Source organism: Diplotaxodon limnothrissa, linkage group LG12, assembly GCF_057381915.1.
Source record: "Diplotaxodon limnothrissa isolate DT_005_m linkage group LG12, D_limnothrissa_male_GT1.1, whole genome shotgun sequence".
Classification (NCBI taxonomy): domain Eukaryota; kingdom Metazoa; phylum Chordata; class Actinopteri; order Cichliformes; family Cichlidae; genus Diplotaxodon; species Diplotaxodon limnothrissa.
In genome coordinates this window covers 27,600,804-27,734,012 of record NC_140607.1, presented here as the reverse complement: position 1 = coordinate 27,734,012, position 133,209 = coordinate 27,600,804, and the positions used below count along the sequence as shown (strand labels likewise).

Genomic DNA, 133,209 nt, shown 5'->3' with positions numbered 1-133,209 from the left:
TCATGTGCAATACAGAAAACTAATATTAATATTTAATGACTTAGAGTTAGTGTGATCTTCTATCTGATATGAACCACAAGAACAGCTGCCTACTGAGTAATGCAACCTTAACATAACTTTTATTCTCATTGTCAGGAACCATCTTTTTGATAGGTTATTTTTCAAAATCCAACTTAAAGTGTCACAAGGGTAAGAAAATTAAACAAATCCCTGCTGGGAAAACAACTAAAGTACTTTTGAAATATTTTTTGTGTGAATATTTAAACTCCAGTTTTTGTTTTTGTTTTTTTTGGAGTCCTGACTCACTGTGAGCAAAGCGCGACTTTTGTGGGTCTGTATTTCTTAGCTTGTGTATTCGTTTGCCCCTGATGTCACCCTGGCCTCTGTACTGTGTTCCTTCTGTTCCCTGTCAGAGTTATCTGTATTCTGTCTGTGGATTTCCTGTTTTATTTTGAAGGTTCAGATCTTATATCAGTGTTTCTAGTTTCGCATCCTCTGTCTCGTTAAGTCTAATTTCTCCGGGATGTTCCCACCTGTTCCTCGCTCCCTCGTGTTCCTGCCTGTGTACTTGTCCTGCAGTGTTCAGCGTCCCGTCGTACTCTCAGATTGTGCCTGTGTGTTTCCGTTCTCAGCATTCATTGTTCAGTTCATGTTTTGTTCATCGCCAGCAATAAAGCTGTAGTTCAGTTGCAATTCAGTCTTCTCGAGTCCTGCATTTGGATCCTCACCTCCGCACGCCCGCACACAGAGTTCTGACACATTATCCTAACACGTAAGCACCAAACGTCAACCGAAAACAGAACGGATCTCTGGAGAGGTGACAGATTGTGCGTAATGCTTCCAATTTCAGTTTCAATTTTTATATGTTTCCAGATATTTTGACACAGAATTAATTGGAATACAGAAATATATGTAAAATAGGTTGATTAATTACATTAATTTTGTAACTTTTTATGTTTTTTTTGGGGGGGGGGAGGTAGCTATATCTGCTAGTAGTTGTGATCAGTAAGTGTACATGTTGACTTTGTTTTTCTGTTTATGACGTCTGAGACATGAAATTGAGTGATATCTCTCTTTTTGCAACTTTCCAGCAAATCCCAGACCTTGCTCATATTTCTGAAATCCCTGTTATTCTTGTTGCTCCAGATATCTTTCTGTGACTGTATGTTTCGGCTGATTGGCTACAAATTCAGCCTACCTTGTGTCATGCTGCTAGTATAACTGCTCACGGGGATGCGCCATTTCTGCAAAACACTGCAGCTCCTCTGATCTCTTTATAAATATCTAATAAATATCTTGAAGAAGATACACGGATATTTTGTGTATCTTCTATACTTTTTGAGATATTGAATTTTTTATGCAATATTTTTTGCCCATTTCTTCCACATTATCAGTGTGGTCACTGATTTTCCTTGCCGGGCTGAGCTGTGTTTTAGCTCAGTGAGATGAGCAGCCATTCTCAGACTGGGAGGCCTGGGTTCAAATCCCGCTTATGGTAACATTTCTTTCAGTTAACAGTTAAACTTTTCAACACAGATTTCAACTTTTTCACCCCTTTTCAGCAAAATTTTTAGTTTTTTCTGCTGTTTTCAGAAAAAAACTATTTTCAGCCCAAATTCTGCTTATAATAATAATGGATTGGATTTATATAGCGCTTTTCAAGGCACCCAAAGCGCTTTACAATACCACTATTCATTCACTCTCACATTCATACACTGGTGGAGGCAGCTACAGTTGTAGCCACAGCTGCCCTGGGGCAGACTGACAGAAGCGAGGCTGCCATATCGCGCCATCGGGCCCTCTGGCCAACACCAGTAGGCAAGTAGGGTAAAGTGTCTTGCCCAGGGACACAACGACCAGGACAGAGAGCCCAGGGATCGAACTGGCGACCTTCCGGTTACAGATGCGATTCCCAACCCCCTTAGCCACGGTCGCCCTTATTCACCTCTTCTGCAAAATTTTCAGCCTTTTCACCTCTTATCAGCACAAATCTCAGCTGTTTTCAGAAAAAACTCTTTTGAGCAGAAATTCAGCTGATTCATCTCTTTTCAGCAAAAATTCTGATGATACACCTCTTTTTTGCAGAATTTTCAGCCTGTTGACCTCTTATCAGCACAATTCCCTGCAGCTTCTGCTCATTTCCGCAGAATTGTCAGTCTATTCACTTCTTCTTTGTGAGAATGAGTTTGACTCAGTGAGATGATTAAAGTTTAGTTTAAAAGTTGAATTTATCTACAAACACTAAAGAGATTTGCTGCTTCGGCTATGGTGGTTACTAGATTTCCAATATTTTAGATATCACTTTATAACAAGTATTGTTAACTCATCTTTTTGTTTATTTACAGTACTGTGCAAAATTGTGACCCATTCTTCATTTCTTGATATTTAGTGTTCAAGGAGCTAGACTTTACAATATGTCAGATATGAATCTCCTGCCACTATGTCCTATCATGTTACCTACAACCAATGCAAGCTCATTTGGGGATGCTCTTGTGCTTCTAAAGTTTAATGTTTGTTTCCATTGTCTTTTCTCTAATGTGGATCTCTAGTTACAGTCAGAGCTGTATCCTGATGAGCATTGCAGTGTTCAAGTCCACTGCAGGGTCCAGCAGAATTTCTGGAAGTGGAGAAACTGGAGCAAACTATTTTCTATGGTAAATTTTGGTTGTGGTATCTCTTATTTTGGCTGAGATTTCAGTGAATTAAGGTCTTTATTTTATCTAAACTTGTGCGGCACGACTCATGTCTAATTCTTCGGGCTTTCTGGGGTTCTTCAAAATAGCTCTTTGGACGTTAGCTTTTTTTCATTTGTTTCCAGTCCAGTCTTTGTACTTGACCATTTTCAGGAAATTGTTTTTATTTTTAACCTATAACAAATGCAAAACCTAACAATGTTTGACACATAAAATACATGTTTTTGCACCATCGAGGTGTTTCCCACAGAGCTATTAGCTGATCTCTTGGAATATGTCTTGGCATGGTCATCAAAGTATCATTTAAAAAATTAAGGAAACTGAGTACATGAAGGAAATTTCCCCTTGTGGGACTAGGTAGCTTATGATAGGACAAAAGTGGAATGGCCTAACACAAAAACTGTCTCTAACAGATGAACAGTATCTGAAAATCATATTGATAAAAAATATAAAAAATACAGCAAAGACCTGAAACAGACACTGGGAGTTGTGGCTGACCTTTCAGTTGATTCATCAGTTGATTCAGGGAAGGGAAACAAAGGGGGGAAAAACCAAGGTTAGTATACAGGAGAAAGTCGGGAGCAAGGTACAACAGTGAGTGTTTACAGTGGTCTATCTGATACTCCTGTGTTGGTGTTGTTCCTAGATCAACATAATGGCTGTATCCGGTTCGATCCCCGGGCTCTCTGTCCTGGTCGTTGTGTCCTTGGGAAAGACACTACCCTACTGCCTACTGGTGTTGGCCGGAGGGGCCGATGGCGCGATATGGCAGCCTCGCTTCTGTCAGTCTGCCCCAGGGCAGCTGTGGCTACAACCATAGCTTGCCTCCATCAGTGTGTGAATGCGAGAGTGAATGAATAGTGGCATTGTAAAGCGCTTTGGGTGCCTTGAAAAGCGCTATATAAATCCAATCCATTATTATTATTATTATTATGATACTAACAGCTGGAAACGTGTCATACAGCTTTGTTTGACAGAAATGAAGGAGAACACATTTAGTTCAATTGTTTCTACATGAGCTCTGTGTGATTTGATAAGTATCTGAGGCTGAGACCATGGGACTGTAAAAACATGATTGTTGGGCTTCATTTCTGTACTGAACAGTCATTTTAAGATTAGCTAGTAAATAACAATTAGCTAATGTTGTTCATGAGATTAAAGTCATCTCACTTTGGTAATGTAAATATAATATGGGCAATATTATAGTTATTATATTAATCATTATTAGTCATTACAGCAGGGAGTTTGAACTCCGTGTCAAATACTGAGCTTCAGTAAAGATTCAAGTTGCATTTATTTATCGTTCCTATCACCTTAAATCTTCACTCAAAGACGAGTATCTTTGACAGTGTATACATAGATGTATTATATATAAGAGACAAATGTTGTTCCTTCAGTATGTTAGCATTACTACATTTGGCTCAATGCTTACATTTATGTGTAAAAAGCAAATGTACGAGCTGTGATAACTGTTTCTGATAGAATGAAGAGTAGACCGATATATAAAATATTCCTTCATTGGGTGAGAAAATCAGACCACGTCATAACTGCTTTAAGTCATACAGAATAGATATCAGAGCCTTAAACAGGCTGACCTCTGCTAAATGGGTCAAACTGGGCAGAAAGTATACAAACACATAACATCCTTATAAAATATGATGTAACACTATAGATCAACTTACCCCAGAATATATAAAGCATATAAACAATTACAGCAATATGATGCAACAAACACAGCAGTACTACTAATCCAAAATACTCAAAGCTTCATAGAACTGAAACAAACATTTATTTTTAGGTCCATTCTGCTGCTGATACATACTTTAGGTTTCTGAATATTAAACTTGGGTTCAATAAATTCTTCATAAATGTTGGCCCTGAACTAGCAGCGGACATCCCGTGTCATAAAAATGAAAATATCAGTAATATAAAATCAAATCCCTTTTCACTGTTCCTCTCAGCTACAAATGAGCAAGAAGTAATAAATATCACATTCAAATGTAAAAGTAAGTCTTCAATGGATTATCATCAAATAAATATGTCTGTAGTTAAACAGGTTATTCTGAATATTGCTAGTCCCTTAACATATATCTGTAATTTATCATTTCAGTCCGGTTGTTTTCCAAAAAAAAATGAAAATTGCGAAAGTAATACCACTATATAAAAGTAATGACAAACACAGTTTTACCAATTATAGGCCTATTTCTCTACTGCCTCAATTCTCAAAAATTCTAGAAAAACTTTTTAATTCAAGATTAGAAAAATTCCTTGGAAAAACATCAAATAATAAATGTTGGTCAGTATGGTTTCAGAACGCAAAGAACCACTTCAATGGCGATAATTGAGGCAGTAGAAGAAATTACTGATACACTGGATAAAAATAAATATGCAGTTGGTATTTTTGTTGACCTCAAAAAGGCCTTCGACACAATCAATCACTCAATTTTACTGGATAAATTGGAAAGATATGGTATTCGAGGGAAAGCTGGTAACTGGTTAAAAAGTTACCTAACGAGTTGGGAACAATATGTTAGCATAGGGCATTACCACTCAGAGAAACTTGGTATTAAATGTGGTGTTCCCCAAGGGTCAGTGTTGGGACCAAAACTTTTCCATGTATACATAAATGATATTTTTGATGTTTCTCAAGTACTTAAACTCATACTGTTCGCAGATGACACCAACATATTTTTTAGTAGCGATGGTTATACTGATCTTGTAATGACTGTAAACAGGGAGCTAAAATTAATAAAAAAATGGATGGACATAAATAAATTATCATTAAATATAAATAAAACTAAAGCAATGTTTTTTGGTAATTTAAAATATAATATAGAATTACCAATTATCATTGAAGGTGTACTAATTGATAATGTGAGTGAAAACAAATTTTTGGGAGTCGTAATTGATAATAAAATTTCATGGAAACCCCACGTCAGACACATAAAAACTAAAATTTCCAGAAGCCTCGCAGTTTTGAACAAAGTGAAACAATTCCTCGCTAAAGATGCACTTCGTACTCTGTACTGTACCCTGGTTCTTCCATATCTTACATATTGTGTGGAAGTGTGGGGAAATACATATAAAAATACAACTAATCCATTAGTCACAGTACAGAAACGAGCACTGCGTATTATTCACAAGGCTGGTTATCTAGATCATACTCACAAACTCTTTCTTCAGGCAAAGTTACTTAAATTCCAGGATCTGGTTAATTACAATACATCCATAATTTTGTATAAAGCTTTTACTAAACTTTTACCAGCAAATTTACAAACTAGATTTGAAATTCGAGAAAAGGTTTATAATGTGAGAGGCTTTGGAGAATTCAAATTACCCAGAACTCGAACAACCCGTAAAGGTTTTTGTGTGTCTGTATGTGGTGTGAAAATCTGGAACAGTCTGAGTTTACAATTGAAACAATGCAAAAATATTCATAGATTTAAATTTCTCTACAAACAGTTGGTCTGGTCACAGTATACTCAATGATGGTTTTTAGTGTGCTCTGTAATGTCTGTTCTCTTACCATTGCTGGTATGGATTCCAAAAAAAAAAAAAAAGAAAAAAAAAAGTGTGCGTATGTATGTACATATATGTACATGTGTGTGTACATATATGTATGTATATGTATGTGTGTTTGTTACTTGTAGTTATTACTGCCTGTTACCTGTGGTAATGCAATTTATAATTTATATATTCTGTATTCAGTTATGAAGGCTCTAATTGTTGTTTGCGAGCTGCCGTTTAGATGCTTGTATGTGCCCGGGGCTGTTGATGGGTCTGTATGCAATGATGGGCGTAGCTGCGGGAAGTTTATTGTTTTTTTTTGTTGATGAGTGAGTATAGGGGTGGGATTTAATAAGTTTTCTTCGTCCCACTCCTTTTTCAGGCAATTTCTGTTTTTTGTTTTGTGCATTTTATGTTCAATATAGGTATTTGTTGTGCCTGAAAATGAACAAATAAATGAAATGAAAAATGAAATGAAACTTGTTTCTGCCTTTCATAGTGTGTAACTTGAAGGCCCTGAGTACTTTCTCCCACACTGAAAACACTGGAATGATAAAATTATTTGAACATTACCTAATAAGACTGATTCAGGACAGACAATTAGTTATTTTTAAACTTTTCTAGCAGTCCTTCACAAACAGGGAACAGTCTGTCTATTCTCTCCATCTGTCAGCTGCTGCTGGCTCTTCCTCCTCCTCTTCCTCACACACTGCTGAGTTTGTCCTGGTGGATCATCAGGGGTGCAAAGCCTCACAGATGATGTGCAGCAGTGGGTCCCTCAGTCTGTCCTCACTCTGGACACTTGCAGTTGTCACACATGGAAATCAAATGTGTGATAAGCTGCAGGATTCAAACACAAGTGTAACTTATAACTACATGTTCATACTTTTATTACACAATCGGAGAGAAAGAAACAGAGAGCGAGTGCAGGACAGACAGACAGGTGACAGTCTCAGGTGTATACACTGCTACAAAACAGCACAAGAGAAGGAGGATTTAGTGTTTGTGCTAAACAAGAAAAGTTCCCAGATGGTACAGTGGACACATGTGTGACTCCTGTGATTAAAGCATCTTTCTTTCAGCTTAACGAGTTCAAACACACGTTAAAGTCCGTTTGGCTGGACACCACCGAACAGAGGCAGCAATATAACAAAATAACTAACATTAACAGTGCAGTGGATCCTGCTTGTGCCGTGATATTCAGGACTTCAAACCGAGCAGCATCACTGACTTTCAGCCTGTTGTGTTTGTGGATATATGACTGACTTTAATTATCCATAAAATCATCAGATTCTCTGTAAGATTAAGGTCAGCTATTGTATTATTATATTTTAAAGGCTTTAAAACCAAGTAAACGCTGAAAGTACAAACATCGCTAATGGCGACTTTGCCGACATGTGACCAAAGTAATGTTTTAATGTTCCTCATTATTAAACATTTTCACATAAATGAGTGACATAATATTCAGTACTTACTTTTAACAGTTTACTCTTCGGCCTCTCTGCTTCTGCCATCTGCGGCAAAATTATCCACACCGACTGCAGCGCTATGAATTGTGGGATATGTTGGGCCACGAAGTCTACACTAGTGATGGTAAATTCGATTCTTTTTACTGAATCGAGTTTTAATGAGTCACTCACCAAAGTGAATTGGGTTTCTTGAGTCATTTGAGTCACTGAGTCAATTGACCAGAGAGGGCAAAAATGTATATTTTCACTCAAACTTAATTTGTTTCTCTTTTAATGTAAATCCTACTGCTAAGATGAATGATCGTAAACGAAAACAACTATTTTCTTTAGAGCAAAAAAGGGCAAAAAAACTCTAAAGGGAATATTTATTTATTTTTATTTTAGTTTATTGGTATTTTCCTTAAAAGTGTCAAATATATATTTTCTCATCTAAATGTCCACTGAGCTGTGAGCCAGGGGGCGGTAAAGTGCCTTAACATTGGTTGCCAACCAAGAAGAAGAAAAGAAGCTGTGAGCCAGGAGGGAGGGGGTGAGTGAGTGAGTCAGTGATTCGTTCAACTCGTTTGAGCTATGAGCCAGGAGGAAGGGGGTTAGTGAGTCCTGAGTTATTCGCTTATGCCAGGGGTCAGCAACCTTTAACAGCAAAAGAGCCATTTGGACCCAGTTTCCACGCAAAAGAAAACACTGGGTGCCGCAAATACCTTTTGACATCTAAAATGAAGATAACACTGTATATATTGTTTTTTAACTTTATGCTTTGTGTGAACAACTAAGGTGTGTTGCTTATGAAATCCATGAAGTGCTGCAAAGAAAATTACATTTTATTTATGTAATTAACACATTTTGAACTCCATCCATCCATCCATCTTCATCCGCTTTGTCCGGTCAGGTCGCGGGGGCAGCAGCCTAAGCAAAGAGGCCCAGACCTCCCTCTCCCCAGCCACCTCCTCCAGCTTGTCCGGGGGAATACCAAGGCGTTCCCAGGCCAGCCGAGAGATATAATCTCTCCAGCGTGTCCTGGGTCTGCCCCGGGGCCTCCTCCCGGTGGGACATGCCTGGAACACCTCACCCAGGAGGCGCCCAGGGGGCATCCTTGTCAGATGCCCGAACCACCTCAGCTGGCTCCTTTCGATGTGGAGCAGCAGCTGCTCTACTCTGAGCCCCTCCCGGATGGCCGAACTTCTCACCCTATCTCTAAGGGAGAGGCCAGCCACCCTTCGGAGGAAGCTCATTTCTGCCGCTTGTATCCGCGATCTCGTTCTTTCGGTCACTACCCACAGCTCGTGGCCATAGGTGAGGGTAGGGACGTAGATCGACCGGTAAATTGAGAGCTTCGCTTTTACACTCAGCTCCCTCTTCACCACGACGGACCGGTGCAACGTCCGCATTACTGCAGCTGCAGCCCCAATCCGTCTGTCGATCTCCGGCTCCCTTCTCCCATCACTCGCGAACAAGACCCCGAGATACTTGAACTCCTCCACTTGGGGCAGGAACTCATCCCCGACCCGGAGTGGGCACTCCACCCTTTTCCGGCTGAGAACCATGGCCTCAGATTTGGAGGTGCTGATCCTCATTCCTGCTGCTTCACACTCGGCTGCGAACCGCTGCTAAAAAACTAACTAAATAAATAAATAAATAAATAAATAAATAAATATTTACAAAATTCTGCCTAAATATGTATTTCACCTGGTTAATGTGTGTGGCAAGGCGTGGTCTGCTGCGCCACTGCAGGGGAGGCGGACGCACCTGAGCGGCACCAGCAATCACACCTTGCCGATTTAACATCTGTGCTATCTATGTTGTGTTGGTGTGTGTCGGGCTGTGAGCTGAAAAGCTACTGCCGGCTGTATGCGTACAGCAACCATGTGTGAAAAGTGGTCAATAAAGAGAAGCTGTACAGCGTGTTCATGGAAACATCGTCGGGTCGGCCGTGGTATGTTTACAATGGGAGTTCTGCTCCTGAACCTCTGCGCACAGCGTCTGCAAATCGGGGCTGTACGAAGTCACTTTATGCAGGACTGTAAGCTGTCATCTGTGAGGTGTGAGCGGTGTTTGTTTTAACGTAGTTCACGGTGGAGAATAGCTGTTGACATAATGTGGATCCAAAGATTCATAATTGACCCACCTGGGGTTGAAAGTCTCGGTAAATGCACGGTGTTTCGGCGGGTATACCGGCTTCCGCGAGTGTGACGCTTATTTTGAGTGATGAAGAAATAATAGAATATAATTATAGTTTTGTATTTCAATATCACAATAATCTTCCAATTTAGAACTACGAGTTAAAAAAGAACTAACATAAATAAAATACAATTCAGCTAAATACTTTCCCAAACCACTCGGAGCCGCACTATAAGGACTAAAGAGCCGCATGCGGTTCCGGAGACGCAGGTTGCCGAGCCCTGGCTTATGCTATGATTCAGCACAGGAGGGAGGGGGTGAGTACCTCAAATGTGCTGTTAGCATGTTAGCAGAGCGATGCTACTGTGAACCGAGGAGCTATTGTCTTGATGTGAGCTTCTACTCAGGGTTTTTTCTTCCAGTTCAGAGCAGGAATGGTTTTGGTAATAAACTGGCTGTTGGGTTTTTTTCCCCTACAATTTTAATTATAAGCTACATATATTTCTACTAATGAAATTAGTTTGCTAGTTTGAGTCAGTGAGTCAGATGCGCTTGTGAATCATGATTCACGAGTCAGTAAAGAGATTCTCGAGTATTGAACGATTCGTTCACCGTCACAGCCTTAAAATTCAGGGAAATGAAGGACACATTTGAGGGCTGCATTTCGAGCAGCCTTTGAATTGGGACAGCCTTCGTAGGGTCGCTGTGATGTAAAAAATGCAGCCTTTAAGGCTGCAGACCCTGAATTGGGATACAGCCAATGTTTGTCCAAGGTCAACATTGCAACTGACCAATCACACTGTTATGTCATACTTTCCGGAAAGAAAAAAACAACAACTTGCTAATGTCGAGTCCGGGAAAAACGTGCTAGGTTGGGGATTAAGATGTGATTGTGGTTAGGGTTACGGTTTGGTGTATGGTGTGACTCAAATATTGCAAAACTATGACAACACTACAATGTGATTAGTTTTTTTGCTCCAGGAGCAACACCAACACAATGCTATCAGATTCAGCGACTACAGCCATGTGTAAAATATGGTGGTGGGTTTGTCATAGTTTGAGGCTATATTTCAGCCAGTGATGTTAGGGATCTTGTCAAACTTTGTGGAATCGTTAACTCAGAAAAGTATGGTTAGATTTTGTTCCACCATTCAATCTGAAAAGCATCCGAATGACATTGTTTTGTTTTGTTTTTCTTTTCAGTATGGCAGTGGTCCACAACATACTCTCAATGCTGTCAAACCATACCTAGAAAAACACATGGATTGGCCGTGCCAACACATTCTCATCCCAAAGCCTAACATTCTATGCTAGGTGACAAATTGTCAACATATTACATTTTCGGCCACCCAACACATTACTAAATGACGACATCGGAAAAATTAGGAAATATGACAACCCTTTGGACTCAATCTACACATGCTCGTTCATTTTTTTTTTTTAAAAACTCTTCCGAAAACACTATTTCACATCATTAAACTGCTGGTTAAGGTTAGGAATAAGGTTAGGGTTAGGGAGAAGGTTAGGTTTAGGGCTGGAATACGTGGCTGCAATGTCTACTACTGCAGGAGCGTTATTCCACTGGATTTCATCCATAACCCGGCGCATACCATTAGAACGAGGAAGGTCACCTTTCGTGTTCCTCAGGAATGCCGCGGGACGTGACAAAACGTCGGGATGAAGCCGGACCTCAACATCAATGAAGCAGTGTGGAACCATGTTGATGGACAATGGAACAAAAAGCAGCCAACATCCAAAGAAGAACTTTGAATGTCCTTCAAGAAGTCTGGAGAACTTTTCCGGAAGACTACTTAAAGAAATGACAAGAAAGCTGGCCTAAGAGAGCTCAGGCTGTGTTGCCGAAGAAAGGTGGACTTTCAAGTTTATTAGTATTGTTAACTGTTTTTGCCTTATGTGCTTTATTCTATATTTGCATATGTTTAAAAATAATTGCTGCACCTTTTTTCCCATTTTCCTACAAAAATACAAAGAAATAAGGAGTGAGTCAAGACACAGTACTGTGTATAGACAGATAAAGTAGCTAGTGGATACAAGATACAAGTTTCTTCAATTGAAGGCCAGTCTTGGTTTAATTACAATGCAGGCAACATGTTTACACATAGGCACACAAAATATTGAGCAGTCAGTTTTTAGCAAGAAATTTCACTTTCACCAAATAAATATGAAACATCTTTCTGGCATCAAGATACATGACTTTATACAGTAAAGCCTAGAACATGAAAGAAAAATATAAACGACCAAATGTGGACTTTAATATTTACATAAAGTGATGACCTAAAAGGCCTGACAATGCAGAGAAAACATATTTTATGACTCTGTAATAAAAACTGGGCTGCCAAGTGTACAGTGCAACATATTTGTGAATGAGTGTTTCACTATCAATGTACAGAGGCCGCTTCGATAAGTAAATTAGCTTTTCAGTTTCTTCTGGTGTGCTAGAAAGTTTTAGAAGCCTGGCTTATTGTTATCGCTGTTATTATCATAGGACACACTCCTATTCTCTGCATTTTCAATCTCAGCGCTAGTAGTTGGTTAAAAAAAACAAAAACAATGTGAAACCTGTCTTTAAGGTTTATGGCTTCCCCACAACTGCAGCTGCTCCAACACTGCAATATTTAAGTGGTGAGAATGTGGGAACACAGAGAACAATCCAAGGTGGAGACTCTGTATCAAAACTTACCTAACAAAAAAAAACACCACAACAAGAACTGACACACTTCCAAATATTTCTGCAGAACATTTTTACTACAAGGTGCCAAACTGTCTTCTGTCTGGGCCAAAAATATCATCCAAGATCAACATGTACACTGAGGAAATTACATGATATTATCTTTCAGCACTTTTTCCAGAAATGTTTAAATCCACAAAATGGAAAGGAAAGGGACTCACCACATCATCAGTTGAAATATGGTACATAACAAATATGTAGAACAGTGTATCTAAATAAATAAATGAATATAAATAAATGCTGTGCGAGTATCAAATGCACCAGTTGTCTTAATTGCTGACACATCAAGTCTTCTCATGAACATGTGAATGATAAAGAGTTTTTTTAAGTCCATGAAGCATTTGTGTCATAGTCTAATATTAACAGATAAGTTGTGTTCACAATGTTCTTGTTTGATAGGAGCAATTTCTTTACTCTCACTCATGCTAATCGTGCCCTCATATAAAACTGGAGTCTTGCCGGGATAATCAAAGCGATTGCTTCATTGTTATGCAACACTGGCTGTAGGCCATTGTTGACTTGTTATAGGAAAATCTGGGAACATTTATTTGGAACAAACTCACATTCCTGTGAGAACACTGTGATTTACCTCTCCAAAGGTAAATAGTGAAGAAATGCAACTAATGACGTTTGTTTGGAGAGAGGAGAGCAAAGTCAACGAAATACGTTTCAAAAGCGTATACAGCAATGGTCAAAAGTCTGTTCTTTTTCCAGTGTGGAATGACTGTACAGCATACATCCTTAATGACTTAAAAACAGAAGAATTGGATGCACAACTTTGAATTTATCTTGGATTTTCTCTGCTCGAATCACCTTGTTGTTGAATTGTGCTATACAAATAAATTTGCCTTGCCTTGCCTTGCCTTGCTCTACACACGGTCAAAAGTATCCATACAGGCTCAAATATACAGATAAACCCCCATGTGCATTTGGTTAAATGTCCCTTAGAAAGCTTCACCTCAACCACATGCTTTTGACAGCCATCAGCAAGCTTCTGGCATGATTCTAGTTTCATATTTGACCACACTTCTTGGCACAGTTATTAGAATTCTGAATTGGTTGGTTTCCTGGCACAGACCCAGTTTTTAAGTATAGACCACACATTTTCAATGACATTGAAGTCTGGGCTTTGGGAAGGCTATACCAGAATTTTAATGTTAGCCAGTTTTTATGTCTGTTTGGGTCCTGTTGGGACACCCAGTTGCCTCCATGTTTCAACTGTCTAGCTGTTGGTTTGAGATTAAGAATCTGGAGGTAGACATCCTTCCTCGTTGTTCCATCCACCTTCAGCAATTAATCAGTACCACTGACAGCCAAACAACACCAGAGCATTATGCTACCACCACCATGCTTGACAGTTGGTAAACATACACCACCTCTGGTCACTGTCCCCTCTGCAAATCGCTACCACATCGTGGTGGAAAGGTTTGTGTGTTTCAGGGATCTCAGGAGCCATGTTGTCTGGGGGCTTTTGCCCCCTTGTAGGGTCTCCCATGCCAAATTGGTCCTGGGTGAGGGACCAGACAAAGAGCGATTCAGAAGACCCTTGTGAGAATATCACCGGAGGAACAGTTTACCCTGCCCGGGATAGGTTTACCGGGGCCCAGCCCTGGAGCCAGGCCCAGGGAGGGTGCCCGAGGGCGAGCATATGGTGGCCAGGCCTTAGTTCATAGGGCCCAACTGGGCCCAGCCCGAAAAAGGGACATGGGCCCATCTTCCTGCAGGCCCACCACCAGCAGGAGGCACCGTAGGGGTTGGGTGCATTGTGAGCCGGGCGGCAGCCAGGAGCGGATGCCCTGGTGGACTGATCCCCGGCTACCAAGACTGGCCCGGAGACTCAACTTTACTCATCCAAACCTATTGTCACTGTGGCCAAATAGCCCAATCTCTCTCATTTGTCAATTACACTTTTCTCCAGAAGATATTTAGCTTGTCCATGTGGTCAGCTGCAAATTTCCGTGGAGCTTGAAGGCTTTTATGCGAAAAGAGAGAAACTACCAGTTGTAGCCAGTCATGATCATTAATGAGAGGTCAATTCAAAGTGGAGTTAATATGTGTTGTACAACTTTTAGCACCAGTTATTAAAGGATTTAAGTAAGTGCATGTCTGCATATGTATACTTTAGACTCTTGTGGATTGTGAGTTCAAACTTTTGAACATAGTTCTTTTTTTTTTAAGTCATTAACCCTCTGAGGTCGCCGGACACGCCGGCGCGTCAACATCACATGACAAATTTAAGACGACACAGCTACAAGGTGCAGCACGACAGTCTCCATTTCAACTTGGGTCGAAAGTGCGGACTTAAAAATATATACCAGTTTTTGAATTGTGTCGATGGGCCACGTAAAACCAGAGTTATGATAAAAAAAATACACCCGATGTTTTTTTTCTGAACAAAACAGTGGTGTTTACAGCGGGAAGGACGGTAAAAACGGCGTTTTCTACAGACAGCGCTAGCAAACACTCTAAGCTTACGAGTGAAAAAAGAAAAAACACCCCTTCCCTATTGGTGTTAGAGTTTACCATGTCAGCCAAACGAAAAAAAGGATAAGGCAACATGTGACATTTTGTTGTTTAGGGAGAAGGGGGAAGTTTTTAGGAGTGACACCCGCGACGGAAAGCGGGCGAGCAGAAGACAGAGAGAGAGAGAGAGCAAGTTTTCATATGTGAGACATTAGTGACGTTTAGCGTGTTTGGAGGCTGTAGTTAGTTTGTTGTGTAGTTATTGTCTTGTATTGTGTGTCAGTTATACTGCTGAATTTCATATTTGCTCTAAAAAAGCCGTCAAAGGCAGATTCCAGTGTAAACGCTGTTCCCACACGGAAAACTGGACTCATGCAACTGCTGTCAGACCTGCAGGGTTTGGGCCTTTGGTGTTCTCCTCTGTCTTATACTGAACACAAACTACATTTTTTGGACTGGCACAAATAATTTGTGTGCCTTCTTATTTGATACAGCACACCTGATTGTTCTGTAAATAGATTTAAATAGTTATATAAAAAACGCCTGAGGCCTTGGCTGCATTTTTAGGTAAATAGTACCGTATAACTTTGTTGTTTGCAAAACTTGTGCATAATTTTTAGAAATGTACAATTTCTATTTGCATTTCAAGTCATGAAAATGATTCGTTAAACATGTTTGTAGGTTTTACAGTAAAAAAATATAACTTTTTTCTACTCGGATTTTGAATTTTTTGTCTGAATTTAGATCAACTGTGCTAATATAGTATACCAAAATGAAAAAACAACTCAAATTTCAGATATTTGAGGTTGTGCCGAAAATAATGATACCAAACAAGGCAAGAAAAACATATTTTAAAGGTGAAATATAGAGGTAAAATCAAAAGTAGTCAAAAACGGCCAATTATACCCTGGACCCCAGAGGGTTAAAGATGTGTGCTGTACCCTGGAAAAAGAACAGCTCAATGAAATAATTAAAAGCCCAAAATGACCATGATATTCATGCACATGATGAGGATATGTAACCTTCTGGCCAAAATTGTCACTTTTATATGAGTATGGAAACATTTCATTTGTTCCTCTTTGCGTAAACTGACTCATTTTCCTATCTTGTGGAAACTACACTGTTCATTGTCATCTTTTTATATACAAATAACATTATACAATGTACAAAAATGAATAAAAGGACAGAGACTAAGAAGCCATATGTTTGTGCAAAGAACACCCAAAATGCAACATAGAGGAACAGATTAAAGTGCACTTACCTCGTGCACTATTACCTACTGTGTTATCTGGTCATTGACTGCAATAGTCTGCAGTAGTCTAACTGGGCATGTGAAACTGACACAGGGAACATGATGAAGCCTGCTGTTTCTGTGCACGTACGCTTTACTTTTCAGTAGCATGTTATCTTTCTGATTCACAAGTGGTACACTTAATACACTTGTTGGCTTGCCAGTAAAATGCAGCAGACCTTGATCTCTGGTTCCTTAATATTGTTATCAGCGCACTTTTACCAAAATGTTTTTGCTAGTCAAGTTAATGGCCAATCAATATTTCCCTCTAACCAAAGTACACATAGAAACGTGTACATCAATGCAGCTGTTTGCTTTCTTTGCATGCTGGTACCATGCTATTGTCACCTGCAAATATAATGCTGGAGTACTTTTATGTGACTATGAAGATATAATCAGTGAGTTGGCACGGGTGTTGCATCGCTCTGTATATAGAGCCACCAAATTATCTATATCCATCCAACTGCTTGTTTCAGATGTCTACTCAGCCAATGGCATGCCAACAACTCAAGTCATGTAGACATGGGGAAAAAGGTGGTTTAAGTGACTTTGAACTTTATTTCAGAATCTGCCGGTCTGCTAAGTTCTACTCTGTTCCTGCACAACCATCTCAAGGATTTAGAGAGAATGGTCGGGAAAAAAGAAAATATTCTGTGAGCTGCAGCTGCTGGAGCCTATCCCAGCTGTCTTAGGGCAAGAGGTAGGGTACACTCTGGACAGGTCGCCAGTCTGTCACACGGCTAACACATAGAGACAGACAACCATTCACACTCATGGGCAATTAAGAGTTTCCAATTAACCTAACCCCACTAACTCCATGTCTTTGGAATGTGGGAGGAAGCCGGAGTACCTGGATAGAGCCCACACAAAAACACAGGGAGAACATCCAAACTCCACACAGAAAGATCCCAGCCTGATGGTATTATTGAACTCAGGACCTTCTTGCTGTGAGATAACAGTGCTAACCACCATGCCACCACGTTGCCTGTGGTGAGGGTTTAATGTTTAATCAAAGTATTGTTGCTGACTACGGCCATCACTTCATGACCACCCATTGTACCCATTGTCTGATGCCTGCTTCCGGTAGGATATGTCACAAAGTCAGATTATCTCAAGTGTCTTGAAAATGACAGTGAGTTCATTGTACTCAAATGACCTCCATATACAACCAATATTAATCCAACAGTGCACCTTTAGGATGTAGTGGAATGGGAGGTTTGCTATGTGCAGCTGATTATTTTGCAGAAATTGTGTGATGCGATCATTTGAATATGAAATACAATCTCCAAGGAACCTTTTCAACTTAATACCATGAAGAATAGGGACTCTGACATGGTATTGACAAAATGTGTCAAATAAAGTGCCTGTGAGTGTATAATACATCAGCAGGAGATATTAAAGGTTAGAAATTCAAACTTCACTGTGTTGCTTTGGTGTTGTAACGCTGAAACTTTTGATAATGTCTCTCAAATACACTATGTGGAATTCTAGGCAGAATTTGTGAGTATAGTGACTGAGTTTGTCTTAGTTTTGTTCATTTTTACATAAGGACAAGTATGTAACATGAATCAGGGAACACACCACAGCATTTATTGCCTAATCTAGTCTGCAATGCCCGTCCCCAAATGGATCTTTAAAACAGAAGAAAATCAAAAGGCATCCTAAAACACAAAAATCAAACACAACAAATGATAGGACAGACTGAAATACCCTAACAAGACAGCAAGTTATTCATGGTTACATGATTGGTTAATATTTAAAAATGGTTTCTGTTTGATTTTTAAAAGATCCCAGTTAGACCCACCTTTAATTTTGTAAGGCAACAAATACCCCAAATATACTTTGGCCAAATGTAGATTTCCATACAGGCAGCTTATAATTACCAGCCAACGCGCCAAATGTTATCGACCCACAGGTTTCATTACTAATACTGTACCTGGTTAGAGAGATGCGATTTAAGTGATTGTAAAGGTTTATCCAACGAAATTTAAGCTTAAAAAAAAAAAAAAAAAAAATTCTATGAATAACAATAAGCATTGAAGAAAATTCAGAACATGAAAAATAAAGACAAAACAGATTGAAACTTTCTGCAAACAATAATGGTGTTTAATGGACTTCAGTTATGGCCAGATGTATCAATTACTGCATCAGAAAACTAGCATGTTGACAGCACTATAATAAGTGGTTTGCTGTGAAGTTAAACACTAAACAAATGCAGTTACAATCACAATACGCTAAAATCCCGAGAGAAAGTAACCTAAATATATTTTCTGCCAATAAAAGTAGTCGCTTCACTTCGCCTGGTCAAACCTTTAATATGAACACATTTAAGAGCAGATTTAAACACTCTTTCAGTGTACGTAAGATCCTGCAAATAAATTACAAGCGTGACACTTTAAAAACAACGCAGCACTAAAGCTTTACAACTAATTTTCCAAATGCAAAAAAAAAAAAAAAAAAAAAAAAACCCAACTTGTTAGACTGTACAAACAATGTTACATTTCATTACAATTTTCAACAGGTGTTAAGACAATTGTCAGTGGCGTAAATCAACAGTAAATACAACTATAAAAGTACATCATTGAGATCAAACCAGATTTAAGATCCTCCTCCTCCCCCCCCCCAAAAAAAAAAAAAATCTGGAAATACATAGAATTTAGGAAAATCTAAAGGTCTAGTCTTTGACTATTGGCCATAACGTCACAGTGTGGTTACACAGGTCATGGATAGACAGGAATGTTGTTATTGGAAAAGGGTCTCCTCAGGCCCAGCAAACAAAAGGCAGATTCAATCCATGTCCAAGCCTATTCATGCATTCGTCCTGTGCTCATCAGTATTTGCCAAGCTCACACTGGGCAGTGATAAAGCCATTCTAATTACTGGGTTGTCCTTTTGAACTAGCCAACTCCTGATTTTTAAATAGGTTGCTTAGTCATAGGTCCACATTTTCGCTTCACCAGCAGTTTCCCGTTGACTCAATATCATAACATTGTCACTTCAAATGTCTTCATCATCTGGAGTCTCTTTTGGTGCCCTTTAGTTGTTCTCTTGCGAAACTGTGGTTTCCTAAGAAAGGGTTGGGAAGAAAGACAATTTTAGACTAAGATAAGGTCACATTTTCCTTTATGTCAAGTCCTGAGCAAAGCTAAAACAGGAATGTTTACAGTCATGGTCTAAACGGAGACATGTAATGTCTGTAAAATAGCCTCGAACAGTTGTTGAGAACTATGGACGTATGCCGCGCTAGGTTCACTGTGTGCTCACACAGATATACTTATCTTATCTTGCATGTTTGGTGTTGCAATCAAATGAACTTAATTAACAGTGTTATGACCAAGGTATGCTTATACAACTTGTAGATTTAAGATAAGGCTGATGCTCTTTGGCAGGGCGGCCAAAACAGGCGGAGGTCCGACAGTGTAATTGGTCTTGTTTTTCCCCCTTTGTGTAATTATTAATAACTAATTTATTGAAGACCTTGACGAGCTGATTCTAGTTTATAATAAATTGACCTTTATTGATTATTCTCTCCCTCTGTCTGTCTGAACTTTAACACTCTTATATGTTCAATACCTAACTCTTCTGTTCACTCAAGCAACTTTTTGTTAAAGCTGAAGCATTTGGAAGCACAATAAAGTAAAGGAAGGAAAGGAAATGGAAACTTTCTACTAATTCTTGAATCTTAAAGGAGTGCTGCCTTCATTCTTTATGGGCTCTGCTTAATGAAAAAAGCAAGAAAGTATTAGCTCTTCCCATTTCCTGCTTAGAAGGTATTTTTGCTGGGTGAGACATGGGGAAGCGGGGAATGGAGTAAGCAGTGTGCCCACTGTACAGTAACAGAGCTACATTGTAATTTGTAATGCACGCTGACTAGATTTGATTTTATGCACCTGACAAATGCATCTTTGTGAGTTTTAAGTTTCAGTACTCAAGCCTTTCTGGGGGGGGGGGTCAAAGCATGAATCGGAAGGTTTCACTCAATCTATGTGTATTAAAGTAATTTAAAAAAAAAAAAAAAAAAAAAAAAAAAAAAAAAAAAAAAAAACTGCTTACAAATGGAGTCCTTTCTCCATATTTGCTCCAGAAGGTCATCTTGACAGAGTTCTTGTGTCCTGTCCGCTGGTCAAATGTCTGGCAGGTCGCGAAAGGGGGACTGTACAAGTGCAAGCTTACTGCACACTCAGTGTGGCTGACATTTTCCACACGATGCAGACCAATGGAGTCTAAAACACACACACGTACACATGTATGAACAAACAGCATACCTGTAACACTGGAATGCTGTAAAACATGGCTCAACAACAGTTAAAGGCAGAAACATGACACCAGAGCTCTATTTGCCTCACGGACATACACGCCAGGCAGGGATTTGAAGGGAAAAAAAAAAAAAAAGTTCATTGTAAATTTACAGCTGCCTGTGAGACCAATTAGACATTATGTAACTGCAGAGGTTGGAAACTTGGGTTTTACTGCACGCTGACAGAGAAGCCACACATTTAACAGCCTTGCCTAAGTTTCAAGGAAATTTCACATTAGTATATCTCGAATGATCACATACGTTCGTTTGGTCTATTGTATTGAACACTGCATAGGCATAATAAAGATGTGAGTAAAATGAAGCACCAGTTAAAATGACTCCATAGACAGATATCAAGATATCAGCACAGATCTAAATTCTGTTGGAGAACAAGCTCTGGTTTAAAAAAAAAAAAAAAAGATAGTCAGACAGTTTGGTGTCTCACCATTTATGTAAGCAACCTTGTTTTCCTGAAGAATTCTTTGTGACTTTTGGACCATATCGCCGTGTGATTTGCTCTCTGGCCACTCGAACAGCGTCTCCTTCAGCTGACCCTGCAGGAGCTTCATGAAGCAGTGGGACTCTGTGTGGTCATGGATACTACTGCAAAGCGTTAAAGAACACTGTCAGAATATGACAACACTGCTCTCTTCATAAAAATTAGACAAGATGATGAGGATGTTAAAAAATAAAAATAAAAATTGGGAAGACGAGGCAAATCTTAAGTTTTCACGGCAAGAGCTAAACATACTTTGAACAGCTATGTTTAGAAGTCATGCCCCATATCATATCACCAATAATGTATGTTCAAGAGAACAAAACAAGAAATTCCCAGAACAGTCTTACTTAACAAGTCCCTGTTTTAAAACACTAGTACTGGTACAGCCATGTGATAAAACAGTCTTTTCTTGTGTGAAAAAAAGACAGCTGCTGATCTGCATCTTTTAATACGTAATCATATAAAAAGATTTGCAACACATCCAGGAATTATCAGGTGACATTTGCTGACAAAGTGGGACATAAGATATCAAACAATGTCTATTTACATAATCTGTCAGTGTGTAGAACATTGGACTTTGTTATCTTTATTAACTAATGCAATAATTGCCAGTGAGAAACATGGCCATGTGGCCTACAGTATCTAAGAGTATAGGCTTGTAACATGACTGAAACCCCGAAACAGAAATCTTATTATTAAAGGTTTAAACAAATTCAGTTTTCTGATCAGATTATTTTATATGAATTATAATGATGTTATTTATTTTTAAAGATACAAATATCTTACCTGCCGTGGCCTTCACCCCAGCAGAGAACCATGAGATTGAACTTCCCATTACCCTTATCAACCAAGTTCCTTGTGTATCTGCAGGAATGAGAAATATGTCAAATGTACATGGAAAAATATGATGCATTATGTCACAACTATACAGTTACAGAGGAGTGAAGGGCTGAATTTACAAGCAGTTTGGAGCTTTTTTGATTTAAATGTCTTGTCAAAATATAATATTTGATTTTCAAGTGATTAAATTCCTTTTTTTTTCTCTTTTCTTAAATGCAGAAAACTGATGAATGACTTGAAATAACGTTTTCACAATAAGCTGTACATTACATTAATACAAATCAATTTTATTTTGGAAATCCAAGAAGCTTTCACGTCATCCAGCTGGAACCCACAAAGAAACAGAAGAGTTTTAATCATTGTCCAATAGTCCTCATACAGAAAACCTCATACCCTCCACTTTTGTGTCTGTGTTCTTACTAGGCCTGTATTTTCTGGACTGTGCAATTGCAACGTGTGCAAACATTAGCAAGCAGATGCAGTTGTGAGATTGGGAAACTAGTGGCTTTCAGGACTTTCTAACAAACAAACAAACAAACAACAAAACAAAAACGCTCTTTTAATGACTATTCAAAATTTTCAGTCACACTTTGGTTAGGGTTCAGGCAATAAAACTAATTTGTTTCCTGAACTAGATTTAATGAAATATTATACTTTTTGTTTGAAATTTATTGCTCAACAATTTTAACCAAGCTGGAAAAAGAAAGTCTGCCCGGCAGAGACCAAACTTGTCCCATTTGCCAAAAATCAGCGGGTGTGTATCAGTTCTCGGTGTTGATTGGATGGCACACACCCGCCTTCCATTGAACCCTCACTAATCAAAAGACTGGGACGGGGGGGCTCTTTAAAGTTTTGAATAGAACAGAGAACTGAGGAATGAACTGGTTTGCATATCTCCTCATTGTAACACGACCTTTCAAAATAAAGCACACTAATATAGGCCAAGCAATTTTCTTTTCAAAGTAAAACCTTAGAGCAGCAGTTTTGTCACCTAAATGAAAATAAATAAATAAATCAGCCGCTTTCATTCAAAAAAAATAATGATTTTAGCTACTGAGCAAATGCATGCAGAAGTTTGCCACAGCATTTTTTTTCAAGAGTACCTTTTCAATTTAAAAAAGGAAAGAAAAGGGACTCATGACACATGTTTAGGGTAAACAAAAACATGATAGAGTAAATATAATTTTGAATATCGATAAAGCAACACGACACTAGGTCAAGGTGCAAAAGTCCAAAGGACAACAGCATAGATGAGGAATATCTGGGTGGGTAGGTGTTGAAAACCCCCAAAACAAACAGAAACACGAATATTTTACCTGTATTGGTCAAATTTTGCATACTTCATCCACTCCTGAGGATTGCTCTCATATGACTCCATTAAATTCTGAACCTCCTCAACATTGATGCAGTCACTCTCGAAAATGCTGTGCAGGATTTTTATCAAGTCGTCCAGGGTTTCTGGTTTGACCACCTCGGTTTGCTCCATCGCTGTGCTGAAGAGGAGAGTTTTTTTTTCTCTCTCAGGTATGTCGCTTCAGTTAAAACTTCAGGTGGTGAAGACTTTCTAGTTTGCACAGTCCTTTAGTTTTTATAGGCCGGCGCCGCAAATTTTTTTTTTTTTGGGGGGGGGGGAGCTGGAGACGGACTGTACCATTACGGAAAATGGTGAACGCCCACATCTAACAGTCCAATTGAAATTTTGAATATTCTCTCGCTGGAAAGTTACAGAAACACGGGGTTGTATTTTCACCACACTTACTTTATAGAGGTGAATTTTATGTTTTTGTATGTTCTGACTAAGATATCCGTTAATCTCACACTTTAACAACTTGGACTAATCCTCTCTGAGGCCGGCTCCACCACGTTGTCAAAACACAGACACCTCTTGTGTCTTTCTGTCTCCTTTTCTTCTCCCACCGAGACATTCCTCTAGTAATGGCCTTTCTCCCCTCTTTTTGTGGGCGCTCTCCTCTGAATTGATCCATTTGTTGCAGAACTGAATCAGGATGGAGGAGAAAACGTGGGAAAAACGTTTGATTGGCAGCAGTCATGTTATGGGAGACATAAAATGTGTGTCTGCATATATTACTGTATATTTTAATAGTGTTTGTCTTTAGCTTAGCTTTGATTTAGTTGCATGAAGTGATTTAGTTTCACGAAGTCATTAGATTAATACTGTAGAGGTGTACTGAAAAAATGCTTGCTTTTTTAAAAATAAAAAAGCTACAACAAGTTTTTATATATGTAAATTATAAACTATGCAAAGAGAAGAAGAAAAAGAAAATCCTTTAATAAATGCAATCCAGTAATAAAAATAAAAATAAAATAAAATAATTAATTCAAGAAGGCAACTTAAGTAGCTGTTATCTATTTGGGAAAAAAAATGGGTGAATACTTAATTACAGATTGTGCAATGAGCACGGACTGGGGTTTTTTCTTTCCTGGGTGTAGGTTATCACTGGTGGAAAAGTACCAGAGCAGGATATGTTATGATGGGAGACTCATAAACAAACATAACCAGCTGATTGTCAGCATAAGTGGAAATAAAGGTTGATTCAAATCTATGCACCTTTGTGATCATAAAATGTGACATAATCTGGAGATCAAAAAGATTAAATGCTTTCATTTTCTTGTCTGTGAAATTTTTCCTTTCAAATAGAGACAAAGAGAACCAGTCAGAGAAATATTTTGGATGAGATTGCCAACATCTTCACACTGTGTTCTAGCAGCTGTTTATCAGTGAGTCCCACCTTAATGCACATTTTTCTTAAGACACGTAACACATTCCACACAGGTGATTCTTTTCCAGTCCTCCACATGCTTGTCTCAAAAATAAAGTGTGACAAAAGTGTGTGTCAATACGGGAAATAAATAAATGAATAAATAGTTTGTACAGTGCAGTGACTGATTAAAATATAAAAGATAAAAAGATACTAGAGAGCTAAGTTTGGTCACCATGTCATGCTCAAATGGAGATGAAAAAGACAGTTTTTACATTTTTCATACATAACTTACATAAATCTATGTAATTGTTGTTGTTGTTTTTTTAATTTTATCACAAAACTTAATTGTTATCATTTGTTTTATTTATTTACTTTGACTTCAGATTAGAGTCTAAATCCATGGCTGAGCTCAGGTTTTTCCAGCAGGAATACTCTGCATTTGTTTTCTGTCATTCAACACATATCTGTACTTTAGAGGAAAATCCAACCTGTCTGAGGAAGCATCATGTTCGTGTTTACTAGAACCAAGAGTGGAGAACTTTCTTTGCATCACAATGTGCCAAGTTTTCCTCTGAGCTGCCACATCAGCATTGTAAAATGAAGTTTTGCTCCACCTTGTGGCTGAAACTTTGAATCTTGATTACCCAGGTGGAGCTGCCCACATTGAGGAAAAAGCCCCCCCAAAACCCTGCAAAAAACCCCAAAAACACTCCAGAATTCAGTAGCTTCGAGAAGCTCCTTTGGCAGCAATAACTTGAAGGAATTGTTTTCTGTATGACTGTCAGTCTCCCACATTGTTGTAGAGGAATTTTGGCCAAGCTTCTTTACAATGTTGCTTCAGTTCATTGAGGTTTGCAGACACTTGCTTATGCACAGCTCTCCTGTCACAGCATTTCAGCCAAGTTGAGGTCTGTACCTTCAGTGGTCTGTTGCAACACCTTGATTTTTCTTTTTCAGTCATTCTGGTTTAGATTTGCTGCTGCTATTATTGTCCTGTAGCACGACCCAGTTTCATCCATGCCTTAACTTTTGGACAGATGGCCTCATATGTATATTTATAGAGATATTTATAAAGAGGAGTGACTGCAAAACATACCCAATCATCACCCCTCCACCACTGTACTTGACGTGGTATGAAGTGTTTGCATTGATAAGCTGTGCTTGTTTTTTGCCAAATGTGGTCCTGTGAAATATGACAGACATCAGCACTTCGGTCACGTCCTTCAGAAGTTCAGAGACAGCTTTGCAAACATAAGCTGTGCTGCCATGTTTTTTATAGAAAGAAGAAGCTTTCTGGTGTTGACCTCTTTCAATCAGGTTTCAGTCTCTTATTAATTCTTCTACTATGAACTTTAACATTCAGTGTTCACACAACCTGTATGTTCCAGAGGAGCAAAGTGCCAGAACTTCTGGTTTTATAGAGGTTGTCACACTTATTGGTTATCAGTCAGTGAATTGCATTTGATTAGCAGCACCTGGCTGCTATTTACTCTTTTATAATATAAGGGTGAACGCAGTTTTTCATGGGACTGCACAGCATCTGGTGTAAACTTTTCATATGACTGCATTTGTTTGTCTTTTTTTACAATGCTGAGTTTTCTTTGTAAATTCATCTTTTTAAAAGACAGCCTTCTTTTTGTATGCTGTATGGTGACAACAAAAAACAGTTGCTGGCTGCCTAAATCATCGTTCAAGTTTGTGTTTTTAGTGCAAGAGGACTTTAGACTGCATAGCATTTTTCATGCAGATGTTTACATTAAACCATATAAAAACCATTAGAGGACCAGATTTTCTAACGTTTACTATAATAAATATTACTGAAATCGGCCAGGATCAATGATGATGTGAAAAATGTGGAATTTCTAACTTAAAAAACAAGTTGCCTTAGAGTTAAGTTACTTTTAAACCAGTTTTTTCTAACACAAAATCAAAAAGGTTTGTGTCATAAAATTAAGCACAAATGTGTTGACCATGCAATAGACTGGTGATCTTTACAGGGTCTACCTGGCCTCTCTTGCCCTATGACAGATGAGATAAGCTCCAGCCCTCTTTGCAAAATGTGGATAAATGGAAGAGAATGGATGGATGGACCAAAAAACGATTAAAAACATGTTTAAATTAAATGAAACATTAAAAGCTTGTATAAAGACACAAAGGCTAAATGTGTGCCAAGTTGTGAGGCAACATTTCCAAACACTGACAAATGTTAAAAATTCTTATGTTTATAATTTCAAATAATGTTCCTTCAAAGTTAAAAGTTTAACTAAGAACATAAACAAGACTACAGCACATTTTACTGTTGTCTTCTTGAGCATGGCTATATCTCATATTTTTATATCGTCATGAAATTTGATGATTGAATTCTTGGTCCTTTGTTAACCTGGTCAGTGTTTGTGACCTCATCACGTTTCCTCTAATGTCACCAGACCCAAATGCAATTTTTTGGAGAATGCACTAACAATATATAAAATATTCCCAGATAATCAACCTTGTGAACTTTGGATAAAATTTTCATTTGGCATTCAGTGCTTCAGGGTTAGTCCTGTGTTTTCATGGCAAGACGGTTAGTTTGAAACTGTGTAGAGTTTACATGCTCTCCCGGGTGCTTGGGTGGATTTCCTCTAGTTACTTCACCCAGGTGCACCTCCAGAATTTTTTCATTGGGGTGGCTAGTTGGGGGCCACTAAAAATATTGGTGTGGCACACTAAAAACAAAATTTCTAGTTTTATTATGCTGTTGTCAAATATAGCTTATTATATACCTACTTAATTTCCTGCTATTAAAGCTGATATCACTGAAAATAGTGACCAACATTTAACCAAATAAGATGAAAATAAGATAAAAGATTTGAAATCCATAATAATCTTTTTTAAGTGATCGATTGATTGTTGGGTGCCTTCTGCTCTCTTGTAATCACGTTTATTAACATTATTAGCAACATAGGATAATCTTGGTGGCTGGCCAGTGGCCACGCCCCCCTTGGTGACGCCGTTGACCACCTGCATCTCATTGTCCAGAGATATGTGCTTTAGGTTAACTGGCCAAAGATGTCACTGTCATGAATATTATCCTACCTTTAAAGTTACTCTAATAAGTTTTCAGGACTTTTTAGGGGTAATCTAAGTTCCACTAAGATGAAGAAGATGAAGAAACATCAACTTAATATTAAAAATGGTGATCACAGTAAAATAAGTTCAGTGATTAAGAAAATGCTTGGGCTGACCCCAGTGGATGTGGAGAGAATCACTCTTAGAATGAGGAACAAATCAATAAACGCTCTTTCTTCTTCTTTTTTTAACCCCGTGATTTGCATTTACCCACAGCAAAGTTTGAGCCATCTCGGCTGCTGTAGCAGGAGGAGGAGAGCATGACTGGTCCTTGACGTGGAATATTTCCGTAAAGAGACGATGAAGGAGTAGCAGAGTGTAGCTCGAAGCTATCCCGTTTACTAACCTTAAATCGAGACGGGCTTTAGCCGTGAATCCCGCTCAGATCTGGGTTCACCGGAGCTGACGGACACCAGTCTTTCGCAGACTGATCCCTTTCTCTTCCCCGCCTCATTCTGATCCGCTACAATCATGATAAAAGCCATTTTAATATTCAACAACCACGGCAAACCAAGGCTTTCTAAATTCTACGAACATTATGTGAGTGAAAATTTCTTCTTAATATTTTTCATTTATTTGCTGCACATATGTAAGATTCACGGGTCAACGTGGAAACGGTTAATTTAAAAAAAATATCACAAGCTGTACAGCTGTGCTGAGGACACTTTTAAAAAAATTCAATCACTGTCAGCATTAATGACACTGTGCTGCACACTGTTTGAATGGGAAGCTGTGGGTACTTCAATAATGTGCAGTTGTTTCAAACTGATGTAGGCTATAAGATGCCACTCTGATCCACGCTGGCCTTTAAAAATATGAATAATTAAACGTGTGCAAGCCGAAGCGAGGCTATCACATTCCCGCTGAGGCTGCGTGAACAGGAGTGAGCTCCGTTTTATTCACTTAGCTTATTAAATCTAATCTCATGCAGCCTATATACAGTCTGTGTGATGCACAACCCGAAGCAGGTTTACTGTTTGTGTCACATGACTGTAATAGCTGTGGCCCTTGTGAGTGACTCGTGCTCAGTCCATCCCATCACCATCACTGATGCCATGAGATTATTGCCTGTAAGTTGGCATCACTAAAGCAGGCTACCTGCTCTGTTTAAAAAGCTACAGGGAACAAATGCCAGGTTATGTAATGTCATTTGCTGTGTGAGCTGTGCTGGCTTGGTCTTATAATTGGATTTATACCTCAAGACGGCCGCCTTCTTTTTATGTAGGTATCACAATAACAAGGTTGCACATGCGTTGGTCCAGCTCCCTGAATGAACTCTTGGGGACAAATTGGGGACACACACAAACAAAAGTTGATTAACAGATGAATTGCCAGAAAAAAGTTGAACCTGCTTAAAAATTCTGCACACTTTCCAAGCACCTGCTTTTCACATGTCAGTTTCGTTGCGCTGTTCAATAGTGGATTTAGAAGCACTGGAGATGGATTCAGCTGGAACTCATAAATGCAGATTTCCGATTTGATCTCAGTCTAGATAACTGAATGTTTTTAGGGTAGAACAACATCCCGAAAAGATTCGATTTAAGAAAACAGATGATGGGCATCACCCAGCAGTCTGTATTTAAAAACATAAGTATATACCAAGTGGTAATTTGATTGATTAGTCAGTCTGGCATCCTCATTACAGATCCTCCAGTCTGCTGATATGGCGCTTTTCTTTGTTTTATGTATTCATCATTATGTATGCATCATTTTTAGAAAGCAGAATCTCTAAAAGGGGTTTCAAAATAGAAAGCAGCAAATGAATTTAACCATATAAATATTTGTTCAGATTCATTTTCCATGTTGCATAATTATTTATTGAGATGGACATTAATGCGTTTGTATTTCAGCAGGGTAAACACAAATTGATTGGATTAGAAGTAGTCCATGTAGATGCCATCTGTTATGTTACCAGTTGAGGTGTCGGCTTACAGGCTGGCTGCATATACAATTTCACACATCCGACTGACTGTGAAAACTATCTTTAGGACTCGGTTAATTGATAAGAGTTTATTGTTAAGCCTCGGTATGTTGTTTGTCTTAGTGTGGCTGTGCCTTATATGTGTGTGTGTGTGTGTGTCTGCGTTGAGTGGCAGAGCTGAAGAGGCGTTGTTCTGGTTGTTAAAGCCAGCCTGCTGGCTCAGACATAAACCCAAAGCATGTGTCCAGTCTGAGAGGAGGGAGAAATATGTGCACATAAAAATTCTCCCTATATATAATTCATTCATCATCAGTAAGTAAGCCATAACTTTTACGTAGCAGTATAGACTTTTTTTTTGTGCTACTGCTTTTACAAAAAAGTTGCTTTGCTTATTTTATGATTTATTTTTTTTGATGAGGACGTCGTGGTTCTCGTGTTAAAGTAACAATGTGCTAAAACATGCTTTAGGAGAGATGTGCAGACCCATGAGTGGAGGCTGGTGGATGAACATGCACTGTGAAAGCTGCACCATTAAAACCACCTGCCTAATATTTTGTAGCTCCCCTTCGTCCAGGCTGTCAAAACAGCTCTGACCTCCAAAACAGCTCTGAAGGTGTCCTGTGCTATCAAGCACAGTGACGCTGACCTCTGTCATATTCCCATTCCAGAGTTATTTTTTACAGTGTTGCTGAGCACATTATTCTGCTGAATAACACATCTGCATCAGTGAAAACTGTTGCAGTGAAAGGATATACGCTATCTGTTAATGTAGCATAAACATAACTGCCAGCCACCGTTTCCCAGTTGGATGTTGCACAGAGTATAACACAATGGCTATGCTGGCAAGCCAGTTCCTATAGTGCAACTGGCTGCCTTCTTTCCACAGGTAAATAATGCAACACAGACCTGATGGCACATGTGGTGTAAATGTTCAGACCAGTTCTCCTTTTTACACTGTTCTGTTCTGATCTCATTGCTGGTGGTTTCTGTGGTGGTCTGTGGCTACACAGGCCCCATACAAATAAAGGTTCAACTTTCTATGACAGGCAGCATTAGGGTTGTCAGCATCTTGTGCTGTAGTAGATCTTTTTTGCACTCTTTGTACATCAGTGAGCCTTAGGCAGCCATGTCCTGTGTCACAGGCTCATTGGCTGACCTTCTTTGGCCCCCCGTTGGCATACTAACTACTGCATAATGGAAAATGCTGTATAGGGACCATCATATGTAGTTTTGATCATTGTTTTGACTTGCATTTGTCACCATGGTGATATCAATTTCCAACAATTGTTACAGTGGGTGTGGTTTCACCATAACTGGTTAGTCCTCAGGTGGAGGGGGATTGAAAAAGGTGAGTAGGGCTCAGATATTTTCTGGTGGCCGTTATTGATAACGATTTTCTCGGTATCGTAACGGGAAAATCGCTTCACCTGGTAATATTTTTAACGGTTTAAAATTTGAATACTAGTAATTAAAAATCTCCTTCTATAATCTTAGGGTTTCTGGTATGTTTGGCTACCACATGAAATATGTTAACATATATTATCGTGTTATTTATTTAGCCTCCTGTTGGTCCTTAAATGTAACTTATACTGTGTTGCTGCTTGTGAACCTCCAGAATTTCAAATAGATTTGCAGGTTCATGTAACCAGATGGGGAAACTCTCAAACTCTGACATGTTTAAAAGCTGCTGCTGTTTCTGCAATAGGCTCACTGCTCTGCTCTGCTTTGTGACTGTATCATTAAGTCCCATGCTGCACATCACATGACTGATTTTTAGCCAGCTGCATACTGGTCACCCTCTGCTCTCCCTTTACTCACTGAACTGTTAAAGATCCAGAGAGGACGTTAGCACCCTTTGGTGAGACTGTGTCATTGTTAGAGTTGCAGTAAAGCAGATTTTTAGCAAGGTTGTTGAGCTTGTATTGACAGCGCAGAGACTGTCTTTTTAGATCCTTTCTGTGAGCCCTCAATATGATTTAAAAGACAGAACAATCTGATGAAGAAGATTTTGTTCCCTTATTCATTCAAACATGCCTACGGATATTGAATGCTTTGAACATAATCTCATCTCTTTGCAGAGATAAGCCTCCCTGACATGGTTTAGTAAGAGCCTCTGTGACCTCTGGGTATTGTATATTTGATTTTGAAAAATGTGTTTGTTATATAAATCTTTTATTTTTAGCTACTTAGGAATACACGTATTTAATAAAAAAACAAAAAGGGAGAGGTGAGAGGAACCATTAATATCCTGTCAGACCAGTCTTCTGGCTAATAGTAATGAACTGGCTCACTGGAAGCAATTAAGTGGGCAAACATCACGTTGTTTACTGTCGCTGTGTTTAACAGCCTGTTGTTTCCTAATTCGTCCTCCAGAATGAAGACACAGAGCAACAGATCATCAGGGAAACCTTCCACTTGGTCTCAAAAAGAGATGAGAATGTCTGCAATTTCCTCGAAGGAGGAATGTAAGTTATGAGGTTGCCTGTTTGTGCATACGCGACTGTGTCTAAATGCTAAAGAAGCAGGCTTTAGTGGAAGTAATCTACTCCAGAAGATAATTGACTTTGACGCAACATTACAGGACTTAATTTCACTCTCCAAAGGAAAGCTCGGAGGGCTGTATGAATGGCAATCAATAGCAACGGTGTTCGTTTGATCTTCATTTAACATTCATGAATGAGGAACTAGGCGTGGAGCTGTGAAACACCACTGCTCGCAGTTGCTCTTGCATATTTTTTTTTTGTCTCATTACACTTTGCAAAATTGAAGGGTAATGAAAAAATATACGTAGCAAAAAAACCTAATAAGAATCAAGTCACTGAATGGAGAGCACAACAAACGCATAAAAAAGCCCACAACCCAAAACTAATTTCATTTACTCATTTTATTTAATAATTGCATAATACCGAGGGAGAGTTCCTACATTTCCTGTTGTTAACAGAAACTGTGATTTCTTATCAAACCCAGCAAGAGGCTGAATAACCACTACCAGTTTCTATCTTTTCACGCTTGTATATGTTGTGTACTACCGTTACACTGACTCATAATAACTGAAAAGATCTTGTTATTTTTCTTCACGTCTTTATCTGTGTTTACTTCATACTAGTTAAATCAGGTCATTCTCAGGGTTCAGAGTTCTCTCTGAGTGTTAAACTCCCCGTGAACCTTGTGCGTACGTTCAAAAGATTAGCATACATTAAGATTCCCTTATCTAAGTGTATAGTAGAGCGTAGTTTCTATGGCATGCCTGACAGGCCTCGTTATATATTTGATGAGGAGCAATTTCTCTAATGTTTTCTTGCCTCTTGTTTTTCAGGTTGATTGGAGGATCAGACTACAAGCTGATCTACAGACACTACGCCACATTGTACTTTGTCTTTTGTGTCGACTCCTCAGAGAGCGAACTAGGAATTTTAGACTTAATCCAGGTAAAAGCCTGGGAAAAACAATAATGCCACCGTCTCTTTCACCATAGTTGTCGGTGTGCTTTCAGGATCTTTCTTGCAGACTGTGTTCCTTTAGGTCTACAAGCCCTTTCTTCTATTTTGTTTGCAGGTATTTGTGGAAACGCTGGACAAGTGCTTTGAGAACGTCTGTGAACTTGACTTAATTTTCCATGTCGACAAGGTAATAAATTCATTTGTCTCTTTGTGATGTAACATGTTTATAATACCATTTGTTTGAGCCTCGGAACGACCTCGACCTCCTATGAAATCAGAAATCAGTTGTAGCCATTAGTGACTCATGTTATGGTACAAAATTTGATAACCTGCCTTGTTCCATAACATGTTGTGTAGCGGCATTTTTGTTCTTATATAGTTAATTCAGTGTTTAGGGGACCGATTGAGATTGAACTGTAGTTTGGCTACAAATGTTGTCTATTCACCCTCATTGTTTTGTTTGATAATTCAGGCAATCCTGCTTTGGTTCTGGTTAAACTTGGTTAAGGGGGAGCCACAAAAACCAGAAGAATCCCTGCATTGTTATTTTAAGAATAAAACACTTAGAAAGGTCACATACTTTACTTTTATATTTAGCAAAGAAAATGGGAAATGGGTGCAAACTTGGAAATGAAGTATGTGAGGCAATAACAGCTTTGAAAATTGATATTTGGTACAACCTGAACTCTCTTAGACAAGCTTTCTTTGAATTTCTTTAAGGAATCTTCAGCAATAATTCTCCAGGCTTCTTGGAGGACAACCAAAGCTTTTATTTGAATGCTTTCCAGATGATTTTGCATGGTGGTTCAAAATTTGATGGTGATTTTTTACGTCCAAAATTCCATCAATTTTGTCAAGATCCAAAGCCGTCACAGAGCCTCCTCTGTGTTTTAAAGATGGCTTTTGACACTCACTGTTGCACCTCTGTGCATATTGATGAGAATTGAATCAGAAATGTCACATTTGGATTTATCACTCCATCAGAACTGTTGCCACTGATTTTTAGTCCAGTTCTTGTGCAGTTTGGCATACGTCAGTCTTTTCTCCACATTTTCCTTCCTTATGAATGGCTTCATGGCAGCCACCCTTGCATTCAGACTGTTTCCGATGAGGCTTTGGCAAACAGTAGATGGATCAGGCGAAGGGCCAGATGTATCAGTCAGGTCTTTGTTGGATTTTTCCCATTTCTTTATCCAGGCCCACACACCGAGACATGTCATGTTGATACAGAACAATACACAGAATAAGGGGTGTCTCAAGACTTTCTCACAGCACTGTAATGCTGCAGTATGAGGAAAAAGTTTTGCGTGACGATTAGATTCACGTCTACCGGTAATTCCTCTCAGGTCCACAACATTCTGGCCGAGATGGTAATGGGTGGGATGGTCCTGGAGACCAACATGAATGAAATCATCACGCAGGTGGATGCCCAGAACAAGATGGAGAAGTCTGAGGTAAGCGTGACCCTGACAGTTCAACTGTATGTCTTGATGCTACCGCCAAACTCTGAGGTGGTGTATACAGTATGCAGGCATGTGTGTATGCTGCACCCTGCATGCTATTCTCCAGTGACCTTGTGGATGCTCCCTACCCACTCTTGAGTGTTTGTGCTCTTTTTTTTTTTTTTTTTTTTTGGTCTCTTTTCCTGCTGCTGCACTGCTCTCAACTCAGATCAAGACTCAACATATTCTCTCCTGTATCTCTCGGTATACTATACAGCCATAGTCATCACTTCTACCATTTCTATGAAGACTTAACTGTACCATTTTCCAAAGCACCTCCAGATTCAGTGACCATAAAATCAGCCATATCATCTATATTTGAAATACAGTAGTGAAAATATGCTGGTTCCAGGCTGTGTCTTTATATGCTCTTTATTTTAGAAGAGAATGTGAAGTTTCTGCGCTGTCCGTGTTGTAGTAAATGCTTTTCAGACTTGTTTTCTTGCATCTACAAGCCAGTGTCCTTGCTTAGATAACTGCTCTATGCAAGGACATTGCTTTGCTTTGCACACAGCTTTTGCTAGCAGAGAAACATTCATTTTACGAATTGAAAAGTTTAATTTGACAGACAGCCAGAGACAATTTTATGAAATCACTTATTTGCAAAATAATGTGGATTGTAGCATCTGATAGTCCTAAAATCGAACTGCACTAATGATTTGGCCCTTTGTTTCCAAAGTACTTGCAGCACGCTGCAGTAATGTATCAGCATTGAGTCAGAGTTTTGGTGAAATCCTGTTTTACTCTTACAGCGAAAGTCACAAAGTCATACAAATTTGTTTCTACTTTGTTTGCTTCCTTGACAAACTGAAGGGTTTCATGTTCAGGTTTTTAACTGGCTGATTAATTGTGTGCTCTAACAGTAGATTTCCTTTTTTTCTTTTTTTTAAAAAAGTGTATATATTTTTTAATAATCTGAGCTGCATTGTGTGATTTTAAGCAGACAGACTCTTCCTTTTCGATTGACCTTCTGTAAGCAGATCTTTTACTGTTCTACGATCATCTGAGCTGCTCTGTCTCTTCCCTCTTGGACCTATCGTAGACCACAGAGTTCGTTTATCACACTGATGCTAATTGAAAGTGGCACCGTTCTATTATAGGTCAGTCTCTGGAGACCGAGGAACGAGCCGTTCTTCTCCACGACTGGCAAGGAACGATTATGATATTAATCGCATTTCAAAACGCACGTTCTTGTCACGTAATATCTCTATATTTCGCAGCTATACATAATTGTAGTATACAGTTTACAGTTGTGGTGTATGATAGGTCCTATCACTTTTTTTCTGTGGAGATAAACTGTAATTACTTTAATCTGCTTTAACATTCCTCATTCCTCTTTTTCCTGACCCTGTCCAGTTCTTTCCATTCTTCTCTTTCTCTCTCTCTCTTTACAGACGTTTATCTTTCAGTCTACCAGGCAGGACAGGTAGACACAGGTACTGCTAAATTTACAACCAAGTACTGTAACCTTAACTGCAGTTTACCACCACCCCCCCCACCCCCCACCCTCTTGAGTCTCTTCATATGGCCCTCCATGTTGAAGTAAAGTGACGTCACTAACATACAGTAGGAATCTTTCGTGGCAGACCCAAAAATGTTTCCCTCCTTAATCAGGAACAAAAACGGTCGCGGTCGTTGAAATTGCAGTCTAGAGATGTAGTAGCATGCTGTCTTTCTAATAAAAAAACAAAATAAAAAGATACAAGTTTTATGTGTGAGTGGTTTTTATGTAGCAGGTGGATAACTTAGCTTTGCATAGATAGAAACAAAGAAATGTTTTACCTTGTCTATGTAAAACCAACTAGTATCTCTAAAGGTCACCAAAGTGCAGTTTGTCTGGGATTGTATACTGGGCTATTCGCTAAAAAGTCTTGAGTTCTATTTTTATTTGGAAAATGGGATCTAGGTGCAGCACGGAGAACTATTGTTAAACACCAATTTTTGCTTGGAAGCAAAATATAAAGAAATGAGGGGTGGCTCGAGACTTTACTGTAGGATTGTGTGTTGCGCAGCAGAAACAATATAATAATAGAAGTCCAAGCCAAGAACATTTCTAGCAAAAATGTCCCTTTTTAAACAGTGAAACATTGTTTTTACACATGCACAGCGAGCTTTGGAGGAGCTTGAAGGTGAAGCACAGAATCAAACTGCAGTTATGTGACACGAAGCTGGCGTTGCTATTTCTGTGTGTGTTCGTCACGCAGTACTTTATTAAAAACCCACTATAATGGATTTGCACAGCAGGCCTTCAGGCGACCTGCTGCAAAGCAACAAAGTATCCTTCACTGTTAATGCCGAGCCAATTTGCTGGCTCAGCATTCCTTTCGATTAACGACACGGTTATCTTTCCGTCTAACACAAGTCTCCTTGACTCCTGGCAGAGGGAGGGACACCCCCTAAGACAAACAGCCTATTGAAATAACCTTATGAAACATGAAGTGGATTAATCTCCATTCCAAGCGTACCTTGCATGTCAGGCTCTGAAATTATTTACAAGGGTGTTCATTTCTAGCGAGGCAGCGATCATGCAGTTTTCTATCCTTTTGGTCATTTTTGGGTCTGTCTTCCAAAGATTCAGCTGGGGGTTCTCTAACCGCACTGATTCTCAAATGTCTGCTCGTACTTGAGACAAAAACATCAAATCATTCAGTATTCAGATCTGTGTTATTGATCATAAAAACTATACTTGGCTGGTTTCTTCCCTTTAAAAACGCTCAATTTCTCTTATATAATTTCACATTGAGATTCATTGTGTTAGAGTGAAGTGCCTCCTCTGTAACTGAAAACAGATCTCCCATTGTAGTTTAGTGCTAGTAGGCTTACAGCCTTTTCCTATCATCAGTAGTTAACACAGCACACATGCAAATGACACACTATTTTTTTTTTTTTTTTTTGTTCATATGTATTTAGACAGAAAAATGTTAGCTACTGTCATGTGTAGGCTCCCAGAGGTAATTCAACTCACTAGAGGTATAGTATCACCTGTACTATTACTCCTAAAGCAAACATTGTACATTTTCTGAAATCTACCCACCTATCTATCCGAACATCATTACCGTCTTCATATCAAAATCCATTCTTCTGCTTTACCCAATTCTCTCCTTCCATTTTAACCTTATCGGTCCTCAAGAGTCCGGTGGATTCACTTTCCAAGCAATGCTGCCTTTTGTCCATTTGATGAATGTGAAGTAGTGCTCAAAATCAGTGAATGGTGTAGTACAGTATGTCCTCACCGTTGACGCATAATTGGCTCTGGTTGTGATCCAATCATTCTCGAGAAAATAAGAAAAATAATGCATGTGCGTATGAAGCTATGAAGGCATCTGAATGTACATTTGCACATGTTGTCTGTCTCAGTAGCTGTCAGTGCTTTTGCATTTTGTCAGCATTTGATTGTCTAGTACTTTGTTTAGCACTGTGTGTGTCGAGTGTTCACTTTTCAGTGTCTCGTCCTGTAACGGCATGTTTTCTGCTTCACTGGTTTGTCTTATCAACCCTCCTTGTGTGTGTTTTTTGTGCGTGTGTGTGTATAGGCCGGTATTGCAGGAGCGCCCGCTCGTGCCGTATCAGCTGTAAAGAACATGAACCTCCCGGAAATGCCCAGAAACATCAACATTGGTGACATCAGCATAAAAGTGCCAAATTTACCCTCCTTCAAATAGTGGCAGCGAGATCCCGAACCTGCAGATGTCAGCCAATGTTTACAGTGATGCAATCTGTTTACCACAACCTCAATTCACCAACTTTTATCAAAACTATAAATCTTCAAGGTACTGTGTGATCTGACACTCCTTGTACGTGTGCTTTCTCTTTCTTCTTGTGTTATTTTTCTCAGTTTGAAGTAAAAGTAAGTATTTATTTATGAATGGTACATTCCTTACGCCTCACTGAAGGTTGGCTCATGACTTTCAGCTCACTGGAATCGGCTAAAGTGTTTACTTGAAAGAGAATTGCGTGGCAGGAAGTGACCTTTTGGGGCAGTCTTACGAGTTTGTTTTTTTCCAGACTAAGAGAATCAGTCATGTAGAAGTGAAAGCAAAAATATTTCGAATCCAAAATTGGAACCAGTTTAGTACAGTATTGAGAGATTTAGGGTACAGAAGATTATTATGTTGAAGATATGCTGTGTGACAGAAAAATATATATGAAATGATTTTTCTTTTATTTGTATGCAAAGTATTTTTCAAAGATTCACCATGTCTTACCAAATGATGCTCTTAATTTTTGTGTGTATATGACTTATTTTCTCTTCTTTTTTCAACATAATAAACGTCAAAACGAAACCTGTGTGCTTGGCTTACTTCATTTTTATAAAGATCTTATGTCAGCTGCTCCTGTTGGGAGTCACCATGGTGGATTATCTGCCTCCGTCTCACCCTATCCCGGTTTCTCCTGGCTCGGCCTCCTGTCTTTTTGCCAGTGCCACTGTCTCCAAACCATCTATCACAAGAAGTCTCACTATCATCTAGACCTTCCCTTTCACACTTGTTCCTCCTGCTACAAATCACCCCTGATACTTGGCTAAATATGTATGTGGTACATTACATTTAACTAAATGTTTAAAATAAATATGCTGCCTAACATTTATTACAAATTCTCAGATCCACTGTACTTTACTTTTGTCAAGTCAACTCATAAAACATTTTTGGGTTATCAAATCTTAACTTTAAACCACGGAGGTGGAGAAAAAGAACAGTGCAATGGACAATTTAAAATAAATTTGGGACAAAAACATACAAAACTCACCCAAAAACCTTCTTATCCAGTATGTCGCGCCTTTATTGCCTAAAAACAAGTTAAACAGAAAACTAAAACCAGTAAACTAAAATGACGTATTATCATGATTGTATTTGGGCTTTTATCAGAACAACAGTCCATTTGCAAGGGGGAGGTTTAAAAAAAAAACCCCAGCAGAGCCCTAAATTTGTTCTGGTAAATGTCAGATAAAGCATAAAATACATTTTATGTGCTTTTGCCGTTTTTTTGTTTTTTTTTTTTTTTCTTAGCGCTTTTCTTGCAGGACAGGCACTGATTTGTCCAATGCTGATTCCGTAGTGACTAGAGATTCACTGTGCGCAGTTTTTACGCAAAACAAAATCTCACAGAAACTTTATTTTGCAGAAAGTGACATGACAAATGTCAGCAGTAAGTTTTCGTTTTTTTTTTTAATGCAAGTAAATGATTTCCCTCCATCCAGCAGGCTAACAGCAGCCAGCGCGGATCCACTCTCTGCCGTGACTGCGCATCTCCGCGCAGCTTTGACGGTCACATGACTTGTCTTGTGACAACAGGAAGCCGGAATGTCAACAGTGTGAGGATGCTGCTGTGGCTTTGACGCTTTTCAATTCTTCAAACACTATTTTTAAGGACGCAGACTACAATGACTTCCATTATAAAAGAAACACAAAGGTGGGACCCCCCATGTAAAAAAAATTACATGTAACGACATTTTATCTTGTAGCAAAGCCTGAGCTACCTGTAGCATACGAAGGCATGCCGAAAGTCGATATTGTAATTTGTTGCATTAATACATGTTAGCAAAGGGTATCTATATTTATCTTTTTTACATTTTGGTGAGATTGAATTGCACAAATGCGCCTTCTTCCATTTTAGCCTTACACGTTTGCTCAGTCTGGTATGGTAACATTAGCAAGTATGTTGGTGGGCTGGAGTAAACGAGTCATACTTTGGTACAGTGGTCGAACTTATGCGCACAATGACTTAATGACACTTAAGCAGTGTCTTTGTAGAATAAAAATACTACTGGGGTGCCGGGTTAAGTAAAATCCCACAAGGATATATTTAGAGTTAAGTCTGTACAAGTTACTTAAAGTTACTTATGCTTAAAAAACAAAACTACTATAACTTGAAACTGGGCAGAAGTATTGGCCGCCTTTAAACCACTTAATAAGACAGTTGAAATCATATCATGTAATCGATTTGAATAAAAAAACTTTTACCCATTTAGACTTTCTGTTACTATATGTAGTATAGCTGCAAGAGATTTAAATATATTTTTTAAACTTTTTGATGAAAGAAAAGGCCAGTTTACGATCAAGATAGATTTAAAAAAAACAAAAACAAAACAAAAAGGCCTGAACCCCTGAATCCTGCAATAAGGGGATGTGGTGTCACTACTATGCTGTTTGGGGTATTTTTCTTGCAGGTTTTGAATCTGGTTGTGAAGCAGGATCGCTGAGAAAATGGTTCTAACGGACATAGCCTGGCTGGTTTATCTGCAGCCTGTCTATTAGTATCGCAGTTTATAACGACTAATAAATTAACATTGAAAGAGTAAAGAAGAGACTGCTGAAACACCCTTCAACCATATTATGAGTGTTGATGTTGCATAACTGGTCCACCCGAGGGCACTCTGCAACTTCCCTTTTGGAAAGAAATACAAATACTACAAATGAGCCAAACTGAGTGTAAACGAGTACATAAATAACTACATACTATAAAAATTAAGGAAATATGTTTATGTTTAGTGGGTCTGAATGAAAAAAAATATCAGCCAGTATTTCAGCATGTTGGATTTTTAAATAATTGATTATCTGTATTTGTAACAGTCTTAATATTCCCGTTTCCATCAGGCTTTACTCTGTGATAACCTTTAGCCCATGTAGCCCAAGAGGATAGATCTCTTCCAGGAGCCAGTGCACTCAACCATAGATAGATGCACAGATGTCTGTCTATCTGGGATATTGTGCAGTATTAAATAAAACAATGGGAAATGATCTGGGAATAATATAACAGAAAAAAAAATCAAATTTGTAAACTAAGACTTTTCATTATTTCATGAAAGTTAATTTCATGGTATTGTCTCTTATAACAACAGTACATAAACATCTGGCAACTGAGGAGACAAGTTGTTTGACCTTTGGGATTTTAGCTGCTCAACAGTCCTGAGACTTTTTTGCCGTATTTTCTAAATCATGATGCTCCAGATGTTTTCAGTTGGTGAAAGTTCTCTTTTACTACAAAGCCGTGCTGTTGTATTAAGTGCAGTATTCAGTTTTCCATTGTCATGTTGAAATATGAGAAGGCCTTCCTTGAAAAAGTCATCATCTGGATGGAAGCATATACCCTTCAGCACTGAAAGGTATATATGGGTTTAGACATTCCAGATGTGCAAGTTGCCGGTGCACATATGCACACACATACCATCAGGGAAGCAGGCATTTGACCTTAGTGCTGATAACAAGCTCATTGATCCTTTTCTTCTTAGCCCAGATGATGTGGCGTCCATGTTTTTCCAAAAAGAATTTCAAACCTGGATTCATCAGAGCAGTTTTCCATTTTGTCTCAGTCGATTTGAATTAAGCTTTGGCGCAGAGAAGATAGCAGCATTTCGGGATCATCTTCACATGTGAATTCTTCTTATATGCTAGAGCTTTAATCTGCATTTGTGGATGGCATGGGAACTGCATTCACAGACGTATTCTTGAGCCCATGCAGTGATTTCTATGACAGAATCACGCCTGTTTTTAATTGTCCCTCGTGCACAGAGATTTCTCCAGATTCTCTTTGTGGAGATTGGTGAACTTCTGCCAATCTTTACCTCTGATAGTCTCTGTCTCTCTAAGATGCTGTTTTTGTACCCAGTGATTTTACTGATATGTTGCTAGTAAACCGAAGTAGGTGCGTAATTTTAATTTTGAGCTAGATGCTCAAATGTAGTGATGAAGAAATGAAAGACCTTTAAATTTCAGTTTTTACAAGAATCATTCATGCATCTGTCTGGCTTAAAAACATGAAATAAATTACAATAAAATCAAAACACATTATTATTAGTATTGTCCCAGAATTTTACATTCACTCTGTAGTACACAGCCTCATTTTACGCTGCTATGCACTCTTCACACTACAGCTGATGTTCTTTTTTACCTTGTGAGATCTGCTACTTTGGTACAAAACCATCAGGACTTTATGTTTTTAGTTAGAAGCACCTTTGAAATTCAATGACAGTCTGAGAGAACCATCTTTCATGCTGAGCCCTGAACTCAGATACTTAGATTAGATTAGATTAGATAGAACTTTATTAATCCCTCGGGTGGGTTCCTCTGGGAAATTCGATTTCCAAAAAAGCACAGCACCGACAGAAGTTACAGAGTTACAGAATATTATATATATATATATATATATATATATACATACACACACACACACACACATATATATAAATACAGAGACAATATAAATAAAACTTAACTAAGAGATCTGAGAATGTCCTACATCATTGTCATTAACACGTGTGACTCTTATTTTTTTCTTAAACAGCATAAAAGAAGCAGTGACTTTCATCAATGCAATTGATGTGAACAAGTTCTCCAGACTGATCTCCCGCATCATACAGAAGCTTCATCTGAAGGTATGGAGACTGCACAATGTTATCTGTGCCAAAGATGAGAGGCTTCGCAGCACAGCTGTCGTGCATGCATAAAGACTTACTGGAGCATCGCTCACACTTGACTCTAATTAATGCACATGCAGACCTGGATCTGCAAATCTTTCTGGTTTGTCACAAGATTGACTCGTCAAACTAAATGTTTTATTCAAGGGACTCTTTGGGTGGTTTCTTTATTTTTTTTGAAGTGCTAATAGGAGGCAGTGCAACTTTTTAAAATAATAATATTTAATGAAATAGATATTTTGACATGTATCAACAGGCGATCATATTATTTAATGTTCTTATGCTGCAATTCAGCCTAGCGGATGAATTGTTTTGTTGATATTTATGAAATTAGAATGAATATTTTAACTCCTTGTTAGTTTATGCTTTGTTTTTTATTCATACAGTAGCAGTTTTTCAACCTTTTGCATGTCTGATTTCAATTGCTACAAGCCTCAGTCTATCCATGACCTACCATCCACATTAAATAAAGATTAGGGGCTTTATTTACTTAACTGGTGGCACAGTGGTACAGTAGTTAGCACCATTGGCTCACAGGCCCAGAGAGAACTTGCAAACTCAGAAGCATTCAAACCTGTGACGTTCTTGCTTTGTGGGTTATGTCCAGGTACTCTGGATTCCTCCAAAGCCATGTTCATGTTAGGTTAGCTGGCAATTCTAAATTGGCCGTTGGTGTGAATGGTTTTCTCTCTGTCTCTCAATGTTAGCCCTGATAAACTGGCAACCTATCCAGGATGTACCTCCTTTCTTACCCTATGACTACTGAGATAGGACATTGGCTTTAGCTGCTATATGACCCTGAATTGGATAAGTTGAAGAAAGCAGAGTGACAAGGACTTAATTTTGGTAATTGTGATACTGCAATGTTCCACATTTTGCTTTAAAAATATCCAAAATAAAACTATAATAAAAATCTTTTTGTTGACTGAACTGACTGTAGGGCTGCTCGATTATGGCAAAAATGATAATCACGATTATTTTCACTGAAATTGAGATCACGATTATTTGACGATATTTATTTAACCCTTTAAGACCTACTATAGAACCAAGTCCACCAGAGCTTATATTATTTTTATTTATTTTTTTTACATGCTGTAGTGCCATTTGTGGGAGCATTTCAAGTTGCTATACATCAATACAACTGTTATAGCCCATATTTTAATAATATGTATGCATTAAGTGCATAGTAATTACATAAATTGCAAAAAAGTGCAATAAACTACAAAAAAAATTGAAAATCGCTTTTGTTTTGTTTACATATATTTCTACTTGGAGAAGTTTAAGAGGTTTATCCCTCAAAACTTTAAATACAATAAAGTTGCAAAAAATAGTTTCCCACCACAGGAAATTTATTTTGAGTGTCTTCATAGTTTTATTTTGGAGATACAGCAATTTTTATATACTGCAGGAAAAACAAAAAACAATCCTATGATGCAAATTTGCAAAGAAAACAGCATGTGCATCATTTCACTGTGGGAAGTGTTACGAACAGCTGATAGGAACGGCAAAGCGTGTTTCTGGAATATTATGTTTTTGTTCCTGCAAGCGCTTTTTATGCAGTTTTTGCAAAGCTATATGTGGAACGAAACCGTGACCGAGGACAAGCTGATGGCATCAGATGTAAGTACAACTCCTCCGGTTTCATATGCAAAACAAATTATTGCGCTAGCTTACACGGTTCAGGTTCTACGGGGATTTAAAAATAGTTACACAAAACGGAGCGTGCTGCTCTGACCGGCTTTAAAGGGTTAACAATGACTTTAAAAAAATAATATAAAATAGTGTGCAACACCACTGAAGTTTTTTTTTTTTTTAACTCTTTTCAACCAACGGCAGTCACTCTCCAAATAACTTCTGCTTAGCTTTCCGAGCTTCCCTCGGGTCCTCTTAACCAGCGGTCTCCAACCTTTTTTGCGCCACGGACCGGTTTATGCCCGACAATATTTTCACGGACCGGCCTTTAAGGTGTCGCGGATAAATGAGGGAGGGGCTAATAATCGGCTCAGTCATTTTTAATGATCGTTGAAAGCCCAGATCGTAATCGTGATTAAAATTCGATTAATTGAGCAGCCCTAACTGACTGTCACTCATGAGTGGCAGCAGAGGAGCTGCGCGCAGCAAAACATTAGTGTGAGTAACATGAGATTAATACTGTATGTTGCTTATGAATATAAGCTCCTTTCAAGGAAAACCTTTGTTGTTGTCAGACTTGTCAGATTAACACTGACACCCACATACTGTGTTTTAAAGCTTATTCTGAAAATGTTTTGATTGTCAAGCAGACAGTGGCTTTTCATTCATATATTTAGTTATTATTTCAGGACGCTTTTACATTACATTGGATTTTTTTCTACACAGGGAGAGCGGACGTTCAGTGAGGAAGAGGAGGAAAAACTCCAGGCTGCTCTCTCATTGGATAAAAATGCTCTCAACCTAGTCTTGGAAACTTCTGCCTTTATATTAGAGCAAGTGAGTGGTCACATTGTTTTTCCTGCAGTGCACATAAAAAGTGACTCAAATGATGCACATTTTGCATATTTTCTAAATATCTTAATATGAGGAGATTGGCATGGAGTGTGTACTGTAGCTTTTGAATCACACAGTGAGCCTATTTCTCCACCTGGGGTCACTGTTGTGTTGCGAGTAGTTGTATTTCCAATGTTGTGTTTGGTATTAGATTAAATGGATTGTTCTTTTATAACTGTAACTGCACAATAACCCGATATAAATGAATACATTTGATGCTGATTAACACATCCTGTCCTCTTCTCTCATCACCTTTACTAGGCAGTGTATCATAATGTAAAGCCAGCCTCTTTGCAACAACAGCTGGAGATGGTCCATCTAACCCCAGAGAAGGCTGAGGTGTTCTCTCAGACCTGGGCAACTACTGGACCCGAACTGGTGGAGAAACTGAAATGTAATTTGTTTGCCCCGAAGAAGGTACAGTCTAAGGTTTTTTTTTTGTCCTCGTTAGCATCAGACTGCTTATTTTTATTTAGCAGAATATACACAGCAAACCCTTTACAGTTTGTTATTTATGTTTTACAAACAATATATCCAAACAAGAGTTTTACCACTGATGCAGAAACTACATTGCTTGTTTACAGTGCTTGTAAACCAGTTATTCTTGTCATTCATGCACCAGTTGTGCCTGTGCTGGTGTAAATGAGAAATTTCAGTTGCAGTAAGTCTGTGGAGGAACAGTAAAAGCAAGCAACACTGTACACAGTGTAATATTCTTTTGGGAACATTATTAGTGTTGATATACCTGAACTTTGACTACACCTGCTATAACGTCTTTAAAACCCAAAGCCGCCCGTTCTATTTTATTTTCATCGCGAGCCGAGTTCTATTGAATTCATAATGTGATACTGAATTGAAAATAAGCATCAGACTGTCCACATTAAGACTGACCTGCTTTTGTGTGAATTCTTTCCAGCCATATGGATTACAAAAACTTCTTTCAAAGCTCACACAAGTTGTTTCATTAATTTCTAAACTTGTTTCGCTCTATAACTTGATTAAAGAGCGACACTTCAAACAGCATTCCTTTCAGAGACGAGGGAATTAAGATCAAACGCAGAATAAATACTCAGCATGTACACATCAGTCACATTATGCTGGGGCCGTTGCTGTTGTCAGACATTTATATGTCTCACCTGCTCGTGTCTGGCAAATCTTCCCCTCGCTCCCTAATGAATTTATACATGGAAGGATGTGACAGCTATTGATCCTTGAGAATAGAGTCGTAATTATACTAATACTGTAATAATTAAATTAATATGTTTTGTCTCACATGCACATTTGAGATTAAATTGAGTCTCATATTCATACACACCATTTCTATTCAGCAGGCATCTTGTCATTTCTGCCACATGCTCATTGAACATAAAGCCATAAATTTCTTATTTCTTGCTCAATATCAAAACTGGGTGTGAAAAATAAAGCTACAAGTATTAGTCAACCAACTGAACGTTAACTGGCATCGCTTTTGATTAAGCAATTAATTGCGCGTATCAAAGAATTTGTAGAGTTCAGCCTCTGGAATATCAGGACTTGGTTCTTTTTTTTCTTCACTGATAATATCACAATTGTAAATGCAATATCTTTGGTTGGTTGGACAAAAAGCTGACATTTGAAGATCCCACCTTGGGCAATTATAAATGACATTTTCCACTGTGTTCTGGCATTTTACAGAGCAAACGACAAAACAATCAGCAGATGAATCAATAAGGAAAATAACTGCGAGATGTAGCTGTAAGCTCAGTGCTCGTGTCAAATATACGTGTGTGTGTGTCATGATTGACAAATTAAGTAAATAGTTTTTTGAATGCACAGCAGAAACGAGCAACGGTCTTACAAATAATCACAGACCGCATCACCCCAGCGATCTAAATAGTTGTGAGAACTAAATACCAAAATAATATAAATGTCACACATGTGGGAACAGGACCTCAAGTTAATCTCTATGCTTGCTACTGGCTGTTGTGTGATTGAATGGGCTATTTGCTGTTTTAATTAAGAATTAAGAATTTTTCCTTTATGTGAGGTTGTCGGGACAGTTCCTTTCATTCCCTGTTTTTTTTATCTAAAAATGAGCAAACTGACCGACGATCAAGCAGTAAAAGCAGAAATGTGTTAGAAAGCAATGCCTATGTAATGTACTATTAGAATGCTCATTTATTTTGACCGATCTTATGCAAGATAATAAAATATGCAGGTGTTTATTAAATGTATTCAGATTTATTCCTTTACATGTAAAGAAACTTAAAGACCAACGACCGCAGAGTTGTAATGTTTATTCCTGCTAATTTGAATGTTTCTGCAGTATAAATAAACGTATTTCAGTCCTTCCCCACCTCACACCTGTGCTGTGATGCATCCACAACCAATAAGTCACACATGGTTTATTATTATGGCCTCTCCCTGCATCATAAAACACTTAACTGCCCCGCCTTGACTCACCGCTGCTAATCTATCACACTGCTTCAGCTGACTGGTGAAGTGTCTGTCATTAAATCAGCCAAGCAGGTGGGGGAATTGGTGAGGTTGGTATAAGGAGACGCTGCAAGTTTTACAAGTTCACATCACATCACGCAGACCGTCTTTTTTTCACTTTTGTTGGAGAAAAGTTTGGATGAAGGGATAAAGTAAAAGTCTACACAAATGTGGCCATGCAGCAAATAGCAGTTTTCCTTTGTCCTTGTAACAAAGCAATATGGCAAAATGTTAACACGAACAGATGAAATATTGAAAAGTCTAAATTTGTCACGGTCTCGCTGGCAGACCGTGGGGATGTGGGGAAAGGAGGACCCAAAATGCAGGACTCTACAGTGCAACAGTGTTTATTTACAGTGGTGACAATCCGAACAACAATAAATCCCCCCCGTGCGATCCCAACTCCCGTTCCGTGTCTTCTCCTTTATCCCGTGCTCCGTGCTCTGTCTCCGTTCCCTGTGTACTCTCCGTGTGCTGCCTCCTGGTCGCCACAATTCCTCCTGAGGAAACACGCATACCAAAGGCAGCCGTGAGTACAAAACCTAACAGTAGACTTGCACTAACCTTGCACAATACACTTAAGACTGACGGGAAGTCACTCAACGATCCAGCGTCGAGGAGCTCTCAGCCACACTGTTTTGAAGCTCCTCTGACGAGGCTTGATCGGCGCCAGGTGTGTGTGGATTCCTGGGTGGGACCGGTCAGCTGGCAGGGCCACACCCACCAGGCCTAAAAGTGCCTGCCACGACCGCACCCTCACATACACAAGCACACACCCCTAAACACCTGACAGTACACCAACACGGAAAAACAGGACAGCAGACACAACCATAATAACAACAACCACAATAATGATAATAATAATAATAATAATAATAATAACTACAATAGTAGTCCACACTGCTCACGGACCCCGAATCCCTGGAACTGGGTCCGTGACAGTACCCCCCCTCTAAGGGTCGGCACCCGACGACCCAAAAACAAAAACAAAACAAAAACCACAGTACAACCAACCCCGGGCGGGCGGCGGGGGGTCCCGGACGGATGGCCCCAAAACCCCAGTTCAAATGTCCAACCACTGCCATGGTGGGAACAACAGTTCTTGCGGCCGACCCAGTGGACCGCAAGCAGGCAAAACTCGCTACGGGTCAGGCAGTGGTGGGAAAACAGTTCGGGCGGCCTACCTCCAACCCCATGATGGAAGCGGAACGCTTCAGGCGGCCTGCCACGGATCCGGTGGCGGCGGCGCTGCTCCTCCGGCGGCCTGCCACGGGTCCGGTGGCGGCGGAACGGTTCTGGTGGCCTGCCACGGGTCCGGTGGCGGCGGCGCTGCTCCTCCGGCGGCCTGCCACGGGTCCGGTGGCGGCGGAACGGTTCTGGTGGCCTGCCACGGGTCCGATGGCAACGTCGCTGCTCCGGTGAGCAACAGCGAGGCGTGGCACATGGTCTATGACGCGCCGGTCGCTGACGTGGACGCACTGGACGTGGATGGCGTGGAGGCCGCGCTAGACGTGGAGGTCCCTCCGGTTCGCTGACCTCCGGCTGAGCGGGTCCCTCCTCGGCTGGCAGCGAGAGCCCCTCCGCGGCTGGCAGCGAGAGCCCCTCCGCGGCTGGCAGAAAGAGCCCCTCCGCGGCTGGCAGCGCCGGTTGTTCCTTCCGCTCGCCGAGCTCCTCTGCTGGTGGCTCGCTGAGCTCCTCTGCTGGTGGCTCGCTGAGCTCCTCTGCTGGTGGCTCGCTGAGCTCCTCTGCTGGTGGCTTGCTGAGCTCCTCCGGCTCGCTGAGCTCCTCCGGCTCGCTGAGCTCCTCCGGCTCGGGCATGCTGAGCTCCACAGCTGGCGACGCGGGCTCCTCCCGCTCGCTGAGCTCCCGCTCGGGCATGCTGAGCTCCTCCGGCTCGCTGAGCTCCTCCGGCTCGCTGAGCTCCACAGCTGGCGACGCGGGCTCCTCCCGCTCGCTGAGCTCCCGCTCGGGCATGCTGAGCTCCTCCGGCTCGCTGAGCTCCTCCGGCTCGCTGAGCTCCTCCGGCTCGGGCATGCTGAGCTCCACAGCTGGCGACGCGGGCTCCTCCCGCTCGCTGAGCCGCTCCTCCGGCTGCGACGCGGGTATAGATGGTCGTTGATCCGGAGGTGAAGATGGCGATGCGGAAGCTGCAGGTGGCGAAGATGACGGTCGAGCGGGTGATGTGGATGGTGATGTGGATGGTGAAGTCGAGAGTTCTGCGGTCGCTGCAGTCTGATGGGACGCTGGTGGAGAAGTAGCTGCAAAGGGCGGAGGTGATAATGGTGCGGCAGCTACTCGTGGTAGACTGGACAGCGATGTAGAAACAACAGGCGGGTGACATAATGGCAGGGTAGTTCCAGCAGGCATATCAGCCTCCAACTGAGGATGAAGACGAGAGGCTGACTGGACTGGCTGTGCTACGGCTACAGGCTGGGCAGCTGGCTGTGCTACGGCTACAGGCTGGGCAGCTGGCTGTGCTACGAGGTTAGCTTTCACACAGTCCCGTGAATAAACAGATGAGGTGAATGAAGATGAATTGTCCATATGACTCACCACAGCCGGCTGTTGGAAAGTTTTAGAGTCTGACTGCGGTGAGGCACGCCGGCGGCGCAAGCGTCGCTTCTTTAACGATGCCGGGGCCAGCGTATCAGGCTGAGGTTCCACCAGCCGGCCGGACAGGAGAGCAGCTGTGTGATTTTGAGCTGCCGGTCCTTGGTCTGCTGACTCAGCAGGTGCCGCAGAGGTGAGTGGAGATGTGGTGAGGTGCAGAGGGCGTGTGAAACGTTTCCCCCGCAATGGAGGGTCCAACAAGCGAGCTGCAAGCGACGGCGGGGAGGCTATCAGCCTATGAAAAAAGAAATAGGCAGCAAGGGCTCCCAGGGAGGTTGCCATATCCTCCTCGCCCGGACAGCCCAAACCAAACAGCTCAAAACAGGAACTTTCCCTCAGCGTGGTTATAATCGAAATTAGTCTCTTAATGTCCAAAAAGCTCACAGATGAGGTGATTGAAGACAGGAAGGCATCAAAAAATACGACCTGCATGTGTCTCTGATGTGGATCCGCCGCCTGGATAATGCTCCGACAGTATTTCCAGAGCTGGGCGAGCAATTCCTCCTGTGAGACGGTCCTTGAGTCCGCTGGGCCCATAATGGCTGGATCGTTCTGTCACGGTCTCGCTGGCAGACCGTGGGGATGTGGGGAAAGGAGGACCCAAAATGCAGGACTCTACAGTGCAACAGTGTTTATTTACAGTGGTGACAATCCGAACAACAATAAATCCCCCCGTGCGATCCCAACTCCCGTTCCGTGTCTTCTCCTTTATCCTGTGCTCCGTGCTCTGTCTCCGTTCCCTGTGTACTCTCCGTGTGCTGCCTCCTGGTCGCCACAATTCCTCCTGAGGAAACACGCATACCAAAGGCAGCCGTGAGTACAAAACCTAACAGTAGACTTGCACTAACCTTGCACAATACACTTAAGACTGACGGGAAGTCACTCAACGATCCAGCGTCGAGGAGCTCTCAGCCACACTGTTTTGAAGCTCCTCTGACGAGGCTTGATCGGCGCCAGGTGTGTGTGGATTCCTGGGTGGGACCGGTCAGCTGGCAGGGCCACACCCACCAGGCCTAAAAGTGCCTGCCACGACCGCACCCTCACATACACAAGCACACACCCCTAAACACCTGACAGTACACCAACACGGAAAAACAGGACAGCAGACACAACCATAATAACAACAACCACAATAATGATGATAATAATAATAATAATAATAATAATAATAATAATAATAATAATAATAATAACTGCAATAGTAGTCCACACTGCTCACGGACCCCGAATCCCTGGAACTGGGTCCGTGACAAAATTAGTAATAACTACTTTGGAAAAAAAAGTGCAATGCTGATTAATTTGACTAATAAGTGCTTTGGAAACATAAAACAGTAAAAAAAAAAAGAGGGAAAAACAATGAGAAGGAAATGAAGGATAATAAAAAAATCAGGTCAAAAGTACCAAGATAATGAGGATGAGGCAGAAGTAATAATAAAATAGCAATTATTTTATGGGAAAAACACTTTTTTAAGTCTTTGAAAAGCTGCCTGAGGCAGTTATTAAACTGAAGTGTGAGGCTTTATTTTTACGGTTATGTTAATGCTAAAACTCTGTTTGTGTGTTTCAGCTGGAGTATGTTGGCTGGCAGTTGAACCTGCAGATGGCTCAGTCCAGCCATGCCAGACTGAAGTCTCCCAGTGCTGTCCTCCAGCTGGGGCTCCAGGGTGAAGACTCTGAGGTATGGACACATACAGACAGTCTGCTTTTCTTATAGCTTTACTTATCTATTGTAAACATCCTATTTGCTCCAAGACTTATTGTGCACTTTGATCACAGAGCTGTTCTTTGTAAATGTCAATTAAGAGGCACCATCAGTCTTTCTCTGTTCTTTTGCTAATCCCTCTGGTCTCTGTCTTGACCCAGAGGTAGACTTGCATCTAGCTCCAGGGTAACTGTAGTGTATGGATCAGAGATCAGGGAGCTTGTTATCAGAAACCTCGTGGGTCCTTTTGTTCTCTTGAGAGACTTATTGTGTGGTTGAAATTGGTCAGTGTGTTGGGGCATTGTTTTGTTACCAGCACTGAATTGTTTGAATGCCCAGCATCTAAGCTCTGGTGGAATATGATTTAGTCTCGGCGCCTGCCTTATTGAGGTCACTAGTGAGTTTCTTCATTAAGATTCTTAATAGGCAAGTTTTACCCACAAATAGTAGGACAAATAATTAAGCAGAAATCTAATTAACCTTAAATATTTTCTCTTCTAAAGGAAAACTCCAAGAAGCATGAGCTACATATTGTTTTGACTTTTTGTTTTCTATCAAAGCATTTTCCTGTTTCTATTTATTTTTATTCAGAGTTTGTTTGGATCCCAATTAGCTAAAACCATGTACTTACTCTGATAACTGAGACCTCATGAGCCTCCCTCACTCATTTATTCTTTTTCCACTGGGAGAGGTAGAGCTCTGTAGCTGTAGTGGAAGCAATCAGAACTCAAAAGACAGTGTCTTTTTAACATTAAATGATTTTCAACCTTTGAAGTTTGAGATTTAATTGAAACATTTTCTTGAGTCTTAATGATTTAATTCTCCTAACAAGCTCAGCCTCAAACATGAACACATACTTAGTGAAATGTTGTTGATTTTATTTTTTTTTATTTTTTTTTGAGAAATACTTGAAATGTATTCTGCCGACTATGAGTGGTGCACACGACTTTTGTTTGTTGGCACAGATACTAAAAATTGATTTTTGGTCTTTGGGCACTTGAACGGTTTCTTGTAAAGCAGTTTTTGTCTCAGAATGGTGAGACTGATTATCCCCACAGCCTGGATAGTGGTGTTCCAGCTGACTAGTCAAGTGTCTTTCTCGCACACTGCTTTGTATTCAGACCCTAGAGAATGTCGGCTCAGTCTGAACGTAGAATTAGGCATGACATATTCAAATTGCTGTCATCTTAAATGCGGCCCTATAGGCGTTAGCCAGAAAAAAATATGTGTTTTGCTTTATCTTTGTGAATGCAACAGCAGTACGTTATTTTATTTTTTTGTGGTTTTCTTCTGTGTTCTCCCTAGGCTTTGCAGAAGAGGTATTAATTTATTTAAATCCACTTGCACAATTTCCCTTGTGGGAGGAGATAGCTGGGGGGCTAAAACAAGGCTGGTTAAAAGTGTAACTTCACTGAACATCATTGAGGTGCACGTTCACCGTTGACCTACAGGGGGCACTGTTGCCTCACAGTTTGGTAAGCAGCCCTCAGGGGCAGTGAAGTGTCTGAGATGGATAAGATTCCTCGTTTAAGTTTGTATTAAGGTACTTTGAGCGTGCACTTTTCTTTTAAATTTCCATTGGTGCTTTCTGATTAGAGTTTCTTGACAGTAAGTTTGTTTGCTTCCAAACTCTGAGAATCCCTCAGTAAAACTTTTGAGATGTCAAAACACTGCAATGACAGAGAAGTAAATTAGTTGTGAATAGAAATGAAATTCTGCTGCAAGTGTCATACTAATTACAGCACAGATTTATATCACCGTCACTGCTGGCTGTCTAATGGCGAGGGGAAGGGAAAACAGCAAATGGAAGAAAGCAGAGAATTAAGAGGTGACAAGGACAGAAATATTGAAATATAAAGGTGAGAGAGGGAGTGAAAACAAGTAAAACAATTAAAGAGGATAGAAATACTGAAGAAAATTGGGATCAAGAACAGAAAGCAAAAGATGTGTAAGGGGATGGCAACAGTGGCACTTTGTGTTTTATTGATTGCTTGGAACCTAAGTGGAGAGTAAGACTCTCTCATCCGACTGGCCTCCTACTTCATTAGCACTCTTCCTGAGGAGGAGGACTGCCAGGGGGCTTCACATCTCATTCTCCAAACTATATGTGACGTACAGTGTATCTGCAGTAGAGTGGATAAGATGTTAGATGGCATACTTGAAATTAAAAGTGAGTGGAGTGGATTTTTATATTTGTTTCTGTGTTTTATTGAAGTATATAATATCAGGGGAAGATCTTCATAACACCCTCTGTCTCTAAAGTGTGTGGACCAACACGGAATTTATGGATTATAGTTTCTGTTTCAATAATTGTGTGACCTCACCCATGTGAGATGATATTTTCCTCATAACTGAATTTGTATCGGGTTTGGTGAAAAGTTGCTGTTTCAGATATGAAAACCGAGGAAGCACTGCAGTACATCGGCACAAGGCATAAATGTCTTCTCATGCACTCCTTAATATTTCAGGAGTGAGAGCTCTAGTTTACCCTCATAAGGACCGGTGAGATTGGCCTCGTTCAGTGAAGGTATGACGCAAGACCTGTTGCATTGTTATCCCAGTGGGGAGGGGGCTGAGACAGAAAAATGACTTGATTGATCTGCTGTCAAAAGGAAAGAAAAGTTTGGGGGAAAACTTGATGCGAGCAGATGATGGAAGGGAGAAGATCAGGATGCAGCAGAAGGTGATAGCAAGGACAAACAATAGAGAAAAGACTACAAAGAAAACTCGAGAACGGCAACTGAAAGATGAGAGTGAGAATTTGCTGAAATTTTTTATGCAGTTTGCGTTAGGCTATGTGAAGTCCTCTTAATAGTCGTGTGTATGGCATGCGACTTTCCAACAGGAAGTGTTTCTGAGCTTCTGAGAAACAGGAATGTCTGCTTTTATCTGTATTTCGAGAAGGTTTTTGTTGGCATGCTAGCTAGACTGCAGATAACCCGATTAAACATTTCCAGCTGCATAGACCTTGAGATATAAATGCATAGTTTTTTCCATTTTATGTCAGAGGTGTGTTGTTTGTGAGACTTTTGCCTTTAGAGAAATAATGATGTGTAAAACAGATACTGGCTTTCTACCCAGCATCTGCTGTATGCATACTGGACTGCTTGAGTTTGTAGAACCAAATGGACATCTCCCTTTCATTCTCCAAGTTACTGACTTTATCCTTCAGTGCAAAACTTTTTGAAAATCTTCAAATATGCCGGTAGGTTATGAATGAAAGAAATTGACAAAAAAAACAAGATTCTTAGTTTCATAAATTTATGTATTTGCATCTCTAGTACAACAAACCAACATGCCAACAAACCAGATGGCACAATTTTGTACAGCAGCAGAGACAAAAACGTAAGTGTTGAAAACTTGAGGAAGTGAGATCTTTTTTTAGCCATATGTTTTCATGATCACACCATGACTGGGCCACAAAGTATTTAACAAGATATCATTATTTTTCTGTGATTATTGAATTTGTAAAAAGACACAGCTCACAGAAAGCAAACATGCAAGAGGAGAATATTTCAATAATAGATAAAAGAAAGGCAAAGATAAAAAGGGCGCTGAAAGTAAAACATTAAAGTGAATTATTCTTGAACTAAACTGCAGGAACTCTGCATTATTCACATCTTTATTTATCTTATTTATCTCTGAGGTGCGGAAACACTGGCTGCCTCTCAAAAGCAAAGGATTTGAACGCAAACCAGACAGTGTGAAAAACTAAGTAAAGTTAATGCTTTCACAGGAGTTATGAGGGTAAGTAGCAGCCATGTACTGTTTATTAAATCAAGTAGTTGTCAAGCATGGTGTTGGAGGTGTGACGATTTTGGTTTGTTCTGCAGCCACAGCAACCTCATAGTCACTGAGTCGACCATGAACTCCTCTGTCTAATGTGAGGCCATCTGTCCGACAGCTGAAGCTAGGCAATATTTTGTTTTGGTACAGGACAATCATGCCAAGCATACCGGCAACAGAATGGCTGAAAAACGAAATAGTCAAGGTGTTGCAGTTGTCCGGTCAAAGTCAAGACCTCATCCTGACTTAAGTGCTGTGCCAGGACCTTAAGAGAGCTGTGGGGAAACAAATGACCTCAATAAACTGAAGCTGTAAAAAAGAGCGCGCCAAAATTCCTTCACAATGATTGAACGACTAATAAAGTTACACAGCAAACAATTCAGGTTATTTCTGCTGAAGCTGGTTTTGTTTAATCTCGGGGTTTGTTTAATCACACTAAATAAATAATGGCTTTATGTGATGTTATGTGCCATATGTTGTTGATCTGACCTGGCACTGAATAAATTTTTAGACCAATACGAGTAGATTTTTTTAAAACTTATGCCCTGTATAAAACATTTAAATTGACAGATAGTGTACCTTCATTGTGCCATGACTGTGATCATATTTAGGAACTGTGTTTGACATCGTATAGAAGAAAGATTGTCTGAATCTCAGTGTTTAGACCAGAGTGAAGCCTGAGTTTTTAGAGCACAAGAATTATTTGTACATATTCCAACTTCATTATTTGAAATTTTGGGCATGTTTTGTATTGGCAGCCATAATTTCTAAAGTATATGTATGAGACAAAAAAAAAATAAAGACACAGTATCAAACGATCCTTTTAAGCATATGATGTAAGGTAAGCATTTGCAGGGCCATTAGTCATACTCAAAATATTTGGCCACAGAATAAGCAGCTTAGTGTAAACACGTCAATCAGTTGCACTATTAATTTGTGCGGCACAACGCTTTGGGAATAGGACAGAGAGAAAACCCACTTCTGATGGAGGCTTTTTGAGGAGGCTTTAAGCACTGCTAAGGATGTAATATCCACTCACTCATTTAAAGGAGCACACTGGATCTTTTTCTGTTTTGAAAGGCTCGGATAAATAATTCGATGAAAAGACAGATATTCCATGGAGGAAAGTACAAGTGGCTATACTCAAGTGGGCACAGCCTGCATTTGTTTAAAATTTTTGTTAGCTTGTAAAACAATATTACAAATCAGCCTTTTGACCCCTTTTAGCGGTGCTACTTGCGACCACCTTAAGATAGACTGATTCATTTAAAAAACCTTTGGATGCTTAACTTTGTTTTCTAAACATAGATTCATAAAACGGAAATTCTGATGTCTTAAAATTAAAATCTTTTACCGCTCTTGGTGTCTGTCTCTATCTTTTGGCGTTAGGATGAGCCACTGCCCTGCTGACCAAAGGCTAGGGTGAAAATTATAATACGGAACATCCACTTGCAAGGCAGACTAATAAATTAAAGACAAAGGGAGAGAGGGCGTTTGCTGTGGCTGCACCCAGACTGTGGAACAGTTTACCTCCTCACGTCAGACTCTCCAAAAGCCTAGAAACTTTTAAAACCGCTCTTAAAACTCACCTCTTTTCATTGGCTTTTAGAAAGGCTTAATTTATTTGTTTTATATATTTTTATTTTATTTTTATCAGCGAGGTGTTATTACGAAATTGTGTTCTATTGTATTTTTATCTGTATTTACTGTACAGCACTTTGGTCAGCCTTGGTTGTTTTTAAATGTGCTCTATAAATAAACTTGACTTGACTTGACAGACTCTGTCGATTTTAATATTTATTGTGCACATGCTAGGCTGCAAAAGCACGGGGTAAGAGCTAGTGAGCTAATGTACCCTCTACATGCTGGCTCTGACTTCAAAGGATATCTTTGCTTGATAGCTTCAGACAGACTTGATGAGAATTGATAAAGCAAAGCTCTTCTGAGTTTTTAAGCCTCAAAGGGGAAAAAATGTACTAAATGCAGCTTTGAGACAAATCCCAGACTTTTCCCAACAGATTTTTCTTATGTTCTTCCTATGGCCTATTCAATCAAAAACTTGTAAGCGGGAATAGCTTTTCCCCTAGAGCTGGAGTTTCCACTGGACGCCGCCCAAGTACTTGTTTCATTCAGTCTTGTTGTTTTTCATTTCACTATGGGGCTCAAGTGACTGGTTGATACAACACCCTGCTGGCCTTAGAGCCTCCTCACTCTAAAAAACTTTTAACGATAAAAATAAAATGTTTCTTTAAACTCAAACAGTTTTAACAAACCTAGCGATGTCCTCCCCATTATAAATAAGAGGGAATATATACACATGAAGGAGAGAAGAGGAGAAGCTCAAACTAGAGGAGGATCTTCTCTAAGTGTCTGTCACCTGAGATAATAGGAATTTGTTTTGGGGGGTTTTGTAATTTGTAATTATAAATTGAAAATGGCAAATATTTGCTATATCTGGCTTCTCAAATGTAAATGTTTGCTGTTTTTTATCGTTTAACTTTAACAGATGTTTAGTTTGATAAAAGGAGCAATTTGATAATTTTACTGTGGGCTTCAGAAAACAAGGATTTATCACAGTTTCTGACAGTTTGTAGACTAATCAATTAATTGATTGAAAAATGTAGCTAGAGTAAGTGTAGAGAAAATACTTTCTTAATTAAAAGAAGTTCAGAGGTTAGAGATTAGGGTCAGCACCTCTGATCTCATAGAGATACAGTATTTCACTCCTGGTAATTTCAGTCCACTAACAGATTACATTTTTATTAACAAGTGTCTCCTCTGGTCCTGTTTTCAATGTCTGGGCTCGCTTTAGACCTCACAATCTCAGCTTTTTGCTATATAAATCATGTTTAAATGCATCTGTCATTTTAACTGTACTCACCTGCTTCTTAAATGTCACAGAGTACAAACAGATCACTATAGTATAACACAAAACTGTAACCAAAGTAAAACAGTCAACAGTCCACTTGTTGTAGCGTCTGGAAAGGGAACAATTGAGCTTGTTTTGCGTCACTGTTCCTGAAGGATGGTGGATGATGCTGTGGTAGTTTAAACAGCTCTCAATAAAATTTGGACTCGGAAGAGCGGCTTCTTTCTCGTAGGCAGAGTGTTTCTAAGCATCAAATAAGCTTGCTGTTAATTGTGCTCATTCCTAGGCAAGTGCTTCTTTTCAGAAAGAGCATATTTCTGATTCCTGATTCACATTTCTGGGTCTTATTCTGTCTGATTCTTCCAAATTTGCATAGTTTTACTCCAGTCCACGCTTTCAGCACTTTTCCTTTTTATCGATCCCCAAATAAATTTCACGACCTACTTTTTTTTTCTCTCCTATCTTTTATTTGTGATTTTTTTATGAGTGAATCTCATAAATTTGTATTATTATTTTTTTTTGTGTGTCAAGTTGTCCCTAGCTAGCTCCAAACTATAAGACAACTAAATGTAGTTTGTGGAAACCTGCTTGTTTTTCTTATCAAGGTTTCCAACATGAAAGAGTTTTTTTGTTGTGTGATTCTAATTTATTTTCTCTGTTTTGGCATATAGCACCGGTGCTGTAATGACGGAGGAATGAAAGCTCTGTGTTCGAAAGCACACAACAATACACACTCGGCACACGTTTTGAGCCCTCTCGGTGAAGGCTGTGACTTTATTTATTAACACTGTGTGATGAGGCACGCAATTAAACATCCCTTTTTGACTTCTGCGAGGAGGTGCTGTGATCAGAGCCTCCCTGAACATCCCTGCTTGCCTCACGTGTCTCTGTCAAACCGGCATCACGAAGATGTTGGGCAAACTTTGAACGCAATTCAAAGTCCTCCTGACAAGTTACGTAAGGCCTCATTCTTGCCTCCCACATGCTGTCGTCATGTAGACCCAAAAAACAACTCATCCGGTGTAGATCCAACCTTTTCATTTTTCCATTTGAGGGATTACATGGCCCAATCAATATATTTGAGAGCTTTGATGTAAATGGTACCACGTTCAAATCCTTCACACCAAGCCACCCACCAGCCGGGAAGGACAAAAGCAGCTTTGTCTCAGTCTCTACTTGCCTTGCTCTACATGTCCCAAGATGCTTTGTTGCTTTGTGTGCACATCTTTTTAAGGGTCTCCCTTTCTCTCTCCATCTCTCTCTGTCTCGTTCTCCATCTCTCCCTCGCCCTTCCACTTTCCCACTGGTGATTTGTTTTTCTCCTCTGGGATTTGGGATCCCATTCATTCAGAGTGCATTGTTCAGCTCTTATCCATTCTAGTGGATGGGCCCCGAGATGCAGAATGGGTGACTGTGGGTCCTCTCGTCTCTGCCTTCGCTCTCTCGCTCTCTCTCTCTCTTTCTCCCCCCAACTTCTCGCCACCCCACTCCTTGCTGCTTGCCATACGATGATGTCATGGCTCCTATTTGCTCCGGGGGTACCCATTGATTCGATCTCCCCATTACACACTCTCTATATCTCTCCTGTCCACCCCGCTCTCTCCCCAACCTCCACTCCTGTTTTCCTCAGCCAATCCCCTTCCCAAATTCTTTCGCCTCTTAAAAGGCGCCTGGGGGATTTGGGTATGTTTGGATGTTGTTTAGCACACCCACGGTACATGCTTGACACCCAGATAGGCGAACCGTCAACCCTGCAAATCCAACTGCAACTTCCACTTAAATCTCATTGATTTAACGTCGCCCTTTTATTCTCACATCTCCCACTCCTGTGATCAGCTTTTATTTCTCTTTGGTTATTCAGCCTGTTTTGTTTTACACCCAGTTTGTGAAGTAATCATTAATCCCCTGTTAATCTGTTGGCCATTTTGTAGAAGCTGGTGGAAATGCTTAAGAGTGCCATTTTCAGATGTGCGTGTGTGTTTTTTCTGTTCATCGTTTCATTTTTTTTGGCATTTATTTTTGAGAAGATGCTCTGCTACTTGGCTGAACTATTTGAGTTTAAACAAGACGCACTGATTGCAGAAGCATAGAGCCAAATCACATCCATTCATTCCAGTGAAAGTTATCTGATAGGCATACAGAATGAAAAGGCTGTTTTTGCTTTATTCAAATGCCAGATATTGATAGTAATGTAGACATATCGTCGCATCAGGAACAGGTTTGGATGTTTATTCTTCTGGTTTCTATTGTATTTGTCGCTGTGTTCTTTTGTTTTCCGAGCTGTCTTTGTCGGCTTGCATCACACTGTGACGAGATGTAATCACAATGAAAGGATCTGAGCTATAGGCTTTTTGCCTGCCTTGAAATAATGATTATAATGAGTGGGTTGCAGCCTGACACTGATATATGATAGGGCAAAGACTGCTCCCTCTGCCTATATCAACAAATTGTCACCAGTTTCTTATTGAATGCCCACCCTCTTTGATGATACACTGGTATTTGACTGTTGGAAGATAAAGCAGTACTTTTGAAATTACTTTATATGTTCAGAGTGGAATTTATTTGCTTCACCTGCACCATGGGTATAGATGTATACACAGTACACATGTATAGACGTATATGGATTCAATTAGGCTCTTGACTGCAACTGTAAAGCACCAGTGGAACACCAAATGTTGCTCCTGCTGTGCAGACAGCTGTATTGACTGATCAGAAGCATATGCGATCCGTTGCATTTGTGAGATGGACAAATAAACACGATTTTCTATAAAACCTGTTTTCTGATTTAACAAAAATGAATCAAGCATCTCAAATGGTGTCTAAAAACAGGAAGCCGTACAAGAAATGGCCATTTTAAATACACACAAGTATTGTACTGTAATACACGACATCTCTGTCTGTGTGTTGCAAGTACATCTTAGGTGGCTGAAGGTACATATCAGAGATCATGATGTCATCATGTTTCCTAGCAACCACTTAGTAATAGGCTAAAATGACCTCTTTTGTGCCTATATGTACCTACAGCTCTCTAAAAAGCTTTGAATCATTTTCATTTCATAGTCATCTGCACCAAGAGGCCAAACGCTACTGTAGCATGGACGTGTAGTGATTAAAGAACAAAGAAATATAACCCCAATCAAGAAAACAAACAAAAAAACGCTGGGACGCTGTGTAAAAAGGTAAATAATCACAGAAAGTGCTTATTTTCAAACCTCATAAATTCATATTTTATTTACAATAGAACATTAAAAACATATTAAATGTCTAAACTAAGGAAATGAACATTTTAACAAACAAGGTTATTTCACTTTTGACGGCAGTAGCATGTCTCAAAACGTTGGGAAAGGGCCACATTTACCATTGTGTCACTTCCACTTTTCTTTTAACAGCCTGTAAACGTCTGAAGTCAGTTTCTGGACTTTTGGGAGAGGAAAGATGTCCAAGTCTTTTTTGTTGTATTTTTTATTTCATGATGCATGAAATTTTAGTTGGTGACAGGTCTGGACTGCAGGTCCACCTCTTCTACTGCAAAGCCATGGTGATGTAGTAGCGGCAGTATTTGGTTTATCATTGTCTTGCTGAAATATGTAAGGCTTTCCAAGAAAGAGATGTTGTCTGGATGGGAGCATATGTTTCTCTAAAACCTGTATATACCTTTCAGCACTGATGGCACCTTTCCAAATGTGCAAGCTGCTAGGTCCATAGGCATTAATGCACCCCCATACGATCAGAGATGCAGCCTTTTGAACTGAGCACTGATAACAAGCCAGATGGTCTCTCTGTAATTTTTAGCACGGAGGACGAGATGTTTTCCAAAAATAATTTCAAATTTTGATTAATCTGACCACAGAACAGTTTTCCACTTTTCCTCAGTTCATTTAAAATGAGCTCTGGCCCAAAGAAGGCAGCAGCATGTTCTTATATAACTTTGCTTGATAGCACTTTAACCAGCATTTTTTGGATCGCACAGCAAACTGTATACACAGTTAGTGATTTCTGGAATCTTTTTAAGAAATCATCAAGTCCGTGCAGTGTTTTCCGTCATGCCTGATTTTTAATACAGTGCAAGCCAGAAGTGACGGGGATCCACTATTTTTGTTTAACTTTGTCTTTTGCGCGCAGAGATTTCTCCAGATTCTCTGAATACTTTGATGATATTATACTGTAGACGATAAGTTATTCAAAGAATTTTCAATTTTATGTTTAGGGGCTTTATTCTGAAATTGTTGCACAGTTTGTAGACAGACCATCAGTTTTAAAAATGACAGATTATTGTTATTGTTTTGTTCTATTGTAAATAAGACAAAAGTTTATGAGATTTGCAAATCATTGCATTCTGGGTTTTTTTTATTGTTCGTTTTTTTACATTTTGCAAAACATCTCCGTGTTTTCAAAATTGGGGTTTTAAGTGAAAACTACACTTGACCTGACATTGAATACCTGTTTTTCTCCTTCCTTTTGATTCTTACATTTTTAGGTTTCCAACCAGCCGTGTTCAATAAATAGATTTTGTATTTTGGCATTAACTATAGAACAGGAAAGAAGTGGGAACACTTCATTGTCTCTTCTCATAGCTACAGTATTTGTTGATGACACCATATTTATATCTGGCTTTGTGTTGTTCGGTCGAGATGGAATGTTTTGCTGTATTGGAAGGATCACGGCTATTGTCTCTTGCAAGCTGTACTGTAAACTGCCCCTCAACCCACCCCACCCCATATCTCTTTTTCTGTCTCTCTCTCACACGCACATTTCAGTACTCCCCCTTCTCTTTCCTTGTGTATGAGAGCGACAGTGTCTACATACCATAGGGGCACAGGGTGGCTGCCTTGGTAATCGTCTAGGGCTGCCACATAGCAGAGAGAAGCAGGCCTGCAGTGGTGAATAGCAGCCGTTACTCGTCCTCTGCGAGCCTCTCTCTCTCTCTCCTTAACGGACCCAGCTCATTTACCCATGACCTCCACTCTAACCTTGTGCCAACTTAATACATTAAAATGCCTACTGTTTCAAAATGGAGGCCCTGGCTGAAGGGGTTGAGTGCCTCTCATGCTCAAATCTGGCACACCAAGCCTTAGTTAAGGCCCGTGCTATAAGATGTTGGCTAGCTGCACTTCTTCCTCAACTCACCCCACACACATTTAGATGATTAAGGTTTGACACAGATTTTTTTTTTAGCTGTGCTGTCTCGATATCATGTTGTAGTAAGCAGATTCAGAGGTGAGCATCGGGTCTGATGGAGGAAACTTTAAATTTGCTTGTACAACTTGGGGCTTGTCAAACATGGGGGTTTTATGCAAAAGGAGCCCAAAATTTAGAGCTCTTAAATTAGTTCACATCATGCAGTCAATATATAGTCTTTGCAGCTTTCCCGTGGTAGCTGCACATCAGTGGGAACGTTATTTCCCAGACCTGTTGGAAAGGAGACAGAGTGTATGAGCTTGGCAGCAGAGACTGGTACATGTCATGGCATCTTCCCTGTTTCTGCATATCAGGCGAGGGTACCTAGCTGCCACCACCATAATGATCCTGTTATGGCTCACAAGCGGCTCGTGTTCCTTGGCTTGTTTGTCTTGGCGCTTGAGCTGATCGTGTCTCCATTTTCCCTGGCTCGCAGCGTCAAGCCTCCTGATTTAGATGCTCTTAAACATGAGTGTTGTGGGTTTAAAAAAAGAATTTGAGGAAATAACGGACTGTGTTAGATCAGCAGGTGGGTGAAAACGCAAGGAACTGCAGCTGTTCGATACAAGCTGATGATGTGAGCTTCTAACAAAGTGTTAATGAGAAGTATATACAAGTAATTAGTGTGTTTCCTGCAGGTGCTCTGCATGTTAGAAAGGACAGCTGTGGAAAAATATCCTGACCTGATTCTCCCAAAATTGTCTTCCTTGGCAGTTTTACTGGTATTAACAATAAGCTCAATGAGTGCAGCTCAGTGAACAAACACTCATTAAGCTTCTACTTTGTCAGGAAGGCACCAGAAGAGCATTGTTTATGTCTGCAGTGCTGCCAGACACATTTAAATGGTTTAATAAAGTCATTCAGTAATTGTTCATGAGAAATTCAAAAGTGGCTTCAAGTTACACACGACTTGCTTCAGCTCCACATGATGCACAATGCAGTGCCAGCATTTAGTTGCCTTGAGTTTGTGGAAAATAACTTTAGGGTAGATGCCTCTTATAACTCTTTTTTTTTTTCCAATATTCATTGCATTAGTAAACATTAATTTAAAGTTAACATTACATCATAAATAAAGTTGGTTTATTGAAGATTTTTGGATAAATACATAAATGTGATCAATACTAATGTTTATGAGAAATAAACGGCTTGTTCTTCGACTGCTGTTTCAGCTGTCGAATGCATTTGAGGTAAAGTAATTCACTAGAAGTACTTGAAATTTTATTTTGAAATGCTTCTGCTGAGAGTTTGAACTCAAAATATGTGCTGAAGATGAGCGCCTTCAGCACTGAGCAAGATTTGTGACTTCTTAACTCAAACCCAATCCAGTGAGTAACTTAGACAAGTGTGATGTTGAAAATTGGACAAACTTTGACTGATTTCAATCGAACTTCTAAAAAGTCTGATTTATTTATTTAGTTTTTAATTAGGGAAGATTTTACTGCTTAAAAATTAAGCTGCTTAAAAACAACATATCAGACTACCCTTGTGCCCTCAACTTAAAAAAAAAAATTTAGGCAGTATTCCAAAAAATCTTCTTCACCTGTTTAAGGCATTTTAATTGTATCTCATTGGTGTGGGCATAGCCTAAATGAGCTGAAAGCATTGCGAGGGTTGATCTGAAAATCAGATGCTGAATAGCACTGGATAAATGGTCCACACAGGCAGCATTTCCTCTGCCCACGGATAAGCTGCCAGCTCCAGTCATTCCAGTTCAGGACTCAGTAATTTTTAGGTGCCTAATATGATTTGCGTCCTTTCAGTGTCACCCTCCAACTAAGCAACGTGGGCGGTGTCAACAAACAATGTGAAAGCACCAGGCTACTTCCAGACAGGTGCCATTCTAATAGGATATACTGTACTTGTTGCTTTTTTGCTGTTAAATCTGTTTCCACTTGCACATTAGTTACATTTCTCCAACTACTCTTGCCTTTGTTTACAGTTTGGCCTTTGTCAGTGTTTATAAGTCCTGATGGCCCAGTCGTTTTAAAAAGAGTGTTATATAACTGCCCCAAACCCTGGTTTTGGTGCCAATATCAAGCATCATCAGGAGTACTGACAAACTTGCAAAACTTTAAAGTTGTGCTTTATATACACTCACTGGCTACGAAGGTGTTAGGTACACCTGTTCAACTGGTCTTTAATGGATGTATCTAATCAGCCAGTCACATAGAAAGGTGATTTAAATTACTTGACATTGTTGGTGGCGAACCAACTGGTCTGACTGTTTAAAAAGCTATTGATCTACAGAGATTTTCCTGTACAACCACTTCAGTGGTTTACAGACGCATTTCTGAAACAGAGAAAATATCCAGTGAATAGTAGTTCTATGGGCGAAAATACCTTGTTGATGTCAGAGGTCAGAGGAGAATGTCCAGACTTCTTCAAGCTAGTGGGAAGGAAACGGTAACCAAAATAGCCTCTTGTTACAACCAAAGTATGCAGGAGTAACTCTGAATGCACAATACATCAAGTCTTGTGTTCACTCAGTGAATACCTGTATACTTGGCCCTTTTTCAGACCCTTTCAATTTTGTAATATTTAATATGCACCTTAATTAATTTAATATATTTCACATTAATTTAAACACACCACTCTATATTGTATTAATTTTCTCACAGTAAAACTTACAGAACAGTATATTTGGGTATATAAAATATGAAGTATTCAGACCCTTTACTTAGTACTTGGTTGTACCGCCTTTGGCAGCACTGACAGACTCAGGTCTTTGTGGAAATTTTGCTACAAGCTTGGCACAGCTTTCTTTTGGGTTTTTTCCTTTTCTTCTTGGCAAAATCAGCCAGACTCTTGGCTGGGATGGGGAGTGTTGATGTACAGACCTTTCTGGGAGTTTATTAATAATACTTTTTTTTTTTAATTCGAAACCTTGTTTTGCTTTATTTATTTTTAATAAATCATTATCAGTTATCATGATAATTTAACTAATAAAAACAGATTTTTTTAAAGAAATAAATGAATCATTTCATGCAAATGTGACAGTTTTCTACAACCAGAAGTAATCACAGCAAATTTTATAAAAAATCTTACACTTGTGGAACATTATTGCACCGTAGTGAACATATCACAGTCCTGTACTAGTCTTATGCTGTTGCACATGTTTACATATTTATATGAATTATAATCCCAACATCCTTTACTTTCCTTCATCCTCTGATTGTGTTGAACAGAATGAATGAGATGGGGAATGTACCATGTGCAATTGGCGAGGAAGCTATTTTTGGCTGTACTGAAGGATGAGCCAGTTACATCTGAATAGACGAGGAATGATTCTTCCATCAGTGGTGAAAAAGCCACTTTTTTCCCACTCCATCATTGCCGATGTCTCGTCTACACCAATCTAAATGTATCTTACCAACTTTGCAATCACCTATCCTTCTTTTTCCACCTCTTTTTGTCTTCTTCTAACAGGTTATTTTTCCTTGTACCGTCTTAATGAACATATTCCCTTCTGCCTGGCTCCTTCATCTGTGCGATAATTGCAGCAAGCATCTCATTGTTATCAGAAGCCCATGACAATTTGTGTTTGAGAGAATCACATTTGTCACCTGCTATTAACAATATGGAGCTATTTAATTAAGAGGACACAGACTCACAGGAACAGATGTGAGGTTGGTGCTATATGCTGCCATCATTGCATCTTAGTGTTCAGAGAGTGTGTGACTAGAGTGTTCATTATTTGCACCAGTAAATTTTGTTTTCTAGGAAAGGCAAATGTCGGAACTTGAAATAGGTTTATAGATTTAAACACAGAATATTAATTTGTTGATTGTCTTTGTTTAAGATTAACTTCGGTCTGTCTGAACTTCTGCAAATAATAAATTTAAGGGTTCATGTTTTTTGTTGAAGACATGTCCAAACTCACAAACATGCACAGCTACAAACAGCAGGCAGAAGATAAATTCTTAAACTCTCTGTTCATTTTCCACGCAACTGCGAGTACCAACAAGCAGAACACCATGAACACATTTTGAGACTAGAAGTGTTTACATATACCTCTGTCAGTGTGGTCAGAGGGAACATCTATATTAACTCTGTAAAATCCACATGTATTCACTGGCTAATTATATAAAACAGATGAAAGATTACTTAAACATTTCAGTTGATTTAAAAAGAATTGCAGATTATTAATTTTTCTCACACAAATAAGCTTTTCATCTTCTCAGCTCTACAGTTATTCACCTTTGTGCTATGTTCAATATTTGCACTCTGGCTGTTCTCTTATTTGAAATGATCTGTGCCCGCCCCACCCCGTGTTTTAAAGAAAAAGGTGCACAATGTTTCCTTCGGCAGGGTTGAGTGGTTTGCTTGACTAATGCGACAAACCTCTACCTGTGTAGCATGAAGACAAACCTCAGCACACAACAGGTATAAATGTTGCATCTTCCCTCGGAGAATGATTGGAGTTTGAGTTTCTAAATATTGCATGATTGTCCTCATTGTGAGCACGGGGTGATTACAGGTGTCTATCACAACAAAGGAAATATTGCAGTGCGTTGAAAGAGCCTTTGTTTCAGTGTAGACAGCACACTGAGTCATATTTGAACTTGTTTACACGTCTGCCTGTCTGTTTCCTGATAATGTGGGTCAGAGAAAATCCATCAAGGCAGCGAGAAAAAGAGACAGAAAGAAAATAGTATTCCTTATTCCACATGTGGCTGTCAGCCTGCTTGTCAGTCTGTGTACTCTTTTCTGTTATCACAGTCTGTAATACCTCTTATTAGCTCCAGGTCCTAGCTATCCAGCTATATTTTGTTTGCAGCTTTTGCAACCGTGTCAGTTCCCCTGTAGCATATCTGATGGGAGTCGAGCACTCAGTTCTTTGTTTAGAGGCTGCACTATGAATTATAGATACAGGAAGCTCCGCCGATATGTCACCTTCTTAGACTTGGTGGAACACACACTTGAGAGCGCTAGACTCGATGCAGACACACAAACACACAGAGAAGCACACCATTTGAGGTGAATGTGTTCAAACCGAGCCTAAATTGTGTGTATGTAAGTAACAGATGCATAGCAGAAAACTCATAGTGTAGAGACACACAGCAGGTGGTCTCTTGGAGAACTATTCCTTTTTTATTCTGAACGCTTTCCATAGTCACCCAGAGCGCTCAAATAAATACCCCCTAGAAATCTATGCAGGTCTTGGTTGGCTCTGACAGCATCACTGAAGACAAACTCATACAAAAAGCACCTCTTATTGACCTTTCTCTCAGAACAGGCTCAGGAATACTTGCAGTGTAATAATCATTAGCCTGTGGAAATAAGCTCGTGGTTTATAGTTCTTTTTCTGAGCTTAACAGATAGAGAAACTTCACACACGTTCTTAACAGGACTTTTTCACACATATTTTCAAACTGGGATGTGGTCCATTTTACGTCGTGTCTGCTGAAATCTTAATTCATGTCTGTTCATTCGTTTTCTTCACTGCCACACTACTACATTATGTTGTGTTGTCTTCTGTTGTTGTTGGACGCCATACAAAAAATTCATGCTGGTAATAACAGCATTGTACGGACTAAGTGAACATCAATCAGGCTTTGTGCTGTATAAGATCGTTTATGAAGGATAGTGTATTTCAGAGTACTTCACAGACGATTGAACAAACTGGTAATTACACACAGTGTTAAAAAAATGAGCAGTTAAGAAAAAGCTTCAAAGAAACCCTTTGTTAAATTAATGAAAAAAGACAAAAAATTGATTAAAATATACAAATTAATTACACTAAAGGTTAGTGAATAAAATAAGAGCAATAAAATTGAAAATACTTGACAGCAAAAGGCGTGACATGTTACAAGTTGTAAAGAAACCCTCAGATACACTAAGATGAACTCATTTATAACAGTTTTACCCAGTCTGTTTGTTAAAAGTGACCATAACTTTGACTGGTGATGGTTACTTTTGCTGTTCTAACAATGACTGCTTTTGTTTCCTTCCCTCTTTTACTGTGATGCGGTGTTGGCTTTGTTTTCTCAGATTTCAGTATTTTACTTGTCTACATTTGCATATTGTTATTGAAATTAGACCCAACTACAAATAAAGTGGTTTCCTTCTTCAACTAGGGTCTTTACTTTATTCCATGGATGTTACATTGCTGGGCAGACAAAATGTGATCTGTATTTCGGGACTGAATGAGCACACTCCCCTAAAGCCTAATGTTGTAGACCTAATTTTAACTCCTTGATGTCGCCAGGTGTCAGATCTGGAGCTTCTCCAAAGAAAATAATTTGCAACAGAAGATAAGTATGTCTGGAAATGCACCCACTGGCAATTTCAAAAGAAAAAGATGCATGTTTTGGTTGAGAGCTGCCAAAACCAGGAGGTATGCACATTCAGACAAAGCAGCTGCGAGTTCGTAATAGGAAGCTCAATCCTGAAAGCAGCCCTAGGCCTGCACAGCTCAAGTCTCACTCTTTCTTAATTACACCTCTTAATTTGGCTTCTGGTCCTTGTGCCTGGTCACAAATATTTATTGGATGTTTGAGTAGTGAAATAACAGATACATTCTTACATTTAATGATGTTCTTTTTAATGTCTGTACAAATTGAGTAATGGTAAGTGTGTCTTACTGTGGCAGCAGTTATGTTCTAAGGCCATTAGCCAGCCATGATCTGCTGCGGCACTGCAACTATTTTCTAAATGATATAGGAGGAGAACGGGGAGAACAGAGGAGTAAGCACTTCTGTTATCATCTCCTTGTCAGATCCTCACAACCACAGCCCTCTATTACTCTGCTAATAATAGAGGCAAGCTTTATCGCTAGGATCACTATCACAGTAGGAAAAAAGAGGGAGAATGAAAGAGAGGCTGCTATGCAATATTGACAAAACTCATATTGTCAGAACTGTGTAAAGAAGAAAGGACAATAGACAGGCAGGTAGAGAAGGATGCTGTCACTGTAAGTCTAAAAGCAAGTGCTTATCAATGTTTGATTGGCATCTTAAAGAGGGAACAGAGCTTGGGATAAAAGAGGTGTGTGTATGTGTTTGTGTAGTGAATACCTTGAACATGTGTAGGTGGAAGTAGGTGGAGTCGGACCTTCTCCTGGTTTGAGATGTATCTGATGTTATCAGACTGCATACTGGGGTTCCACCAACCTAGAAAGATAGCTTCACAGCATCTAGCCTCCTGTCAAAGTACGACTCAATCTGTGCTAAATTTGTATCCCTGATGTGGAGATAGGGGAGATAGGTGCAGATTAGATGCATAGCAGGAAGGAAAATGTTGTTTGTAGTGGTTTTGACTATTTTTTCAGCCGTTAGCTAACGTGCTGATGTGGAACAGGCTGAACGGGAGGATGTTTGTGTAGCTGTCAGAGGAGTTGTTGAAGTTTAGCCTATTTGTGGCGATGGGAAAGTCATTTTGAGGGAAGAGACATTTATTTTATGTCAAATATTTCTCTGATTGGAATTTAACATTTAAGCCTCCGAGTCCATTGTGCGTGGTGTTTATTTTTGTGCTCAGCAAAGTTAAACAAGAATTTATGAGGTTATTTTTAATGTCCAGGATTATGTAGTGACATTTCCTTCTAGTGCTTTGATCATTAGAATGAGCCTTTTCTGTATTGTCTGGAGCAAAAACTCTCACAGAACTTGTATAAGTGTCGGTAGTTCTGCACTGTCAAGCAGTTCTGCAGAGTCTGTACAGAGGCAAAATATGAAGGCTTTGAACACACACAGACACACATACACACACTCACAAAATCAGTCTGTCTCCTTCTGAAATACATACATATGCAAACACACACTGTCCATCTTCATTTTCCTCTCTCAAACATACCACATCCACAAACAATCACACACAGACACACTGAAAAAGTCCCTTTGGTCATATATTCTCTTTGCTGTGTCAGGGTGTGCTGGCTGTCTCTGAACGTACTTACACTCTGTGTGCGCGCACGCTCGCAGAGAAAGCATAAGTGCGCATATGTGATCACCAAAATGTGGTCTGTATGTAGACAAGTTGGGATTGTTGTCTGTATATTTGAGAGAGTATATCAGAAAGTTTCTTGTCAGTTATAAATAATAGAGAGAGCCTAATCTGAAAGTGAAAGCCGTCAGATTGACAGTGGTGCCTTTCATGGTTTGGTCTTTTAAACAATGAAAACCAATTAGGTGGGTCAGGAGCCTTGGGAGCAAGACGGAAAAGAATCCGATGCCACCGTTCTGTCATCAGCGGCGTCAATCATCACTTGGGAACGGCTAACACACTCTTTATTTCTCTCACGCTCACACATGAAAGAGGTTTATACACATATTCAGGATCTACAACTGCACTGAATCTTTTAGTTATTTGGGTTGCTCTGTAGCAAAATTTGGATTCAGCCATCAAAGCGATCGGTAAGAAAGCTTTTGGAATGTAGCAAAGCAACAAATTAGATTTCAATCTTCAGTCATCTCAGTTTAGTCATTTAAGTAAATGTCCCCACGGTAGCTGAAGGCATATCAATGAATTTGTTTTGTTTCCCTGCGTCTGCTACTGAAAACAAAGAAGTACATTTATTCGATTATGTCTGAATGTACAATTGATTATCAACACCTCACCGGACACTTTGAGGTAGTCTGATCTTTTTTCTGCAGCCTTTAAGAATTCAAGTGACATCCAGCAAAAACACACCATATCGCTTATTGCAGTTCACTTACATATTATGGTTTTATAAAAACAGGCTGGTACTTGCACATGTATTGGTTCTTTTTACAGTGTCCTCAAAAAAACATTTACACTGACTAATAAACTGCTCTACCGGGTTCTGGGCGGTTCTTGGGCACCTGGAGCCCTGGGAGCCTGATCTCTGCTCGCACCAGTCGACTCTGGTCCTCTGGGACTTCCACCCCTTGGCCGTGGCTCCTTCTCTTACTAGGATGGGAGCACAGATATCACCGAGATGTGTGGCCTTAGGTCTTCGGTACTCTTGGGGTTTGTGGATGGCCCAGTTCTCCTGCATCCATCTCTGTCTGCCTCTGGCTCCTGGGGGGGGGGTGCATTTTTGTGGAGTGCCACCCTCAATTTTAAGTACATTTTGTGACAAAGTCACATACACACGCAACACTCAACACTCTTTCTCTCTCACACACACACACACACACTCAAGCTTTCTTTCCTGCGAGGTGTAGATTTTTGTCTCACAACATTGCCTTTGCTTCACCAGGAAGCAAACAAGTTTAGAGGAATTAGGTCGTGGCAATATCTAGATGGTACACAGATTGTATGGAAAATAGACAAAGCTATTGGTTCTGATTTATTAATGTGCAAATAGTGGTAAGAACCAAATACACAAGTGTGCACCTTTCATAAATTCGGCGGTAATTTTGTGTACACACTTGTTATTTGCACAGGATAAGAAGATTTCTACACACATATTAGTAAATGAGGGCCATTAAGCTCTTGCTGCTAGGTGCACTGAAGCTACACCCTTTGCATTCAAAACATTTTAATACCTAATGCTACAGTCACAGTTAGGACTGGGCCATATCATACCGTTCACGGTAATACCAGTATAATGTTGGGCAATGATAAGAAAGTGAAATATCGCGATAGAATATGGGTAAAACGCGCATGCGCAGTGCCTTTGTTTTCATTCGCACATGGCGGAAAAAGCATGGCGGCAACGGAGAATGAGAAGGGCGAAAGCGGATCGTTGAATGAAATAGATGAACCAGAACTGGTTTGAAAAAATGAACTTCAGTGGTGTGGAACTGGTTTGGCTTTCATCCGTCAGATACACACCAAAGCACTATTTTTGGTAGAGCATGCAAGCGGGCCGTCGTTATTACCATGTTTTTCAGAAAATAAGGCACACTTAAAATCAATCCTTTGATTTTCTGAAAAATCGTATAATCCCGTGTGTCTTATGTATGAATTCTGGTCGTGCTTACTGACCTCGAACCCATTTTATGTCGTACACGGCGCTTGAAAATCTGTCAAAAAATGTTTTAGTACGACTTTGCTAAGCTACGAAGCCCCTCCGCTTGATGGATTGTCGCAGCATTACGGCTACTGTAGTCAGGAGCCTCGCGGAGTGATATGTACTGTGCTTCAACATAATATTACGGTATTGTGTGTGTGTGTATAACCTCTTTTTAAGTTTTGTGGATATTATACATGGTTATGATGAGGACCTGTCGGCCAATTTCCACTGGAAATGCCTTTTGGTTAAACTGTCAGCAAGGAATTTGCATTTGCACTGTTAAATTTTTATATAGCTTTAATGCACATAAAAAACAGCTGCTTGTTTAAGTGAAAATATATTGATGGGTTTTTTTGCACTAATAAAGTTGTGGAGTTGTAAAGTATTTGCAAATTTTCAAATATATATCGTGATAAATATTTTTGGCCAAATTGCTCTGCCCTAGTCACAGTAGGGAAAACAGAGGTTGGAAACTGTGGCATGACCAAAGTTACTGTGACCAATTATCAAGACTACGATAAAACAATAATATGACTAGTAATATGTCCGCTATCCAGTCAAGTTGGCAGTTATATGAGAACTGTTTCTGATCATACAGCGATTACGGTAACTTTGTGGAAATTGCAAATGTATTGCATCTGTATGCATAGAAATTCTCATTAAACGGGACTTCGCAGTAACTTCAGCCAGAAACTCATACAACCAGTTGACAACCAGTTCAGCAAAGTCCGTTATTGAAAAGAGATGCGTCATAAATGAATTGTGGTGCACACACTGACTGAATGTTTAGGACAGTGTCTGCATTTATAAACTAGACTGTGATTATTTGCAAATCTTCGTCAGTCTGTCTGAAGGTGATTACAGTCAGTTCTCAAACTGCGACTGTTTGAAGACAGATTTAGTCCGACCAGGTGAGCCATGCAGTTGTCTTGTGAGTCAACCTCTGGACAACCACTTGTTCACCCCAAATGCCAGCAGTCTGTTGCTGAATGTGGACATAAATTAATTGTAATTACTGTGCAAACACCAGTTATTCCTAATCACGAGGGAGTTGCCATCCTGTTTTTACTCTAGTGTGGCTGAGCCATAATGCTGGTTTCTGATAAATACGACCACGAAGGCAGCTGTTCAAAATTTTATGTTAATTTGAACTTTGGTAACTTCTGGCTTTTAGGTCATCTTTGGGATGGATTGCCAGTAGTTTCTATGATAAGGTCCAGGTTCCACACAAAGCTGCACTCTGAACTAGTGTGATAGTGATGGCCTTTATTCTCTTTCTCTGAGCTGTGTCAGTTTGACCGTTCAGCCAGCCAAATGTGCCATCCTCATCAAGGTGCTCAGCTTTGCCCTTTTCAATAATTCATCCCCAAATTTGCAGGGAGGAGTCGATGTTAGTCTAACAGTTAGCCATACAGGGGAACGCTTCTAATTAGAGTGACATGCAGTCCCTATCGGTCAGCGTTAAATGTCATTAGAATAGCAGCCAAATACCATGTGTGTGCTGTTTAAAGCGAAGTCACAGCCGCTAGATTGAAAGTGGCAGTGTAAACTGTGGCTGACCTGACAGGGATGAATATGATTACAAGTGCAACACTCACATACACTCACTGCCAGGCTCACTTTATAAACATGAGCCATTCACTCATGCTCATTCATACAAATAGAGTATAAGCCTGTGAGCTTGCATATTTCTAAATGTTGTCTTTCTTTTCTCCCCATTTTCTTTCTCTCACGTATTCCTTTTGTGAATTTCTTTAAAACAGCCACATAAACTACACGAGACAAATGATAATGAACCGAGGCATTTTTAGCCCTCCATCACTTCCCTCATCCCCAGCAATAAGTAATGCAACACTTTAGTAGGCAGTGTATTCTCTTGGAGCTAATTAGAGATTAGACAAACACACACACAAAGACACAGATGCTCATAATGCACACATGTATACATGCAAAGAGCAGCCATAGTGCTGTGAAGAGTTATAATTACAAAGTCTAATTCCTGTGCTGTTTTACATTATTTATAAAGCATACAGGGTGTCACACTGACCTTCCTCTAATGATGGTGCACACACATGCATAGACTCACACGCTCTCTCATGTTCAAACATTATGTGCAAACAGATGTGCAGTGCACACACTCCGCACTTGTTGGTTTCTTTGTGTTTGCGAGGACACATTCATCGGGATGCGTACCCTAAACTTTATGTTTTAGGTACAGATAAGCAACGTAGAAGAAAATACACACACATCCATACCAAGAAAACACAGGGAAGGTATTGGGCTCAAAGCAAGTCAACATTTTGAATGCAAAAAAAGCCACAGGTCACACATCAGAAGGCTCCAGTTTCACCTCTTTATTGCAGCTGTAACATTTCTAGCACACATGCTTTTCATCACACAAACAAGGTACAGGTGCAGTGAGGTCCTAAAGTATTTGGACAGCACAAAGTTCTGGTAATATTTGGTGATTTTGTCTCTAGACCATCAAGATGTGATTGGAGTGCATTTAACTTGAAGGGTTTAATGTAAGTATTGAATTAACTGTTGAGGAATGAGTGATTTTTATACACAGTCCCACAGTTTCAAGGGCTGAAAAGTTAATTGGACAATTAAGCAGTCATGAGGTCCAGGTGAAGCATGTTCCCTCATTATTTCATGACAAGTTAAGCAGATAGAAGATCTGAAGTTGGATCCAAGCGTTGAACTGAATTCTCCAAAGAAATGTCAATGAAAGTGAAGGAGGCCATCATTAGACTGGACAAAATAAAATTTTATTTAATTAATTTAATTGTCATATTTCTTGTTTATTTAAAAAGAAAAAAGGAAAGCCCTTCAACTGTGACTATATAAACGGATTTATGTCCCCACTAAATGAGTAATGCATACACACACACACACACACACACACACACACACACACACACACACACACTCAGCTGTAATTCCCCCTAGTGCTCTGAATATATCCCCCATTTTAAAGCAACTATAAAAGCCTTCCAAGTGGCTCCCAGCTGTGACTTGGTGATGGTTCAACAGCTTGAAGGTTGCATTAATTTTCAGTTTGTATAATGTGTTGTTGAGAGCCAAATAAAACTGACACTGTCGCATGAACTGTAACAAAAAAATAATTTCCCCCAGGGATCAATAAAGTATTCTGATTCTGATTCTGATGAAAGACAGCCAACTTATTGTTTAAAGAAGGGCAGTAGCTGTTGGCACTGTTTTTCAGTATTAGCATTAGCATTGTACAGTTGATATGAATGGCGAAGGATTACCATTGAAGATATCTGACAGTGCAGATGTGGCGTTCAGCTCGATATTTGATGTGTAGGTAGATTCAGTGCACATGGCTCTAGCTTAGCTGTTTAAATGATTGCCAGTAGCAGAGATTATGTACTGTAGTTTGACATTTTTTTCTCTTAAATCTGTGCTATTCTCCTACACAGTTTTGTTCATACCATTTGTCACTGTGCAATTGCACAGAGTGAACAATGTAGAAGATGACAGCTTGTCAGATAGGCCAGAACATGCCAGTGTTGGTGGGTGTTGAGAAGTAATCCTCATTGTTCTAAGTCTAGTACAAGTGTCAGAACCCACTTGTTTATGTAGGCGTCTTCTTCCTCTACGTTTCACAGACTTTGGCCCCTTCATATATATATTTAAGTTTCTGTACAACAGCAAAACGGGCAACCTTTCTTGGACATGTAACATACACATGTTGGTGTTGCACATCTTTTTACACAAACAACTTGCAGCGGTTGTTATTGATTAAATGCATCCTGCAAGTGATTCCCCCCCCCCCCCCCCCCCCCCCCCCCCCCCCAACACACATCCTGTTGTGCATGTCAGGAAAACTGGACGCCGTGTAAACAAAACTGCTGGGATTTAACTTTGCCTGCAGCTTTGAGAGTAAAGCCACAGAAAGCAAAGGTTACCAGAGCTAAATGTCACATGCCCCAACTCTCCAAGGCAATATTAAACTCGCTTTGCATGAAGTTGATATTGTTTTCAATTTTCTCCTAGATATAGAGAAGTAGGTTAAATAAAGACAGAACAGAAGAGAGAGGAAAAACTTTACTTGTCCTCTCTGCATTCGCTTTCACTGTGTGTGCCATTTTTCTCTCACACCGTGTTAGATATTGGGAATACTCCTGCTGTTGCCCTTGACCAAGGAGCTGGAGCTGGCCACTGGGTGCTGCACTGTGAGTGCCTGCTGCCTCTAATTAGATTGGATGGGTCAAATGAAGAAGACAAATTTCCCCAAGGAGCATGTAACATATCTAACATTACTTAAAGACTTAAAGTGTGGAGGCTTGTGGTGTCTCTTATGATATTACTCATTTTATATATAAATATATACATATATTAAAAGTCTCTTTATGTTAAGCAATATTAATGACAAACTCTCTCAGTTAGGAACCTCTGATGATGTAGATAGATGATCCTGGCTGAATTTTCTGACATGCTTGTTAATTTCTTTGGCTGCCTTCTGCTAAGCGAAGCCCATTTTAGTGTAGTAATTTTAATTTGTGAGAATGTTTTTCTCTGTCATGCTACAGCACACCTACCTTTTCTCCTTCCAACTCAGCCTCCCTTTAACACACACACACGCGCGCACACACACACATTAATAACATGGCACAGGGCGTAATAAGTTATTTCAGAGTGTTTGTTTACTGTATGAGATACATGGGTCACCAATTAAGCCAGTGGGAGTGGTTCACATTGCTCATCTGATAAACACGCTGGCAAAGGGTGAGAGAACAATGGACCAAGAACTAAAGTGTCTGCATGTCTTTTCATGTTGCCTCATTCTTGGAATGGCTCTCCATTCTCTGTTTTTTTTTTGTTATCAGAGATCTTATGTAAATTTGAGGAACAGGAAGATTTCACAGCGTACTTTTTTGTCTATGACATGACTCATCACAAATTTGTAGTTAACCACTTTATAATAATAAACACAGTCTAGATTCTTCATTGACTGTTCTTTGTTTTTAAGAGAGACAAACATGACAGTTAGCCGTGAAATGACAGCAACGAAGTAAACAAACAGCTGATATATGGAGTTAAAACAGTTGGTAAAGGATCTTTTTGTTTTGTCTTATTAACACTGAGAAACATAGTCAATTACATCATTTTGAGGCAACTGAGGAGAAAAAAATAAATGGTCCTGTTCTTTGTTTCTTGAAATCATTTTGGCAAGAATGTGCTTTTTATGCATTGCTTTTCACCGACTGGATAGGATTTAGATGTGTTCAGCATCTTATTTGAATAAGGTGTCGGCTTCTTGTAAGCTTCACCCTGCTCTATTTACTGGTCTGGTAGCCTTTTGACAGATTTCATAAAGCACTTTTACAATAATGTCCATTAAGCACAATTTTTCTTTCTGCTGCAGCCCTCTGGGAAAATGACTCCAGTCTAAAGCAGACTTTTGTTTGGGATTGATAAATTCCCTTGTGTGTGTGTGCGTGCGTGCATTTGTGTGCGTGTGGTAATGTGCTTGCTTGAGTATGCATGTCAGTGTCATTGTGACTGCCACGGGGCTGATAGCAGAGAGAGGAGTTGACAGTAGCTTCTCCTCAGCTTTGCCCGTAGACCTGGGAAACCTCGATAAGACACCCAGCCTCTGAAGGCTCTAAAAAAGACACATTGGTGTGAAGAGCAGTATGAAGAGATAGGTTAGTGAGGAGGAGGAGGAGGAGAAAGGAGATGAGGAAGGTGGCAAAGGGGGTGGCAAGGATGGAAAAATCATTTTGGCAGTTGCTTCCAAGAAGGCTGTTTCCTCTCTCTGCTATTACGTCAAAAAAAAAAGTCTCTGCAATCCTTTTAGTCACAGCAGAGATGGGAGAAACCCTCAGAGGGAGACAGTTACCCCAACATACACCCCACATTTTAACACTTCATCTTTGTCACCATTGGTTTAATATTTAGTTAATTCTATCTGAAGGCATGTTTCACTCTTGCTTTTACAGTTTTTAAACCTACAAAGTTATCTGGACTATCTCAAATTGGATGGCTGTCACATTAGTCTAAGGGTTGAGTTCATATTTTGTACCTGCAGCATGGAATAAAGTTTCTTATTAACACTGACACCACAAAGACTTTTAAAGTTGGATAGCACCTGAACGCACCCACGAAGGTAAATGGTTCAGCTTGGAATTGCATTTCCAGCAAGGCACTTAAGTTGACAGAAGTCATCCATTTTTGAAAGAGACAGCACGCAACCTGGACTCGAAACATCGGAAAACCTTTCATAGACCTTTCTAAAATTTGCGAGATGATGAAATGCCTTCAGCAGCAAGCATATTTGACCTGAGATCGTGAAAGCCTGGCTGAAAAACAACTCTTGCATTTCAGGAGGCTCAGCAGAGGCTACGCGTCTACTGTCTCCCACATCTTGGAAGCAGCCATCACGACTTGAGTGTGGAGACAGGAATGGTTAAAGGTGGTTGAGGTGTGTGTCTCTCTGAATGGGTGGCATATGCAGGCGTGCATGTGTAAGCGCACGGGCATGTGTTGTTTCTGCGTAATAAGTGTGTGGTTATGGCTGTTAGTGTGAGATGGATGGGATACTATTTAGTGTTTATTTGTCTGTGCATGAGCCTTTGTGTGCTTTAAGGTTAGAAAAACATGGGTTGATGGATGGATGGAGGAGCTGAAGCAGGGGAAAAGACATTAAAGGGATTGACAATAAAGACGAGACACTAGATATGTTTTGATTTGGTCATGAAAGACTAAAAGATAGCGGTGGAATCTGGATGGCACCTGAAGCTCCTTTCCCACCTTTTTTTCCCCCGTTCTCTCTCTCTGTGCGTTTACTTTTTCATACTTCAAGGATAAAGTACAATCAAAGCTTTCATATCTTTCTTCCCCCCTCTGTGAGATGTTGAAAGAGAGAAACAGAAACTAGGCTACTGCATTGGGATGAGCTGAGTCTGTGATGTTATTTTATGGGGTTGAATTTTATTTCAGGAATGCATCATTTTAAAGCATGCTGAAATTGTGACATATGTTCCCTTTGCATGTGAAATTATTCAGTTAATCTGAATAATGAATGAATGAATGTTTACTCTTCTATTTAGACTAGGTGAGGAGGTTGGGATCTTTTTCACAACAATATTTAAATAACTAGTAAAATACTGATTAGGTAAACTGGGGGGAATATAATTGTTTGATTCCATGTTGAATTTGCAAGTTTGCTCACATTCAAAGAAATAAACAGTGTCTAAGTTTTATGGTAGTTTCATTTTAATGGAGAAAGACTTGATTGCAAAATTGATTTGCATGCTACTATTTGACCTCTAAGCAAAAGATGACTCTTGACTGAAACTTTTTAAATCTTTTTGATTTCTTGGCAGCTGCTTTCAGCTCCCTCCACAGATTTTCTATAGGATTCAAGTCTGGAGACTGGCTGGGCCACTCTGTGATCTCAATAAGCTTCTTCTTTTAGCTCTGCCTTTGTTGTCTTGGCGGTATGTTTTGGGTCATTGTTATGTTCTGGGTGAAAGAAGGAGGTTCTTGTTCAGAGCTCCAGACCGAGTGAGACTGACGGTCATTTTATATTTATTTAAGTTCCCAAATAATCGCACCAGGCGTTGTCACCTTCTCACCAAGCTTATTGCTGATGGATATTCCAGCCTTGTGCATTAGTTGATTGTAATCTTTGTGCCACATGGGCACATGGCCAGTCCACAGGAGCTGGATATTCTGTCTTTCTCCATTAAAATGAAATCATAAAAATTATTTTCTTGCACGTGACCAAACTTATAATTCAGTATGATGCAGTGGATACAAATAGTTTTTTTTTAATAGAATAATTAATAATTATTATAATTTAACTGTTTTGCCACTGTATATCACTATATGACATCCAGTATGAAATATTGAAGTTAAAATGAGTTCACCTACAGCACTGGAAACATTAACTGTTAGTAAATGCTCAGCAGATGCCTTTTTTAAGATTGGAGGTGAGATTGAACTTGTTTCCTTGCATCATAACCGTGTAACCTCCATCTGCTAAGGAAGATCATGTGATACGATTGAAAATGTGGACACCTCTGCTATCTTACTGGCTCCTGTGTTGAGAATGTTTTGTCTATCGAGTTGATGTTTAATGTGATTTCTACTCAAGTTCATGAGCTGGCCCCAGTGTTTTCTGGCATCTTCAACTCCTCACTGCAGGCATGTCACGTGCCTGCCTGCTTCAAGTCCTCTACCATAATCCCTGTCCCCAAGAAACCTAGGATCACTGGACTAAATGACTACAGACCCGTGGCTCTGACATCTGTGGTCATGAAGTCATTTGAGCGCCTAGTTCTCTCCCATCTCAAGACCCTCACGGCCCCCCTCCTGGACCCCCTGCAGTTTGCATATAGAGCCAACAGGTCTGTAGACGACGCCATCAACATGGCCCTACACTTCATCCTGCAGCATCTGGACTCCCCAGGAACCTACACCAGGATCCTGTTTGTGGACTTCAGCTCTGCCTTCAACACCATCCTTCCAGACCATCTCCGAGGCAAGCTTTCCCAGATGAATGTGCCTGATCCCATCTGCCGGTGGATCACTGACTTCCTGACGGACAGGAAGCAGCACGTGAGGCTGGGAAAGAATGTCTCGGACTCCCGGACCATCAGCACCGGCTCCCCTCAGGGCTGTGTTCTTTCTCCTCTGCTCTTCTCCCTGTACACCAACTGCTGCACCTCCACCCACCAGTCTGTCAAGCTAATCAAGTTCGCAGATGACACCACCGTCATTGGGCTCATCTCGGACGGGGACGAGTCTGCCTACAGGAGGGAGGTTGAACGTCTGGTGTCCTGGTGCAGCCACAACAACCTGGTGCTGAATGCCCAGAAGACAGTGGAGATTATTGTGGACTTCAGGAAGCACACAGCCCCACTCCCCCCCATCATCCTGACTGACACCCCCATCACCTCTGTGGACTCATTCCGCTTCCTGGGTACCACCATCACCCAGGACCTGAAGTGGGAGCCCACCATCACCTCCGTCATTAAGAAAGCCCAGCAGAGGATGTACTTCCTGAGGCAGCTGAAGAAATTCAACCTGCCAACACGGACGATGATGCAATTCTACACTGCAATCATCGAGTCCATCCTCACCTCCTCCATCACCGTGTGGTACGCTGGAGCCACTATCAGGGACAAACAGAGACTGCAGCGTGTTGTGCGCTCTGCTGAGAAGGTGATTGGCTGCAGACTCCTATCTCTGCAGGACCTGTACACCTCCAGGACACTGCGGCGTGCAGCTCGGATCTCAGCTGACCCATCTCACCCTGGACACAGTCTGTTTGACCTGCTCCCCTCAGGCAGGAGGCTCCGGTCCATTCGCACCAGAACCTCTCGCCACAAGAACAGTTTCTTCCCCTCTGCTGTTGGACACATGAACAATAACCACATGATTGTCCCCGCCACTAACACATGACCCTACGCTGTGTCACTGCATCATTTCATGTTTGGCACTGATCACCACCTGCACTCATGTATATATCTTTCTACGTAGCACTCATAATTCTTATTCTCATGTATATATCTCATGTATATCTCATGCACATATCTTTCTTTCTACATAGCACTTTAATTCTTATTGTCTGCACTGAAGCACCGCAGCAATTTCCTAATGTTGTAAACCTCAACATCTGGCAATAAACCCATTCTGATTCTGATTCTGAGAATTCTGATAAAATCAGGATAATATGGGAGTAAAAGCTGGTTTGAGTTGACGATTAAATCCAAACTTTGAAATAGCGTCTTGCTGTATGTGTTAAATGTGAAGCAAGAGCTCAAAGCAACTCAGCTTATCTTATCTTGGTTTATTTTAGCTCAGCTTAGCTTGGTGTAGGAAGCAGTTTAAAACAGCTATCCTGGCTCAGTGAAAAACTAAAACAAAACTGCCAGCAGACACCTTTAAGGCTGTCTAATTATTACATTTTATCTCATTTGTATAACAAATAGAAAAGTAGGGATGGGTACCAGTATCCGGATGGCACCGGTTCTGACTTAAACGGTAGTAACCAGACCAAAAAGCAGCGCACATTTCGGTGCTTTATTTCCGTGCATTTCGGTTTATTTCAGCAAAAGATGCAAACTCAGCAGCCTGCAACAAGTGCTTTAAGCTGATACTGTGCAAAGGAGGTAACTCCTCAAATCTGATGAAACACCTGGCGACGCATAGCGTTTTTTTAAGCTGGGCAGAGGGGGGAGGGGCGGTAGTTACACTCAGTAGCACAGGAACAGAGCCAGAGGGAGAGAGAGAGAAAGAGAGCCAGGGACAACAACGTCACATTAGAAAGGTATAGTAATCATCCACAACTATTTTCGGTTGCAGATGATAAAGGATTCAGAAAGTTTATTCATGCAGACCCATATGACAGAGAATATGCATCTTCTTTTTGTTTTCATATTATAATTTATATTTAATTGTGTTGTGGTTTGCAGTGTTTTGTGTTGTTTTCACTTTAAATTTGTAAAAGGAAAAAGCTGAAAATTTAAATAGTTAAAATTTGAAATGTGAATAGTTGATTTTTGTATTATATGATTTATTTATTACATTTTATGTGGAGTGAAAAAATAAAAGTATATTTACAGTGGCCCCTACAGACAAAGCACATACAAACTTCAAATCACGTACAAACTCCAAAACACGTAAAAACACGTACAAACTCCAAAACACGTAAAAACTCCAAAACACGTACAAAAAACTCAGAAGCACATAAAAACTCAAAACACGTACAAAAGACAACAGAAGTGCTCCAGGATGCTGGGCGCAGTGTTGAGCTTTTGTTACCTAGTGGCTACACAAGCCAGCAAGTACCAACGACCGGATTCGGTGTGTGGTAGTAACAGGTAAATGAACTTTTTTTTTAAATTATTTGAATATATATGAGTGCCTGTGTATAAATACACAAACAATACACACATGCTTTCAATTGTGTAATTTAAGTGATCTAGTAGCTCTGCTTTGGAAGTTCAGTTCATGCTAGAAATGTGTTTTGGAGTTTGTACGTGTTTTGTCTCTAGGGGCCACCGCATATATTTATATATAAACATGTACAAATAAAACCACTTTTTTTTACGTTAGTAATTCCTTTTGTGCATAATTTTATATTATTGTTAATAATAAATTAATTAAAGCAACAAAACAACCTGAAGAGCCGGTTCGGAGCCGAAAGAGCCGGCTCTTTTTAGTGAGTCGAACCGAAAGAGCCGGATCTCTAAAAAGAGCCGGAAATCCCATCACTAGTTGTAAATCAGTGTTCTCACTGTCAGCAGTGGTGCTGCCTGTATGGTTCATTTATCATTTAATTCCAACTGTAGTCTTACTGACATACTCCTCGGGGAGAGGAGAACACTACTGCATGAGAGCTGAAGTTAATTCATTTAATTTTGTGAGAGTTGAGAAGGTTAAAATGTGAATTTTAATTATTGCACTGCAAGTTATCACAATCTGTAGGCTGTAGTTAAAGTCCAGTGTATCTTACACCACTAACTCCATGTTAATTATATTGTTTTGGTGTCCGACAGGTCTCTGTTTTTATGTGAGCTACAGAGCAGCACAGAAATCTTACTACTCAGACAACCTTTGCAAATATTCCTACGTGTTCGAGAAATCATTTCAAGTACCAAACTGCAAGACTGTGGACAGCTTTTAAAGCCGAAATCAAAATCGATATCCAGTATTGTTAAAAACATATTACTGCCAACCCACCTATTTTCTTATTCACTTATCCGATTCATGGTCATGTTGTGCTGGGGTTAATTTGAATGGTAGCTCTTACATTTTATTTTTTAACTTAAAGTAGAGCTGGGCGATATGAGATTTTTTCATATCACGATATGTTTTTTTCATTTCAGGCGATAACGATATCTATCACGATATAAGCCAAATAACTATATTTGTAAGATTTAAATGTGCCGTTGCTCACAAGTAAAATGTGAAATAATCAGCAGCTTGTTTTTATTTAAATATTTATTTCCCATAATAAGTTCGACAGGGTAGACGTACTTAAGGAACATGAGACTTTTTCAGATAGATAAAGGCAAATATTGCAAACTACACAAAAGGCAGCCGCTAAAGCGTTTAAGTTTCAAAATAGAACAAACGAAACAGACTACTAAATTGTCAATTCCACTTAGAAACAAAATATTAATTCTAAAAATAAATCTTAGTTTGTTTTACAGAAGAACAGACAAAACTGACTAACTTTTGTCAATATCAAATAAACTGAGAACTAAAAGGAAATTCTCAATCTCTCCTTGTTGTATAGCTGAGCTTTTCAAACAGTTTTAACAGTTACTTTAGTCTGACAAAAGCCGAATGACGAATTAGCGCTTCCAGTCAGAGACTGAGGCTACGTCCACACGTACACGGGTATTTTTGAAAACTGAGATTTTCCGTTTTCGTTTTAAAAAATAATCCCGTCCACACATAAAGGCAGAAATGAAGGAAAACGCTGCTATGAACATGCCAAAGCAGCAGGTGGCGCTAGATTCCTAACCGTGCAGAAATGTTGGCCAATCAGAAGTCGAGAAGCCTCGGTGGGAAAAAGTAAACAAAGCTGCGGCATAGAAGCAGAACAGAGTCGTATGTGTGGAGGGACAGTAACTGTGTGTATATGTAAGCATTTAAACACTGCAGAGAGTAGAATTAACAGTAACAGTATTGTAGAAATTCATTTCACCGAAACAATAACGTGGCGCACAGTGTGACGCATGCACCAGTTTATTGTATTTCCAGACTTGCTTTCGGCACAATTTACAGTGCACGCTACTGTTTTTTGTCAGACTTGAAATAGCCGAAATACCTTCACACTACGGAGCTTCTTTGGCTCTTCCGTTCGACAATCTCTCCGGCATTGGAACCATCATCTGTTTTCTCTTCTGTAACCTTCGGTCACGCTCGGTTGATTTTTCTAGTCGGCACACTCATTTCCTCCATTACGCGCTGGCTCCATTACCCGCTGGCTGCTTCCCAAACAAACACACGTGCGACTTGGCACTTGTGCTGTACGTAACAAGTCACGCGACGTGACGCTGCGGCTGTGATTGGTTCGGCTCTGCGCTACTTAATTTGGATTGGCTGACCTTTTTTTTTTTTTAAGAGGACAAGAGCGGCGAGGTCTATCGCGATAGCTTAATTTCTCTATCGAGTAAAAGTTATATCGCGATACATATCGTTATCGTTCTATCGCCCAGCTCTAACTTAAAGTGATGTTGTAGTAGTAGATTAGCTTTTTACTGGTCATTTAATTCACCATAAGCTGCAAAAACAAAAGGAAACCTGAAGGCAAAAATCATCTGTGTTGTTGATTATTTTGAAATTTGATGGGTTAAGGCTTTGAATTTTGGAGAATACGACATAGTGTGGTGTCACACCAGACTACTTTTTTTTTTTTTTTGCTTTTATCTCATGCTTCACCTTCTGGCTTAGGTTAAATAAAAATGTGTATGGAAAAAATTATTTTTGACACCAGAGATTTTAAAACAACTCCTGAAAGTTTAATATATGGCTTCAGTGAGGTGTAGTTCACAGAGCTTTGATATATATTCTTTTCTATATAGAATGAAGCACAGATTATTAACTTGGAGCACATTGTTCAGTCAGAGTCCGTCTGGCCAAAGTCAGCTCAGACTGTGTAGATAATAATAACCCTGCCAACCTTTGGATAATAAGCTTCCCTCCAAGAGTCCAGTTGAGAGTTAAAGTGAAAGAAAGGTATCAATAGCGAACAGATTGACAAAGGGGAAAATTCTCTAAGTAGGTTGGAAATTACTGTAAATTATTTAATACCAGCGGGGGGGGGACAAGGAATAAAATAGGTAAGTTAACTTCAGCACTAAGTTGTCTTTGTTAGATTCCAGAGGCTAATTAGAGCCAAGCAGGGCTCAAAATATAAGTATACAGCATAGCTGTATACTTATCCTATATACAGAGAGGATCCAGGATATGCTCACATCTTCCTTATGTTAATTGGCCAGAGCGCCAAGACAGACCTCTCCCTAATTAAACATCCTAGAAAGGTTAAAATATGGAATTTTGTGAGGGTCACTAACATGAGGGCAGAAACGTGTAAAAGTCGCTTCATGAAGTTAGAGGTGAGAAAAGTTCATTCTCCCTTTTTGTGAAAATGTCCTGTTGCAGGTAGCTTCCCTAATTAGACACTTCTTTAAGCTAAGTTTTAGTTTTTAACAAAAGGGTCATTTCTATTTCTGCCGTCTTCTGACAGGTAGTTTCACTAATTAGGCGCATTAAATGTAACCAGTAAATACATTTTAGCGGAATTTATCATTGTAAAGATCGGACATGAGACTGTGAAGGTGAAGGGCAGGTTAATAGGAAATTGTTGTGAACATTGTCCATATGCATTTGGAGAATTGGCTGGAGAAAGCCTAATCATATTTTTTCTAAAAGGCTTTTTTTTACCACTCTGGTTTCTTTTAAAATTCTTCACAAAGGGCTAATTAATCTTTTTCTGCCAAACGTGCTCCCTGAGCTTCGACTTTTGACAGAAGGGACCCACCACGATACAACGGTATTCTTTTTCCAACTTAAATGAACATCAAACGACCTTCATATGTACATTGTTGATTTGAGATAGTTAAAGGAGCTCATTACAAGTAAAATTTAAGATTCATAATGTTCAGTGTGACTTGCTATAACGGCAGGTTGGCTTCTCAGATGCTGGTTCATTATTCAACACACTGTCCTGCCTCGTCTTCCTCCCGTTTAGCATCAGGCTAATTAGGAAGAGGGAAGTCTGGCTTTGTTGATGCATCTGATTGTGCAGAAACTTAGGGTATTAGGATATAGCAATACAGCCTAGGGCAACTACTCGCATTCTCTTCAAACTAATGTATAATGATGGCCATGAAGGTATCTTTTTAAAAGCAATGGGGCAGTAAGAGTGCCAAAGTTGTTAAAAAGAGAGAGTAAAAGAGAGATTGACAAGGAGCGAAAGAAATATGGGGACAGAAACAGGAAACTCTGTCATGCACATTTATGGTCAGAGACATTCAGGATGCTTTAATAGGAAATTTTATACCGTACACCGATTTTTATCATCCCCTAAATTGAGTCCATCTTTTCCCTACCACTTATCTCTAACTGGTCTTTGCCTGCCTTTCAGACTGTGAAATGGAGAGTGGTAATTTCCCCCGCTTCTCTCTGTATGTTAATGAAGCGCTAATCTGTTCCTGAGCGAGTGCCTTAATGAGGGCGACGTGCCCCTCGCTCAGCCGGCTAGCTCCCGTTAAGCTACCATTATGGAAATAGCTCGGCGCTGCGCATCGTCCTGGGATCGGACTCAAATGTATGCCTTATTTCCACTTTTAAAGCTTTCTTCTCCCTCCTTAACAAGGCTGGGTGTTCCTTTGAGGGAGTGAGCAGTAGATAAACAAACATGGTAATGACGAGCACGGGGAGAGGCTTCACACACTTTGAGGTCTGGTCCTTTTCAGATGCTGGATGTTAGTTGGGCTAAATAGGCCACATAGGGGAGATTGTTGGAGATATAGAGCACAGTATGAGCCAAATAGCAAACCTATTTTCTCTCAGATTTACACCCAAATTAGCTGTTTTATTATTCATCAACATTATTGTGTTTATATGGGTTTTGTTTTTCCTCCTGTGCTCCTATACGGATCTCACAGTCGCTGACAGAGTTAAAAATGTACACTGAGAAATTGAATTAACAAGGATTATTGACATTATTTTCCACTAAATTAGTGCACTCCATTGATCATGTCACATCCCCCTATCCGTAACGCCTGCTGATGACGATAATACTTGGCTGTATTTAGAGAAATACCCTAACCAGATTAAAAGTGGGAACAGATGCTGCTCGAAGCTGAACGTGTTTCAAAGACTTGTATCAAAGGATAATATAGCTTTATTCATTTTGCATGTATCTAGGCCAGCCCAGCCCTTGCCACTCCCACAGACCACATATGATGGGTGGTGTGGTGGGTGACTATGAAATGGATTAACTTTTTTTTCTCTTACAATCAAAATGAAATTGCTCATCTTTGGGCTTCTCTCTTTGTCCTCTTCCATCAGTTTGCTGTCCCAGCTCTTGGATTATTTCCACGTCCTCTTCCATGCTCTCTTTGTCTCTTTTTCCCTAGTATCTTCTATCTTTTAATGCTCCAGTTGGTCATTTCATGATTTACTTTGTTGAGAAAATATTTAAAATGAGGTCAGGTACAGAGAAGATTTTTGCAGACACAACATAGTGCCTAAACACAAGCTTCCACTTATGTTAAGCTGGCATTAAGCTGACTTTCTCATCTTGACCAAATTCCTCTCAAAGTGCAGCTTTCTTTCTGTGAATCCCATACTCATAAGCTCCACAGCAGAACAACAGAGTGAATGAGTAAAATACGTTGGTAGTAGCTTAAACAGCGCTTGTTTTTTGGAAGATACAACAAGGGGCGAATTTAAAGAGCGTGAAATACAAGTTGGAGGTTTGTAGGTGGGAGCTAAATGTATTTTTTTCTTGCTTTGTGCATCTCACAGTACAGAAATTTACTACAGGGTTGAAACCTCAGGATTCCTCTTGCGATGATGAAAAGGTGCCTGAGCCTTGTCTCAGATGAGTTTTTAAGGGTGCACTTGGATTTAAAGACTCTCTGGAGGCTTTTGTTACAAATTTTCAAGTTCATACATCAATGAAATAGTCACGAACTGCTCTGGTTTGTCACATTAAGATTGTCAAGCTTAGGTGGTTGGGGGACTGGTTTGATGTAGAAAAAACTTAATGGCTTTCACTGCTTCTTCCCGCACCACATATGGAGAGGTTTAATTAGAGTCTAATAAAGCCTTCTGCATGTATTTTCTTTTATTGTGAGCAGTTATCAGTCATGCATCAGACGCTGGGCTTCAAAGGGGGAATTACTGATATATCAAAGTATAGTGTGTCAGGCACAGAATTAAAATGTACTCAGTACAACAGAAAGCATAGAAATAAATGTACTATATATAAAATGGATGGGATGTTTTTGATATGAAACCTCAATAAGTATTTCAGTGTCTTCTAAAAAATGAAGAAAGTGCCCCAGATTCAGTTATTAAAAATTTAAAAGCTGTTTTGTAGATGCTATGGTGTGTATTGTTTCCTTTTTGCTGCCGTTGGCTCAGCTTTGGGCGATGCTGCCTGGAAGCATAATCGAACCTGGCTGACACATGAGGCTTGGTATAAGGACAGTTATTAGGCAGAGAAAATGACCAAGCAAAAAAAAGTAAATTAATAAATGAATGAATGAAAAAACCCACCACAGCCAGTCTAAAATAACATCGTGGTGTTTTTTAAGGAAAAACTCTCATCACTGAAAGCTTGAATTATTGATTTCTGGTTTAATCTTTAGGCAGTGGGGATGCATATTAACATTAGGCAGTGAAAATGCAGCCAATCAATAACACAAGCACTTATTCCTTGTATATTGGTTTAGGCTTAGAGCCTGTGAAGCCATGGAGAACCCAGCAACCGCAGCATATGGCAGATGACGCATTGCAGACGTGCTAGAAGAATGATCAGAACCAGGCTCTGTTTCTATACAACAGTGACCACAGTCGGGAGGGAGGAGTAGGAGTAGGATAGAGGGATTGAGGAACTGTCATATTTCCCTTGAGCAAGAAGAGAGAGATTCCCATGTGGATGAATAATAATTTGGCTGCACCTCACTTGAGTGAAGTTGGAGAAACAGAGTTCACGGAAGGAGGAGAGAAATCGGAACATTTGTCATGGAAGTTCACAAGAGTCACTGGCACCACAAAAACTACTGCATTGCTTTTAACCCCACAGAAGTTTTTTGTGGCCGAGCATGTTTTTGTGTTTTTGATTAAAGTTGAGGCTGCTAAGCAGTGACAGACATGCATAAAGGATGTGGAAGTGATGCGGTAGTCCCAGTCATTGTCATTTAGCCTCAAAGAGGCCACTGATCAGCACAGATGCTGCCTCTGAAGCACCACGAGTGCACGCCCCTGCAAGATGTGAACCAGATTTATTCCAAAACATCATGGCTTGACATTCACCCATTTATGAAAGTCACTAGAAACCCTTCGTCTCATCACAAGCAGACAAACGTATCTGTCAGCTTGTATTTATCTTGCTTTAAAATCCACATTGCATTTTTGTACCTGCAGGCTATGGCTTTGGCTCATTTAATGAAACGTTAAGTAAATTCGGGGATATTTTGCCTTCCAGTGAAGTCATGACACAGTTATCTGGAAGACATAGGGATTATCTTCCATGATAAGATTTCTCATCAGATCCAGTGTTAGATGGAAGCTTTGGTGTTTAAAATGATTAATTTCGTTTTATCTGTTAGAGTTTTATCAACACAACTATTTGAACTCTTAACATTCTGGCCCAAACTGACATTTTGCTTCTTTAATTAAGTGAATGTTATGTCATCAGTGCAGAGCAGAGAAATCAGTATTAGTGTTGGGCTAGCTACAGTGAAGAAGGTAGAGCTACAGCCTGTATTTCAAAATATAAGCAACCCTCGGTAAAACAAGGTAGAAGGATTAGTACTACAGGCCAGAGGAAAAGTCTGAAATTTTTGATTTTGGGTCACCTGTGCCTTTCATTTAACTTAAAGTCACATACTAATATCATGTTTTGTGCACATGTCCAATGCACACATATGATGCAAATGCAGTGTCAGATCCTGGTTCTAGCTGCTACTCAGCCCACAAATTTGCTTATTTGCACTACTCTGCCTGGTTTACACCCAATGTCATTTACCCATTATATTGTATATTGTATAGCTTTCTTGTTATATGTAAAATTGTATTGTATTTATTTAAATTTTTACTTTTTAATTATTTTACCTGCATTTTTTAATCACTCTTATATTTAAATGTTCATTTGCTATTTTATCTAGGGATTGAGAGTAACGTAGTTTCTATTCTCTGTATGTCCTGTACATGTGGCAGAATTGACAATAAAGTTGACTTTGACTTGACTTTGAAAACTCAGGGATCATCTGCATCTTTGCTCTGTTGGTCATCTGCTCTAAAATATGCAGAGCTGCATAGGTGCAGGTCTTACGACTCAGCTGATGTACTCCTGCTGATGCAAAGAGTGAGAGATACAATAGGGAGTTCATTTCCCACTTCATAAATATAAATGTAACGCAGCCTATATAGATGAACCACTTTAGCAACACAGTTATTAGACATAACATCTGTTTGGTTCCTTTTTAAACTGCTTTTTCTTTTCTTTAGAGTTTTAATAATCCTTTCAGGTTAGACTAGCTAATAAGATACATTAGCTGACTTAGCAGTTGCAGTTTATATCCGTAAATATCTTAAAGTACTAAATCTCCTGGGTCTTAAGCCAACGGGTCAGTCTGGTGCTTCTTGGGATTTGTAACACACTGGCAGAATCCCTCCTCACTGTAATTAGTACCGTATGCACAGCATTTTTATTTATTTTTTATCAAACCTCACCAAAGTATTTGACAGTCCATTCAAAACAAGCAGAAAGATGTGTTTTTTTCACTCATTTGACATTTGTTAGCATTTTTAACTGTAAATAGTTTTGGACATCTGATACTGTTGCCTCAACTTGTAGGTAGTGAGAAAAATAACGTCTCCCAGAGATACGAGTGAGTAATTTTCTCGGAGGATTCAAAGGTCCAGGGTTTGATTCCCCAAGTGACTTGTTAACATTACAGTAATTAATAATTACAGTGTCTTTTTAAGTATTCATCGAGGTCGACAAAGGCTAAAAGTTCAGATGCTCATAATCTGCTTGGATGCTGATTATTACCTCTTAATTGTGTTCCTGTGGAGTCATTGCATGTGAAGTAGATCAATTACTGTAGGCACTTCAATTTGATCTTTCAAGGGTGACTTATTTTCCTTCTTGCAGTGGCCCATAGTCCATAGTTAGCGGTTTACACATTTGGCTGTGAAGTGGAAGGTCTCCAGTTCGAGACAGGGAGGAGACACAAATCCTTTGGGGGGTTATGTCAGGAAGGGCATTCAGCATAAAATCTGCCAGATCAAGTATGCGAACGCCTTGTGAGGAGGGGAGCAGCGGAAAGAATCTTTCTATTTATTTTCTTGGAGAAGTGATAATGTCAGTTATTAGACAGCTAATCTATACTTTTGTTATTTCAGTTTTGTTGTTTTTAGCATATTTTGGCATGCTGTTTTAAGTGTGTCACTTTGCTTCTAGAAAAAGCATCAAAAGTTAAATAATGCCTTTAATGGGAAGACACTAAACTACTGAGGGATGAAGTAAAGAAGTAAGAAAAGAATAAGAATGTACTTAAAATGTAAAAAAAACAAAACTGAAGTGTTGTCTGTAACAAACTGCACAAACCACACTTTGAAAGGAAATTTAACAATTAGCACTCTTAGTGCATATGCCACTCTCTATTGTTTATCCATTCTCTATGAATCTTTCAGCACAGCATGTCAACAGCCAGTCCTGAAAGAAACCATCCATGTTTGACAGAGATACAGGGAGCTTTTCATATTGCCATGCTTGATAAAATAAGGAGAGCAGAATATGTTATTCAGCGAACAGTAAGTGAGATTTGGATGTTTATTTCAGTTAGGTTCCAGAGTCCTTTGTGGCCTTGGTCATTATTTATGAATTAACTGCTAAAAATGCCTAAAAAATGTATGACTCTGCAGGAGGGCCATCAAAGTGGAACAGCTGAACTTTTGTCAAAATGCATTAAAGTTAGCAAAGGCTTGACTGCAGGTTGATAAGGGTATTATTTGCATATAGAGTATTGGTTCTCTTTGAAATTGTGTTTGTTGAGCTTGTAAACAACATGCCTGAGTCCAAAGCTCGCCAAAGAGTGAGTGTGTGAGTTTAATGTTGTTGAGTGATTGCATCGCTGCATAATTAGCTTTTTTTTTTTTTGGATGAAATAATGAATCTGTATGGCGATGTCTTCATTCTTGTCGTGGGGCCCCAAAAGGCAAAGCTTTTGCTCTGCTGACTTCTGAAAAATGTGAGTGTGTGTGTGTGTGTGTGTGTGTGTGTGTGTGTGTTCAGGCATGCCCCCAAGGAGCCTGTGTATGTGTGTGCATCCTTGCTTCAGTGTGTTTCTGTCATTCTAGTTCAGTGAGTGGCTTATGGGGTGCCGACAATCCCAGCCTTTGTGTGTATGTCCTGCTGCCACGCTCTGTACTGTACTGAATGTGCTCTGGGGAGTGAGGCGTGTGAAAATCCCACCCTTGCCCACCTAGAGACTGTCAGCTCTGTGTGTATGTGTGCAAGAAAGAAAGAAACCCAGAAAGAAAAGACAGTGCTTGTGTGTGTGTGTGTGTGTGTGTGTGTGTGTGTGTGTGTACATGTATTCATATGTGTGTAGGATGTGAAGTGGTGGGTGAAAAAGGACTCCACACTAACAGCCAGTCTCTGTGTTGGACATTACAGGGGAATTTGTTATTATTCCTTTATTGCATTAACTGGTGAACCTAATGGCCTGACAAATGACCTCTGGCAGGCGCTGCACTGTTCTCTCTCAGACCCAGCTCCACTGTTGCTGCCTGTCTGTCTCTTTCTGTTTGTCTTTGTGTCCCTCTGTACACTCTTTCCTCAGGCATTACACTGACTGTGTGGTTAGACTATTATCTCAGCATCCATGTAAATTCTGCCTGTTTTCCTCTGGTCAGTGCAATGAGCCAAAACAAGTCATAAAAACTTACGCCATAACCAGAAGCCCATTTTAACCCTACACAACAACCTTCTACGTAACCTGATGTGCACATCCAGAGAAATGTAACTACACATTGGGTCGACACATACCATTACAACTTGCATGGTGTAGAAGGTTGCAGTGTAGGCATATAAGAAGTGTCCGGTTACTACGTGAGTGAAGATGTAGATTTCCCACAGAAGTCTAAATCAATTTTTGTGTGTGTTGGCATCACTTTCGTTAAACTTTTGAGATACAGCGTTAGGATTGGCACTGCCTTTAGCAGAGAATTCACTGATCAAGTGGCTTCCACTGTTTATTTATTGTTTACCTACATACCTACTACTGTTTACGCAGTAATTCACGCTCTTTAGTTTTTAGACATTTAGGTTTACTATTAAGAATCTAAATAAAACCTTTACCGGTGTGCTTGCACTTATTAGTACATAAACCATTTATTTTCCACATGTTTATACCCACTCTGCCTGTTAATAAAGTTTACTACGTGCGGAGTGAAAAGCATTGCTCGTAGCAGGATTAAAGGTCCTGCACACACTCCACGTTTTCAATCATCATGCTAATTAATCCTCCAGTCAGAATGAAATTGTGCGGTACTATGCTGTGAACATAAACTAATAACAGCCTGCATGATGTGAGAAAAATCTGTGATTAGGGATAATATTTTTCAACGTGGTGATAATAGTTGGTAATAAAATAGAAGTATCCATATTAGGTATATTGTTCCTGTGTGTGTCTCTGCTTTAATAGTGCTTACAGAAACCTCAGACATTAAACAGTCTATCCCAACGCAAAGAAATTAAATGATCCTGCACGCTGTATGAGACAGGTAACTAAAATATCTTTTCCAGTTCACTGCATTTCAGGCAGTCTTTTGTGATGTGTTTTCGTAGCTCGATTATGATGAAAACACAACGTATCAGTCAGCACTTTTGCTTATACCGTCCCGAGAAGAGGAGTATTAAGGAAAAACGCTGGCGAGTAAACGGCGTATGTAGGGATTTTAATTAAAGTTCAATGACCATATATTTTCAAAGGCTGTCACTGGAAACCTAGATTAAAATTTTACATTCTTAAACCTCATAATTTAGGTAAAAAAGCTGATCACAGAATCCTTTTCAAAGTGGGAGATTTACTCTGAAGGCATTAGACTTCTGCAAGGTACGTGATCAAAGTTGCACATGTGGAAGAAAATGTATGTGTAATAGAAAAGTCTTTGCTTGTTCAGGGGGAGATAATGTGATGGCTGTAAGGAATGCAAACAGTCTCTCAACTTGTGCCTGCAATAAACTTTCTGTGTTGCATTTCTGATCTTTTAGGCTCAGAAGGAACTTTTTCAAAGTGAAGACCTGTTTGTGTAAGGTTAAGGCAGACAGAACAATGTTTGTTCCAGATGTCATACCTAACTGGAGTTTATTTCATTCTGTGTCTCCCTGCCTCGTCCGAGTGTGATTCATGCCTAAATTAATCCGTCACATGGAGCTCATCATCAATAAGTCACTTGTGTTTGTGTTGCGCTGTGTTTTGCTGCATAGCATGCGAAGGTTCAAGAGGCGGATGTGGAAACCTAGTCATGTCCCATTGTCTCTAGCCACAACACAGGATGTGGTGGACTGTACACACACACACACAAACAAATAAGGAACAAGCACAAACACCGAAACTGGACAGGCAGGACATAGGTGACCTCATCCATGTGGGACTAAACCAATAGGCAAAATATCCCTCGTTCTATTCAGTCCACCACTGAGGACATTATTTGTATAGCCCCAGGAGCTGCTTCCTGCTGCTCATGGTAAATGTCAAAACTCATCATTGCTGAATGAGAGTTTGCTGCACAATTTACTTGTCTGCAGTCTCCCAGTGTTTTTAATCTCTTGAATAAAGGTGCTGTGTGTTTATTTAGCTAGTGTGTTTCCGTTCTCTGCCTTTGTTGCAGCAGCCATTTAGCACCGTAGGTAGTATTTCTATTTCTCTATTTATTGAGGTTCATTCAAATCCTCCCCTGCACCCTTTTCTTTCTCATCTACTCCCATCTTCTTTCATCTGCTCTCTGTCCCCTTCTCCTCTTCTTCTCTGTCCATTCCTCCATCTGTCTGCTGTCTCTGTTTAGATATCTGTTTGTGTATGTGGCTTAACCTCTCTGAGCATGTAGACGTTACATATGCCCTGTTCTTTCTCTAATTGGTTCTCTGTATTCATGTGGGGATGCAGAACGAGGCAGGGAGACTGCAGGCAAAGCTGACTCCTAATAAATGTCAGTCCACGGGCGGGTTACGGATGGACAGCTCACTGATGGGCTGTTTATAACAAGACGTCACTTAATGCAAGGCAAGACAGGAGATGAGGCGAAGTTACAGAGATAAAGAAAAAAGCATACATCAAGAAAGGGTAGTGTTTCTTGCCAGTGAGAGATGGGGGAAAGATGAAAGCGGGACAGGGAGGCAGAAATTACCTCAACAGGAAGAAGGAGACGGAGCAAAACCTCACCTCATGCTACTGCAATCTGAGGGCAGTGATTGTGAAACCACATGGCATGTGTGACAGGAAGGAGGTCACGTACTAGCAGTGATGTATCTCTGTGAGTCTGCAAACTTGTGATTTGTGTGTGCGACGCTTTCTAACTGGGTTTACCACAGGAGATGTTCAAAGCTCAGCTGATACCAACTTGGCTGCCAGTTATTTGGAACAATAATAACCTGCGTCAGAACTACTTAGCTGACAATAACAGCTAAAAGTACATTTTAGGTAGTTAAATTAAATATATTCCTAGTTAAAACACATTAAGTAAATATTTAGAACATGCAAATGTGTTGGCAGGTCCTGGCAATTGTGACATCACCCATTTGTTATTCAGATAACTTTTTAAAGCATTTAGCTGAGCGCTTTTGAAACTAGTCATGACGAGTAAGTGGTAGAGGTGACTAAGAAACTGAGGGACACTGCATGCCCGCGTGGTAGCAACTTGTCAATCTGCAGGTAGACCAACCCTAAAGTTGCTTCATTTTTATCTGACTTGTTGGAGTGCACAGCAGTTTTAAACTCCTGTAGTTTCACATTCAGAGCGTCGGCAGTGCAGTTTTTCATAGGGGAGATGCTTCATTTCTATGTGCTAGAAGGACTCTCGGTGTATTAACTGCACATTTCACAGTTTTATTGTTTTATTAGTTGCATCCCAATTCTTGTATACTTGAAGTAGTTTAAAAGAAACAATCACAATAATAACCAACATAGCAGACTGAGTATAAAGATATGCGCATTAGTGGAACAGTGGTGTGGCAGTTAGGATTGTCATGGCCCAGTAAGAGGGGTCCTGGGTTCAAATCTACCAGCTCCAACTCTGTGTGCAGTTTACATGCTCTCCTAATAATCTCTGGTGATTCTAAATGGACCGTAAATGTGAATGCGAGCATGAATGGTTGTCTGTCTCTTTGGTGACCAGTCCAGGCTGCACCCCACCCCATGACAGCTGGGATAGATCCAGCCTCTCAGAAACCTTGATAAGCGAAAGAAAATGGATAGATGGAGAACAGAGTGTGCATTTGTAAGGGGGTAGACAGAAGAGATGAAAATGAGGCATCACATGAAAGCAGATGATTTTTTTCCCATGTTACTAAAACACCACAGTCTTTGTGCTTAAACAAGCAGTTTTGATAAAAAAGAAAGACTTGAAGTAGATGCTTACTTGAAAGAGGTTGCCTACAGAGGTGATTGTCATTTGCTTTCAAGTTTTGGCCCCAGAGTGACTGCTTTTCATGTCCAGTTTAATTTATAATTTCTAAACTATGAGTTTAGGCTTTACTGCCCCACTCAAAACTAGAATTAGTTTTAGTGCCACCTGAGCCAACGTTTTGAAGTTGGGTAAGAATTTCCTGGTGGAAGTGGGCAGAAATTCGCTCGACTTTCTGAACACAGGACTTCCCAATCTTTCAAGCCGATGTTTCATCAGGAGGAAATTCAGGGAGCAGCTGCTCCAAGACCTTGACGTAGGATTCTACAGTGTGATGCGTGGTGTTACGATAAGAACAAAAAACCAGATCACTGACAGTTGTGAGCGTTGTTCGTGTGAATTATTTAATTTGGTATCGTCTGGTTAACTCGCTAACTGTTGTAACACGGTGGCAAACTTAGATAGATAGAGATAGAGGCTACCCATTAATCAAGAACAATGAACAGACAGCTTAACTGGAACCACTTAGCAGGTGTCCTTCATCAGAAATTAATGGCCACTGACATATTCACCCAGACCAACACGGAAAATATTAATTATTTATTTGTATCATTGCAGCAACCGCTTTTAAATAATAAATGGCCTAATATAACATCCAGAGGGTAATTGATGTGTTAGTGTACATGCAAACAAACGGTGCTTTTTATAGCATTTTAACATAAAAGCAACTCTTCTAAGTTACTTCCTCCTAAATATGTATATGGTTATTGTTTGTGTTATTGGGTGGGTGAGCTTTTGTACCCATGCATGCTTGTGTATATATGTCCCCACGAGCCTATAATATATGTGTTATGTTTTGTTTGTTGTCGTGGGGGCTAGTTAGAGATGTGTGTGTCCTGGTGTGCTTTCAGGAATCCTACCCGCTGGGCTTAGAACCTGCTGCTTCCTCTTGTCTTCATACCAAAACAAGAGCTACAGTTTGTTTATTGTGTTGCCTTCTTTATTTATCTTTTTATTGTCGTCAAAGTTCCCACTGTCTCCCCTGACGTGCACTCCACTCTTCTATGCTTTTAGTTACTCCCCGTGGTTTTCAGAGTTTAGAGAAAATGAGGGTTTTATCAAAAGGACAGTTGGAAAAGGAAGAAAATATTAAGAGGGATAAAGTCAGTGGGCCAGTTTATTGCTCGATGCTTTTTTTTTTTCTTCTTTTTTTTTCCAAATCAAAGAAATTAGAAAGTCTGAGTGACGTGTCGGCCCCATTACATGTTTTCAGAAGGCCCCTGACTTACCGTTTGCAGGATGGGTTTTCCATCATGTCATCTATTGTATGTCATAAGTCTGACAGAGCTTTGGAAAATAACTTTTCTTCTCTGTGTATTTGTGTGGGGAGTGCACGTGTACGCGCATATCTGCTCGTGCCCGTTTCTGTTATAAATACCAGAGGTGATTGACAGTTTCTAGTGTTTGGCTTTGACAGCTCTTATTTGTTGCACTCAACGGGCTTTTGGTGAATGGCTGACGTTTTGAGGTTCCATGTCTGTCACTGTGTGATGGCTACAGGGCAGTGTTGTAGAGTGGATACCAGTTAATGGTTGCCCCTCTTTCAGCATTTATGCACAGAGCATATGTGGCTCCTATAGACTGCTTTTTCTCAATGGCTATGGTCTCAATGGGTCATGGGAAGATTAAACATGGTTAATTATTGAGCTGGTGATTTCTGTTTTTTACATTTCTGAACATAAGAGCTATTGTGTACTGTTACACTGTATGTTTTTAAAAGAAAGATTTAATGTTACTGAAAATGTGCTTTTCACATTTCTATTATTATTTGTGCATTTTACTACTACAATATAAAATAAAAAAGTTAAAATAATACCAGTATTTCAGTGTTTTCGACTCACTTTTCTGGCAATCAGATATTTAAAACGAAAGTTAGATCACAGCACTGAAGAGCACTGAACTACTCTGATCTTTGCCTAATGGTGGTGTATGTGAGGACAAAAATGTCAGACACTGACGGCTCAGGGAGATGAAACAATCTTTAACCTTGTCGCCCTTTTTGCAAGTAATAGCAAAACAAAAAAGCAGGTAATTGTCTTGTGGTTTTGCAGAGATAGGATGTCATACTTTATTGAAGTTCTATGTAGGTAGCACTTTTGTTAATGCAAAAATAGTGCAAATGTTGGATGCTAGGATAGGATAATTCTATAATCTGTAACCTGTGGGCAGTTTTCAGTTCACTGGGTGGAGTTCTTGAGTAGAAACATCTTTGTATTAATTACGTCTTGTAATCAGTAGTGACCATTTACTTGCAAATCATGCTTTACCCCATAAAACCTTCTGAATACTAATACCATGTATTGTGCCTGTCCACTAACTGGCTGAGGGAATACCCAGCAACATGCCTTAATTTGAGAAATGCTGGCTCTAATAGATCATGACATTTTGGAAGTTTTAAGGGTCAGTAGTCACCATTTTGTAATTGTCTTATTATGGCACCCTGTGCTTGTTCCGAAAATGTAGTTACAGCACATGTTAGATTTATGATACATTACATTTTGTTTGATTGGTGTGCCATAATGAGTTTAAAGCTCCCCAGCACAGTATAATGCTTAAACAAATTAGTTTTTCTCCTCAGCTGCAACTTTGACCTGTCTCTGATTTTCCCACCTGAGTTCTTCATCCAGCAAGGTGAATCAGGTGGCTGCAATCTAGGCAAATTTCAGAAGTGTTGATGAGATAGACACATTGACAGAAGCACTCGTGGCATGAAACAGGATGTAGCACACCTGTGGCTGTGCTGCAAACAACAAAAATGTTTGAGAGGTTTAAAGACTGTTTTGTCAGCACACCTGCCAGTATTTGAGTTGTTAGTGACAGACAGCTTTGCGCCTTTACAACCATGTACATGGAAACACATGCGCCACCAAACAAACCAAAAGCACTCTTATATATAAATAAACTAGGCTCACACTTGATTTTGACTTTGTTTTTTTGCTGTGATGCAACAGATGTGTTTTGATTGTTAATTTGGATATTAAAGGAAGTTTTAGTATGCAACTTTATTAAGTACATCAACAATGATGAGATTCCAGCGTATTTGATGTAATTGCTGTTTTCTCCTAAACGCCACTCAGTCTTTATGCCACAGTTTTATCACCTGTCTGCATGCACAGTGAAAGACGAGCGTATCCTCTTTCAGTAACTCCTGCTGATCACCCTTCAGCAAGATGACAGAAAGAAACAGAGACGCCAGGTAGAGCTTGTGAAATTTGGCTTGCACGAACACAGAGAAGCAGACACGTTTGCAGTGATGCGTGCACTTTAGGCTAACTGACAAACAGGGGTGTACAGAGGACTTACTGTAAACTGGCTACAGAGAGTTGTCAAGCATAAAGACAACTTGGAGCCACAAGAATAAGATAAACCAACGCTCATTCCATTGTTGCTCCTTTTTGTTTTTTTTGTTAATGCTCTGTATGTTCAGTGAAGCCAAGCTGAAACAAAGAACATATGTGTATTTTAAAATACCGTATAGCAACCAGGAAAGGGAAGGGTGTATTTGTAACCACCCGCCAAAGCACAGCTTGTATTGTTTTCACCATGTGTGTCTGTGTGTCATCTCGACAAAGTCTGGCCCTGGAGGGGCAAAGAAGGACAAAGAGGGTTTTGAGCACTTTGGCAGATGTTTTTATGTCGGTCTGTCCAGATAGTTTGTCAACACAATAACAGCGCTAGTTATGCAAAGCCCAAATTTTACAGCTGTGGTTTCAAATGAAGTTAAAGTCTGAAGATGGATCTGGTCTGAGATATGAGTACTGAGTAAAGCCCCGAGCACTCAGGCCTAGTGACGGGTTGGCAACCAATGGTCGCTAGGGAAAAATGTGTATTCCAACACACCAACCGCAAATGGAAAATAAGCTAGCAAATGAAAATTTTTATTTTGGTCATTTAGCAATTACCGGACATCGCAAGGATTTCGGGTTGCTACTAGGTCACTATCTAAACCTGGGTGACTGGGGCTTAACTTGGTATGAACTACTTCCACTGCGAGTGCCTGCCAGTCTGCAAACATGCTGGTTATAAGTCGTTTAACTGGAGGAGGTGAAGACGGGACTATTGCTGTTACCAATGCATACCTAATCCAATAGTAATTTTTAATATCAATTCGTTTTATTGAGTACCTACATTTTTTTTCACAGCCTTGTGGGACAGGCAACGATCCCATGGTCATCTTACCTTAGGTCAAACACACTGAAACTGAAGAAAAGACCAGCAAATTAACAGAAAAAAAAGAAGTGATTTAGAGGAGTCAACACTGAGCTGGAGCAGCTGCCTGTAACTACAGTATTATCTGAATAAAGCAATAAGAACACACATTAACGTGCATATTTTCCCCCTCACAGTACCGATGAATCCTCCACTTCTTTTAAGTGTGTCTCAGTGTAATCTTTCACATATTTCAGTTTCTGCCATTTACAGAGTGTCTGTAGCATCATTACCTTCCCTAATTTCCGCTGTGTATTGCAAGGTTTTTCCAACATTGTTCTATTTGCGGGTGTTTTCTTACGCTGTGTCAGTTTTCGCCGGCGGTCATAGGTTCTGTCCAATAATATGACGCGAGACTGGAGTAAAAGACATCCATGGATTGGCACTTTATTAAAGAAGGAGCATGATAACAGCAAAACACTAACCACAACTAAACAAAATGGCTTCCTTTTATACTCTACCTTTTCCAGGTGAGCATCCGGAATAGCCCAAGTATGGGGGTTAACTAATCAAAATGAACACATAACCCTCCACACAAACAAACATACAATAACATTAAAGCACATCACAAACATATACATATTTCCAACACATACTATAAACAAACCAATAACATAAGCTTCACCCATTTCTATCTAAATTAAAACCCTCTTTATCCATACTCCCTAACCTGGCACACTGGTCTGCCCCAAGAGCTCTTAAACAGGTCATTGAGCCGCTTTCACTCTTTTGCTCCACATCCTGCAAGAAGCAACTAGGACAGGTGAGTACCTTTACAAGTTCTCATTTCGCATATGTTTAGGTTATTGATAAATGATTAACTGCAAGCAGCTCTAACTTTGGCTCTTCTCCGACACAGGTAGGATGGCCAGTCCCACTGTCTCTTTTCTGTTACAAGCTGTCAATTTAATCGTATGTCAAATAACCTAATAAAAGACTCCATAAGAACTAATGTGTTTTCTTTATTACCCCATTTTAAATTCCCAATCCAACAATTTATTATTAACAATACCAACCAGGTAATGGAACCCCTGGTCTCCATTACACGCTGCAATGTGTTTGACCTCTCAAGGCCGCTGTAGCTTTTTAAAATTTTTTAAAATCATTTTATGTATATTAAAATATAATATTTTCCACAGCAGTTGAGGTCCAAGAGCTGGTGTCACAGCTGGTGTATTCCCATCAAAAGATGGTCACTAATTACAAGTGTGTGTGTGTGTGTGTGTGTGTGTGTGTGTGTGTGTGTGTGTGTGTGTGGTGAGAATAGGGCCTGGAAAATCCAACAGCTTAACCTCCTGCATAATCCATCTCCCTTTCTATCTATCTATTTGTCTTTCAGAATAGAGATTTCTTTGTCTGGAAAAGTCAACAGAGTCTGCCGATTGAACAAACTTTGAAAGAGCTCATAGTCACAGAAAACTTGTAATGCAGCAAAGTCATAGAGATTGTACCGTATCCTCTTACTGCAGAGCTCTTCAGCTGGTGAAATTAGAGCAACTCTTTCTTTCTTGTGTCGTATTAAAGGAACCAGAAAGGCAGGTTAATAACACTTTTATTCAAAGTTTTTCATTAAAACTTTTGCATCACATTTGTTTTGGTTGAGATGAACTGCAAAACATTTTTTCGTGCTAAATATTTCAACTTTAATGCTCTCAAAATCTGTCAGAATCAGTGGCTTCAAAACTTCTTAAATCATTTATGTCAGTTGCCATAAACATGTGGGACATATCAAGGCCTAAAAATATTTTATTACTCTTTACAGTTTGTGTAAATACCAAGAGGATGAGTCTTTTCTTTTTAATTTTTCACAACCTTCATGTTTTTCTTTCTGCTAATTAAGACCTCTCATGAATGTGACATCATTTCTGGAAGATATGCCAAGTTTCATGTTAAAAACCTTCCACATGGGTATCTGGGTGCCCCAGAGGGAAAACGCTTATCTGGGGAAATGCTTTTTCCCAGATAGTGTCATGTCTATGGCACAGCTGGTTGCTTCTACACACACAGAGACAGAGGCAGGCTGAGAAGTTACAGAAAGTAATCACGTGATGATCGCTGCACCAGAATTAAAAAAATAACTCGTGAATTCATCTTGCAGAAAAATTTAAGGGTCTGTGTTCACAGGCACTGGAATCTCTAATGACCTTGTTTGTTTAGGGGCTTTTTTTGAAAACAGCTTGTTTTTAGAAGGTTAAAAAGTATTTTGTTCAGTAGATCAAAATAATTAGGTTAGTCACAGTTAGGATTAGTTTCACCTCAGACATGACAGGACAGTGTTTGTATTGTAAATGCCGCCACTTCTTGAGAAGTGATACAGACGAGCGCAGTCGTATTTCACAACTATTTTCAGCTGAAACTGTCGTGAGCGCAGCAGCAAAACAAAGCTGTACAGTGAGCATGTTTTTGCACAGAGGACTGTGAGTGCTGTCAACCCTGAACTTCACAGAATGTGCCTTGAAAATAGACACACAAACACAAAAAAACTGCTGTTCTGAGAACCTAACTTTAAATTTGCAAACAATCTTCCAAAAATGCGAGAGTACAAACCCTTCTCACTCACACTCGAGGTTATGGTCAATTAACCTGTACGGGCACAGGGACGGCACGCAGACTCCACGCAGAAAGGCTCTCAATCAAACACGAAAATTGTTTTGCTGTGAGGTGACAGTGTTCACCGCGGCACCACTGCGATGCCCCTTCACACGGCCACACATATCATTTAACTATTCTGCAGAAGATTGATTGTCACTTGTATTCAACACTTGAGTCTGATTTGCTTCACATCGTGTCTGTCTGGTATCGACCCTGCCATGCATATTTTAAGATTGCTTCACCCAGCAGACAGCTGACAAAGTGCCCGCTTTGAGTCTCTATCGCTCTCCGTGAAATTATCCACAGCTGTGTTTTTATATCTGGTTTGCAAATTTCTGGATTTAAGTAATAGAAGAGGTTTTTTTTGTTTGTCACAAAGAACCTTCTCTTAGATAATCACAATTCTTTTGCCCTTTAAGATACTATTCTGTCTTTGAGACTCTTCACTTTGTCCTCTACTCTTTCAGTATGCTGCTCATTTCTCCCATCCTCTCTTTTTTTGTCATTCTATTTTACTTTCATGTTGTACTCACTCTCCCGTTCCTTATTCCCATCATGCCCTTCTTTGTTTTATATTTGTCAGAAGTAAGAAATCCAGTTTTTGTGTAGCACTCAGGAAAGAAAAAAATCACTCCTTTGACAAGTGTTTCAAATCCAAGCTTTACTTTATTGTACTGGAGCAAATAATTTATGAAGAGTGCGTTTTTGCGTCCTCCTAGCCCCATTCCAATGAACTCGTGTGAATTAAAAGCCGCTACTGCTCCATGTTGTCCACCACAGTCTCTTTAAAATTGTTAGAACTGGCCACAGTAACAACTTGATGAGATAAAAGCACCATTTGTTGAAAGTGTCGTTTTCTTTATCAATTGGAACACACTCAAGAATACAACAAACCTCTTTAAGCTGAATAACACGAAATTGCTCTGTTCTCAACGTCAGTGCTGCAGTTACCCGTTGTTCGTCTAGATGACAGTAGATGATTGCCCCTCTGAGCTTCAGGAGGAGTAGTGTTTTTCCATTTCATATTTATTTAAAGGGGAAATTCTTGTTTAAAATGCTTCAGTTTGGGTTTAGGTTTTAGGTCATGGTCAAATTTTGTTGTGTTCCTCGGAGTAATGTCTCAGATCAGAAATACTAAGATCTGTAAAATAAAATATGACAAGCCAAAAAAAACCCCAAAAAACTCAGAAGGCCAAGAGTAAACAGGTTGTACGAGAACAAGACAAGATTCACACTCATGACTCTCTGAGGTCATAAAGAAAACACACCTGTCATACAAATATGCCGATATTTATTTGACCTGATTGTGACACTCGATGGAAAGTCAATGGACCAGTAAAGTCGGGTCACCCTAAGAAGTTTATCTAAGGTTCATCCAGACCTGCACTATGAATCACAAATGTCATGCTGGTGGAAAAAGAGATGAATTCCAACATCTAATTTTGAAATATTTCAGTGTATTTGTGAAAGATTTAAAGATTTGGTGTTTGCAGCTCTGGATACAAAGTCAGGGGATGACTGGAGCTACTAGGTTTCCTCACCTAGGTGCAACAAATGTATGTGGCAAGTTCATAGAAATCCATCTCTGAAAACTATATACACTCACCAGCCACTTCATTAGGTACACTTGGGCAACTGGTTCTTATATATTTCTACTCGAGGACTCAAAGCTCTTTATACAACATACCCCATTCATGCATTCATATAAGCCCTTTTTGTGCTTAAGTGCTTTCTGTCTAACATTTGCACACATTCACAGTATCATGCCCAAGGATATTTAGCATGCAGACTGGAGCAGCCAGGGAACGAAACACCGACCTTCCGATTAGTAGATGACCTGCTCTGCCTCCTGAGCAACAGCCACAGTTTATTCTTAATACAAATAGCTTATATCTAATCCAGCATCAGAAGGGGAAAACGGTAAAAGAAAAATTTTCAGTGAGTGGCAGATCTCTCAGAGAAAGGGTTGTATTGCCGAAGAGGAACAGAGAAAAATGGCTATACTTCTTCGAGCTGATATAACTCAGATAACCACTTGTTGCAAAACAAAGTAGGGGAAAGAGCATCTCTGAATACAACAGTTGAACCTTGAAGCAAATGGGCTATAGCAGCAACTAGAGCTCGTTTGCTTCAAGGGTGCCATTGTTGTCAGCTAAGAAATGGAAATTGTTATACAGTTCACCTAGGCTCGCCAAAACTGACCAGTAGAAGGTTGGAAAAACAGTGTGTGGTCTTATGAGCCTTTATTTCTGCTGGGGTAGGGTCAGAATCTGCCAAAAACAGCAACAACCAAAGCATGCATCCATCCTGCTCTGTACCTGCAGTTTGGCCAGGTGTTAGTGTAATGATGTAGGGGATATTTCCTCGGCACACTTTGGGCCCTTTAGTACCAACCGAGCATCGTTTAAACACCACAGCCTACCTGACTGCTGTTTCTGATCATGTCCCTTCATGACCACAGTGTACCCATTTTCTGATGGCTGCTGCCAGCAGGATAAGGTGTCATGTCACAAAGCTTCAAAATCATTTTAAACTGGTTTCGTGTACATGACAGTGAGTTTGCTGTATTCAAATAGCCCCCATAGTCATCAGATGTCAGAAGAGCGCCTGTGAGATGTGATGGAATGAGAGATTTGCATCATAGATGTGAAGCTGACAAATCTGCAGCAACTGTGTGATGCTATCATGTCCATATGGACTAAAATCTCTGAGGAATGTTTCCAGTACCTGTAAGAATTAAGGCAGTCCTGGGGATGAAAGGCATATATAAAAAATGGAATAACGAAAATAATAATAATCACAACAGAATTTTAACCCAATTTTTGTGCAATAAAAAATTTGGTGAATCTGGTGGATGTTTGGGGTCCAGTTTTTAAAGCTGCCAATTAGACAGGTTGTCTACCACGATTTAAAAGTAAAAGTTCAAGTGAACACAGCCAGAATATCAGTAACCATTTATTACATAATGATGTTACATTGACATTACAGTCAGTTTCCTCGTTAATGGTACCTTTTTTTCCCTTCTAAATAACATTTCCTATAATGTGCATCCATTTAATATCTCACTGTCTTTGTTTCTCTGCTATCGAACAACACATCCAGATTGGAGAAACTGACATAACATTGTTATTACTGATAGCACTGAAGGCCAGAGCTGTGGAAATCATGTGCATGTTGTAATTTTGCTTCAAGTGTCCAGAGACTAAAGAATTAACAGGGTGTCCTCATGGTGAGTTATGCTGTAATCCCCAAAGAGTCTTTATCCTCTGTGACTTTGTTGACTCATCTTGAGAATTGTACAAGTGACATTGTTGAGAGCTTTTAGCACTGAGAGAAGAAAAGTTTGTCCTACATTTCAAGGATATATTTCAAGGAGTTTTGTTGATTTATTTTATGACTTTATAGGTCATTTATTTGCTAATTTACGCCTTTGCTTGTTCATTCTCCCTCGTGCTTTGGGTTTCCCTCAGTGTCTAGCCTATATACGGTTTAACATGTAGTGCATATGGAACACCAGATGCAAGTGATTCTGTGATTATGTTAATGGGTTTATCCTGTTTTCTGTTTTTTAGCACTACGACAGATGAAACGTTTATGTATATCTGTGTGCGTGCGTGCGCCTACTTTAGGGCTGTACAGGGCTGTGATGACAAGGATGATGCATCCTATCCCCATTAGTGTTAGCCCAGATCTGTCAGAGCCTTGTTGGGTTACTGCCTGGCAAAATCTCAACCCTGAGGAACAATTTGATGGGCCAAACACACACTCACATACACATACACATTTAGGAATGCGTTTTCCAAGATAACACACACACACACACACACAGCAGTCTTTTGAAAATCTTATCAGAACACAGTGTCAGTCTCACATGAAGACACCGAGCGTTACTGCGGTTTGTTGTACGCTTTTTCTCATAGGTTAGTTTTGATCACAGTCACACACATACAACCGTCATTTTGGCTGTCCCTTGTCTTACCTCTGTCAGAAAACAATAGGCAGCTCAGCCAGCTGACAAGTGTTTATTTCTGCTTTTCCACCAAGTCTCCTGGTGCTGCTGTGACCCGAGCACACTTAAAGACTGTTAACCGAGATAAGTTATTATGCAGCACAGGAGTCTGCTCATTATAATAGTGTTTGCCACAGTGGAGATCAATGGGAGGGAGTTGCGTGAATTGAGGCTGATTAATGCTACTGGAAGCAAAACGTGTTCATCATTCAACTAATTTCACTGCATGCACAATTTTTTCCTTCAAATCAAATCATTTCCTAACGGCAACTGTCTTTCCTCTGAGAAATGATTTATCACCTCGTAGATCTTCTTTGATGTGCATCTTCTTTTCATTTTATCTCGCTCAGTAACAACACTTTATTTAGTTGTTTCAGTACCTGCTGGGCTGTCCTTGCAGCGCTCCCTCAGCTGTAGCTAAATTCAAGGCTGTCCTACATTTTCCTTGTGTTGTGAAGCTGCTGTCGAGTGGGAGCTTTGACAAGAGATAACAGCCCTCTGTTCTCTCTTTTATGGACTTTTAATGTAGCTTCTAATTAATATCTCTGTCATTAATTTACCATGACACATGGCCTCCCTCCACCCACCCAACCAGCCAGCCAGTTAGCTTCAAGCCCCCAAGCTCCGTTTAGTCTCCAAGCACCGAACTGCTGGGAGTGGAGCTTTAGATGGGAGTGTACAATCAGAAAACCCACATTTAGTTTTACTGCCTTTCAGCATGAACTTATTTAATTCCTTTTTTTCCCCTTCATGTCTATCTCGTTCATTCTGTCTTTTCCCTCCTGTCTGCTATCCTTCTTGGATCAGAGTTTGGTACATTTAGGGTAACATCAATAAATGCACTTTAGTTGGCTACAAAACTGCTGTTCTCATTTTCTCTGTGATGGGTGTTGATAAAGTGTCTCCCCATTACGCCCGCTCACATAGGTGGATTATCGTTGAGTCTGAGTTTCTGATGGGATAATGATGACGATGATGATGATGGTAGTTCAGTGATGGTTGCCCTTGGTTCTGTATAGTTTTCTACAGAGTCTGCAGAGAAAAAAGGCTCCAGTGTTAACCTAAGAATTAGCACATAAAGTAATAAACTTTATGAAACTAAAGGCAAACTTGGACTGTTCATGTATCTTAGTTTCATATTCCAGCTTCACAGATGAAAAATGCATCATTTAATGTATAAAAAAACAAAAGCTCCTCTAACTTTCGTGATCCATCATTAACATGACTTCACTCCTGAGTCTATAACAGGAGCCAGAGGCATTGTTAGACATAAAGATCTACTGTGGCACAGGCTCCCCATTACTCAAATCACACATTTCTTTCTTGAATGTCTGCAGTGTGCTAACCTCACGTCAGTGTGCTGTATGAGCTTCCCCTGGGTGACCCGCTGTTTGTGACATTACACTACACCTGTCTGCTGGTAAAAGCAAAAATGTAGACAAATGAATCGAAATGTTTTTAGCTCTAAAAGTCACACCATGCATATGCAAATGTTTCTTGAACAGGACTAATTTCATTAAACTATCACATGATTGCATTCATGGTGTTTCAAATCTATATTACTTGATATTTTTTGTTTTATGAAATGGAAAAAAAAAAACATTGTTAAAGAATAAACTGAAAAAAGAGTATTTGCTTTATTTAATTCTAATATAGAAAGCGGATGATGGTTTATATGCTTGACAGTGTAGAAGAAGCAGTGTCCTGTATTATTGAGTCGTGTGTAGTTTTGTACTACGGTTGGTGACACGGTTTTAAAGTAAGCCAACAGAATGGAGACAGTGATGGGTTTTCCCTGTGCAAGATGGTGGACAGCTTTTTTTCTTCTGTGTATTTTTAAACAACTGATGGATAAGACTTAAAAGATGGTGCATACTGGTCAGAGACCAGTAATAATTGATGAAGGCTTTTATAGAAAGCGCAAGAAGCCAGCTCGAGAAATCTGCGTCATGCCTCTTACCTATGTGCTTTCATCGCCGCTGCTTCTCCTCATCGCTGCTGCTTTTGTATATTTCTGAAGTTTTCTTACTTTTTCGATTGTTTCCTCCCATAAATGTCATGCCTCTCTGCTTGTCTCTAACCTCGTTTCTCTCTCTGTCTCTCCAGGTTCAGGAAAATGTCTTCGTGGAGTTTAACCACCAGCAACTGCTTGATTTGTACAACAAGGTTTGTTTCATTATGTTTCGTGTGTGTGTCCGTGCCACTTTCATGCCACATCATCTTCGTGTTTTTGTGCCAAGTATCCATGTTGCATTTTGCACTCCTTCATACTTCGATCTTTTTAAATATCTCTTTCAGACTTCCTCTCCTTCTTTGTGTCATTCTTTTGTGCACACATTCGCTCCAAAAACTCATCATTTCCCCTCTTTCTTTCAGCTCGAAATCGTCCAAGGACAGCTGGATTCCCTGACATGATGCCTTTTGGACTTTGTACAGCCACACACACACAGACACACTCAAGCACACGAACTATATGTTAATGGTGTTTTTGCTGACAGCCATGCAGCTGTTAGAGGCCTAGCAATTAAATTTTGTGCTCTGATTTATTTGAGAAATATGTCAAGTTTGAAGATATGAGTTCCCTTTTGAACTCCTTTTTGCACTCATTACTCAGAGCCTGGATTTTATAGCGGGAAATTACCCCAAATTCATCAGTATGAGTTGTACTTGAACAAGTTTGTTTAATAATGTTTTCTCCACCCTCTAGTAAATTAATGCTTGCTTTCCTTATACATTCCTTATAACAAGATGTAGATGATGAAAATGTGCCAACAGTCATTTAGCTTCAAGTTTCCTTTGTACTCTCAGAAAAAAAAAAAAAAAAGGAAATTAAATGTCAAAATGTCTTTTGAACTACAACAAATACATTGTGTAGCTTGAAGAATGAACTACTCTCCATGGCATTCTAATAAAATCTGAAGTGGAGGTGAAATCCATCCAAGCTGTTGTTATTTAGTGAAGGCTCATTATTTCTCATTAAGACCAACCTGGACTGCTGGTTCAACAGATGGGAGTTCTGGGAGGCACAGCAGACCTCCAGCGTGATTGTGTGTGAGACTGTGTGCACAATTGTGTGTCTGTGAGAACATGGGTGTATGACTGTGTCCTTGTTTGTGCGTCTGCCCTTTTGTGTATGCTTGTATGTGCATAATTTCCTCGCGTCCACACTGAACTAAAGCTTGAGAAGTTCCCTAATTCCCAGGTGTTGTTTTCCCCTGGAGCTTTAGTGAACCCATTTACTTTATTAGATCTATCCAATAGCTCTTCTCTGCATTCTCTGGTGATTCGATCTGTTAGACTGGGGGGGTTTTTTTGTCTGGCAAAATGAAGAATTTCATTTGTAAAGTGTAGAGTCAGTGGCGTGTATATGGTGTTAGTTCCTATTTGTGTATATGTTCAAACTTGTTTACCTATGTAGTGTTTGTCACATGGCTTTTGAAATTTTAAGTCCGTTAGGCACCAGAGAGGGAACAGTAGGTCAACATCTAGCAACCACCGGTAGGGAAAAATGTGTACTCCCTGACAGACTGGCAAGTGGTTGCTAGAGATTGAAGTTAGGGTGAGATTGATTGTAAAAGCCCCAGTGATGCAGGCCTGGAGACTATTCAGAGACCCCAATCACTGGCTGGGAGGGTGGCCTGTATATTCTTCAAATAATTGGAAAATGATTCCGGGCAGTCACAAGGTGGATTTGGTGGCAAAGGAGACCTCCTTGTAATAACTTTAATCACCAGCAGATTGCCATAGTCGCCCAAACTTCCATGGAAGGCACCAACTCGCCCACAAACACTTACTACTAACCGAGCAGTCACAAAACTGTGAAAACTGCAACACACTGTTTAGCATTGCCTTCTGCCCAGCTAGTAGTTGGCAAGTATTTGCAAACATCGTGACATCTTCTATACAAGCTATGGGCAGCTGCACCAGTCTGTTAATGACCAAAGCCATGACAAGGAAGCTTTGGGTGCTGTGGCCTCTTTGTGACCAATTTAATTCGGGGGCTGACAGCGACCACTCACCAACCAGTTGGGGAATATACATTTTTCCCTAGCAACCAGAGGTTGCCAGGACAACCAGCCCCTTGCCTTGTGTGACTGAGGCCTTAATTACAAGTTCAATTTATGAGCATACAAGAAACAGATTGTACCTTGTCATGATTCTTCTTTTGTTTACTAAGAGATGGCGTTTTAACTTCAAGAAAGCATTCATGCTTCTTGCTGGTGATATTGATGTGTTGCCCTCAGACATTGATCTCCAACATTTATTTAGTAAGGCTGCTTTCCAGCCATCTGTGACTTAGTTTCTCTGTCTGTGGCTCTCTGAAGACAAATTATTTGGGATTGTTTTTGGAGCAGGTTGTTATTGCAAATACATCAGAAGTCTTGTTAATGAGTCAGGATAACATCAGCCGGCGATTCGTGGTGTATTGCTGTGTTGGTGTTAGTAAGCTGTGGCTTTAGATCAGTAGAAACACTCAAAAATGAAAAACATCAGCTTTCTTTGCTGGATGCCTGGAATTTTCCTTTGCCAGAGGGTGAGGAGCTCAAAGGATCCAGTTAAGATGGCTTGGGGTTCGGATCAGGATGCTTCTTGGATATGTCATTTGAGACATCTCATGAGTCGTGTGCAAAACACACTAGAGTGATAATAAATGCCACCTGGCTGAGGAACCCCTCTGGTTCCTCCTGGCAGAAAGATGTTGGGGAGAAAGCTGCTTTTCTTAACCCCAAGCTGCTGCTCTAAAGCCAGATTAGTGGTGGAGAAATTGAGTCGTAAATATGACGTTAGGAGAAACTTCTCATGCCTGTCTTTGCTTTGGAAATGTTTAAAAAAAAAAATCTCAAACTATATTTGCATTTCAAAAAGTTCTCCTTCAGTCAGAAGGCAACTTTTCATGTGGTTCTACTGCTGATTATGTCCAACTTTAGCAGGTGGCAAGCTCTGTTAATAGGATAATCAGCAGGTAGACAGATGATAAAAACAAAAATACGCACTCAACCAAACAAAATTACTGCCACTTCCAGCTTTTAAAATGGAAAAACTTTACTATGGGAACCCTGCTTGCAGTAGGTCCAGTAATTGCCAATTAGTGTAGCAACTGTTAAACTATTTAAATATAGTGCAAAAAAAAGGAAAGATAAAACTGCTATTTCTTCCAAAGTAATATGCAAAGACATATATATAAATAATCCACACCTTTCAAACAAGATCAAAACTAGACATGTTTACACACACTCCTTACACACGTCTGAATTGCGGCATTTTAGACCACATCCTAAACAATTTCTGTCCTCAGCTTTTTTTCCCTTTTTTTAAAAACTCCACAATTGACAATTTTTGCCACCATGTGAAAACGCCTGCAGCCAGAGGGAGCGCCATGTTCCACAGCATGGAGAACAGATGGCAAGGCCGAGATGCAGAGATGGATGCCTGGAAAGAAAAAAAAAAAAAAAGATGAGGAAAAAAGACACTCACACACTGAGACTCACACTGAGATCCAGCAAGATACAGCACACACAGTCCCAATGAGAGGAATAGGAGGAGTATGTGTCTATGCCTGTGTATTAATGTCTGGTGAGTTGGGTCTCTGCGTGTACTTGTCAAAGCAGTTTACTTGCTCTGGTGTGTTTTATGAGGCAAACTAAGTCAGGCTGGACACCACGCAGAGAGGAACACACTTTTTTTACGAAGCAGCTAGTCGGGGGATGCTGTACTTGTCTAGCTTTAATAAGTCTCAAATGGGCTTACCTCCATATGTGGCTGTGGTCCTGTAGGGCTGACAGCGCTGAGCCACAGATGACAGACACTGATAGTTCCCTTCTAGGATACAGAAAAGCCAACAAACAATTGAACTCAGTAGTGCGCCACTACCCACAACACTGACTCAATTTTCCTCTTCGTTTTTACTCAGTCATGCCTTCTACGTAAAGTAGAAAAAAACAGGTTTATGTGTTGCAGATAGGGAAGCTTTTTAAAAGTAAGTTGCAACAATGTTTACGCAAGCTGTTACACCAAGAAAAACCCAGACTGAGCAAATACAAAAAGAAGCAGTAACACAACCTACCCATACTCTTTAAAGTGCCTGGTCATTGCAAAAAAAAATCTCCCTGTGAAATTCATTCCAAGCTCATTGAAATGGTGGCTTGCAGGTTGTGCAGGGTTCGTCATTGGATGTCGCCAGTTTAGTTTGAGGCAAATTGTTACAAAATGAGAAAACTCTACTCATGGTGCTTCCTAGTCAGTAGAACACGTCTGTATAAAATTGGATGCTTTCTCAATTTCAGACTCAGCAGTTGGCGAGCAGTCCTCACTGCACATTTACATGTGAAAAGTTGAAACTTTTGACATTGGAATGTGAAAGTGCCACATGAATGTACTTGATCTGGGCAAACTGAGGCAATTTCATTGAAGGGTACTGATTTAAAGCTGCTGTGACCAAAAGCTAATATCTAAAGATGTAAATGGAGTAAGGTCTTGCAAACCAAAAAGTAGAAATAAAGAAATGCAGAGCCAGAAATAACAAAGACTTGTAGGTACAGAATAACTGTTACATTAGAAACTAGCTTATACATGCACTGCATTCAAGATTAGGTGCTCTGCATTCAATAACTCATCCAATTACCTTTGGTAGCTTTTACTTTTTTAACTGACTTTTAACTAGGAAATCTACAGGCAGAAATTCAGAATAGGCTGTCATCATGTGTCTCTCCCCTCTGTTTTTGTAGCCCTTCCCATCAGATTAGCATATGCACACACTTTATAAGCTCTAAAAGGAAATCAGTGCAAACTTTTTGGTTCACCTTGTATTTGAAGCTCTAGTAACCAGATAAAATTTATTTGCTTAACTGCATCTTTTTTCATATGCAGACTTTTTCACTGTTCACTTGATCTAGCCTTGTGATTGGTCAGAGTCTTCTATCACAGGCAAGATCTTCTCAAATCTAAAAAGAGGACCAAGAGGAAGTACAAGAGTCCAGTTAACAGAAAAAATTAATTCATAGGAAAGGTTCTTATGGATTATTTGTCCAATTATGCCAAAAACATGTTGTCTAGCTCAATTTGTACATGAAGTAAAATAGATGTAACTTTTTTGGTTCAGCATAGATGTTTGCATTTGTCTGTATAATTATTATATTTTATAAAGGCGTTATGTCTAAACAGTGGACAATGAGCTTGTGTGTGTGTACAGTAAGTTCACATGTCTAATCCCCGTCTCTACAGCTACGCTTGTCTCGGGCCTGCTTGACAACTGCTACTTTCCAACAACAAAGGAGACAAGATCATGAGTGTCTTTTGTAAGAGATGAACAACGGCTGAGAGTCACAACAGTAGTATTAAGTTGCACAGATAGCACCAGTCTTTTATGACGAGCAACCCTTCACAATGGACACGCACGCCATGAGCAGCTAATAGAAAGTGAACAATGGCGGGGAGAGAGGTAGTCATAATAAATCTGTGTCGTGTCAAGAGCAGTTTGTTTTTGCATGTCATTGTCTCTTATGTGTGCTTGGTTGTTAAAACGTTTAAAATGTTCTTTCCAGTAGAAAGTGGAGTTATAAAAGGACCAGCTTGACCTACCTCTATACCTCCCACATTTCCAGAACTGTTTTTGCCATTCTGTGTCCTTGGCAGGTAGTCAAATATATTTTCAGTGGGTGTTGGACTCTGAGAGGGTTGCCCCCTGTCTGCCATCATTCTTGTGATTACCATAGACAGAATCTCAAGGAATATATATTTATTTTAGAGAGTGCAAACTCAGGTTCTTGTTTTTTGGTTGGTTTTATCAAAATGTGACCTTTAAGATGGACTGGAGCACTTTTCAGCTGAGTATGAAGTGACTGGAATTAGTGCCTGTAACTCTGAATCTGAGGCCACAGTTCTCTGATGAAAATGGCTGATTTGTCCCTGTTGATTTGGAAAGAGCTGTTGCCTCGAGAGAAGGAGTTTAAGTAGCTCCAGATCCTGATCGTCTTCTATAATGGGAAGGTAGCGTGTGAGATATGGATGTGTGGATTGATGGAGCGTGTGTAAAGCAGACCGTTGTGGTGAAGAGACCGCTGAGTGGGACGCTGAAGTATTTCCAACCCAACTTCCAATCCTCAACTTAATAGGAGAGAGTGAGATTGTGGCTGGGTTCAGACTTGAAGCTAAGGTGAGGAGCACAGACGTCAGCAGAGAGGTCAGAATAGAGCTAATGTTCCTTCACGCTGATAGGAGACAGCTATGGTGGCATCCAGCTCCCCTTGAAGGGTTTCCTGCATATGCAGCTGGCAGGAGGCCCCGGGGCAAGCCTAGAAACTGAGTGATTATATATTCAAGGTAAAAGGAAAGTACACCCACTTATCAAAACATAATAAAAATAATCTGGTCCTTGTCAGGTTTTAAAATTAGTTAAATATAACCTCTGATGAACAGCACCACATGGCATATTACACCGTGTCATTATTTATTTAACAAAACTAAGCCAAAAATGCAGAAGCAGTGTGTGGAAAACTAAGCAAGGGAATTAAGAGGGTAAGTAGCAGCCAGGTGCTCATTATTAAATGATCATCACCAAGTGTGGCCACCTTTATCAAAGCAGACATTTGGGCAGTTTGCTGGTCTGAAGCATTTAGGTGTGTGTTAACACAATGCCAAGGAGTAATTGTTGCTGCCCATCAATCTGGGAAAGGTTATAAGTCCATTTCCAAACAATTTGAAATCTATCATTCTACAGCGAGAAAGATTGTTCGTAAGTGGAAAACGTTCAAGACAGTTGCCAACCTTCTCAGGAATGGATGTCCCAGCAAATTAACCTCAAGGTCAGACAGTGAAATGCTCAGAGAAACTGCAAAAAACTTAAGAGGGAGTCTACAAGCCTCTGTTCACGTGACAGGACAGTGCAATGAAAAAAGAGAGCAAACAAGCAAATCTACAATAGAATCAAAGTATTCCAGTTTTTGAGTCAAAGTCCAAACCTCAGCCTGATTGAAATGCTGTGGTGGGAGCTGTGCTTAAATAAATGCCCACAAACCAAAATGAACTGAAGCAAAGTTGTAAAGAAGTGTGAGCCAGTATTTTAAGACCTGATAAAGACTAGTTATTTGTTTTTATTATAGTACTGAGAGAGTGTACTTTGTCTTTACTGTGGCTGCATCTCTCAGCCGGCTCAGGAAAGCCAGTGTAAGATTGATGAATTAATGATTGATTGATGTATTTATTCACCTTTTAAAATGAGTTCTCATTTTACTGCAAATATTCAGACTGTGGTTTTAGTTTTAAAGTATTTTCTCAACTTATTCTCAGACACCCAAAAGCACAAAATCATCACAATTATGACTGTTTAACAGCTGATGTTCCACATTTATGGTAAAATACTGAACACATCAGAATGAAGTGCACTGTATGCATGACACTACAACCAAATATAACTCAATAAAACTCTTTATTTGGGGCATATTTGGTTAGTTAAAAGGTCATAAACAGTAATATGACAGGGTTAAAGAAGTTTCAGGTTTTATTAGCGCAAGATAAAGAAGTTCTATTCTCCTCCAACCATGAACAAGTGATGTCTTTCTCAAGCAATTTGATTGGCTGCCGTCAGGTTTACTGAACAGATGCACTGTGCAAGTGATTTTGTTACCGCTGAGGCACGAAAATATCCGAACACGTTTCTGAATTGATGTGTTTCTTGAGGCGTGTTAAGGCATGATGCTGCAAAATGTGAAACACCTGCAAAAACTGACAAGTAATATAATTTCTCCTAAGGCTATAACACACTGAGAGCATTTACAGGCAATGTACACAACTGTAGTATATAGGCAATTCCACCTACGAATGACAGGGAACAGCATTTCTCCTGATGCATCTTTAGAGTCTGAGTGATTCCTAAAACCCTTGCAGCTACTTATTTCCAGTGCACATTATCTATCACTTTGTCTATTAAGACATCATGAATGTCTAAAGCTGCAACCACTGTGCAAATACAATAACTCAGAGCCAGTAAAGAACATGAAGCAAAAACAACAGCTTATCAAATAAGGACAGCTCTTTAATAAGGTACGTTTATTTTGACTGTTTTGTTTATTTAAGAGATGACGAGCATTCGAGTGAAGAGGTTCTTTCCTGTCACAAGATCTGTGAGAACTGAATTATTAAAACTTTGAGTTACTTTTGGATTCACAGCTCAACTCCTTCTGGCTTCCAACAAGCTCTGAAATGGGCTGAGGGATATCTAATGTGAAATAAATTAGTAATAATGTAGATCGGGCTGCTTTCTTCGTGTAATCCGCAACCTTGAGACATGTCACCCTGCCCCCGTAGCCTTTTTGTGACATATCTGAGGCATTCTGGGGTTGATGCGATTTAAGGGCACGTTGTCAGCTCGAGCCATTAGAAAAGCTGTATCATGATCCCAGCTCAAATTGCGTGGATCAAGAAGTGCAGATATTTTTTTTAATCTACAGCAGAGTTGGAAACCAGTGGACACATTCAACTCTGAGACAAATATGAAAACAGTTAAACACCTGAACTTTACACTCACCTCTGAGGTTGGACTTCAATGATACATCCATGCGATAGTTTGAAAAGCAGGTCTGATAGTTCTTCATTAAACTCATTATTTCCTTTTAAACTTTGCACTTTCAGTTGCTTTTCTTTGTTTTTTCACTCTTCACTTGTTAACAGTTGTTTTTATGCCACTTCCTCTCCCCTTTACTGCCTGTCACACACACTTTTTTTTTAAACTTACACACTGCTTCCACAGCTTAAGGTATACAGTTATACGCCGCGCAAAAGTGTCTTCACGCATTTAGGTTGTGCAACTTTTACCACCTTTTAACTTGGAAATTGCTGTACTGGGACCAGTCTGTGTCAGCTATGCAACCTTTTTTAGAAGGTTCCTGTCAAGCACTGTTTTGCTTGATTTCCACTTCAGAGTCCGTAACAGTTACAGCTGAGAAATTTACAACAAGGCCAAAAAAACTATGTTTTGCATTCAGAGGTGTGACAAACTGATTTCCATTTAAGTGTTTGTCACACTTAAATGTTTCAGATGATCAAATGCACTTAAACATTAGACACAGATGACACAAGTAAGCACAAAATATAGTTTCTAAATAAAAGTGAAAAAGTAAAGTCACTTTACCTCCACACCTGAACAGAAAACTGAATACAGTCAGGGTTTAATGTGGCAGATGGGTCTTGTAGTGCAATATGGGAGGAAACAAATAAAATAGAAAAATGTCACATTAATTCATATTTTTGAGTGAAAGTAGATATTCTTTGTGTACAGGCTGTGATCAGCTGACATGTGTTGGTGCTGCTGCTCTGAGGGTTATTGCTCATTGTGGATTTACATGCTCAATTCATCAAAATATGGACAGATTACAGGTTACACGAGCTCTATCGTGGCTGATTTCCAACATCTAGACAGTGCAAAGGTGCAAAGTGCGTGAATCTAACCACCAACATCAGCTTAAATTCAAACTGATGTTTACTACGCTTGATGTAACACTGACGCTGAACACCACAGCCTCTCTGCGCCAGTCCAACATAGTCTATTATTATGAATTCCCCACAGCACTGCAAACTAAACACTGTAGCCTGCACTAAACTGCAAACTATTTTTATGCACCTTTGAATAAACCAAAGTTATTGTGTTACCTCAATTTGTTTCGCAGGATGTTTCCCATCATGTGCACATCCAATATCAGATTTATTTTCAAAAAATAGAATGAATGAGGACATTACGTGTAAGCTTTAAATTTCCAGTTTATCAAATGTCACTGGGCAGCGCTTGCCTTTAAAAAAAGAATAATCTTTCTTTCTCACATCTTTTTCCATCTCTGAGTGAAGTTATCACACTGTCTTTTTTCTCCCTGGGAAATAAAGCAGCCGTACCTTTAGCTAGCAGGCACATTGTGTGTCACGCTGAACAGACGCAGTTTGTGTGTTTGCTGATATTTGTTGAGCTGTTAGAAGATTGCATTTGAAATAAACTGCCACAAAACATTACTACTCTCTTTATGCCGGCTCCTCTTCTGTAGAAGGACAGCAGCCCTTGTTCCAATCCACTTTAACCTCTGAGTATAGTGCTAGAAATGATGCATAAATAGCTTTTTATTTTCCTTTTTATCTCTTTTGCTGTGATAAGCCCCAGTGATAGATCACTATGACAGCTACAGTAATGTGAAAAAGAAAGTGTACCTTTGCTGCTTCCATAGGAATTAAGACGGTAAGTAGCAGCCAGGTGCTGATAATCAAATTGATTGATTATCAGTAAGAGCGACCACCTGCATAAAAGCAGAAGTTTGGGCCAGTAGCAAGTCTGTCATTCGTTTCGTGTGTGCGTGCCCCAGGAGTGTAGTTCCTATTGCAAATTCACCCATGCACTGATCACAAAAACTGCAAAAACTACATCTCAGACTCTTCAGGGCTCAGGTAGCATGTTTAAAACATGACCAAAGTGGAGATGTTTGGTCACAGTGACACGTTTGGCTCATACTCACCATGAAACACAGTGAGGCGGGATCATGATTTAGGAATGATTTGTAGCAATAGGACCTGGGCACCATGACTGTAGTCAAACGTGAGGCTGACAGCTAAAGTTTGGGCTGAACTGGGATATGCATCTGCAACAAGAGAAAAGAATCAAGGTGTTGCAATGGCTCCATAAGAAAATGTTCTCAAACATTAATGAACTGAAGCAACGTTATAAAGTAGAGCGAGCCAAAATTCCTCCACAATAATGTGACAGGCAGATAAAGTCAAAAAGAAGAGTAAATTTGCTATTGCTGTTACAAACTGCTGAATCATGGCAGGTACTTGATTTGCTTTTTTGTCTAACTGGTCATATTTTCCAAGGCTGCAGTCATAATCTAACCTATAGTCTGAGAGCTGGTCAGTGACTTTCTTTGGTTTTGTTTCTAAATGCAATGGTGCAAACTTGTGCCGGTGCTGCTAGAGCTGAGAGTGCAGTTACTCCAGCTGTACTGTACAACAAGAGGCAATCTACTGTACATAATAGCCTACTGTATCATACAGCTGAGCTTTCTTGTAAGGGCTAGAAGAAATGCAAACGTTTTTGCAAGCTAAGGTATCAATGTTTTACCTTTGTGACCCTTCAGGGGTTCTGTCCTGTTACATGATTTATAGTTCTGGACTTGTAGCTGGTTTAATTTGGGAATTTGGGAATGTTTTAGGAGAATGCACTACTTTTCTCATGGTCTCACGGTGATAAATGGTCATATATCATTCCTCTGGCTGTTTCGAGCAGAATCGCCACATCAGATATTCAGTGGTGCTCTACGTTTGTTTTCTTTCCAAATTGGCCGTTCAACCTTAAGCCCCAATAATCCACCTGTGGTCAGTCCTCACACAAACAAATGTTTTGCAAATTATGATTTTCCCTTCTATTCTAAAACTCTCTTCTTTCCAATTATGTATGTATTATGTATTTCTTCTTTTTTCCACTCTGTTATTATCCTTGTAGAATTAACATCTTGCTGCAGGGCACAGACAGGAAAAGTTATAGCAGCGGTATCTTCCTTGCATGTTTATATGAAAGTTGCTGACTTGAATGGAGTTTCATCTTGTTTTTTAAAAATGAACTGGGGCACTCAGCTTCTCACAGGTTCTGTCTTCTCGTATCCCATCGTCTTGATTTTTACAACATTCTCTCGTGACTTTCCAAACTCTGTCTGCTCTACACATATAAGCTCCTCTCTAGCTTCAGAACCAAGTATTCCTCCTCTAGACAGGGGATGTTAAAACTCCTTCTCCAGCTTTCCCTTTTCAAACTCAACTTTCTTAACTTATGTCTGCAAAAATGTGGACATTGAACTGCTCCAATATATAAATTTTTAATTTCTTTTTTTTTTAAGTTAGACATGGCAAAGCATGATAAATAACTGTCAATAAAATTAAAGATAATAAACTGATGCTCCTTTAACCTTTGCAACATGCTGAAACAGTTCAATATGCTAACTGTGTTGTTGTTTTTCCACAGTGGGATGCATGAAAGGTCTGTTTTAGCCCATTAACTACAAATCATGTACTTTATAGGGTGGCTGTAGCTCAGGTGGTAGAGCAGATCAGCCACTAATCAGAAGGTCGGTGGTTCGATCCCAGGCCGTCTCCTGGCTGCATGCCAAATATCCTTGGGCAAGATACTAACCCCATGTTTGCCTACTGGTGGTGGCCAGAGGGCCTGGTGGCGCCAGTGTCCGGCAGCCTCGCCTCTGTCAGTGCGCCCCAGGGCAGCTGTGGCTACAATGTAGCTTGCCATCGCCAGTGTGTGAATGTGTGTGTGAATGGGTGAATGACTGAATGTAGTGTGAAGCGCTTTGGGGTCCTTAGGGACTAGAAAAGCGCTATACAAATGCAGGCCATTTACCATTTTATCTTGCTGCCAGGCATCTTCGAACACAAGTTCACTGATTTGTTTTCTACCTTGCAGGGAGTCATTTGTTTCATTCATGATAGTAAAATGTGAAAACTATCTCGTAGATGCTGGAAGTTGGCATGACATCTATCACAGTTGGCAATGAGTCACCTTTATTTTCTTGCCAAAGCTGCATTTACGCTTGTGGTAATGCAAATGTAAGCAGGGACTTCTCTGACAACTGTTTCATGGGATTGTTTCTGAGGAAGATCACAGTTTGAGAAGCAGCAATCAGGAGGTCGTGCTTTAATTAGTACAAGTTTCAAGAATTCAGGAGACTAAAACGAGCAAGGAAGGACCTCAAAAATTAAGTGGATTTGAGACAAACTCAAAACTCAGAGCTTCCATGAATTTAACAGAAAGTGGGGATTTTTTTAAACAGTGGTACTTTAATTACCATGTAATAATAATATGACAGATTTTTTTTAAAAAAAATCTGCAATGAACACAGTTTTCAGTGTAGCTGTCTGTAAAAAGTGGGTGCATATACCAAGAGGTCACCAACTGGTTCATGAAATCCAGCTCAGTGACTTGAGTTAGCTAAGGGAACATCTAGCAGACAGCTAGCTATTAAAGCTAATTTCAGGACTTTCTATGTAGTCCTGTGAAAAACTTTACCTTAATCATTCAGTAACTCCAAGAACCACCTTTCGCAGCAATAACTGAAACTTTAGTACTCAGATAGGTGGCCTTACATTAGACACTGGAATACTACCAATGCTACCATGTTCTTTTGAGAGAAAGAAAAGGCTTTTTTCTGCTAACCCAGATTGCTATTGGCACCTATCTGTCGTTAAAAGTGTAAATGCTCTCAGCTATTTACCTAAATACAGTTGAAGCAAGAATGTGATTCCAAACTGTGTCCCGTAAGAATAGCCGAGCAAAATTAGATATCAATCATTTTTGGTGCTAGGCTGGCAATGGTTTTTTTCCTTATAGGTATTTTGACAGTATGGGGAATAACTCTCTTTTTGAACTGCAGTTTTCTTCTTTTGGTACGCCCTGCTTCCACTTGCCTCCTATCTACTAGAGTTTCATAGCACCAGATATTGTTACATGCATCTCTTTTGTCATATCTGAAAGGAAGCAATACAGCAGTCAAACCCAGGGGAGGGGGCATCATGCTCTGGGGATGTTTTTTTGGTGACAAGGACTGGGAGAGTGGTTAGGACAGAGGGGAAAGATGGATGCAGAAAAAAAATGTTAAGCCAGATTGTCCAGGAGCTGAAACTAGAGAAAAGGTTTTCATTTTTCCAACTAAAGAACAACCAGAAACATACAGCCAAGAAAGCTCAGGATGGGCTTCAGGAAAACTTAGTGAATGTCCAAGTGTGCCACAGCCAGAATTCAAGCCTGACCCCAATACAGCATCTTGGAAAGAAAAAAAAAAATGACGGTGCATAGATACCCCACCCCCCACTCCATGATTAGTGTAAGATTAGTGTAAAACCAAAATGCAGAAAACTTGCAGAAAGGGTCTGAAATCTTTACACATGCAGTGTTGCTACGACACTAAAGCCTGCTGAGCTTCCTGCATAGTACTTAAACTTGTCAAAGTTTCATCACTAAAAAGCATAGCACAGGAAACACCACAAAGGCCGCTCCATTGAAAGGTCATAGCTCTGCTTCTGTCCTGCTGTCCACATTGTTCAAAGCAGATACATCATTATTTCTTTTAAAACTAACTTCCTGTCCTCCTTTCCATCCTCACTTTTTTTTTCCAAAGTCTTTGCTCTTCCAAACCCTTCTAGCTATGACCATGATGTCTTTCTCAAACTCTCATCTTTCTCTGTCTCTCTCTGTTTCTGCCTCCATGCTCTGCTGCACAGTTGGCAAATTGAATAGGCATGTTCATTCAGCTAGTGCCTCTCTGCTGGTCCACTGCCCTAGGTGGCAATGCTGGGCACCCAGCCTCGTCTGGCTGAGTATAGTCTGGTTTCCATTATAGAACCAATCGGGTGCTGCCAGGCTATACTCATGATTCACATCGTTTGCTTTTCCCTCATTCCCCAACATTATTTCAGTGAGTCATCTTTTCATCTTGCTGCCAGCCATGATGCTTAGCCAGATGGGCAGATTTTCCAATAAACAAGTTGCGGTTTTGATCTTGCGATATGATATTATGGAGACGACCTTGGCGCAGGCAAAGTTCACCTGGCATAAATGAAAGAAGTTTGCTACTGTGGCATAAGAATATTTTTATGCAGTTTTCTGTGTGTTTTGATGAATTATATATGCCATTGAAGCAGGTTTGTCTCACATATGGTGCTCTGCATCTCTCAGTGAAACAGAAACCTTGATACTGCATGTCCCTTTGACTTTATAGGACATTCATATTCAGTTTCAGCTTCTGTCAATGCACTCGGGTGCTGTATTTACCTAGGTTTTATGATATTACTATTTTTAATCAGATTTTTATTCAAATAACCTTTTGTATCCTATCAACATGTGCAGAGAAGCAGCTTTTCATGTTTCACTCATGAAAGCTTATTTTAGCTACTTAACTCTGGTAGTTGTCTAACAACCAGACGACTGCAAAACAGGACAAGGCAGGGCAAGTCTTTAGTGGGCAAGTAGGGATTAGTATACAGGTGGGGAATCAATATCAGGGAAACAAATACGACAAGGGAAAAACACTGGAGACACACAATAAGGAAGGGAATGTAAATCACAATGGTGGGAAAAGCAGGAAGTCGGGTTCACGGACCAGAAAAAGGAGCTGATTGACAAAACAAAACAGAAATAAGCGTTAGGGCAAAACAAGAAACAGAAGGCTGCTCTGAGCAAGTGCTCGCAGAGTGATTAAAAACGCAGTCCTACTAAAGGGTTTTATCTATTACAGGTGATGATCCGTGTAGAGAAGATGAAAGAAAAGCCAAGGTTTTTTAGCTGTTTTGCCCCTAACAACAGTAATGAGTAAGAAAAATGTAACAGAATCAGGGAAGGATTTTAGGATAAAGATATCAGACTCTAGAACACAGTTGCTTCTCTTTAGTCCTGCACATCAAATGGGCAGCCGAACTTGGCATACAAGTATATTGTAGACCTTGAAGAGTCTTTTCTACATCACATTTTATGTCTTTATGATATCAAAATCAGAATCAGAATATGTACAACCACTTACCAAATTGGGCTAAAATGACCAATTACTTATAACACCCATCATTTTAATTTCATGACAATAAACACTGTTTCATTTATGTCCACAAATAAAAACTGTGCACAATGAATCCAGGACTGATTAACTAACTTAGACTTAGATGCTCTTGTCTCTGTCTTTTTTTCTTCTAACAAAACCTCAAGCTCCACAAAATAATGCCATTAGCTATTGTTGTGTTAATGCAGATATTGCTAAAATCTTGTTTGTTTGTTTTTTTGTCAGTCTGGACCACTTTAGTCAAAAGTAGGTATTTATTCTCATCTACAGTAATTTGTTTAGTAAATACTCCATTCTGGGAACTCCCAGCCCTCCCTTACTGGTATGTGAAGGGAGGAGATAAGCTACCACAGCAGAACAGACATGACATTGATTAAATCAGACACAATGTGAAGAGGAAGAGCTGGAATTGGAGGTGGCTTGCAAAGCTGCTTGCAGAATCAGCACCAACTGCAGTCAGGCTAAGGGAACTTAAATAAGAGATGCCAGATTAGATTTGTTAAAATAATGAACAGAAGGGCATGAACTAAAACGTACTGTCCCCTGCTCATGTACCAAATTTGAAGGATTAGTTCGGTGGCCTATCTAATCCAACACTATGCTCAATTACCACAAATGCTAGCAGGCTAGGTTAAATTGAATCATCCAAACAGTTTCACTGTGTATATGTCTGTGTAGGTTTTCAGTCATCCAGTTGATGGTAGTCTAAAGAGCTTAGAAAGAATGCGACTGGACTGGACTTCTTGAAGTTTCTCAAAGACACCTCTCATCCAAGAAGCTTCTTCAGTTCAAAACTGCGCTGTGTATGGTAGACAGTTGGTGTCATAAACCACAGCCACTGTTCAAAAATGGTTGTCCACAGTGGATTTGCATGGCCTCTTTTGTGCCTCTTTTAAACAATCTGTGACCTTTGTCCTTTAGATGCAGATGTACGGCAGAGTCTTGTTCTGTCGAGGAGGCTCGTCTATGTTGTGCCATGCATTTATGGGGTGGCTATTTGGTTTCTCCTATGCGGAGGTCTGAGCACTCCTCGCTGCAATGCACAACATTACTTAGCTAAGGAATCTGTAGTTCTGACCAGGATATGTCCTTCAACGGATTCATTAAACAAATATGTAGGATTGCCTTCTTGTGCCTCCTACTGCAGTCTAAAATTAGAAACATCCTGTCTCGAAGTGATGCTGAAAAACTAAGAACAGCATGAGCCTTCAGCTATTAGGCCCTTCTGCTGTGGAACCTGCCTCCAGTTTGGTTTTGGAAGACACACACTCTCTACTCACAAGATCAGACTTCAAACTTTCCTTTTTGATAAAGCTAAGAGATGGTTCACGATCAGGTACGCTTCTGGTGGGAGGGGCATTCCCACTGAACTGAGCATTTCTCCTTCACTCACCTCCTTTCGTTCTTAATGTGTTTATACACCACTATTGCGTTTAGAGGTTTAAACCAGCATTAGTAATTATTTAACTCTATAATGTCTCTTTTGCCCTGTCTGCCTATACTTTCTTCACTTTCCCCTCACCTCCAACCAGTCATGACAGATGGCTGGCCCTTCTTGACCCTTGTCCTTGTTGGTTCTTCCTGTCAAAATAGAGTTTTTCCTTCCCACTGTCACTAAGTACTAAGTGACTAAGTAAGGGCTCTAGCCTACTAAATAAATAAAACATGTCAAGCCAACTATTGTCTTGAATTGTTGTTATATAAATAAACGGAATGAAAATGAAGTGAAAATTTTAATATTTTGCTTGACGGCGAAATAAGTCTAAGAGGCCACCATAATTACCACCACCTCCCTGTGGACATTGGTTTGGTTCTGGACAAAAAGCGGCGATGTCTGCTGAAGACGTCTCCAGAGTCTAACTGGCACTGCCAAGACACGACAGCACTGTCAACACGCACTATACTCTCCCTGCCTCCCTGGCGATTTTTTCATGGTCTACTTTTACCCCACTTGCCCTTCCTCCTCTCACACTTGTTAGGCTCCCTTCTCACAAAACTCACGTCTTGCCTTGTCTTGCCCTCTCTGTCAATATGTGTGACATCACTTCTGTTGTTTGTTCTTTCTGTCTTGTTCTTTCTTTCACTGTCTTGATTCTCTTTGTTCTCAGTGCGTAGCTTCAGCAGATAATGTGGTGGTTGTATCTTGGGTCATTGTTTACAGCTGTGATTCTGGGTCTAATGACAGACAACAGTCAATGGCTGTCACTGCTGTTTAGGGTCATGTTTTGTTACAGGGTGACGAGTGTTGGCAGTATCGGGCTGTCGAGTTCTTTCATTTTTATTGCACGGTTTCTTTCCCTCTTGACTGCTGTTGGCTCTGACTTTATTGCCAGTGTTTTCTTGAAATCTAAAAAAACACATGTTTTAATGTAAAACTTTATATCCTCTTTTCTCATGTGTTTGTAGTCTAGTGTATATCCTGACTTTTATTTTTGTTTTCATTGGATTTTGCTGTGGATGTTTTTTGTTGTTGTTTTCATTGCTCTGGGAAGTGAAGCATGGCACCGCCCTGCCCTGTGATGTCCTAGGCAAGGTGGTACGGGGTGTGCATCTGCAGGGTTTCTGCGGCAGCGGTGTGTTACGTAAACAGTCTCAACACAGCTGTTGCAGCATGCCTCTACACATGGCAGGTTCACAGCCAGGGGAGCTCACCATCCTCCTCTCTTCCTGCCTTTCGTCTTTCTCTGTCTTATATGTCTGTCAATGTCCTTTCCTCTCTGTGTTTCTTCCTGTCTTCTGCACCTGCTGACCTTGCCTCTATTGGTCTGACACGCCGTCTTTCTCTGTGTCTGTCTGTCTGCATCTCTGTAGTTTTCGTATGTCCAGCACAGTTAAAGCATAATTGGCAAATTACTTTATTCACCAATAAAATCTTGAATCCTGTGTCCCACATTCATAAACCAGACATGATTTTTGCTGGTTATGCTCTTCTGGAATGGAAGGGTTACATTTTGTTCCATATACAAGTTGTGGGAAGATAGTTGTACACACATTGTAGGCGTGTAGATATGGCCAAGATAGCCCGCTGAAGTTCAAACTGATCATCAGAATGGGGAAGAAAGGTGATTTATGTGACTTTGAACATGATATGTTTGTTGGTGTCAGGGTGGCTGGTCTGAGCATTTCGGAAACTGCTGATCTACTGGGATTTTTCCCACACAACCATCTCTGGGGTCTACAGAGAATGGTTTAAAAAAGAGAAAATATCCACTAAGGGGCAGTTCACTGGGAAAAAACGCTTTATTGGTGCCAAAGGTCAGAAGAGAATGGCCAGGCTCCAAGCTGAGAGGAAAGCAACAGTAAGAGTATCAAATAAACCCTCGTTACAACAAACAGCATGTCGAACCTTGAAGCAGATGGGCTTAGGCAGCAGAAGACCTCATGTGGTGCCACTCCTGTCAGCTAAGAACTGGAAACTGAGGCCACAGCTCTCACTGGCTTCCCAAAATTGGGCAACAAAAAATGTAAAAAACATTGCCTGGTCTGTTGAGTATTGATTTCTGCAGCAATGATCAAAATTTGGCAAGAAACAGCATGAAAGCATGGATCCATCCAGCCTTGCATTAATGGTTCAGGCTGCCGGTGGTGTAATTGTGTGGGGGATATTTTCTTGGCACACTTTGAGCCCCTCAGTATCAATTTAGAATCTGCGGCTACTTTGATGCTATCATGTCAATATGGACCAAAATCTAAGAGGAATGTTTCCAACACCTTGTTGAATCTTTGCCATGAAGCAGTTTGAAGACAAAAGTGGGGCCAACACCATACCAGCAAGCTGCACCTAACAAAGTGATTGGTAGAAGTTTTATTTTAACTCAGAACATGATCTAGTTCTTGTTGCCAAAAGCTAATCAACCTAACCAAACATCAAGTGAAAAAGAGGGTAAACAGAGGATGACAGCCAAAACTTGCTATTATTGGTATTATAAGATTGCTGCTGGGATTTAAAGTCAAGTCTATTAAATGAATGACTTCTGGCTCTGACTCAAAATCTTGCCTCAATATGCAGACTTTATTGTTCTTTGGATTCGGAAGTATTACAATTTCTTTGAAAAAACACGAATAAATAAATACAATTTCCTGACTATTCTGCAGACTGAAATAGGCTTTGTTGTGTTGCCCATGTGTCTTTAAAAACCCCCATCAAAGCAGAGAATTACAGTGATGTGTGCACATCTTAAAAAAAAGCTTTAACATTTGTAAAAAAAAAAAAAAAATGTGTATGAATGAATTGCACAAGTTGCTGTTTTAAATACTACATGTGTAGTTAGCAGTTTAATACACTGCAGGCCTCTATACTGACTTCCTTTCTTGGTTTTTCGGCGCTTTTTCTTTGGACACCGAAAAGAAAGAAATGAGAAATAAACTTACGTGTTTCTGCAGCTTGTTCATTTTGAGATTTATCAATATTGGAATGACTCTCACGCATCTACTCTTTAGTTACCCTTTGTGCGTATTTATAATTTATTTCATTTCTAATATTTAGCTACTGCACATATGAAGCGAGAACTAGAGAATTGCTACCCAAATTGTCTCCCATGAAGGGCATCTGTAATTTAATATCCAATGATCCAAGCCAGCCAGAACAACCTTCAGCGTTCTGGCGAATTTTCCCAGATACATCCACAAAGTGGCGTTTTTATTTTTATTGATGCCACTTTAGAGCAATCAGACCAGTGATGCTATTTTCTTGCATTGAATGAGTAAAATGGAGGGATGGAGTTAGAGAGTGGGAAGATGTGAGAGGAGGAGGAGAAGGAGGAGGAATATGAAAACAGGGAAAGTAGGACAGAGGGATGACTGACTGTTACATCCTTCTGGGTATTTTGCAGCTGTAGCTGGTCTTGCATTTGGACCTGATGGGGAAGTTCTGCTCCCTAGTTCAGTGAACATGGTGTGTTACAAACCAATCCAGCCAATTCAACACAGAGTTTCCTGAAGTTATGGATAGGAAATTAAATTTTCAGTCAAGTGATTGCTTCTCTTCCAGTAGAACCTGCTAAGTTTGATTAGATGTTGTCACGATGAATCTTTTACTTTACTGTTAACTCATAAATTATGAGGAATGAAATATTTCAGGACTTGAATAAACCAACAAAATCACAATGAATAAAAGGAATCAAGACAGAATATCTGGTGGTTACACTTTAAAACCTGGCAACACAAGGAAAAAAGTACAAATCATACATACATATGATGCCTTTTCTAAGATATACCGTTCTAAGAGTTGATAAGGAGCAAACTAAATAAAAACATACATAAACAACTAAAGATAAATAGCTCTGTTTACA

The 133,209-nt window shown here is 39.9% G+C and overlaps 4 protein-coding genes across 4 annotated transcripts; 2 read left to right on the top strand and 2 right to left on the bottom strand.

The window, feature by feature from the left end:
* Positions 1-18,383: 18,383 nt before the first annotated feature.
* Positions 18,384-23,504, bottom strand: cdo1 (cysteine dioxygenase, type I). The gene is made up of 5 exons (XM_085367418.1): positions 23,243-23,504; positions 21,873-21,950; positions 21,033-21,190; positions 20,344-20,513; positions 18,384-19,356 (listed from the first exon to the last, which is right to left on the bottom strand). The coding sequence occupies exons 1-5, from the start codon at positions 23,410-23,412 to the stop codon at positions 19,327-19,329; spliced, it is 606 nt and encodes a 201-aa protein (XP_085223544.1). The 5' UTR covers positions 23,413-23,504; the 3' UTR covers positions 18,384-19,326.
* A 4,522-nt stretch (positions 23,505-28,026) lies between these two features.
* ap3s1 (adaptor related protein complex 3 subunit sigma 1) lies at positions 28,027-38,708 on the top strand. Its single transcript, XM_085368468.1, has 6 exons — positions 28,027-28,297; positions 32,052-32,143; positions 32,995-33,106; positions 33,234-33,305; positions 34,465-34,572; positions 38,154-38,708. The coding sequence occupies exons 1-6, from the start codon at positions 28,229-28,231 to the stop codon at positions 38,280-38,282; spliced, it is 582 nt and encodes a 193-aa protein (XP_085224594.1). The 5' UTR covers positions 28,027-28,228; the 3' UTR covers positions 38,283-38,708.
* A 1,214-nt stretch (positions 38,709-39,922) lies between these two features.
* commd10 (COMM domain containing 10) lies at positions 39,923-113,108 on the top strand. Its single transcript, XM_085368467.1, has 7 exons — positions 39,923-40,029; positions 42,901-42,991; positions 45,392-45,502; positions 45,821-45,976; positions 52,212-52,322; positions 112,446-112,505; positions 112,716-113,108. The coding sequence occupies exons 1-7, from the start codon at positions 40,001-40,003 to the stop codon at positions 112,752-112,754; spliced, it is 597 nt and encodes a 198-aa protein (XP_085224593.1). The 5' UTR covers positions 39,923-40,000; the 3' UTR covers positions 112,755-113,108.
* On the bottom strand, positions 48,917-51,181 carry LOC146621465 (uncharacterized). Its single transcript, XM_085367672.1, has 2 exons — positions 50,588-51,181; positions 48,917-50,413 (listed from the first exon to the last, which is right to left on the bottom strand). The coding sequence occupies exons 1-2, from the start codon at positions 51,179-51,181 to the stop codon at positions 48,917-48,919; spliced, it is 2,091 nt and encodes a 696-aa protein (XP_085223798.1).
* Positions 113,109-133,209: the final 20,101 nt, after the last annotated feature.

Coding starts and splice junctions, on each gene's coding strand:
- cdo1 (XM_085367418.1), bottom strand. CDS start 23,412: ATGGAGCAAACCGAGGTGGTCAAACCAGAAACCCTGGACGACTTGATA. Junction 21,951..23,242: donor GCAAAATTTGACCAATACAG/GTAAAATATTCG, acceptor TCATTCCTGCAG/ATACACAAGGAACTTGGTTG. Junction 20,514..21,032: donor CAAGGTTGCTTACATAAATG/GTGAGACACCAA, acceptor TGTGTGTTTTAG/ACTCCATTGGTCTGCATCGT.
- ap3s1 (XM_085368468.1), top strand. CDS start 28,229: ATGATAAAAGCCATTTTAATATTCAACAACCACGGCAAACCAAGGCTT. Junction 32,144..32,994: donor AATTTCCTCGAAGGAGGAAT/GTAAGTTATGAG, acceptor CTTGTTTTTCAG/GTTGATTGGAGGATCAGACT. Junction 33,306..34,464: donor TAATTTTCCATGTCGACAAG/GTAATAAATTCA, acceptor AATTCCTCTCAG/GTCCACAACATTCTGGCCGA.
- commd10 (XM_085368467.1), top strand. CDS start 40,001: ATGACTTCCATTATAAAAGAAACACAAAG. Junction 42,992..45,391: donor TACAGAAGCTTCATCTGAAG/GTATGGAGACTG, acceptor TTTTCTACACAG/GGAGAGCGGACGTTCAGTGA. Junction 45,503..45,820: donor CTGCCTTTATATTAGAGCAA/GTGAGTGGTCAC, acceptor CACCTTTACTAG/GCAGTGTATCATAATGTAAA.
- LOC146621465 (XM_085367672.1), bottom strand. CDS start 51,181: ATGGGCCCAGCGGACTCAAGGACCGTCTCACAGGAGGAATTGCTCGCC. Junction 50,414..50,587: donor CTTTCCAACAGCCGGCTGTG/GTGAGTCATATG, acceptor CTTCATCCTCAG/TTGGAGGCTGATATGCCTGC.